This window comes from Aquila chrysaetos, chromosome 1 (assembly GCF_900496995.4).
Source record: "Aquila chrysaetos chrysaetos chromosome 1, bAquChr1.4, whole genome shotgun sequence".
Lineage (NCBI taxonomy): Eukaryota > Metazoa > Chordata > Aves > Accipitriformes > Accipitridae > Aquila > Aquila chrysaetos.
Window position 1 is genome coordinate 8,073,771 of NC_044004.1, and position 139,852 is coordinate 8,213,622.

Consider the following 139,852-nt stretch of genomic DNA (forward strand, 5'->3'; position numbering starts at 1 on the left):
AACGGACAAAAATTCCATTCCCAGGAGCACACAAGAAAGAACCAGGAGCCCTGGGCTGCACATTTCACCTTTACTTTTTTTATTCTATACTATAAATGTTCGGCATGGTCTTAACACACTGAGCCAGCGTCTTCCTTTATGCAGTGGGGCCGACAGATTGGAAACTGGGATTCTGCAAGAAGGAAAGGAGGACAGAGGCTATAGATGATGTGAATCGCCTAGAGAAAAAGAGACCTCAGCCAGGGTGGATGGGACCCTACCAAACATGAACATAACCTCTGCTTTGCAGATGCCCCTTCTGAATCTTACAGGCAGCAGAGAAAGTATCTCCCCTTTCACATCCTGACCTAGATATGTTTAAGGCAATTTAGATGCCTGCTCATGTCCTGGTTTTGCTGCAAACCACTTGCTCTTGTCAGGTCTCTCTGTGAAACACCGGCCTACCTTTTTTGCAGGGAAGATCCAGTTCTTGCTCACACAAAGGTGGTTTCAAAGGCAGCAGAGTCCCAGTGCTCATGTTCTCTCCCACCTTCACAGAGACATCCCGGCTTGTTGCCAGCTCAAGCCCATTCTTTGCAGAGAGCTGGGGGTCTCCTTCCTACAGAGAAAGCACTAAACAAGCTCCTAGAAAGAGCTGGATTTCTTGCCTTTTTCCTCAAGCTGATGGGCTGTTTGTTTCCCCCCTCAAATCCAGATTTATTCACCCTATCTTTTTCAAAACAGTCAACTAAATCACAGTGCAAAGCAATGAGGTCACTATATACTCTGCAGAAGATGTTATTGCTGCTATCCTACGATTCCCTCAGCCTTTGCTTTGACTGCCTTGTTTTCCTGAGCCATATGGGAAGATACTGCCTCTCGGCAAAATATAGACACGAGAAGTCTCAAGGGCTATGCCTCAGATAACAAAGACACTAGATTTCCTTGACAAGTATAACTCTAAGAACTAGAATTTTTCCTTTTTTAAATTATAGAAGAAATATTTGGGCCAGATTTTCAAAGATTAGTTCAAATCCCATTTAGGCACAGCAGATAAATGGCCTGGTTTTTCCCCAGAACTTAGAGGCTCTTTGAAAAATCAGGTCATAAAAGTGACAGCAGGAGCTGCTGAAGGCAGAGACCTTCTACCAAACCTTGCCCCAAACAGCTTCCCATGCCAAGAGTCACTCCTCTTTACAGCCTCCCACAGAGCTTGGGAAGTAACGTCATACTGGTAGCATCAGACAGCTGGAGGAGGTGGGGATCACTGAAATTAGTGTCATTAGATATAGCTGGCATATTTAAGCACATAGGTTTTCATGCTGTGATAGGATGCACAGATTCACTGAAACTTAGGCCAGGAGGATCCACAGCAGGCATCTAGCCTGGCCTTGTATGTCCAGTCCAGTAAACCATTTCCTTCTTTGAATATGACAAATGCATCCATAGTGTGACCACAAAGTCTCCTAGACGTAAGGCATTTTAGGCTAAGGTTAACTAATTAATAATGAATTGTGTTTCATGCACATTTGAAACCACAACGTTCCTGTAGGAAAGCTGTTTATGGGCACGTGTGGTTGTGCGCAGACACATGGAGGCAGTCGCTGCTGCGTCGTCTGACGGTGAGGAGACTCTAACGCGTATCTTTGTATCTGCAAAGTCACTCATCCAAAGTCCTCCAACTGCCTTGCAAATATGAACTGACGATTCACATCCTGGGAACGTAAGTAAATATCAACTCCCGTGTTTTACAGACCGGTCAACTGTTGCATAATCTCATTCAATGCCATTCAGAAACTAAAACCAAAAGGTCATTTTCTGGTTTGAGGACTATATCCTTTTCCCTGCGTTGTGTAACATTACTTCACGTTATGTAACCATTTTTTCCTGGTATTTTACATGTGTGTCTATCCTAAATTCTGCTGGCTTCCATAGTTGTCTGTTCTGAAACCACAGATAAGTGTTCTGCTTACTTATTGGAGATCTCCCTTATCTGCAGGCTTTCATCACATGTTGGAGTCCCCAACGGCTCCTAACCCTACAGAGCACCACCAAACCCCATGCACAAGTACCGGAGGGGACTGTTTGGACCCAAACCTTGAGCAGATATCACTGGGGCAAGCTGTGAACCAGATACTCAGATGTCTAATGACTGTCCAAACACATCCGAACGTCTGCCCAAGTAACAACTGGCAAATCTAAGCCATCACCTGAGGTTCATATTCAGCATTTGGCACACCACTTCCCCCTTTATTTGGAGAAATACCATTGATCAGAGGATTTTTAACTCCTCAGAACTCCCCAGGGTGGTGGGTATGTTAAACCACATCTTGTAAAGAGGGAGAGAAAAGGTGTGATTTCAGGACAGACTGTTACTGGAGAGTGACACAACTGTGGGGCTGCATATCTCAGCTCTGGGGCAATTTCTGCTTCTATTGTTGGGACCTTTTGCTGCTGCTTCGTTATTAAAGCATGCAATGCCAGCCAGCTTTAGAATAACCTTGTCTGCAGCAGGTGTAGCTCCAGATTTCATATCTCCGAGTTCATCTTTTGTTTGCTTTTCTCTTGTTGGCCAAACCTCTGGTGCTGTTCAGGGTGGCAACATAAAGTTACAAAGGCTGGGTAGATAAGGAGCAGGAAATTAGTTTCTCTAATAGATACAAATTCAGCGTCAAGATATCAGGGTCAAGCAGAAAATGAGGTTTCTTTTCGCTCCTCCGTTTTTTTTTGGGGGGGAACAGGGTGAAGCAAGAGTGCTATTCTCGTCACAACTGCAACATAGCTGGTGACAAGTGATGCTAGAGGCTGTTACTTGACTCTCCTCCCCCCACTGCACCAGTGTCCCATGGAGGATGTCCCGGGGAAAAGAACTACCTTTGACAAGGCTGTGACAAAATATGCAGCCCAGGAAGATCACCACGGGAGCAGTCAGAAGCCAGTTTTGGCAGCAGCCCAAGGAGAGACATGGTCTGCCACAATCCAACCATCCACCTCCTGCCTTGTCTTGTTCCTCTTGGACCTGGGACGGGGCAGGCCTCACATTGCCTCTGCCCCCACATTGCACAAGGTATCCTTTAAAATAACTAGGCAAGATACCATGCAGTCTTTACAAACACATCTTCTCAGTATTCATTGTGGAAGTACCACGTTCATCCCACCATAGCGGTGGAGCAGGCATTTTAACCAATATCTACCAGTCCAATAGCTATGCTGGTGCTTTAGGCTAAAGTATCATCTTCCGGGCAAGTTACCTTGAGCTTCAAACTGATTCCTCTTCCATGAGGACAACGCGATGTGTCTGTCCCAGATCTTCCTCCTAACCCAGTGATGTTGGAGGACTTGACCTAGGAACGATCACAGTTCAGCACGGGTTAGAAAGATGGAGAGTTAATACCACTTACCAAAGGTGCCCTCCCTGCCCAGCAGCAGTTGAAGTTATACAGCAGCTTCCAGGTTCCCCAAAGGATCATTTTGCTCTTAGACAGGCTCTTAAACTTTTTTTCTTTCTCTTTTTGCAGTGCAGAAGGAGAAACACTAGCCATGCTGATTGAAAACTTTGTTTCATGGAGTAAAAGCTGGCAATACTGAGGAGAAACATAAGCTCGAGAAGGAAACGTGCTCAAACGAGTGCCCTATTGTGAGATAAGTTTTTCTTTTAGCAATGAATCAACATAATAATCCATCTGTAACACTAGATGTGTCTGCCTGTACTACAGCAAAGGGCCATCTGCCCATCTGCATATATGTTCAAAATGCTGCTGGGACAACCACGATGGTCTCTTAATGAAAGGCACTCCGCAATTAGTACTTAAGTGAAATCGTGCCCGGGTGGTTCTGAACCCTCATTTGTCCTTCCCACTCCAATGCAACAAGTGTCTGTAACTTTTTCTTTGTTTTTATTCCAGCAATTTCTTTTTAAAGCCGGTGGGGAGGGGAGAACATGTTCCGATTCCTGCAACAGCAGGAGCTGAGTCAAGTTGTAATCAACATATGTCCGGTGTAAGCTGTGCGGCCACGAATTAGAGGGGCAAACTGCTCATCGTTTCCAAAATACCCACCTGCTCGGGGGCCAGGCTGCAGCAAAGCCATCCACTACGTGGCTCCATCTGTCTGATAAACAGGCTGCAGATTTACTGAAAGCTGAATCATTTTGCCTCTATTTACTTCCTTTCTTCCCCTCTCTTCTCCCCCCTCTTCTAATTGGAGCTCGCTTGAAAGGTGCAGACACCCACAAAAACAATGCAGCACAATGAGGTCAGCGCTGACGTTCGTTAAACTGCTTCAACCGAAATCCGTGCCTGGCTAAGGCTGAGCAGGCATAAAGGAGACAGACCTTGCCAGCCTCCAGCCGGAGCGGGAAAATTAAAAAAAAATCAACCAGGCTACAAAACGGTGCAGAAAATCCATTTGGGGTGTATTGTATTACGGTTACAGAAAGTAGATGCAACCAAGATGCAAAGGGTGCTTTGGCACGTGGGTCCTGCTGGGAAAACTGGGCGAGAGAACATGCCTGATATTAAAAGACCTGAGCACCAGCTCTCCAGCACCACGCAGGAGAGGGGCAACCCAGGAGGGAGACCGGAGCATCCTTGTGTCCACCCCTCAGCTCTGTTGCAGGCTCTTTCATCAGTTTTAAGGTATAGTCCCAACGATTAGATCAAGCACAGGACTTGAGCACAGACCCCAGAGCGTACAAGAAAGTAGTGGAAATTGTGTGTTTTGGTATTGTAGTGTCTAAGCAGGTGTAATCAGGAAAGCACAGCTTCTTGAAGGAAGTCTTCCCTTGCCATCCACAGCCTAGAATCATCATGGCAGTCCCGTTGTTGGTAAAATAAGGGTATTTCTATCCTGCTGCAAAGAACGATGGCCAGGAGGCTGAATTGCTCCCAGCCTGGAAAGCACAGGCTGCTGCATGGAGTGTCTAGGCCAGGACCTATTACGGTCATGAATTTCCTTCATCTAATCGCTTAACCTCATTAAGGAAATGCTGGATTTCTCCACTAATCAGACCTTCCATTTCACTTACAAGGAAGAGGAAAAAAAGAAAGAGAACTAATTGTGATTCTAAATACATTTGACTAAAAACATTCAACAACTTCTACCAGACAGTAAAGACATCCTAGGAAGGCACATTATTTTCCCAGTAGTCTGGACTATATCCATAGGAATCAGTTACAGTTTTAGATGGACTACTTGCAAAAGGCATTAAAATTAGACAGTAAAAGCTATTTGCAAGAATTAACATCAATAGAAGCACTGATTTTCTGGTGAGAGAGTGAGATATGTAGAATGAGTCAGGTTTCAAACACCTGACAAGTCAAAAAGGGTCTTTCTGGGGAAAACACTTCTCCCTGCAGATGATGATGAGTTTTTTCTTCATGCTTTGCCGCTGCCTCATTGGTTTGCTCCCCAGCACGGCATAGAGAGGATCTGAAAGATGCATCAAGTTACTCAAGCATTTAGGATGGAAAGACTATGGGAGAAAATGTTCGCCACACACCTAAAAGTGTTGCTACACGCAGCTGATACTGCTGCCAAGTGCAGTAAATTCCTCCGTGGGTTGCACTGCTCAGACCTGGTCTTAAAGGGTAGTTCTCTTCCATTCATTTTATCCATGATCTGCCGTTTTCCTCTGGCTTTGGATACCCATCTACCAACCTGCCCATCCAAGACAACCTTGCTCCCCAGCAAACATCTCACCATGACGAGCAGCTCCCCGCCAGCCCCCCATGAACCCCCACTGCCTGTTGGTCCCTCCTGACTCCCCCCCCCATTCTGAACTATGCAGTTAAACATTCAACAGCCCAACAATTTACATGACTAATTGCAGTTCAAAGTTTACAGGAGTGGATTTCAACACTGCCTGAGGTCCCAGCCCCTGAAACGGTGCTCAGCCTTCAGCCAGATGAATTGCCGATCATATTTTTCCAGCCCCGCTCCCACCTCTGCCCAAAAGAAGGATGCAGGGAATCCATGTGACCGGGTCCCCAGCTGCACAGAGGGCAGAGCATCTCTGCGTCCTGCCTTTGGGCCACCCACAGCACAGCACGTTGGGGGTTTGATGGCAGCAGAGACACACGGTGTGTTTTCCAGGAACAGCTTTGGCTGGAGCCGTGTGTTTCACAACCACGCAGGTGCAATGGCAAGGTGAGATGAGCCAGCGCAGCACATCCACCTGCAGTATGCAGCTCTGGGGGCTTTTTTGAGTAAGAAGAACGCTCCAGGGCACCGATGCGTGTTTGTCAAAGGATAAGAAACTCAACTGAGATCTCCGCAACAACTGATGGGGACCCAGGAAGCCCGCAGCGGGGCCAGAGCCCAGCAGACAGGGTTAAAGGGAGACCAGCACCATCGCTGGGTTATAGGTGCTGCTCGTACAGACACCCGTGCCAGCACGCAGCGACGCATCGCTCTTGTGCGGTCTCCTACCGCAGCACCCCTTGCTCCTCCCTGCCCCCTCGTTTTATAGGGGTCAATCCTGCTGCCCTCCCGCCTCTGAGCCCTGCGTAGCTGAGAAAGCTCTGGGAACAGGTAGGGAGGAGGGAAGGGGCACATGCCCTTTGTAAAAGATCTATCGGGCATCCCGACCCTGTTTCAGCCCAGTCCTGGGCCATCAGTCCCTGCCCCAGCGACGCTGGAGGATGCCAGACCGCAGCTCTGCCGTAGCCCTCCCCACCATGGGCACGGTGGAGCCAGGACAGACGCGTAGACCGATGTCCCATCCCATCCCCACAGAGGTGCCTGATGCCTGGGGCTGCACCACTCCCTGGCTGGGAGCACCCAGCCCTTGGTCCTCTACATGCATCTCCAAACCTGAGACCCCATTTCATAACCCAGCAGCGGAACGCAGCTGTCCCATGCTGGAAACCCCTATATGGCCCATAGGAGCTGGGCTGAAGGCAGTCGGCATCGGCTGCATTGCCACCCACCCAGTTCTCTCCCAAACGAGGTGAGAACCTGGAGCTTTCCACCCCATTGCAGAACAAATCTGACCCCAGGGCAATAAGGACAGGCAGGTACACCACCCCACGAACCCCAGCACATTGTCAGAGGGATTAAAATGGGGGCAACAACACGGGACCAGCCAGCCCAATGTGGCAGAGCCTGGATGCTTGCCGAAACATCACAATTTTTTTATACCTCCGTACCCGGTTTCAGACAAAGCCTTCCTCATTGCACTAAAGAGATGAGGGAGGAGGAGCAGGGCTGTGGGCAGCGGGGGTTACTCAGACTCCTTTACAAAGACCATTTGCACTGACCTTGGGGATCCAGCATCTCTCCCCCCCCCTCCTTTTGTACACGCCTCATCGTGGGGCCAAAAGTAGAGTTTTGGCTGGCAAATGGCGAGCCCCAACCCGAAGCATCACGGGTACAGGCAACGGCCCGGCTAACGAGCAAGCCCACGTTACAAAGCCCAGCTTACCGCTTCGGCCGGTGGCCCAGCTGCCTTCCCGTGCCCGCCCTCTCCATTTGCATAACTCTCCATGGGGGGAGCCGGGCAGCCCCGCAGCTGAACAGCTGGCCATTCACAAAATGGATTATATCACCCTTTTGTCCCCACGTCTGGCTCGCTCCGCTTGCATATTAAGCTTTTCCCCCCACCCGGGCATCTCCTGTGCTGGGGAGCCAAAGCGGCACTCGAGGTGCTCCCGGCTGAGCCCCGCTCCAGCAATTCAGTTTGTTCAGGTATACGAGCACCCGGGTGAAGAAAATGAAAACAGATCAATCGAGGCAGAGCCCTTAGTGTGAGGGAAGTTGAAAGGAGGGTGTGGAAATGAGGTTGGATGTTACCATTTGCAAGCGGATTTAGGAAGAGGTGTAACTCTGAATACTGGAGTGTGTGAAAAAGCAGCATTAGACAAATTAACTAGAACGACAAACACCCATACATTTAGGAGTCGCTCTTTTCCTGAGAGCCTCTAGTGTCACTGCTACCATTAGGAACAGCTTTACTATGCAAGATACACACGTCTTCAGGAGTTCAAGGTCTAGATAGCTTTGTGTACGCACAAACAAGACTTACAGCCCCAGTCCCTTCCTGCTTACAGGCTAAAATCACATTCTTTTCCTGAAGAGCAATAGTTTTAGGAATATTTTCTTGGCTAGAATTCGAAGTGACTGGTGCGTAAAGACTACCCCAGCTGTTCCCACTGGTCCAGACTAATGTAGACTGATAGAAATGCCTTCTTTTAGAAGGAATATTTGTTTCAGATGAAAAAAAATACAGGGTAGGACAACTTGCATTTGCTACAGTTCTGACATCGACACGCAAGCCTTTTGGTTTAAATGATGATCTCCCATACTAGATTTTTTTCTATTCAAATTTCTCTATTTCTGTTGATTTCCATGGTTCTTTCCCCTCTCTGTTTCTGTCGCCATTTTCTCATTTGCGCTAGATAGACTCCAATATAATGGCATTTGAAAGCAGAACATTCACATTAGACAGACAAGTCAGACACACTCCAAGATCAGGTCACCCAATGTTTTCCATTACAAGATCCTGATTTTAGACTTGTTTCCAATGACTTAAAGGTGTTCAGGCTGAAGTTCTTCCATGTCAAGTATTTGCTTTGGGTTGATTCCTTAAATTTGTTAATAAATTAAATTGGTTCAACTCTTTTCACACTAGGCTTTGCTCAATTAAAAACAAAAAAAAAAAAAACAAAAAAAACAAACAACACCAATTATCTAGCTAAGAAGCCTTAGCATCTATAGGGACTTTGTCAGAGTTACTGTGATTGTCACAAAGCTAGTGTCACAAATCAGCATTTGTGATTCCTGTAAAATTTCATTCAATTTTGACCTTGCTTTAAGGGCTGGAAAAACACACCAGTTTGCAAACTCTTTGTTGAGATTTGAGACTTCAGCATCTCAACTCTCTAAACATTTCACACGTACTGGGCATGCGCCTGCTGTCCCAGCTCCCTGCTGCTGCCCGGATAAGCCCACGTACCACCCAACCCCTTCCGACAAACCAGCTCTGGACATGATTTTCCAAACCGATAGGATGCTGGATGTAACTGAGAAGCATGGGGAACAGAACAGCTTGATGGGGATGGGGAGGCATTAGGGATGCTAGTGATTCAGAGGGGTAAAACAGAACTAGATCATCTTGTAATAGCCAGATTTCAAAAAAAACCAGAGTAAAACCCATGCTCCCTAGGCACGGACATTGCTTTCTTGGCAAGTAAAAAGCTGTGGAGACATCTGCAAAACATATACCTTACTTCCTCTCTGGTGGATCCATGTTATCAGACAATAAACAAAAGTAGTAGGCTGTTAGCTCGCATAGTGAATGACTTTGCTGTGGGTCTTAAGACCATGACAGTGCTGATGACCAAATCTGGACAATTAGTATATTTTCATATCTTTTTTCAGTGGAGGAGTTGTATCACATAATGTTTTTAAAACTGTGTGTTAGAGCAAGATGAAAATTGCTAAGTCCCTCAGAATTAGCAAATAGCAGATGCAAGGCTGCCTACAGACTCGTAATTTGCTCTCATGCACCTTTCTGCATTATGCAAGATTCTCCATTCATGTAACGACCCGCTCTGTCTTCCACGGGAACACGTCTCATTCAGTGCATGGAAAAAGCCGTTGGGAGGATGAAGCGGAGCCACGCAGCAAAATCAGGCCGTCGTATGCTGGACCGAAGCCTCGTCAGCTGCAAAAAAGCAAAAGCTGCAGACGGTACAGGGCCATCCTCTGTCACTCTTTTCCAAGATCTCCCTCCTCTTCTGCCTGAGAATTAGATGAGAATGGATTTTGAGGAATATCTGCTTCTCTGAGATGTGAGCAGCCCTCTGTTTTGATGAGCAATCCCATTACTACCACACATCTCACAAGTAAGGGCTACAGCACTGACCTTTCCCTCGCTGTAGCTACCTAGCCATGAGCCGCAGCTCTGACACTTCCAGAAACCCGTTCTGACAGCGTCTCAAACCCCCACCTGATGTAGAGTAGCTGTAAGATGAAGCAAGGAAGAGCAAAGAATAAAAAACAGAGAAGGCAGCTGGGGCAGCTGAACATCACCCCAGTCCGTAGCCGAGTGCTCTGGGAATACGTTCTCACTCCACGCTGCTGCAGAGAGGAGTTCAGCCAAGTCTGTTTTGGAAAGTGGGACACAAGTTTTGAGCACTCAACAGAATAGCCCTCGCTTTAAATTCACATCATCACTCACATCAGACGAGCTTACCTGAATCAGGACACCACAGCTCTTTGTCCGAACTGAGACATCACAAAACATTTAGTCTTATAGTTTACCTTTTAAAGAGTTTAAGAAGTGAAATGCTGCTCTAAGGAAGTTTTAAACTTGTCTCCATAGAGTTCACGCAATATTTCCCTGGCCCAAATCACTCTCAGCATAGATCTCTAAGTCACTCTACAATAGCAAAGCCCCATAAAAGCAGTTCTGCCGGATGGGCCCAAGAAGCTGCAGATAGTGAAAACACCCTCATTTTCCCCTAGTAAATACCAGTTTTCGGCATACCAATGACTATTGTGCTGACCAGATGGCGGTAGGAGCAGTAACTTGGATGATGTTAATTACACACAAACTCCAAAACAACTGATGTCAAAACTCACTTTGAAAACAGAACGGGCTGCTAAGCATATGGCAGCAATGCTCCTCTAAAACTGTATTTTGTGTGCGTTAAACAACTAACAAGCTCCACCAAGGGGTCCAATGATAAGCAGCCACACAGCAGGGTCCCAGATCCCGACTGTTTGATGCTCGTCCCTTTATAATGCTGAGGAAAAGGAACGGAGACGTGGTGGAAGTGGCAGCCCACAGGTCCTGGAGCAGGTCCTCTGCAGAGTGAGCACATGAAACCCAGCAGCTCACCTCTTTTAAGGACGAGGCCTTGAAGGAAACATCCCAGGTGATCTGCTGAGCAGCACTGGATGATTTCTAATGAGATGAGCCCTGCTGCGAAAGCCCACTGTGCAAGCACACAGATCTATACTCCAGTACGTTTAAAAATGAACACCATATAGTTTGCAAAATAAACACAGTGAACAGATTGAGAAAAATTATTCTGGCATCTGGCAATGGACCACCAAGGACTTTCCAACAAACCCACGTGTTTTCAGAGGTTTTGCAGAAGCTAGCTTTACACCAACAGATAATCAGCATCTTTACCAGCAGTTTGAAAGTAAATATAAATTCACTAGGCACCACCCCACCAGAACGGACCTGGATACAGACAAATACATATTTATGTTTTTCAGAAGGATGATTTAGCACAAGCTTACAACATAGGGGCCTATATTCTAGCAAATGTCAACTCTGAATAGCATCTATAGATTACAGTTGAACCATGCACTGTGAGCTCCTACCTCTGCTCCAAAGTGCGCGTTTCCTTGCACGTTATCCTCAACTTCTCTTCCTCCAGCAGTTATTTACCTTTTAACTTTTAGGCTTGCTTGGAGATGCAAGTCACACAAATTCAAAGGAAAATGGGATGGGAAAGGACTGTGGGAAGTCAACCAGCCTTTCCCCCCTGCCCCAAAGCAAGCCGAAATGCAGCTATTGCTCCTGACAGACCTCTATTTGTGGAATAGCTACTACCATCTCCCTGCACATCTGTTCAGTGATTCCCTATCCTTATTTTTTTACATTTGGCCTTAGAAGAAACTATCACCCAGCTGCAATTTAAGCCCAGTCTACCATATGATTTCAAGCTCAGGTCTTTCAGTGCATCCTCACAAGTGCATTTTCCCACGTTTTCAAGGTATCAGTCGTGCCACTCTCCACCACACTGTCTAGTCCTAAGTGCAGCATCTCAAGTTGCATACTTACAGGTGCTCCTGTGAAGCACAGGATTATCTTGAGTCTCACCAAATACAGTCATTTGTGAACCTTAGCCTGAAGCTTGCTTTTCTACCACCAGGAGGACAAACTGCCAGATCCCTTATCTGAAATACCACTAACTAGTTGGCGTGACTCCGAATTTGGGCAGTTGTTTAACACTATCTAAATTTAGTACCTTTCTGAAAAGGATCTTGTCTTTCCCCACCATCTCCTCCCCGTTGCACTTTTTTCTGCAAGCTGCCAAGACTATTTTGAATTCTAATGCTATCTTATCTTTCACATCTGTCCAGCTTCCTGTTGACTGCAAATTTAACATACATACTACTTTGTTATCCAGGTTGCTAATAAAAATGAAAGAGAAGTGACCTACAGCAACTCCCAAAACCCCATGCAATAGTCTTCCGTTCTGACACTGGGTGCAAGACAGAAGGAAACCACTCCCAGAGCAGAGCTGCTTACAGCCTAGCTCAGTCTGCTTCTAAATACAATTCAATCTCTGAAACCATGCTTTCCCTTTTTGCAAACCACCTTCTTTATTTGCCCAAAAGCCACTACAGATTTTATCCTATAATCAAGTGCAACAAAAGCACCAAATTAATAATCTGTGATTTTTCTTTTGGAGCAGGACTTCAGATCTTGTGGGGGACGTCTGCCCCATCTGAAGTTAAGTTTTAACCAATAATTCCTTTTACTTTTGGTTCTCGGGGGGGATTACATTAGCATCTGTAGACAAAGTGCAGAGACTCCTTTCAGCAGACTTCTTCATTTGCCAGTGTTACTGCACAGCTGTCCAACTACTTATTTTCCTGTCATCCACTAATAAGAGCCTGAACTAGATAATCACTACTTCCTACTTTCATGAAACTTGTTCTTCAGTATCTAAACCCACTCCTTTCTGTTTGTTTCCACAGACGGGCTATTTAGAGTTTTAACAGCTGGCTTACCAGGAGGCCGAGTCCTGCATTACCATAAGCAAATGTATCTGTACCTTCACTTGGGAAACCCCTTCCTGCCCTAAGCACGGGGGTAGGAATGCAGCTTTGTGTTGACTGAAAACAGCTCACCTACAGAAGGGAATTGGAGAACCCTACTTTTCAGGCTAAAGTCAATTCGTTGAGATCACAGCCAGACCGTATTTCAGAGCTAGAATAATTACCTGGTCTTCTACTCTTGCCTTTGCTCTATCACAGTCTTATTAATAGCTTCAGTTCTTGTTTTGGTTTTTTTTTTTCTTGACAAAGCATATCTTACCTCCTTTTATTCATGCCTTCTGAGGTATTTTCTTCTTTTATTTTTCCAGGAGCTTGTCTTCCTTGGGGGAGGAAGAGCCAAATGGATTGCCACCTTAGCTTTCTCATTCCATGCCATTACACTTTTAACTAGAGTGCTTTCAAATAGGTAAATTAACATGTAAGTGATCCCAGTTGTACTATTGGCCTTTAATGTAGGATTGTAGCGAAGTTGATTCAATTTTACTTACCTCTATTGCTCAGTTAAGAAGAATACACAAAGAGAAGTGTAGTTCTGCAACTAGTAATTGCAGTCCAGGAGGGAGCTGGGTTGTTCCATTACCCACAATGACTGATCACCACGCTACAGCGCATTTCCCATTTACCCACGAGGGGAACTGGCTGTACCTCACTTGCTACTTCTTGAAATAGCTATTTCTTGAAGAAGTAGCAAGAATAGTGATCCTCTGTTGCATAAGATTTCAAAGAGCTCTGTGCATGTGTATGCCACCATCTGCATGCTCTGTGCTACACCAGAGCAAATATCTGTGGGGTAAGACGCCCACTCTAACAGGAGCTGAAGGAACAGAAGTCTTTGCTCCAACAGCAACTCCTTTATTTACTCATCTAGAAAAAGGAGAATGGTTTTTGTCAACAGTGAGCAGCTTCACTTTCTCCCACACAATATATATTAGCATATCAAGAAGGCAACAAGTCTTTGCAGTGTTCTTGCACCTTACTACACACATATACCAGTATCAGTATGACAGATCATTGCCACTTGTAGTTGTATACGGAGTAGGAGTCATAAAAGCAAGAAAAGAGTTTAGAGCTTCTTACTGGCTACCCAAACTTTTAAAATTTTGTATAGATACTGAGTTATGTAAGCTGGTTCAGTAATTAAAGGCCAATTCTCTTTATGATCAAAGGCTGACCCTAACCACAAGGCTGGAGCCTGTGTCATACTTTGCCACAGCCTTTGTCATATGCCTCAAGATATTTATTTCTTATTTTAATCACATTCCATTAGCTGACTTAAAATATGTTGCTGTATTTTGGTTTTATGGCACAAGTTACAGTAGGAGTTGGCTCACTGGAGCACATTAACATGATACACTGAAATGCCATAATCTAAGCTTCCCCATTTCTATCCAATTAAAAACCATTTTGAGATTGATTTCCCCCTTGTTCAGGAAAATCCTCATTGTAGCTGAACTAACAAAATAAGTATGTGTTGCAATAGACTGCAATGAATACAGTATTACATTTGAGATGATTGCAGTGTATGTAATCACTGAGACACACTTTGGGATGCAGCATGAGTTACTCCCCAGCTCCCCAGACTAACTTGATGTCACTTTCTTTTCAGATGACCAGAAATCTGCCCCCCCCTCCACCCAGTTCTGCACATAAGTACCATATTACAGAATCTGCCACAGACGACACATTTTCCACTAGTAAAATTCATAAGCAGACACAAGTGCAAAGCAAAATGTCATTTTATTTAATTCAAGGACTATTTTCCTTCTAGTATTGCTGAAGGGATCACCTCCTGGGGAATTGATCATTACAAAGTCCCTGTCTAAAAGTTCAAGTGCTCTTGTTGTACATTCTTTTGAACCACAGAAAACATAATGACCAAGTAGGTGGGCAGCTACTTGCAGTTTTATCCCACCTAAATTAGCATTGCTTCAGGCTAGAAAACAATTCAAGTAGTAAAATAATGGAAAATGTTAACCTTTAAGGTCACTACCATATTTTGATCAAAAAGTCCTGAATGTATGAAAAGAACATTTGTACATGTTATGAAGTTTCTTTTAACCAGACACTGTCAAAGATGGCAGTTAAGTATTTTGGACCAGTTGTCAACCAGATATTTAAGAGTTCTATCTGAAGGTTTATTACCAATTTAATTATGCAATTCACTTTTCACATTAAGCTCTTCAACAAAAGCAACATATACCCGCACCAGAATCACTGTAGACAGATTTAGTTTTATAGAATGCCCTTCTGAAAATTCATTTCAAAATAGAGATGCTTTTTCTCCAGAACTGTAAAAGCCATAAAAATGCAAAATATCTGTTAGGAAATTTTTAATCAAAATTATTCCTTAATGTTCAAAATAACATTTAACCTCCTACTTTTTTCGTTGTCATCCACATATTGATCAATAGACTAAACAGGTAACAATGGTTCACGTTTTTCCCCCACCTGAAACATTTCTTCTAACACAGGCCCAAGATAGGCAATACAGAGATTCAGGGACATGGATTATGCATGGCAAAGGTAATCCTCTATCATTTTAGTTTAGAACAATTCTGATTCTAGCACATAACTTGGAGTCTCAGTTGTTTTCAATCTGCTCTAGGTCCAAGTCCCCACAGTCTAGAGGAAAGATGCCTTCTTCGGTGCTCTCACAATCACTTGTGTCCTCGTCGCTTTCACATACTGCAGCTGCTTTCTTATAATCCCTTGTTTTGAAGCTACCTTGGCATGACCCGTGATGCCTTACTTCATCCAGCTGTTCTTTCATCGGACTGGAACCAGGGGTGATGATGTTCATAAGATCATTTGAGTCACATGGGGATGACACAATTGTCTTCATTTGTGTGTCATCATCATCATCTTCATAGTCAAGGGAGCAAAGACTTTTGGAATTTTTTAAAGTCTGCAATTAAAAAAAAATACACGTATATATTAACCATGACCATACAGGAGGAACAGAATAAATTCCTTAAATTCTTGAATGGATTGAGAGTATGTACTCAAAAGCAGAGTGCCACATGTTTAAAGCAATCCTGGAAACAACGAGAGGCATGAAGAAAAAGGAGGAAGGGTATTTATTTATTACACAATCTGGTTTTGCACAGATATTTTGCCTATGTAGATTCCCATTTGTGAGAAAAACTACCAGTCTTTTTATGCAGAAAGATTCAAAACCCTAGCTTTAGTCAACTAAATGAGGAACTACAGACACTTGGGTTGATCCATTAGCTTTCTGGCAAGTACAGAGCATAGCATTTGGTAACATCAGCATTTAGGTCAAACAGCTGCACTGCAGCCTAGTCAACAATTAATTTCTCAAAGTTCCCAAGCGTTGAGACAATGAGCCCTTAAGCGTCACCTCAGCAAGAGTCTGCAAGGCAACTGGCACATTTGGGTAGCCTCAAAACAGGAGAAAACCAACCTTCTACTGGAAGCGTCTTGCTCCAGAGTCAGCTTAGTTTGTCTTACATTTGGGTACCATTTGAAACAAGAGCTCAGGAATTTGAGCAATTCTGTTCAAATGAAAAGTATATTAAAACCAGAAGGGCACTCACCTTTTAGACAAAGGAAAAGAAAATAAAACCTCAGTAAATATGCTACCTCTGTCCCTCAGATAAAGGAATAGAATGCCTAAGCTCCTCATGTACCTGTAAGGGATCCTTGACTAGAATCCAGAAGCAGCACTTAAGAAAAAACAGAACTATACAGGCAGCAGAACTTAGATTTTACTAAGTGAGAAACTTCTAAATTCTGCCTCATACAAGCACACAGTGAGAAGAGGGTGAAATAGTCAGGGCTCCTCTCAGAGAATAAAGTTGTGCTAGCTTTCAATATCTTACTGGTTAAGTGACTCCAGTCTCTCATATACACAGCAATCGTTTTAGTACAAGTAGATCCACAGGGAGCAAGACCAAACTTTCACACCCATTTTCAGCTTCCTCCTCCAGTCTGTCATTTCTTAACTATTTTATATTTGCTGATACATTCAGATGAAATAGGAACATTGCAACATTCCCAGTATGCTATATTCCAGATGCTCTTCCAGAGCACTGGGTAATCTACTTCACCAATGCACATCAGCAGCCACATGAGCAGCTTACCAATATCTTCGGGTGGTTTTTAAGCAAAACTTCACAAATTCAGAGAAATCTGAATTAGTCAACCTTGCCTGTATACAACTGGATGAAGGTGAGTGAGGAAATCTCACTGAGGTGAAGTGATTTACCTGACCCCTTAGGGTCAATGTTACATATGGAAGGAACATCTTGCAGACCAGCTCACTGCCACTCTGCAAGTTCAAACAGTTCCTTGGACATCCCTACATCACATCTACACAGAAAGTTTGTTTGAGGGAAAGCTCGGGTAAAGGTAGAAAGCAAAACACTTGAGTTCTGGAGTTCGATCGCAGCACAACTAGGCTGAGGAGTGAACAGCAGTACTGGTATGGGATGGTGGTTCACCATCGTTGGTATCTCTCCACAGGTTAAGATGCTGCAGCAGTATTCCCCAAGCCTGCGCCACATGCAAACACTTCAGTGCGACACTCTTCACTACTGATCAGAGCTCTTCTCTCGCTCAAACAACTTTCATATCTTATAATATACATTAGATGATTAGTTAACAAGTCATAGGTTTCAGGCCAGAAGGATCTATAAGGGATAATCTAGTCTGCTTGGATAGACACAAACAAGACTTCATTTAGGAGTTGATTTATGCAACTCCAAGACCTGCATCCAAAGATCAACTTTCAGCAGGGGGAGAAGACTTGACTATAGCTCTGTTAGGAGGAATTCATCAAAGTCTTTGTTAGCCATGGTTAAAACCCACATCCAATTTTGTATGCGACTAGCATCAACACAACTGATAACCTTGCATGATCAAGAAGCTTTCTATTTCCAAATTTCACTCCCCTATGAAAACTGTTTTGGTATAAAACCCATTCCTGTTCTCAAAACATTTCTATATAGCTCACTTACAGCTTTTAATCAAGTACAAACATTTGAGCTCCTTTTTATGACTAAGAGGTGTGAATTTTGCTCATATTTACTTAAAAGCAAAACAGTATATTTTTGAAGTAGAAAGTGTTAAAGAATATTTTAATCCTAATTCTATCTCATTGCTTTGAAAAAGAAGACATTTCCTGTTGTGTATCTCCATATAGGGGACAATATTTTCAGTTCTTTAAATCTTATAGTAGGCAATGGGAAGGAAAGGTAGCAAGTAAAGCTTTGAAAGTTCTGCTTTCAATGTTTTAGAAAGGCATTCCCAAGTCCCCCTTCGAAATTATCTTTTATTCAATTTACTGCTAGAAATTAATCCAACCACACAGCTGTCTTTCTAGAAGGTTTGTGTACATAAATGGAAAATTGCCTGTTAGCTGTGCTGTGCTGAAACCACTTGAATGGGAACTTTTAGTCGGTTTCAACACAACAGCAAGTGCATTCAACTGGTTCTTTGTTCACCCACTTGTCACAACCGCACCGAACTAAAAATAGGTGGATTTATTATCTCACAGCACAATCCCACTTCTTTCACAAAGCAAAAGGTAGAAATTGCAATGCATTCAAGCCCTCTGAACTGCAGCTTTACATGTTACACTGGTACAGTACCACACCTTTCAAGCACAATTGTGCTCAGTGGGGAGCCTGCGAGTACTTGCTCAATGGTCCCCATTTTATAAAGGATGCTGGACTAACAAGACAAAAGAGTCCACAGTTGGCAATGGATAGAACTCAATCAGCTAAAAGTATTCTTTTGTGTGATGGAAAAAAAAGAAAAAAAAGAAACTCGGAGTTTTAAAAGAAGTGAGGCGATAAAATGTCTGAATATTAAGAAAAAAAACTTTGTACGGAAAACAATGGCGGGGAAGGAAATAAAAGAAATCTCTCTAGACCCTTGCCATACAAAGCAAACAAGAAAGGCCCAGAGTAGCCTGAAAGGAAGCTAATGTCTGTACTCTTTACTAAACCTCCAGTTCAGAAAGCTGTAATACATCACTTTCCAAATATAAAAAGCAATAAAAAGGTTGTTTTTGTTTTACTAACAAAACTAGAGCATTTGCTACAGTAGTCAAGGGAAAAATAAGTCATTTATGCGCATGAAAACCTAGTATATAATGGGAGCAGCAGTTCTCATGCTTCTTCCCCATGCCCCCATCATACACCGATTCCACCCATTTTCCCCCCTCAGTTTTGAATGGGGGTGGAAGATACAGCTGCTCTGAAGAGGTGCAGCTGCAGCAGCTGGCACAAAGCGAGGAGCGGAGGAAGCCCGAAGCCACCAGAAGCCCTAAGCCCATCCTACTGCTTCTCGGCACTAGTCATCACGACAGGATGGGCTGCTCCCTGAAGCCACAGGCTTAGGAAGAGAGGGAATTCATCAGACTAATTAGACTAGGTATTTGGCTTGCTTTCTGTCCCATCCTGAGGCTTTTGCCTGTAACTGCACAACACAAAGATGTGCTGCTTTAAGAGATACCAACACAGAGGGCTTCTTGACTGTTAAGGACTCTACCAGGGAGATGAAAGATGTGGGTGATGCAGCGGTCCTCACGATGAGATCCTGGAACGTCCTGGAATATCAGCAACTAATCCAAGCATAAAACACTGAAGAGGCAGCCCAAGCTTGAAGTAACGCATGGCTTTTTCTCTTGCTTCCCTGTACCTAGCCAGTCCATGGAGATGGGGAAGGAGCAAGTCAGATGGGCTACATTTCCCTTTGAGGGCTTCACAGGTCCTTATTTCACTTCCTGGACTTATGTTTCCTATAGATTAGTCAGACTGGCTCAAAACTAAATGCCTTTACCGTTGGTAACTCACGCCACAGTTAAGTTTTAGATCAGAAGCACCACATACAGCATGATGCGTTCCTATCTCAGACACTAACCTATCCCCAAAGAGGTTACAGATTAGCCTCAGCAATAACAAGTCCAAACACGGTACTAATTCGTTACATTGAAGAGACTTCATTTAATGAAGCTAAGAGGGAGACTTAAGGAAGAACTTTAAATTCTAAGAACAAACTGTCACAAAAGACTGGTCCTAAGCAGCTCACTGAATCATGCTGAAAAGTGCCTTCTGAACATACCATCACCTGACTGATATCACATCCTACCACAAATAGATGTGAACAGTGGCCCTCCCTGTAAACTGAATTTTCACTTCATGTATCTAATTACTTGCATTAATATCATTACCTGTGACAATTCAAGTTGGAATCACGTACAGCTTTTATTGTAAATCATTAGAAGTGTCAGCTGGTTGTGTAGATCAAAAAATATCCCACCACAGTCCTAATTATGCATAGTAGAAGATGCAGGTAAGCGAAAAATAGTAAGAAAAACGCTGTCTTTATGTAACAAACTATTAACCTTTCTGTGGAGTAAAGCTCTGACTTTTCTGTCTTGAATAGCACTGAGCATTTTGTGAACACTTCAGTGTTCACAGATAACCTTAGCTATAAGAAGCTTGCAGTTGAGAAGAAATACTGCTTCATCAGTATGAAGTAGTGCTGACAGGAAGAAAACAATATAGTATTCTTCATAATGTTATATGCTTGAGGCTTGCTAACACCCTCTAAAAGTTAAAAAACAAAGTTAATTGGGAAAGAATTTCTCCCTGCTCAAATGAGAAATCAAAGGTGTAGAACTACACTGAGTTTTTAAATTCAAGTGTCTAAAAAAATACTTCAGGTCAAAAACATTGCAGATTTTTAAACTATGCATTTGAAATAAAACAAAAGAAAAGTTGGGGTTTTTTTATTGCATTGAGCTACAAACCAAGTAGTTAACGAAAACTGTTTTGTGGAAACAGAATCAAATCCCTAGAAAATTCCTGACACCTTCATGGGCAAAATCTAATCTCTGATGAAATTCACTTTGGAAACCAAACATGCTGTTCACTTTTTGTTGCTCTGCAGTTATCCCTCATTTTCCTGGAAATTTGACATGTATTTCTAGATTTAAAAATGCAATGCTTATTTCATCATCTATAACTAGGAAGCAGAAAAAACATGGAATACTGGATATGAATGAGAAAGAGAAAACAACCTCTACCATTTTGCCATGTAATTTGACACTTAACTATAATAACCATTCCTTACAACAGAGATAAAATTACTGCTACAGTTCTTGTAGTCAAATAAGGTAAATCCTATTTGCAAAGCCAAAGACCTAGTTAAAAATCAATACAAGCTGACACACAGCAATATGGCTATGACTTGAAATGAAAGTTGTTCACTACTTTATCTCTGCTGTATCTTCAAAGGTTATTTTAATTTTTTAGATGTAAGTGCCCAGGAAGAGAAGTAAACTGACATCAACTCATTTCACATCAGATGCTAAACAGAATCATGAAGTAACAGGCTTTCATCTTCCACTAGCCAGACTGTTCTAGATTTAAGCATGCAGTTTTCTGGTGTAGTCTACCATGAAAGTTGATCTATTTATTGGCCTAGATTTTTATGCTTATATTCTAAATTGTGCCACAGTACCCTTATAAGTTTTTTTTATGAGCTGTAAGAACTTGTGGTTTAATTTGGCTTTTTATTTAGCGCTATTAGTTGAAAAAATACTATGACTTAATGAAATAGAAATATTTCAAGTGAAATGCTGAATTTTTCTAATTATACTCACATATGCAAGAATACAAGGCTGTTCATCACGTGAGATAACTGACAAAGCATTGGAATAGTTAAAGCCTACAAATGAGAAAAACAAATTGCATGACGACTGGGAGGGGATTGGGGGTCCAGTTCTCTGCCTGATCACCACGACAGTCCGCACACACTGGTCACCCGCACTGGTGGGGAGATTTTGGGAAGTCATGCACTGCAGTCTTCAGACCTGTACAGCAGCCTACTCATTTTGCTAGGAAGTTTTGGAGGACCCAATTAAAATCACTGCTATCACACCAAATTCCAAATAGCCACTTCTGAAGTCACAGGCATGGCAGATCCCAAATACAGCAGGGATTACAACCACCACGGATTAAGTTCAACCTGAACACCTGCTTCCCCCTTGCCCCAAAGTCAGACATAAAAATTATTCATGACAGGCACTTCACATATTAAATTAAATTTCACACTCAAACTAAATATCCTTTCCACATCTTTTCCTTGTAATGGTTTGTAAAGATCATCTAAACAACTGAGGAGAAAATCCACAGTCCCCCTCAGAGCTATTAGCTCACCCCCTCATGTGCTTAGCATGCACATGTGCTCAATTAAGTTCCAACATTAAGTAACATAAGAAACTAAGGAACTTAAGCAGATTAAAGAAAAGTTTGTCAGTCTAAAGGTGTTTCTTTAAACTGAATTTAAGTAGACAAAACACTACTGCCATTTTTTTATTCATTCCTTGCTAAATTAAATTTTGGTCAGATAAGGGCAGTTTAGTGCAGGAAACTCGGGTGCTGGGGTTTAGCAGTTTCCACAAGTCCAGGACCCTTCATCACAGGGGTTAACTTTTTTTGTTTGTTTTTAAGACAAATTGGAAGCTAAGTGGGTTAATGTAGTACTTCATGTAATACAGTCAAGAATATGATTAAACATCAATACTAACACGAAGAGGGCGAACATATAAACATATATATAGCAATTTTCCCCTTGTATAAAACCCAGGCCAACATTAAACTGCATTTTTAAAAGTTTACAGTATGGAATTTTAATTAAGATGTCGGCATCTTACATTTTCTAATTTAGTGGATTTGTGAACTGCAACCTTTTACCTTTCCTGTTTAAGTATAAATCATGCAAGCTTTTATTATAAGAATGTGGAATTACATTCTACAAACATCAGACCTACCTATTTCACCTGCATGTAATTAAGTAGAAAGTTTCAACTATTCTTAGTACCAGTCCAGCAAGCATAAATACCTACAGATGCTATGAATTATTCCATTAACTAAAACAGAAGAGGCTCACACAGTAGATTTAAGCATTCTGAACTGGCTGATAATCAATATAGTGTCAAACAAAGTGGAACATAATGACATTTGCTTTGTTCAGCTGAATAATACAGTACAAGACTTTGGCCAGGGCAAAAGATGATTAAGCCAAACAAGACAACTACTAGATACAGCAGCAGTGTTCGTCTGAAATGCACTGATGCATTAGAACAGAGGTTTCCTCAAAGGGAAGGAAGCACCGCAGAGAAAAGACTCAAAAGGGCATTGAAATAGCAGGAATAGTGGCCAGGAAAATAGGTTCTAGCTCTGTTCTTGCTTAGGCAGCAGCTGCAGTCAGGAGACTCTTGCAGGACCAAAGTAATTGCTCTGCCTTAAGGGAAACAACTGTTTTTGCATACCTTCATCCAGTTATTTCCCTCCTCCCTGCTTCACCCATAGCACATCTCTAATACGGATAGTGGATTTATCTACCTTCTGGATTAACTGAAGAGCTGGACAATGTGGAATTGGGCTTCTACTCTGCTTGAGCTGCACAAGCTCAAGAGGCTTCATTCTGGCAAATTCACATCAGCCAAGTGCATTAATGAGTGATGGTGTGATGAACAAACAGCTGCACTGTTTGTGTTCATGCAAGGATGATGAACACATCTGGTTTTGTAGTAGAAGGGCACAGAGGGAAACAGTGTAAGTACGTGCTCTCTCCCAGCAGAAATGATTCATGTTTTGCCAGAGTTGTTCCATCTTTTCCAATTCAAGAACTCTTACCTTTTCTTTTAGAAAAGAAACACAGGCTCTGGAAACAACAAACAACTGAAAGGGCATATTACCACCTTCATTAATAACATGAAAAAAGGTTTTTATAGAGACTTAGTTTACATAATGACTAATTATACAGATTTTAGAAAGATGCATCTAGTTTTCTGCATTTTAAACTGGGAAATAAGGAAGCATGCTCACATCATTAACATAAGCTACACACACATCCCTTCACAGACTTATACTAACATACTTCAGTTGCTCAAAGTGTTGATATCCCTGAACAGTACAAGAAAACTGCTTAACAAGAATATGATTACTTGCAGTACCGTGTCTCAGTGTTCAGCATTCAGGATCCAAAACCAAAGACCACCCTGGGTAGCCAAAGCCTTCTAATGTATTACTCCTCTGACAGAGGAATTAACAGACTTACATACTACAATCAGCTCCAAAACATAAACAAAGAAAGTTACCTCCCAACCCAGGAGTTTTACTAGGTTTCTAGATTTCTAACTAGATGCATTCAAAGAAGAAGAGAAAAAGCTGTAGCTGTGCTTCCACAAAACTCCTAATAATCAGTCACATTTTGAAGTTCACTTTACCATGCCAAATCCTGTTCTCAAGTAACAGGGTTTAAGTTGACTGATTATGCACCAGAGTAACACAGGACAGGATTTGACCCTTGTGGCTCCAAAACATGACCATATTGGCTTCATTTCCTGCCATTTATGTGTCATCTATTTTTATAGAGAACTTCTATTCCTGAGCAGTTTAGCCAAGGTCTTATTCCTTCATGACTTTGCTATGAGCTGCAAACAATTACTTTCACAACTGAATCACACATGCACTGATTTTTGCAGAGTACACCCAGGTACCAACTTCTCTTAAAATGCTGGCATGTTTTTTTTTTTAATCCTCAGGTCAAATATAAGTTGATATGATGCATCACATTTATAAGAAATTAGAGAAGTAAACTCCAAATACTGATTCTAAGGCTGCCCTCATTAGTTACTGACAGATGTCAGCCTCACCTATATTATTGGGTTATGCTGGCACTCCATCATAACTAGCATTTTAAGGGATTCTATAATTGGGCCATAAAGTTCACTTCTGCCAGGGAGGGGGGATGGTAGAGAAAGGGAAACACGATCTCAGCTTGGGAACAGTTCTCCCTTCTTTGGACCAATTTTCCACTACAGAAATACTTGTCCAAAACAAAGCCTTAAGATCTTGTTATACAAGTGCACACAGGCACACATGGGTATATACACATGCAGACAAAGTACAAGTGCTGTTACGAATCTTTTGCTCAACTCAATGCAAAAACCACAATTTAACAATAAATTCTTGTAGAAGCATTAATTCAAACTGTAGGTGGACTCTCGCCACTAATTATTTCCAGAGACAAGTTGAGTTGAACACAACACATTTGTTTAGAAAGAACAGAATTAGCACTGTTCACCTTCAATCTCCGATATGTGTACTGAGTTTTTCTAGCTTAGTATCTGATTTTGGACCATTGTGAACATTTCTGAAACTGTGGCTCAGGAACTGTTCTTGACATCAAGTAGCAAGCCTGCTATGTATTTTTAATACTGAGTCAACTTGTGTTAAAACTTCTGTTTGATAAATACAATTTGGAGTAGTTTGTTTATTGGTTCAAATACCAAAGCTGAGAACACTTCAGCAGTTGATGCTCAATATGTTTCTTAACTTTTTTAAGTCAGGAAACCACATATGTGGTCCTTTATCCTTCAGCTGCACTGAAAAACAACAATACTTGTTTTAAAATACATCATACCAAGTCAGAAGAAAAGCAAAGTATAAGCAACTTCTGTGTAAGACAGTCAACATTCAAAATCTGAAGCACTGTGGTAACACAAACTGAGCTCTACTTCTCATTGTGCAGCCAACTTCAGTTTTCCTCTATTTTGTAATAAAATCGGAGTTTGCATGAAAAAGCTATACATTCAAGTATTACACACACTTTGTTTTAAAGACTGAAATTTGTTTATAATACCACAACTTGCAAGCTTCCTAGCATATCATAAAAGCTTTTTAAAGTTTTAGTCACATGGTTACTGCCATAATGAAAACTGAAGTCAGGAAACTCATCAGAATTCTCACTTATTTAAAATTCAATTTCTGGTAATACTTAAGTTTTACTGCAGAAGCACATGTCATCATCAGCATATAAAGAACTGAGTACTTTCAAGTATATGAACAGATCAGCTATTTGATTATCTGCAGCTAACTTTAACACCAAACCGTCACCTCGATGCAGAAAACATCTGCTTATAACTGTACTCCATTAAAAGTTACATCTAACAGCAACTTAAAAGAACCCACACAAACTTCTCTTCAGTTTGTATGTACTTGAAAAAGAGCATGTGAACAAGTCAGTATTTCCCATCCTAATGGAAGAACAAATTGATATCACTAATTGATGCAGATAAATTCAAATCATTTCATTTTCACATACTTGAGACATCTGTTTTGCTTTTATCACACCTATGTACCAGTATATACATGCAGCAGGAACTGATCTATGCAATGCAAGACTAACAAAAGACAAAGTGACAGTTAAACTTAAGACTTTCTAAAGTGATTTTAATAAACCTCTCTGTAGAGAAAAACCTCAGGTGAATCAATTTTATTTAGGTATCTTTCAGAATACGATGCATCAAGTCAGAAAGTGACTGTCAAAAAGCAAGGGAAGTTTCACAACAGGTAATATTCAGAGTACGGAAGACCAAAGCCTAGTTTCAGAACAAGAAAAGAGTCCTTCCAATCCGGTACTTTAAAGATGCACTACTCTATTAATTTGATTACCATGTTATTACAGGAATACTGAGTATTAGGAGAACCTCCTCTCCCAAAATTACCTTAAGTTAAACTCAAAGAGGTGTAACTCATTTTCTAATAAGTTTTAAAAAATTAAATTGGGATTTCATTCTTTGCCAAGAGATCTGGAAAAAAGTTCCCATATCAATGATAAAACACTACTCAACTCTTCCGCTGCCACCATCTCTTGCAATTTAGAGCAAGGGAAAAAACCTAATCCCCTGCCACCTGCCAAAACCCAGATGGTAAAACCTGAGAAAAGTGCTCTCACCTCTCTTTAAACCCTCTGGTGCAGTTTAAGCACATTAACTGTAAGTACCCTATATATAACACTGAACCATAGCTCTTAACTCAATATCGTATTGTATTCCAAACAACATCACCAATAATTTTAGCATAATCCAATTTTATGACAGGCTAAGTAATAATTAAAAAAGAAAATATCCACAGCTGGCTGAAACCTGGCTTGCGAGTTAATAGATGGCCCCTTTTCTCATAATGTCAAATGCAGCTGGTCTGGTACTCATTAGCTCTTTCAACAACGAGTACTTACTTGTACATACAGGAACTTGCCAGAAAGGAAAAAGCAAATCTGCAGCAGATATTAAGCTGCCTCTCCTCTTATTAGCACGCTGCTTACAGAAAAGTACCATAAACACACAAAGCTAGTTTCAGGTATGACAAAGCAACATGGTGCTGAACAGCCCTGAGAAGCTCCAACTATTTGCACGACATTTGTTACAGAGCACCGTTTACAAAAGAGGGAAGAAAACCCTCTATCCTTAATGAGGTTTCCTTTCCTTCACTATCCTCAAGGCTTATACGCCCTCACTGTGAGAGCACAGGGAACCTCCAGCACAAGGGCTCACTTCATTACATGCCATTTTGCCTAATTTCACATTGTGACCCGCTCTGCTGATGCAAAGAAAGCAAAGCGCCAGATGCTCTCTGCGCCTGCTACCTCAGTAGCGTTTCATTCACTAGTCCAAAAAACTTCCAGGCATCCATTCAAAACCAAGCACCCCCAGCCTGGTCTGTCCTGTCACAGGACAAAGTGCTGGCTTGTCTTCAGCTCACTTTTGATGCTTGCCTATCATCTCCCAGCCCAGCCTACGCCTATCTCCTTTCCTTCTTCCCAAGCCTGCTGGAATTTGAACTTTAAATGGACGCCCTCCATGGCAACAATAGATAAAAAAGGAGCCTTTGATTGTTCATGCATTGCAGAAAAGAAAGGAGGAGATTCATCCTGGCTGCGACCTAGCAGGAACTCATCAAGCACAGCTCCCCTTCCATTGCAACGGGATGCCTTAGCCTGTAGCTACTCATTCAAGCTCCCTGCATCTATGTTTCCTATTCAAAGAGGATGAATTCTTCAGGTTTCCCCTGTTAAGGACTTAAATGTTGATCCTATGAATGAAGGGCAACACCAAGCTTGAAAAGCTGCCAAAAGGTTCTGTAATACTCAGCAGTTTGGAGTTAATTCAATACTTATTGATATCTAGCAGGATTTATAGCTGCATTATTTATAAGGAAAAAAAAATCAGAGCCATATTTAGACCTTGGTAATAAACTATTTTTAGCACCATCTGTTTTTCTAGTTTGTTCCCTAGCTTAGGCAAGAGCATACTCTTACCCAGTTCCCTCTTCCTTGCCCATTTGAAAGAATTCACAGACCCCAAACCAAAGAACAAGTAAGGATCACGCTGAGTATTTATTGTGCAGCAGTCCTCCTAATCATGTTTTGGAAATCAAAATTGCTGACTAAGGACAGTCTTGGGCCGATGCAACAGTATACGTTGTCTTCAGTTACAAAACTGAGCAGATTTTTTTAACGCAAGGGGCAACATGTTTCGCACAAAGAAGTTTACTATCTGGAAACAAACAACTGATCATTAACTGCATTAAGCCATCTGAAAAGTGTTCACACTCCTGGCAGTGCTTTTCTGGGCAAGAGTTGCCAAGTTTCACCCTCATTAAACGCACAGATATTTCGTCACAAGTACATTCTGCCAGGCCAGGCTGCTGTTAGAGGGGGAGACACAAATCATAAGCAGCTGCTGCAAGCACCTTGCCTCTACAAGATGAGGTGTTTCAAGCTGCAGCTGCCACCCAGTCAAAAGCCCCCCCAAACCTCAAATTACCTCTTCAAGCTTACATTTATATTCTGCTTTTAGTATGGGACACGACACTGGTGGCCTCTGCAGCATGACAAGAGGGACAGAGAGAAGGGGTTGCCGGTTCCTTGAATTCCAAGGAAAGCAAGGCTTTGGGTACTTGCATACTGATTAAGTTGTCAGAAACACACTTGATAGCAGTAATATATTCATCTTATCCTCCTGACTCACAAAAGTTTCCTTTTTACCCCAAACAGCAGCACAAATACTTGAAAGCTTTAGTGTTAATTGTGTCAGATTAAGAAATTTTGCTTTGGAGAAAGGCAGAAAACTCATCTAAAATATGAACTCATGGAGTTCTTACTCTTTGCAAAGGGCAGCAGTAGTAAGGGTTGCAAGCTGGTTTACTAGGGCTTGCAGCACAAAGTCAAGCATTCCTGGGAAGTAGAAGACGTGAAGCAAAAAACCAAGAAAAAATCCCAGCATGTAGCACATGGGTCAAAATTAAATTCTACAAATGCACAACAGACAAACATAGAGCCATTATAATGGGTTCCAACAAAGAGTCCCGAGAACTTTGAAACTTTCAAGCAATCGATATTATTGATTAATATAACACCCATTTGGCACTGGCATTATCTGACAATAACTTTAGAGTGTGAAGGAAATATAACATTACAGTGCTGTCCAACTAGCAGCCCTTGGGACGCTTTTTTCAGTGGAGAAAACAGGGCACAGCACTTTTAACAGCAAGTACAATAAACTGTCAGGTAGATGGAAGGGCTACTTGGCAGTGTGATACAGGGTCAGGCCATTCCCAGGATCACAGCCAGGATGCTGAAGTCTGCTCCTGGTGAGATGCATCTCCATACGCCCCAGCAGCAACTGCTGTGCCCCATCTGCCAGACAAACCTCAGTGGCTGCTACCAACTGATGTGCTGAGTGGTCTGTCCCTCTCAAGGGGAAAAAGCTCCAAATCCGTGCTACTTTGACGGGACACGTTTCAAAGAGCAGCCTGCTTCAACCGAGAGGAGTTCAATAAAAACCATTCAAAGGAGAGAATCAAAGTCTGCAGTACTTTCAGCAACCATATAAAGCACATGGACAAAAGCCAACATATACAGTAACTGTCACAGTAAATTGAAGAGCTATTGCCAAGTATGTTTAAGAGTAAAAACTAAGCTTGCAACTTGTAGTTCAATTCCCTAAGACTGTTGCATAACCTGCAAATACATTACAACATGAGAACACATTAATACTGGTGATTAAGCACGAATGTAATCGGAGGATCTGGAAGTCTTCAAAATGCAGCTTGTTGCAAGCATTGTACCAAAGCATCTAAGTGCTGTGGCCAAGGATGCTCACTTGTTTGCACTCAGTATCAGTCTTACATATAACCATGCACTTTTACACAGATTTGGAAGGTGTAACCTACCTTACTCCTTTTACAAAGTTTACACCTTATTAGCTAGCATATAAGCATTTTTAGTGTGAATATGCCTTAAGACAGGACTACAGGAACACATGAATTAGAGTCTCAGAAAGCAATTGGAGACGATGATGACAAAAAGAGCCATGATAAGGCTTGTTAGGATCTGCCCATCCACCCTTCCCTTACACACCAGATGGCCATGGAAAGACAACAGTTATCTGTCCTTAAAAATCAGCGATCACAAAGAAAGGACTTTGTGATTAACTCTCAAGTCCACACCCATTTGAGAGATGGCTAGGTGCCAGTGAAGGGAACTGTGGCAAGTCAGAAGAGTCTGTCCAAACACCATTTATAGCCTAACCCGTACAGTGATCTCTCCCTTCCACCCCAGTGCCTGGAAGGGGTCTAAGCAATTGTGATCCACAACTTCAACACTGAAACCCTTTCTCAGTCAATATTCTTACATAGCAAGCTTATGTCAGTGATCTACATCTGGTTCTAGCTGTATCAAAACACATATTGGCAAAAATCAGAAACCATTAAGAGATTTGCAATTTATCCTAGTTAACTAATAATCTGTAAGTGAAGTCTGTGTTTATCTTCAACCCCTGATTTTAAAAATAATGCTCCAAAAGCATCAAGGTAGTTTTAACTAAGAATGTGACTAAAAAAAAAAAAAAGTCATACAATAGAAGTACTTTTTAACCTCAATAAGCTTGTTACCACTACTTAGCATTTTGAACAGTATCACTTCAGTCCACACGATGATCACTATTCAGCAACATGCTACCATGTCAAGGCATCCAAAAGCAGAGCACAGGAGAACAGGTATAGAAAAGACTTTCTATATTTATTTAGATTTTTTTTTTTAAAATATATATATATGTGCTCTTTAAACAGCCACAAACAAATCACTGTCTCCAGAAGCTAGTTAGAATAAACATACCAATACTAGCCTGCAAGGTCACTTACATTAACTTATTCAGTGTTAACTCCTCCTAATTTGGAGTGGTATCACCCTTGATAAAATGCTTCTACTAGGAATATGACGTGAACACAAACTTCCTTGACCATTTCCAATAGTTCACCATTTTTTACAATTGCTGTATTTTCACAAGATCACGCTGGCTTATGTCCACTGCAAATGTTTGGAGGTCATTTGAACAAGTTTGTACTATACTCTACTCAAGCTAAAGGTAGGATTCAAAGTCTTTACTTAAGATTTAGGAAGTGGATGCATACTTTGGGTATTGCAAGTATGCATTTACATAAGGATTCCTCCCACACCCCTTAAACAGTCAAGAGTATGACACTCTTACTACATCTAAATGTACCATAAAGTTTAACCAAACTGGTTTTGAATCAGACTGTATCACTGTAAGACGCAACAAAAACATTACACTTAACATCCAGGTACCCTTTTGGCTTGAGTTCATTTATCTTAAACCAACTGAATTTTCTGCTGTCCACTCTTCCATGGAGAAGACACCTCCTGCAGAGCTCAAACACCACAATGAAGAGGCAAGCTAACCTGAACTTGGAACAGTTTTTTTCAGGGATAAGATAGGAAATAAATAGTTTGGATCTCAGTGAAGAATTTAATCCTCAAAAGATGGGGATCAATTAAGTCCTTTCCAGTATACTCAAGCCACTTAAGATCATTAATCACTGCTTCACTACCTAGGGTCTATGCTTTCTGCAGTTAAAGTAGCTTTGGCTCAGTAACAGAGAGGACAAAATTCTTACTACTTCACATAGTTATTTTTAAGTCCCCAGGAGGTGTGTCCTCTCCCTGCAAGAGGTGACAGCAGAAGGAATTCAGTTATTTTAGAATATGAATAGCAGAAGATAGTATTTTTCAACATAGAGTGTATATGGTTTTTAGTTATAAATTTGAGGTGAGTCTAGAAGTTAAACACACTCCACTGCAAAGTTAAGTATTTCTGTATCATATTAAATCCCATTAATACATTCCTACTCACCTTAGTACACAAGTACAACATACTTTAAATTTAACAAGCTTAAGAGCCATTTACCAACCCAACTGCACACTTGCATGCCCTGAAAACACACCTTCCTGTGCCAACCACATGAGCTTTACAAAACTAAAAAAGCAAGGTTTTTGCTCTGGGACATGCAATATTAACAAGCCTTGGAAATTCAACTCAAAATGATTTCTGGTTCTATAGTAACACCCATGCAAGTTACAAGGCCTACCCTATCCAAATAAAATTTGTAAATGCTTAACACAATGACCACTATGCATTGAGCACTTACAGCAGTATACAATCACTTTGAAATCTTGAAGTTCATATTTTGATTCATGTAAGTGTCCTTAAAACAAGTACAGTGCATAACATTCTCAAAAAAAAAATGCTGCTTAGGCAAGCTATTATGCAAAAGTAAACTAATTAAAAGCTGAAAGGAGGGAAGGGGAAAAAACAACATACGAAGTTTACATTTTAAAGATTTAGAGCACATCAGGAGTCTCACCCTCTGGATCAAATTTATTATTGTGCACTAATGAAGAATTTCCAGTGAGGCTCTATGTTGACTGTGCTTCAAGCACATCTGATTTGCTGCCACTCTAAGCACACACTATAGCAGTTAGAAGTAACCTTGAAACTCTACAAAATAGGATGACAGTTAAGCCACAAGGCACCTGTCATAGGCGCTTTAAGATCTTATTTAAGATCTTTCATACTACTTGTACATCATAACACTACTTCATATCACTTAATTATTTTTAACTATTTCAATCTAATACCCTTATAACGTACATCTTTTTAAAAGGACAAGTTTTAACACACTAGCTGAAATTGGAGTTGCCCAGCATCAGCTGAAGTTCAGAAAAATTTTATTCCTGCTAAATAATTTACGCCACAGTATGCTTGTTCGAACACGGAGATCGCAAAGTTCTCCTGTTTCTTACCGTTAACATGCATTAGTCTAGAAGACAGCCAAAGTGCATACTGATCAACCTAAAACAGAACTGAAAGCTGAGATAGTTAAAATATAACTAGGCAAAGAAAAAAAAGCAGCTTCATACGGTATGAACAACCTAGCCTGAAGAATACCTGGAATCTGCAAAACCCTTTCCCAGAAGGGTAGTACCTTTGCAAGGCTTTAAATTGCTCGATCCCTGGTCTTAAAGGCTTTGTTAAATTCTCTGTTCATAAAACGTGTATTCGGTGGCCCAAGCAATCCCATATGGAATTTCTGAGCTGTGACAAACTAGTCTACCTCTTACATGAGGAAGAGGGCCATGTAAGCTACGTGCCTTCTAATTTTACTATTCCAGCTGTGCTGAGGGCAAGGCAGTTTCTTCAGCAGGTCAGAAGCCAGAAACAAGTATTAATAAGTGTGGTACTGGAACATCCTGCTACACACATCCTTCCTGGGTAAGGACAAGGTGGAGGAAGAGACTCACACCTATGACCCACAGCAGATACCGGTGACTTCAATGAAGTGCTAGAGCATCCAGAAGAGGGGACACACTGAGCCAGGCCCCAGTACTGATGCAGACCTGAGTATCTACCAAAGTATGAGGTCTACCATTCCTCCTTCCCATGCTGACATGTACAGAATGTTATTTTCCTGCCGCACTGAATCCTGTGCGAGAAGCATCGTGTCCTTTTGGAAATGAAAAAATAAAAGCTAATCCTCTTTACCGATACAGGCAGTTACACAAAAAAGCAGTTATACACAAAAAATTTCTGCATGTAAAATTTCAACACTGATATTTCTGATCAAGGCAAACTATGTAATGATACCTGGTGTGCTGGGGTACTGCAAATACTGAAAGAAGTTAACAATTTTCAACAGGCCTCCAAAATGTAACTCAGTATTTTAACCCACTGCATCAACAATGGGACCCAACTTTGTGCTAGAGATACTTCACATCCAAACATTCTACTGATGTGAGCAAGAGGCCCCTTTTTTGCACCCAACCTGAGATACTAAGACATGCTCCTTCTCCATTTTTAGAGGAAAATGGACATTACTAAGGGTTTACATGTACATAGGAAGAACTGGAAAAAGGCATTAAGGAAGAGTGTCTGTATTCAGCTATTCTACAATAGCCATTGTCCTTCAAAACTCACACCCTTCCTCACTTGATAACTGTGCTACATAGGCAAGCCTGGACTCATATACATGGAGCCTTGCTACAACTTGTCCACTTAAAATAATGAGTTGTCAAACTGATGGCATGATTAGGGAAAAAACACATTTTTAAAGACCAAGTTTCCTTTGGTGATACTGCAAAATAATTTGTGTGGAAGAATGTTAGTGCTGTTTTCAAATTAAAACCAGAGTGTGTTTCCCTACTACAGGAGAAAGATGTTTGACAGTCTCAAGATACACCCTTTGTCAAATTGTCCAGTATACCTTGCATTAATTAAGCACAACTCGATTAAACACAAGTTCAGTTCAGATGAGTTCACTGGCTTTCATGCAGCTGGAAGTAATGGTCCTAGGTCAGAGGAAGACAAATTTGTTCAAGAAGCTGCAAAAAAGTGAAATAAATTGATCCTCTCTTCTTTTCCAGTTTCTGAAGTATTCTGCATTTCTGCTTCCCCTATCATCCTTCTTTAGAATGCCCAAAAGAAAGGATTTTGCATCAAAAAAATAAAATGAACTGGCAAGAAGATTAGCTTTAAAATGGTTTAGTTGCATTTAACAAAATATTCACTGAAAATATGTGTTAGCTTAGATCAGTTTACCAGTTTTTATATATAATTTGAGCACTTTAGTACTTAGACATTTGGTTGAAGTTTACAAGCTTGCCACATTAATAATGAAGTTATCAGCACACAGAACCCCAGTTTTGGCTGCTTAGTATGCAGTTGGAGCAAGCAGAAACAGTTCTGTCTTAAGAACTGAAGATGTCTTTGCTGTTTTCTCAAAGCTATGTGAAGGCAGTTAAAAAACTGGAATTACTATTAAGGAAGAATACAGATTGATGGAACAGTCATTTCAAAGAGCACTGAATGAGCTAAGTTAATTTTTTTTTTTATTACTGCAAGTTCAACATTCTTAAAAAAGACTGTTAGGTGGATGAAGTGTGTCATCCCAGTATTGCAACTTAAAAAACTAATGGAAAGCTACCTAGGCTTATGTTTCATACAGGGTGCTGCAGTCATGATTCCAAAAAACTTGGGCTAAGATAAGCTCTTCACATTTTTTCAGTTTTACTGTTAAAAGTCAAGTACCAGTTTAGTCATTACGGGTTTATCAAAAATACGCTGTCAGCAAGATGCATCTTTTGACCTCGCAAAATTAAGCTTAATGCAGAAAGACATATCTACTACTTATCCTGTTGATGACTTGCACTAGAAATTGTATTTCATCTCAGACTACCTTCTACTGCACTTCAGATTTAAGAACTCCTGTTCAGGAGCTGCATTTTGTTCTCCATCACTTCATTATTACAACAGACCTAATCTCCAAGGTACCACCTTATTTGCTAGTTAATGCAAATATTTACTTGAACTATTTAATTGCATATTTAAACTAGACAGGTGATGCCTGATCAAAGTATTTTCCTGAAAGTCAGATATACAACGTAGCAGATGTGTTCACATGGCAAAGCAACCTCAAAATCTATGGTGTGATCTTCAGTACTGGGAACAGTGCAGAGAAACAATAACCATGACAACAGCTAGTCACCTAGAAAAAAGCTGCAACACCTCCTCATACCAAAACAACACAAGTCCTAACTTCATCCTGTGTTGCCCGAATACAAGCAGTATTCTTCACCCCTAACTGATACTTTTCATCTGGAACTCTGAAGAGCTAATCTGAAACCAGCTCCTTCTGCTACACATACATAGAAAGGAATCAGATTAGAGAATTATTCAAGAACTAAGAAAACCAAAGACTCCTGAATCTAAAGAAAAACATGTTAAAATAACTCATTTTTTGGTCTCTGCTTGCACACAAAAGGTATACAACTCCAAACACCTAGATAGGAAGAAACTAGCAAGTTCTGAAAGAACTTCAGTTTCATTTACTCCATTTTCTTTTATGCAGACTTGACTGCAAATGACCATATTGACTTCCGCCATAAAAAATTTCAATTTAACAAAAATTATTTAATCCTTTGCGTCAAGATGCACATAAAAACATCAATCATCTGACCACTTGATTACTGGGAAATCCCCACAAGAATTCCAGAAACACTCAAAATCCTAACCAATGGACTGCACACTAGCATTGGGCATCTTCCTGCCACGCTCTCCCTTCCACCACACCAAGAAAGCCCCCAAACTTTAGAGGCCTTGATACTGTCTACTCCCAGATAATTCTTCTAAAATGCTGAAGATTCCCCCTCGCTTTTTGCAAACTTAAACCATTCTCATTTTAAAATGGAAATTGCCCTCCACACATACACACAAATTTTCACCCTTGTAATTTTAGCAACAAAAACTCATTTTATATCAGGACTGCAGCTGCATTTATTGTAAGCCAATTTTATTCTTTCACCAAAAATCCACAGCAGTCATTTATACTAAAGTAGTCTTACAGATACAAGTTTGAAGCAAGTTATTTTCTCTTATATGCTTATATACCACACTGAATTTGAAAAGCCTTTCTGAACATCAAAAACCCCACAAAAGATGAGTTTTCTGCACTAATCCAGCTAAAATCTAGGACCTCCTTATCTTCTTTCTGTGTGTACTGATCTCACAGGAAGTTTCTTGGGTGGAGACTTGAAAAAGTTTTAAAAAGCCTCTGAACTGTATCTGAATTACTAGTACTAGTTCGGTTTTCTTGCACATGCCCATTTCTGCTGTCCAAAGAAACAGACCTAAACCAGAATACGGTTCCAGAGAAAAACCTCAGGCCTGGCACATCTTCAGCCCCTGAAAGCTGAAGAAATCACACACCCCACTCAGCACTGCAATTAATTGCAACTCTTAACATATTCTGCTTACCCTTGTTGACTTAGTCAAAGCAGATTGAAACACTTTTCCATAGCAAGATAGGCAAGGCAGCTAAACGACCAGACTTCAGTCCAAGGGGGCCCATAACAACGGCATGACACAACTAGTCTTGAAAGTTACGCCTTATCCCAAAAGGAAAAGGGTTAGTTCTTCAAAACCACACTATGACATACCGCTTGGCATAAAAAGTCAAGATATAGTCTGTATTAAAAACCCCAATAGCAAACTTGAGCTGCCTACAAAAAAATAAACTAAGCACTGAACCTCAATTGCTTACTCTACAAAAGTATGTAGAAAAACAAGTCCAGAGGAGAATAATTGTTTCTTAAATATCCTCCTCAACATCTAACCAGTGGTCATCATGATCAGATAGTTTTATAGGAACTATAGCTCTTCCAGTTTTATGTACTTAACAGCACTAGCATGTTTGCCTCAAGTGTGGCAAACAAACCTGCTCTCAACTCTTATGCGATCTACCTCAATGACCAGCTAAAACATCATAGATTACTTTTGCCAGACATAGTGCAGCAATACCAAGAACCTCATATAGAAGTGAGACCTAATCAACATACAAAACAACTGCACAAAGATGGAGGTGGCCATCTATAGATGATGCATCCGAAGACTGGTTAAAAGGGGGAAAAAAAATGCCCCAAAGTACGTTATACTAACGCACTTCACTAGTTAAAGTTGAGTGGCAGCAGCCACATAAGGGAAGGCTGGAATATTCAAGAACTTGATTGAAATGATATCATGGGGACATTTATAGAAAAGCACAAGGTCACACTATCAAACTGCATCATAAGGAATTCATCACTTGGAAGGGTCAGAGCAGGACAAGAAAAACAAGTGACTGCAGTCACCAACACAATACAGCCGTAAAAGGAGACAGAATAAAGCAAAAGCAGACCCAAAGCAGAAAAACTTGTAGTGTTTCAAAAAAGGAGTCGAAGGTAGGAAACGTTCACAGAAAGGCTACTTCCCAAGAGCCTGGTTTATTTGGCATGGGGAAAAGGACAATCAGCAATAACTGTTCTCTAAATGTGCATACTGTAGAGGAATCAAGTGGAAAGGAAGAGCTAAAGAACCAGCTCCAGAGAACACACATAAGGACAAGTGATATAATCAGCCATGAATAAGTTTAAGGGATCACTCTCACAAGCTTAGTCTTCATACCAGTTTTTCTAATATAAGCCAACCATGTTGGGAATGAACAATAAAATCCAGTTTCAGTTTAAACCCATGTTAGTTGGCACTTACATGCTAATCAAAGAACAACAAAACAAATCAACTTCTGCTTTAGTCACTTGCCTTTTGCAGTAAGTTGAAGCCTACGAACCTGTGTAACTTCTTTCAAAAACAGACATAAGCTTGACTATACATTACAACTATTACTTTTAGAAGATTTATGATGTTTCTATAGTATTTAAGCCTAACCAAGAAGGTTGCGGAAGAGAAACTAAAACTAGTAGGGTGGGGAGTGTTACACAAGAACGAGCTTATCATAAATATCAGAATATGTTTAAATAGATCACAAAAAATATTTTGAACACAAGTTGGTCAGTGAAGGGTGAAAGCAGCCTAGTACAAAATACAATATTGAGAGCTGTATCTTAAATACAGTAAAATAACAAGGCACCAACATTTAAACAGCCTTTGTGACAGACTAGCCCTCCTAGGCAAGATTTCTTTTCAGAAAAAATATGAATGGAAACATTTATAAAAGGAACCCGTCCCAAGTTCTCTTCAACTGTATGGAGTACAGCAAGAGGAGAAAACTAATAAATGAAATAACTAGGAACTAGTGCATTTAGTTGATCAACGAGCTTCCTGAAGGCAACAAAATGCACATTAAAACCAGAAAATACAAGGGGAGAAAAGGCATCACTGACAGTCATTCATGCATACTCAACTCTTGAGAAACAGTCCAGAATATCTTGCTTATTGGTTTTCAGGCTTCTAAAATCTGAAATTTAAACTGGAGAAGTAAAAAAACCCAGATGCTACAATTTAATTTAAAAAAAACAAACAAAACAAACAAACCCACAACTTTTAAACAAATTAGTGATACTCAAGCCCTTTATCTTACTTGTCAGGGAAAGGAATATCATCCTATGCCTTACACTATGAACAGAAAGCTTTTTCAGATGGAGAAAAAAGTAAGTATGAATCACATTAAAGAATTTAAATATGACTGATCTGGAATTTATGTGTAGAAGAAGGAGCTTTAATGCAGAGGGAGTTAGCAGCATTCATAGTTTGCTAACAGTTCCACTGAGGTTTGTTCTTACAGATTAGAGGTTATTACAAATATGACTGCTCACTAAAAATGCATTTCAACATCCTGCCATTCCTTTTCATTTCCTTCTCTGTAATCCTTGGGTTTACAGTTTCCAAGCATGAACTTCAAGGATTGAGTTATTTCTGCTGTAACTTAAAGGTAAAACTACTAATGTGCATTACAAACTATATTATCATCAGAAAACGGGATTTGACCCCCACTCTGAACGGATATAGATCAAACGATCCCCCATGGTAGGCACAATACGAAGTCTGTTTTGTAATAAGGGAAGGACTTTACCACAACAGAAGAACAAAAAAATACCGAGTATAACAGCAGCTAAAGCAGCCAAGCAGTACTGTTTGCAATATTTCCCATAAGATATCAAAGCAAAAAAGGTCGTCTTTTTTTTTAAATAAACAGAGGAGAAATTCAAAGTGTCCCAAACCTGTCACTCATTGTGCTCTGCAGACAATACATTGTAGCACTAGTTTGAATCTTTCCTATTTAGGTCACAGTTCCTGCTACTCCCACAAGTTACTGTGGTACTCTGTGACTGGGACAGAGAAACACCTCACATTGCCGCTATTAGTTGCGGTGAATGTGGCAGTATATTGATTTTTGCTTTGTATGACTGGCAACTGCTTTCGTCACTGCTCAGGAGAACAAGAGTCTGAACTGAAGTTACTTCACAGGTGTGTGAGGAACTCCCAAGGTAGAAGATCCAACATATATCAGTAGACTCATACCTGAAGAAGAAATACCATTTAAACTTAAAAAAAAAATTTGAAACCAAAGGCCGTCTCAAAAACATCAGTGTTACAGATAGCGCTGCTCGGGGAAATAGTAATTGCAAGAGACAGGCATCATGAGCTATTCATAGACCTAAAGCATAAACTAAAAAGGCTGCAGAGGACAGATTCCTTCCTCCCCCCCTCAAATGCCAGCACCCCCTTGTGAAGTACAAAAGTATGCTTTTTTTAACCCATAGCTGTAAGGCACTAACTTCCAGATTGTCAAACTACTGACAATGGTAAAGAAAAAAAGATATCCCCAAATTCTGTTTGGGCACAGAACTTTTGGGAAGCTTTTACCCTTTTGCACCATCATCTGGTTGTTGACTGTGCTGTACATCCTACTTGTGAGACTTGCATCATGGTTCCCCAGAGGTCTTCATATTTTTTAGAATATGCACTGAGACAGAAAAAGCCAGAACCATGCTAAGTGGATTACAATTTAATACGGTAATGTTAAAGATTCAGACCCACAGTCATTGTGGAAATAGGTTCACTAAAAAATACAAGTACAAGCTGTAACGAGTGCTGTTTTAATAAATGATGATCACATTTCAATAAATATTATCACATTTGAGCCAATTTGGATACCAGAAGGATGACCCTTTTGTTACAACAGTAGTGTCCGGGAGGGAATTGCGGGTGGGGATGTTGAGGGAGTTCCCATGGCCTCCCAGATGCTTGGTAACTCTCAGGCCTGGCCGTCAAACATGCTATGGCTACGCTTGAGCCACCCAGCAAATGTCAGGGTCACTAGATCCCAAGCTTAACTAGTCAGGGAACATTTCAGTAATCTGCATAAGGCAGCTTCTACAGTAGCCCAAGATGAGCTCAGTGTATTTATATAGAACTGCAGATACTACCATCAGTTGGTCATGCCACCACACAAAAGAGGATCAAAGAGAAATCAGTTCTACTGGATCTTTTTGGTAGAAGGTATAGAACACTTCTTACTGCCACAACGAAAGCTAAGCAGGATTTAGCGATGCTCAACACCAGGAGGCACAGCTGGTTTTCTGGACAGTTATTCTCTACAAAGGAGCCTAAACAGGATTTTGACACCAGACAAAACTTGAAAAATCCCTAAACAGAAAGCAGCAAAGCAAGGCAGAGCAGCAAAGATAACTCAGAGCAACACCAAAAGGGAGTTACAGAACAGTAAATATACAAGAAGCAGAACCTGAAGAGTGGTAAGCTGTGTAAACTACTTAATTCAGTGCATGCCCTGGTCTCACACTGTAATAAAAGAATTACTCCTGCTTCCAACATTCACTTCTCTTGTCCTCCCTCCAAAGAAAAGAGAACTTACAACAGCAAATAATAGTCCATAACTTCCTTATAAAACATAAGCACATGCAGGCGCACACAGATCTAGTAATGGGGAAAGAAGCTGGCAACACTTTGAAGGAAAAAAGTTTTTAGACCATGTGGAATTAGTCAGGAGACATCGTGCTGGCTTGCCAATTTCCAATAAACACAGACATGTATTTTGTAAGGATGCTTAACTGCCATTTGACAAAAAAAAGTTGATTCCCAGTAGAACAGTTCCATACTTTAGGTTTGTACCATGTAAAATTCATTCTAGAAGAAAAAGCTTCACATGCCTACAGAAAGGCTTGCTTTCTCAAGGCCTATTACTGAAGCAGCTTTTCAAGTTCAAGCACCTACTTTTTTTTTTCTTTTTATTTTTTAGAACACCGCTGGGCAGAATAGCATCCAAATTCAACGGTAATAGAGGCAAAGACTAGAGGCTCTCCAAACCATGTGTCAAACCATTAGACTAACCTCTTCAGGCAACAACAATGTTCAAGGTAAGAAAAACAGTAACCTGTCTTTGAAAAATAACTAGGTCAAGAAAATGCTGCTGCAGTTCGAAAAAAACACAAGGCCACTTCTTAACCAACTTTGACCTGTACAACTCTGGTTTGGAACATAGTTATCAGTTATGTTTCAGTATGGAAAGTTTCAATCTGTTCTTGACAGCAGCATCATTTAAGGTACAAGATTAGAAAAAGCATTCCCCTCTAATATTTCTCAACCTAAAAAGCTATTTCTAACAAATTAAGGACTTCATTAATTAGCAATTAGAGGTATAAATAAAGGAGCTTTTTCTTTGTAATGAAGAGGGGAATTACAGATCTGGATTATCCAAGCTCCAGTACATCTGAAATGGAGCCCTAGATAGACAGCAATTCCCACCCCCCACCCCCTTTTTTTTAATTTTTTTTTTTGGTTTTTTTGTTTTTTTTTTTTTTTTTTTTTGTCTGGGGTTTTTTTTTTGTTTTTTTTTTTTTTTTTTTTTTTTAAGCCATCTAGGTAATTCATCTTGTTTGTGGCAGAAAGAGGTAAAAGCATCAAATTTAAGACTTGCATTATCTCCAACACCTTGGCAAACTGCAGATTCACCCTCAGGTATTTGCTCTGACACCACAGTAAAACAAGTCCCAGTTAATTGGGCCTGTGTATTAAAACGGGATTAGAAAATTTAAGAGCAAGTTCAAACTGAAGCCTGGTAGAGGCTGAAGGTATTGCGACAGCACATGCTGGTCCCGCCTGAAGGATCTGTCATTGATATCAACGCTTGCTCCCATAAGTCCGAGAGTACACAACAAGCCTCAGATGTGCCCTAGAGCTCTTAGGGAAAGCTTTCCTGCTCTAAGACACCTAGACACCTATTTTGAAAGGCCTTCCTTCTCAAGATGGCTGTTCCTTGGAAGAGTTACCAAAATTAACAGCTTTGGTGTCAAAATATCTTCATCAGTAACAGAAGACTAGCAAGGAATTTTACTAGTTTTATACCAACTGCAGAGCCATACGTGAACAACATCAGATGCGCTGAAATAGCAGGGATTCAGAAGGCCACTCGTTCAGTAGAGCCATTAAGTGCTATGGGCAAGACCCTCCCATTTAATAGAAAGTGTGAGCTCTGATGATTAAGCACCTGCCAACTGGAAACTTTCAGCTTGCTGAAGTAATTATTTGTAGTACCTTTAAACTAAGCTAAAGCTACATAAAAATTAATTATCTGAAATATTAGGTAACCCTAACTCTACTTCAAGTTTAAAATAATATTTAATATATCAAGGATACTTCTCCTGCTCATCTAGATCAAATATGAAGCTAGTGTTACATGCTCACCAATACAGGCAAAATATCAATTGTCTCCCAAACTATAACAATGATTATTTTTTAATAGATTAAACTTTAATCTCTGCTGCCCTAGAATAAACTCACAAGAACTACGTGAACAAACAAACCCCAACAGGTAACTGTGTGAGAGCAAGTCACATTGCTTTTGTGCCACAATATAAAAAGTTGGCATTTAAAGGCTTCATATATTAGATCAAATTATAAACTATGCAGAAAATGTTTCTCTAAACCATCCCACTAAAAGGCAAAATACCTGTCAGATACTGAATCTTAGCAGGAGCAGGACATTAATTATCTATTACTCATTAGCTGTTCCACAAATCTGTTATTGCTTCCTCGTATGGAAAGTTCTTAAAGACTGTCATATTCTGGAGCTTGGCAGTCAGAAGATGACTCACTTGCTTTGAGACAAAACATTATTACCAAAATATAATGCCTGTTTCATACAGACATTGTAATCACCATTGTATTTGAAAGAGGAAAATGAGGAAAAGGAATTCAACTTCCCTTCCTCTGAGTCCTCCTCATACAAAACTCAAACCACAGGGGCGGCAAGGGGAGGGGAGTGAGGAAGGGGAAAAACAAATACTAAAGTGGTTTCTGTAACCAAAACCTCCATAATTTCAAAGCAGACTAAATGACTGCACAACACTAACATGCTACAGGATAATCACAGGAAAGCACAGCTTCAGAGAAGGTAATGCATTATCACCAATGCCTTGCACGCTGGCATTTGCTTAAGAACATCATTAAAATACCAACATAAGAATTCAAGTATTTGGAGAATCCAAACTTAAAACTACACAAGAGTGGATGTGAAAAGAATGAAGCATTTTACAATTAGCACATCTTCATCTATAACAAAACAAAGAGAAGAAAACTAAAGCAAGTGATGAAGGACTACCTTCAATTCAGAACAAGGAAAGACAGTTTAACACAGTTTAACTTTTTTTCCCATAGAACTTTTTGGAAAAAGTTAATTCAAGTTCCCAATAAGCACTTTGTTGAACAGGACAGAGGGAGCCTCAGTCTCAATTATATCCCAGATTCAAAAAGAATTTGGAGGAAGTTGACAAGAATTAGTTTCAACATCTCATTTTTTATTTAAGGATGCCCTTTCTTCCAGCTGTATTCAGCTGTATAACTATCTGAAGTTCAAGAAAATTATACAGCAAACATTAATTGCTATCAGAAATGCTTTTACTTTACGAAAAAAACACTTTATTTTTTAAAGGAAAAGAAGAAATACCGAAAGCCTCGAAAACCAGGCACCATTCCCCATTTAATTTGTTGGACTCAACATGTATCATCAAGCAAAGAGGATCCAAACTCATCAAGCCAGTCTGCCACTACACAGTCTCCTACATCTTGCTTTTGTAATAATTGCACTCTTAAGTTAGCATTGTTCTGCCAGGAAAACCTTACAGCTTACACAATCAACTACACGTATTGCAAGCATAAAGGTTCATATAGACTGTTCAAAAGGAAAGTTAATTCCACAGGGCAGTGTCTCTGACAACCAAATCCACGGCATTTTTTCCCCATTTTGAGCTGAGTTACATGTTACTTATATGCACTTGGATAAAGCCCACCGGTTTTACGTGAAAAGCTTCAACAAGTCAGTTCAGTAGCTACATACCATAGCACCATCTGGTATCCTAAGCCTTATGAGATTCATTGTCAAATTAAGTTACAGTCTGACCAGCCTTTTATATAGCCAAATTTTGGAAAGGTTTACACGATGTTTACCTGCCCCTGAAAGAATGGTATAATCCAATATCTTACTTCATTTTAGGAACCTAGACTCTTCTCATTTCCACAAGAATTCATCACAGCACACTGAAGAACTAAAAACCACACTTAAGTCTCTGCACCTCCTAAATAACAGTAAAAGCTCTCAACATTTGCTCCCCCAACCTGCCCTTCAAAGTTAGTCATGGCACAAAGGTTGTCTTTAGGCCATGCTGCTATACGCACATTTTGGTGAAAGACTCAGCTCCTTGTACAAGAGTAATTCTTATTTCACATGGTACAATGTCTAAACTTATTTTAATAAGTTAAAACTTAGTGTTGTTAGATTGCTTTGTTAGTTACTAAGCATAATACCCAGATTTAAACAAAACAAAACACCTCAAGATTTTCAAGCACTTCACATTAAAAACTATCTGGGAAAGGGATGGGGTAACCTTGCTTATAGAAAACGAACATCAGTTTTCAAACACCACAGTTATGATTAATAAGACCTATGTAATTCTAGATAAGCCTTAACTGATGTTAACAAAGTCACTCCTGAAATAGAAAAATTTAGAGACTTCCGACGTTACTATCACAAAACAGATGTGCAGTTCATCGATTTAGAAGGATGAAAGATAGCCATACAACTATGCCTGAAATGACAAAACCCAAACTCATAACTGATTGTCAGATAGTAACATAAAGCCCAGTGGAAAATACAGATTTCTAACAAGGTTAAAAGCTGTCTTCAAACTTAAGTGAACTACTTATGCCACAAATGCACGCTCTATAAAAATAGTTCAATATCTCCCTGAAAGTGCTATTGCTATTTAAGCAAGTTCCTGCTCAAACAATGAACACTGCAAGAGACAAGCACGTGATGAAGAAGTTTAGAAGAATGCTCACAAGTACAGGTATATTTAAGCTACATAAATTCAAATACGGGAACAATTCCTAGTTCAATAGACCCAGCATATCACATCCCAAGTGGAATCACAGAGCTAGCAGAGGGAACAGCTTGCCTTCCTCAAGTCAGAAATCACCATTGGCTTTTCTGTCTGAAGTTACTGCTTATTGCCCTTGGGGAATCTCTTTTGAGAAGGAAAACACCATTTGAACTAGACACATCCTGGTACAACCTCCCTGCTATTGATCTATAACAGCATAGAATAAAGTGTTGGTTTGGGGTTTTTTTGTTTTGGTTTTGTGTTTGGTGTTTTTTAAATACGTTCAGAGTTTAAGTCCACTTATTAGTTATGCACATCTTCACTGCAGATCACAGGAATACAGGCTTTTTATTCTGACACGATACAGGTTAAGGAATTTTTTTTTTTCTTTTTTTCAGTTTTGAAAACAGCAGTTGATTTTTTTTTTTTTTTAACATAAGAACTTCAGCACAGGAAGCAGCATCTGTGTAACACTTCACAAAGAAGAGTAAATAAAACTTAAAGTGACTGAAAAGGTTTATCACTTTCTACAAAATATTCATTTTGATTAACCTATTTTACTGGAGTACTTTGAAGAGCTTTAAATTATTAAGAGACATAACTATTAGTGAAAGGAATAGTCTAAATGTCTGACTGGAAATGGAGATCTAGCTGAACACTTTAGCTGGTTCTACTCAAGTCCTCAAAGTTCTGCAAGAAACCCTAAGTCCTTGACTATTATTTCTGACAGCAAATACTGCTCATGTGTAATTCCTCTAACTCTCATGAAAAAAATATTCCAGGCAAAAAGCACAATCATCCCTAGCATTTTCATAGAACAGAAAGGAATAACTGGATACAGACTCCTAGTCTCTAGACACCATACTTAATATCTGCTATCCCTCCTCCCACTCCTGCAGAAATTGCTTTCAAATAGAGACTAAGAGAGCTCATATGTTTTCATTGACCAGAGGACCAGGAAGCTTAATTTAAAGTTTTATTTCCATAAAATATTATCATGACAGTAGGAAAGAGACCCAGAAATACACGCCACTATCTTAAGTGAGTCTGAATGAATTTTATACCTTAAGTGAAACTGCCTTTGCTTCCCACAAAAGGCTCTTTATCTGCTAAGGAAACCCCATCCCTGGAGGCATTTAAAAGGCTACAGTGGACCAAATACTAAAAAAAAATATATATATTGTGGGAAGTAATCATGCATCAACAGAGCATTAGACAGGATGATTTAAAACATCTTTCCTCACTCATGATTTCCACAATTGGTTTTTACAGATTGATAGTAAGCCAAATATAAGTAGTCACTCACACAAACTTCAACTCAAACTGCTGTATATTATTTTTCATTTAATTTGAAGATATGGGAGACATAATCACACTACATAGTAGATGCATACTGCTCAACTTCCAAGTATTTTGACTTGGATTGTAGGTTAAATTAGCAGCTTTGAAGTTTACTAGACATTTGTTATCCAGAGACAGGTACAAAGAGTTCAGGAATATCTGTGCGGTTTCACCAATGAGAGTGGTGCTGGGACCATGACTGGCCATCACTGAAGTTTGCTCAGAAAGTCTCTCCCTCTCATAATTGGACAGGAGAGTAGGCATCTGAAGATACTGTTCCAACCTTCCACATACCTGTTCCCCTCCAAAGAGAGGTTAGGTTCTTCCCAATCTTAGCAATTCTCTAACTTCTAAACTAATTTGCAATGAATAAATATAATAACTTTACCAACCTCTAGCAGATCAAAGTTGACTTGCATTTCATTATTCAAAATCCTGCAGGCGTAGCAGTAGTTTACTTTCACTCTGCTGAAGCTTAGAAAACCTACAAGTTATCTTATTATATCCATTTCCATTCAGACATTTGTCCTCCAAGTCATAAAGTTGCCCTTGAAGAAAAAACACTTACACTTTGGAAATGCTGAAGTCTTCGGCCTCTTGCACATAGGGGTACATTGTAGAGGCAAACAGTAAAAACATTTTCCTTGAGGTCCATTGCTGACCATTTCTTTTCAGCTATAAATTAAGTTTATGCCTAGAATTACACAAAGTGGATTTAAACCACTGATTTACTTAGCCAGACAATTTTGATACCCAGCTCCCTTCCTCTGAACAAGACCATTGACCACTGAGCTTAAATTACTTCATGCCTTTTGAAATACAAATCATGTTATCTTTTGCCTTCTTGGTTTATGATCACTTACAGAAATTACTACCAGGGGAAGAAAAAAAAAAAAAGGCCTCAGAACTGTTTTTCAAAGGAAAGGTAGGCCAGGATTAGCTCTATTTTTCTAATGTGAAGTTAAAGGCTCCCCTAGGAGCAGGTATTCAATTTTCAAACAAGAAACAAAATTCTGTCCCTGGCTCAATTGCTTCATTCATAGCTGTTCTTCTTGGTCCTTAATCTTATACAAGGGGAAACTACTAGTAAATTAACTAGTGTTACATATTTACATTTGCTACCCTTTTATTGATCCCCATCAACCCCAGTCCAATCCTTCACTACATACAGCTCATCTATATTGTATTTTCCACAAACCATATTCCAAAAGCCAAGGGCATCAAGGGTGCCCTGAAGCAAAAGATACCCCTATACAGTGCAAGGACATCTACCATCTATTTTGTCTGAGAAGCAACTGCGCACATCAATGCATCACTGAATTAAAGTGTCATCTACAAGTAGGAAAAAAAAAAAACCATACCACAGACCTGTATTCTGACCAAGAGATGCTGTACTACACCTTCTTGTAAGAGTACCACAAGAGCTTAAGCGATTATGACTTGCAGTTGTATTAAATATCTTCCCCAAATCATACTACACAAGTGTAGTCTGCTAGGCAGAGAACAGCCTTTGCTGACTTAACTGTATCCACAAGTGGAAAGTACATCTACCCCAAATAACCTGTTTGTTCCCATTTTGACAAGAGGCTATAAGAGACAAGCTTTACATAAGCATCTCAAACTATTTAAAGCAACATGCTTACTATTTAGAGAACACAATCTGAATGAACTTTGTGAGCCAGTACTTAACCTACTTTAGCCAGTCCAGGCTTGACTTGCAGGTTACCCTGCTAGCATTGTAAGGGACTCTTGATATCACTTCTTTATCTTGCATATGCTAAAACAGCAGCCCAGGAGAAAGCCTAATGCAAGTGAGTGGCTACTTCACTGCACTACTCATGGGTATGATACTGTCCCTTCTACGTCCATGCTTGAGTTCTACTTACAGCAGTGACACTGCTTGTGCAGCTTGGGAACATTAATCCACTTTGTTGTGGCATAATAAAAGTGAACAAATCTACTGTAACTATGCCTAACAGGGCATACCCAGAAATTTTCTAGACAACAAGAACTCAAAGAATCAAGGAGAATGCTTAAGAGCTTATTTTGCTTAAACTTAGCAAGGCCACAGTATGGCTAATTCATTTACCTGTCTGCATACTGACCATTAGAGTGACCTCAAAGAGAAAAAAAACAAACAAAATGAATGCCTAATAGTTCTCAGGTAGCAACCACAAGTTTTGTTACCCTGGTTTAGAAAAATAACTAGTATCGTATCTCACCCTCATACATATTCACATTGGCTTCTGCAAACTGGCCCACTCAAAGTAAAATTCAAGTAAGCGAATGCAGAGGTTCCACAACAGAGATCAGGAGTTACTAAGAAAGTCTCTGCAGGAAAAGTAGCGGTCATCTGATCTAAGTTCAGTCACAGGACTCCTGAAGGGTTCTGCCCTTCATAAAATACTGCCTCCTCCTCATCACACCCTTCAGGGAAATATATCCACATCCACCATTCATCTGTACCTTACATACATTTTTAAACTGCTGTGGAAATCACCATCAACTAGTCCCTCTGCTTATCCTCATACCTAAGCAATACTAGTCTTGCTGTTTTGGCCAGAGTTGACAAGTCTTTATGATTCAGAAGCTATCTTCTATGAGAAGGCCACCTTGCTATATAGATCCACAAAGCCACTATACCACTGTGACCTGAGGCATAAAAGTCAATAATCAAAGGAGAGACAATTTAAGCTCAATTTACTTTAAGGATCAAAGTTATTCAAGTGTTTTACTGATTCAAGACCTTAAACTCCAAGAAAGAAAACAAATCAACCACTCAGGTGTTTGGAGAAGGTCACGATGAAGACAGTTTACAAAAATTAAACTCTTGTAGAATATTGTGGAAGTCCAAGATAAAGAGTTAAAAAACAGATTATCCACAGAAAATAGATCTACCAGTAGTTGCCAGAGTTTGAACCACTGATCCTCACTTTGAAGCCCCCAAGATGCACACTGGCAGAAGCCAGGCCACCACGCTGGAGGAAGTATCACATTCACATTGCACATTCATTGTTCCTGCATGCCTCAAAGCAGCTGTTCTGTCAGGCAGGGTGCCAGGCTACACAGAGTTTGGCCTGACCTGGTGTGGCACTTAGGATCTCTCTCAGTACCAGGAAAAATCGCTAGTATAAAATCCAGATGACTTTAAAGCATTTCTAAGAAGGCAGAAGCACCCTGTGCTAGGAAATCACAACTTCAGTCCCCAAGTTCCTTCACTGTTCAGAGCCCCTTAAAACTTTTCATTGCGTTGTCTTACCTAGTCTAATGTTAATGCATGAGATGCCATAGCACTGAGTAGTTGAAACTACTCCTTACTTGGATAAAGCCAGCTATTTTGTATTAACTATTTGAACAGACCAAAGACTACTTCAGAGAACATGTTAAAAGTCTGGGTTTTTTTTAAGCATGGTACCAAGATTTTTTTTCTTTTTTGTTGTTGGAACTCCACACCACAGCATTGGGGGAGGAGTAGCACAAGAATGTTAAATACCAGCAAGACTTCAAACTATGGCGTGTTGTTTGATCTAAAACAGAATTAAATCTCACTGTCACAATAAAACTTGCTTACACACTGAAAAACATGTGCAACCTCTTGGCTGTTCTTTACTTATTGCACCTCAGGATTGCCTGCTGTAATTCATGAAGCAGAACACTTGAAAAAAGCTCAGCAGTTTCCTCAGTAAAGAAACATTTCTACCCTCCTACTGCAGTTACGAGTCTAAATGCCACCTCTACTTATTCTGCAGCAGGCTCTGTGATAGAGCTTATTAGCTGCAGAAGAGCAGAAGTCCAAAGAGGCTCTTTGCCATGCACAGTCATCTTCAAATACCAGGGTGACCAGATGCCTGCTGCAGTGAAGGAAGACCGACACTCCTCACTGGAGCCAGCTTCTTCGTTGGACAATTGTGAACAAATACGAAGTAGGCATAGATACTCTGTTCTGCTGTTCTACAACTCATACAGCTATTCTTGCATACGTAACTGAACAGAGAAAGTAATTTTGAGTCCTTAGGGGCTGAAAACAGCTATCACATTTTGTTATCTTTTCCTACAGTCTTTTCCATTTGTTTTTACAGCTGTCTTCATGTTCTAGAAGGTCTGAAGTTTCACAAGTTTGTATTTTCAGCTTCAAGTCCAGAAAAAGATCCTTTCAGAATTTAGCACTATGCAAGAGCTAAACAGTGCTGTACAGGAGTCTGCCTGATCATTTCTATCTATTTCTACATATGTGAATCACTCATTTTACTGAATATTAATGTAGTGTTTTCCATGAGAATTGAAGATATGGCATGTTCTTTTCCACGAGGGCATAAAATCTAAAACAGAGGGTGAGTGAAGTAAAGTGTGAAGGTCTGTGGAAGAAGAAAATAAAAACAAAGTATACAGAAAGAAAGTTTATGGTGTTAAGAGCTGCCCCATTTCTTTCCTTCTTTTAAATAAATAAAGGCACAAATTAGAACATTAAAGAGGCAACAATGGAAGGAGCAAGCCACGAACAAGTACAGCAATTAAGGATAGCTTATAAGGACAGATTAATAATCTGAATTTACTCACCTTTGAACTCTAAGCTTAAAAAGCAATGGCAATGGGAACTTGGCTTTCAGAATTAGCCTGATTTTCTAGCACTTATAGTAGCAAATTAGCAGGGACTGAAGCAGCAACTAAGTACATTTTCCAGAACTCAGCTAGCAAAAAACCAGTTCACTAATGAAAAAAAAACCCCAAACCCAAAAGCACCTTTCATCCCCTTCTCCCTCTAAAACTTCACCCAACCACAGCTATTCAAGATCTATCTGAATGAAGAACAGCACTTGCTTCAGGTTAAAGTAAATAAATCATTTAGTTCTGACAAATATTGATTTGAGAGAATTCCTAGCTGAGAAACCTTGAGCAACTTTGGCAGTGCTGACCTCTCAGGACTCCAGAGCATTGGCAAAAACAGATGCAGACCCAAAACTCCCCTCTTCACACAGCTGTGGCTCCAATATACCACCACGATGTAAAGTAAGAACTCTCCCTTCCAAGCACCTTCAGATCTATGATAACATATGACTTAAGTTCTTCACAAGCAATACTAATTATCTAATTACTGACCTGGTTTTGAGCAACTATTCCATAAGTTTAGATTTTCAGGAAGATTTCAGGACATAAAAATATTTGCAGTAAAGCTTAGAACAAAAATCCTTAAAAGCACTTGTTTTCAACATAGGTGTTTCAGAAACTGACTTAGAAGTGAATTTGAAATCACAGAAAAAATATTTTTGGAAACAATAAGGAGCCATCAAGATACATGAAAGAGAGGTCTTACTGAACTTCCCCTTATTGTAGTCCTGATCTTCACTGAGCTATATGCAGATATAGGACACATCCACATCTCCTTGTATGACACTTCAAAACAAGTCTTCTGTAGTATTAGCTTATAATATTTTGCACAGCAGTAATTTTGTTTAAGTTTAGAGAGAAATGTTTAAGACCACAATATAAGTTTCAAAGCACAAATATCTGCCAGGATTTGGCATGTGGGGAGAAGGTAGGCTATGAAGAAATATAAGACTTCTAACAATGTAATGGGTAAGCAAGCTGTCATTCTAAGAAAACCCCAACAATTCTTGAAAGTTAATTTGATTTTTACTTCAAATGTTTTCAGTACTTGCCTAGTTTTGGAACAGATGTTTTCACTAAAGTTAGCATGTTTGGAAAACAATGCATTTCCAAACTATACTTTGTGCCTTTGATTAAATACACAGTAGTATCTTTACAGGAAGATTCTACTGAAACAGCTGGAAAAAACCCCAAACCATCAGGCCTTGACAGAGTACAATGAATTTCATTGCATAAACTACTCAGCTTATCACGAAAACTTTATTTCAAAATAGATCTTACAGGAAAAAGTAATCAAGACTGGCTGAGTATTAGTCTCATGTACTCTTCAATTCAGCAGCAAATCTAAATAGCCAAAAAACTTCCTATAGACATGGGCTATATCAGGTTTTTTCATACACATTATATGGGTAATTTAGAAGGTATAACATCTGAGCAACTATTCTGTCAGTCTGAAATACTTTATCTCACCTCTAGAGCTTGAAGAATGCAAACAGCAAGTCTAACCAAAAAAGGAGCCAGTTTTAAGTTTTACATTCAGTTTAAATAATGAAACCTGCATTAGACCACACAGGCAGTTGAAAGGCAAATCCACTAGTATTTCTGGAGTAGATTAGCAAACTAATCTCAGCAGTGATTAACACAGAGAAACAGGTAAGATCTGATTAGCTAACTAGTAAACTTGCATCTTAACCAAAACTCAGAACAGTGTCTAGTCATATCTAGAACAGAACTGGTTACCAACCTTGTCAATAAGCAAACAGATCATTCTATATGGCTTGCCAACCAATTACCTACCCCACAACTTCATAAAAAAAAAGCCATATTTTTTAAAGAAAATTCTTGAACTTGTAAGTTGTCTCAAAGGTATAAGAGAAGGACAGATGTCATCATACAGACTTTTAGTTAAGCAAAGGGGACAAACTAGTTAACTCTGAATATCCCACAGTAGACCGTTCAGTTCCAGTATCTTACTAGTATTTTTGCCACACATTTCTATGTAAAGCCTACTAATACCAAGGTACCACTGATTGGACATTTTAGCCAGCATCTCATTCTATTTAGCTTTTCTTTTGCACAGTGCATCAAATAGCAGGGACACTGGTGCAGACTATTTCCTTTCCTTACATTTTTATTGCTACTTCTGCAAACTGCCTCCTCCCCGCTACTCGTAACAGATCTACTCACACAAACCTCCTGAGTTTGGTATCTACTGAAGCCAGTAGAGTTACATTCTCACAAGCATAAAGTGTTCTCTGACCATTATGTAAGACTCAATTTTACATTTACAGAAACTAAACGAGCATCTTCTGTTTTAAACTGTAGCTGTTGTCTCTGTAGACAGAGAAGCTTTGAAAAATGAGCTCTGTATGTGCATTTGTATTACATGCAAACTATAGGCACGAACTGAAGTTTACTAGTTTTTAAGTCGGCACCTTTACTGTCACATGAGGAATTAAGTAGAATTCTGAGTAACTGGAGTAAAACACCTCTCCATTGAGCTGGAGCATCTGCAGTTGCTGTATTAGAACACTATTTCTATTTATGACTGTTTATTAGCTGTTTCATTAGTTAGTTCATTTATATAAGGGTTTGCTTGCTCTTATTTAGCTTTATGGAATTATTCAAACTGTAAGAGGAAGCTTAACAAAACAGATTTGCACCAAGATGACTTAGAAATCATTGCACGCTGTTCTCTAGGAACACAGTGGCCTAACTTTTTTGCTACCCTGTCTACCCCCCTGCCTCCACCATGGCTTCCCTGTGTTTTAAAAACAAGCCATTTTAATTTGGCCTCTGCTTCAGGTATGTTTTCATAGCTCTTTGTAGTCTGTATCAAGTAGACTGGACTTCAAGAACTGGGCTTTGGGAGCAAAAAGTAACTGATTTGCTATAGAGTATATAGCACTGGCAAGTGTAAGATGCCTGCTATACCGCTGAAGGTAATATATATCAGCACATGAACACAAGCAAGTCTAACAACTACAAATTAGTTCAGTATATCTAGAAATAGCCTTTCTGCAAGAGTTCCCTTCACACACTGAGGAAAGTAAAATCTCACCCGTGTCATTTTAAAAAAGTCTAATGATGGTCTGTTCCATCGTACATCCTCCTCCCGTCTGCGCTTTAGCCGGCTCTTCTTTTCATTCAGAACGCAAGGCTGAGAGCGGCATCTCAACAAGCCCTGACGCCGGCTGAGCTCGGGTGTGGAGGTGGGAGTGCTGTTGGCTGAAGGCAAGAGATTTCCCGTCTCAGTGATGTGCTCCTGGGAGAGGGAGAGGCGGCGCCTTGGGTTAAAGTCACAAGGGCCTCCGGAATTCCAACGGGTACTCGAGCTTGTGCTGCCCTCACTACTGTCCACAAACCCGCTGCTGGCAGAGGAAGGTCTGGGTACTGGTGATGTGTTGAAGCTGGTGATAGTGAAGACATTGTTTAGCGACAGTATGTTTTGTGGCAGACTGATACTTGTGCTTCTCTGTAAGGTTGCACTTCCATGACTGTTGCAGCGTTGCAAGGTAGCACTACCACCACTGTTACACCGTCTCTTTGACACAGGAGTCCAAACCTTTGAATTGCCAGGCTTCCACGGTGACCGACAGCGAGCCAGCTCATCTGGCTCAGACAGGGACCTACAATGGCGTTTCGTTGGTGGTGCCAAGGGTTGACCCGAGTTCTCGTTAAGGTTTAATTCACTTATCCATCCCGACACCATAGACGTGCTGGAAGATTCCTGCTGCCACTGCACACTACCATTACTGGTAGTGCCGGTGCTGAAGGGGCACACTGGGAAAGGGTAAGCCGAATTCCTTGTTGTGTCAGTCTGGATTGGGCAACCCCCATTTAAAGCTTTCCAAGGACTCTCTTCTGAAAACAAAACAGATACATGTGAAAGGTGCAAAGGAAAAAGACAATTTGCTTAGACCCAGTTTAATGTAAAACCATGAATCAAACTCAAGCTTAGAAAGACGAGCCACAAATACCCAGCTCTTGATCGAAGTTTCACACTATAGTTACATACTCATTTTAAAAAAGGTAGAAAATCCCAAAAATATGAAGACCGAAGTATTTCAGGAGCCAATTCCAGTATATATGTACCTTGTTAATGCTTATTCCTACATACTGAACGATTACAGCACTGTGTTTCTTAGCAAGCAACACGGACAGCTTGCTTACCTGCTTCCTAGCACATAGCATATACCACTATTAAAACCTGTAACAGTGAACAACCTAAGGTACAACCAAAGCGGATTAACAAGTAATGTGAGAACTTTTTTTTTTCCCAAACAAAAGAGCAGGATAATCTCTTCATAGATTGCTGTCCTTCATTTGGCTGTTACTCTCTTCTATTAAGAATACCTTCCTAAAGAAAAGTTTGAGATGTGCATTCACATTCTGTGGTGTGAAAAGCTTTACTTTAAATTAGAAACAGTATGAAGTTAAATCAGACTGCAGATTGTTTCCTTTTTTTTTTTCTTCATATTCAAAGTGTAGGGAAAAAAAAAATCTCAATTCAATGCATAAAATAACATGAGTATCCCTTAAGACCCTCTTGCAAGTTTTACTGTGAATACAGACATAACCCATAGCGCACAACTTCTCATCTGAAGTGGCAATGCTGGGTTAAAAGCAGTCTGCCAGCGAAGCCTCTCACTCTTTTGTAAAGCATTTCTTTGAGAACATTCTGCACATTTTACAGCTGTTCCTCCACATTATACAATGAAGTGTAAGAAGAACTACAGCAGACTTTGGATTTGCAAATTGAAAAGCAGCAAAACTGTTGGCCAGTTAACAGTGCTTCATGCTTGGTTAGAAAATTTGCTAATTTAAACCAATTAGCCAAGTAAGTTTCACTTATCCTGGCTTTAATGACAGAATATTTAAAATACCAAGTTTTTCCCCTATGCCTATTTTAAGAACCTAGATATAGGCTAAACATTAAATATTTGTATATTCTTATAGTTGGTTGTCTAAACTAAGTTTTTAGAGTAATCAACAGATAAAACATTTGCTGAGTAGCTTTAAAAGTTGCAAATCCAAATAGTTGTACATGTTCCATGCCCAAAGTATGTCATGGATTATCCTGTTTATTTGGATCTTATTTAAAGAACACCCTATTGTCTCAAAATCATTTAACTGTGCAGACAGCTGGCCTATTCAAACAACATGTTTTATTAGAATTCCTCTGTCCTTCCTCCTCCATTCTTTCAGATGGGTACAACCACATACTGTGCTTTGCCTTAAGCATGTAAGCTCTTCAAGGCAGGGACCATCCATAATTCAATGCAACTAAAAAAGCCAACACAATGGGATCCAGATACTGTTTGAAACTCCTAGCATCTACTGTATGACAATTTCCTAGCTTGGACTGGCCTGATTTTTAAAAATCCTTAGGAAGCTTTCTCCCAGGCTGGGAGGTTGGTTTAAAGTTTGCTGTAAAAAAAAAGTCAAGAGTTGCACACGTGTTTTAACTGTTTACATGGTAATGGTATTTAAGATAAAATACCATTTCCCTTTGAAACCTCACACAAACCAAGATTCACATTTTACAGGGAATCCCACTGAGCAAATACAAATCCTCCATGCTTAAAAGACACAACAGAACATGCATAATTTCAAGTCTATCCCTCAATAAAGCAGTACAAAGTTTACACATCAATAACTGGCATTTTTATTTTTTGCTAGATACAATTTACTCTTATTTTAAGATGGCCAACGGGGGAAAAGCAAATAACACTTGTATGAAGGCACTGGACTTCAACTTATGGTTTGTATCAAGCTGGATATTCTTTGTGGCAAAGCATGTAAGAAGGTGTGTAAAGATGCAAGAGCTTTCTGCTAGTTGAGGAACCTGAAGATGTTTAGCATGAAAAACAGCATTGCTGTGCTTCTGTACACCATAGCAGATATTGAGCCCCCCCCCCCCCCCCAAAAAAAAAAGTTACAAGGGCTTTTACTATGCAAAGCAGATCACAAGTACAAAACTAACAACTAGCTATTCCCAGTATTGTTCAAAGACCAGCTTAAACCAGCAGGCTCTACAACAGCGTGCTCCATCCCCCTCACCTTATTTACAAAAGAAAGGCTGCTTGCTATACCAATTACCTCAGTAAAACACAGCTAAGGTTTCTGAAGAACTTACCGTTGATTTCGAAAGGGAACAAGCTGCCACTTTTGTTCAGCTTCTCAGATGAGTACTGAAATTAATCAGAAAAAAAAAGTTTTAACTGTGTGAAGGAGCATACACCTCAAGGAAACTGCATGCAGTTTTCAGTTTCCCTGTATGTGCATTTAGCAATGTCTTTAAAAGGACATGGTTTTGCTGGGTATCTTGAACAAATTCCTGAACAGCTGATCTTTCTAAACAAAACCTCTGACATCTAACTATTTGTAAAGTTTTCTGATATATTGCTAAGCATCAAACTCTTTCAAGCGTTGCAACATTACCCCATGTGAATAAACTGCAAATTTAAAAGTGATAATTCACCCTTAATGAAAAAGCTTTGATCCAATTCTCATTTCAGTGGAGAGGAAATTACAGTCTGACAATCGGCTTTCCATTTTCATTCTTAAGGGTAAAAAGCAAAACACTTCATCTTAAACTAAGAGACAGGAATAGTTTTATCTAAACTAAATATACAAGCTCTTAAAGGTCTCCAGAATGACGACTGCCCAATTCAGGCTGTTTTTAACTACTTTTTACTAGTATTTTAGATTTCCTTAAGAATCAGCATAGCAAAATATTTTCCTACTTCTTAAAGTACAAAATCCATTTAAAAAGTCTTTCCTATCCAAAAATCATTTTTTGCAGACTGACAGTTTTTGAAATCACAGTTTATTGGTGAAGGTTCACTTCTCAAACAATGCAAAAGCCATGCTTAAAACAAAGTTTGTGTGCAAAGGGCTTCAGAATTTATGATTAAGCTTCATCAGTAACATCTGCACAGTAAGACAAGTTCGTATGCAGAATGTCTTCCATTTTCTTAACTAATTTCACCTAGAAAAATACTACTACAAAGGCATTCTTAAACAGTCTAAATTTTTCAGACAAAGAACAGAGCTTGCTATCCAGCCTCCTAAAGAGGAGTTATAACTAAATGGCCTAAGGCTCCATTAGAGCCCAAGGGCCATTATTTATTCCCCCAACACCACCCTCAGGATGGAGAGGAAGATTGCTTTAAAAGAAAGCAACACACTTTATGTGAACATTGTTTTTTGTGTATAGCCAAAGAAGATAGCATTGTACATACACTTCCTTTCCAGATACAAAGTCAATTTTTAAACAAACATCCTTGGGCTACAAAGCTTTTCTTTCTTGCTGTATAGCAACACACAGACTGCTAGTGACAACTTTATATCCTTGAGCTCCATGTGTAAGATACAAATGCTAAACTATGGTAATACTCCCTTGGTGTTATTGGTTTAGATATAGGAAATAATGGAACAAATAATGGAACTGATGAAAGGATAGCAATCAGATTTTTAATCTTATTTTTTTATCAACATCTGCATATGAGACAAGCCCTTTGATTTTTACTTTACATTTGCATCTGTAGATACATTTGTAACTTCTTTCTAAAAAAAGGCTACTTCAAGTAAACCGCAGAACCCCAAGTTTTAGTCTCCATCGGATTTGCAGTTAATTAGCCCTATTCAAACATCTGAAGTTTGCAACTTGACAGCAGAGGTAGCAGTCACTTTTACTAGTTTGCTTTTCATAACTGCAGTTGCCAGTTATAGAGTATACACATTTAAAAAGCTAGTATCAATTGTTTACTCTAAACAGCTACTAAGGTATCATAGAGAACACAAGAGCACAGTAAGATAGCAGTAATAGTTACATTTCAGCTGTCCCTGAAGGAGAAACAAAGAAAGAGACTTAAAGATAAGGTTTTTCAGCAAATTCCTCCCTCTCCAATTTTCCCCAAATGAAAGGCAATACAACCTATTCAACTTTCAGATAGTAGCTAAGGAAAATATGTTTATAGAACAGAATTCCATGTCAAAAAGTCTTAAAGCTAATGTAACTTGAAGCACATGGAAAAGGGCAGTAAGAATGACTTAATCATAACATAATAATTAGGGATGTTTAAAAGACCATGCATACAGGCTGAGATCTTAGATGCTTAGAAGGAACAGAACCTCAAGGACAATCCCATGTGGCAATTATTAGACTGATATTTACTTTTTACAAATAGTTTTAAGCCAAATGCATCTTTAACAAGGTTCTCTTCACAAATGCCCAAGTTATTTGATTACCTGCACTTTAACTACTTTAAAAAAAGCCTTGTTCATCAGGTAGAGACTAAACTACATCTTTGACACCTGCAAAGCACTGAAAGCATTTTTCAAAGGGGCAAGGGGCATGGAAAAAGTGGGATCACATACAGACTATCTCTACTACACAGAATGACTGCAATGTTCTGTAATGCAGACAGCAACCCCATCTTTAGAGCTATTTCTGATCAGCTTCTAGTGAAGTCAGTGCTCAGTTCTATGACAAAGCAGACATATTACAACTACAACTTGTTCTCTTAAGTGATCATTTATACAGAATCCTGTTAATTTAAAAAAAGTGCTAATTCTTTAGAAATTCAGACCAAAAACCCTCACTAAGAATGTCATACATGACATCATATGCAGAAAAGAGACAGTAAGCTGCACTATTTCCAGTAAAAAGTTCAAGGCACTGAAATAAGGGGTGACTAACGGGAGAATAAGTAAAGAATCTCCTTTATGATATACACTTGGCTTTCTATAACTGAAATTAAAAATACTTGGAAACACTATCTGGTAGTATATTTTAATGATGTCTAGAAGTCCAAACCTGAGTAGACTATCAGGCTGTAAATTGTTTATAGGAGGAAGGATCTTTTTATCTATATGGCACATGGCAGAAGTCCCACTAGATATTACTGTAACAGGGCACTGAACCAGTTTATCAGCTCTCCTGGGTTGGCTATGCTCTACCCTCCTCCATTCAGTCCCTTTGTGCTGTGATCTACCTGAAGCTTCCTGAATGAAGAGCTCTTTTTTTATGGTTATGCCCAAGAAGAGATTGCAATTGTTAAGAACCTTGACAGGGAGGTCTGCTACTCTGTGTGAAGGAAGTCTTCCTTAGAATAAGGACAAATTATTCAACAAGGTCATTTTCCTGAAGAGGAAACTCAAGAGGTCATGCACATCTCTCTTCCAACTACTGCTTTTTGAATAGATGTTAAAAAAACCCCACCAAGATCTGATGCCTCTTGAGAACTTTCTGGGGGCAGGGGGGGAAGCACAATTTAAGATAGAGACACACAAAATAATGAAACTACAAGTTTCACCTAAGGCTGGAATTGTTTGCTTCATGCACGAAAGTGTATCTATTTTGAAATGCTTATTCAAAAGTAGAACCTCTTGTGCATTTGGAGAGACTAAGCTCGAAAGGAAAGGAATTGCATCATATGACATTTAGGACAGTGCTGCAAGTTTCAGTTGGCTTACTTAGTCTTAGCAGCTGTTCTTTCATTAAAATATTCACTTAAAAAGACACCTAGTCTTGAACTGAGCAAATGGAAGAGGCACACAAGGGAAACTCGCAATGAATTATAATTTACATCACTAATTTAAAAAAAGCATTCTTTGCTAGCAAAAACCCAGCTGTAACAAAAATAATTCTGGCTGTTCTTCTATATACACTCCAATCTACTACATTAAGAACTTCACAGCCTGTGCTATCTTCCTTATTCTCAGAATGACTTCTTGATCTTCCTATTTTTAAAATTAATTTCTTTAATTTCAAGGCATTTTCTCCAGTTTCCAAGTATGTTTGAGTTCCTCCAATTTATCAGCATTCTTCGCAAATGGCAGGAAACCCAGTGTTTATTATTCAAGTACTAATTTAACCGTCACCATACAGATGTGACTTTCATCATTTGAATAGGCCATGCCAGACCTCCATCTCTACCAAATATCCTCCAAGTATGACTGGATAGGAAGTAGGGAGAAGCATTTGACCTTTTCTCAGAACGTGAAGTAGTGATTAAGTCAAGTCACATCTTAGACTCGGCCCTCAAGTCTTTCAGCTAGTGGCTTTCTATCCAAAGAAGTCAGCGCGTTTTAAGTCTTTCAATACAAGTCAGCTTCGTAAAAACTAAAAATAACGAAAACCCACGCGCACAGAACGAGTTTATAGCAGAGCTTCTTTCTTCCACAAATGCTTGTCTGGAGATGCTCACATATCCTTCTTAATACCTCACCTTGAAGTGTTACATCTCACACAATGTTATTTCACAAACCAATACTAGCTTCTACATGAATACCAAAAAAGTACAAGCTTAGCCAGAACATACAGAAAACCCCTCAAGACTCTTAAGACTCAAGAGATCTATGTTCAAGGAAATAGAGACCAACTTTTTGATTTAATGATGCCGTCAACTCATGGAAGCTGTAATATGCTCGCAGAACATCTCACTGTTGTGAGGTAGAGTCAACCAACCAGCAATACTATTCTACCTTGTAAGCTACACTGTCCACTTGAGACAAAAGTCTGGAACAACATTCCTGCTTCTACAGCAGGAAACCCAATCATTTGGGTTTTTTTAAGGCAGGTACAGCACAAGACTGTACAACATAACTGAGCATGCCCTGGCCAAATGAATTACACCAGCTTGGAAAATCAGCATGTCATTTAACAGTGTAGCAAAAGCAGCTACAACCAGTATTTTACACAACATACTTGGGCAACAGGTAAAGAAGGGTATTTGGTCATCATACAGCTTACAGAAATGAAAAAGCATACTATGTCCTATACATGCCTTTATGCCCAGCTTGGCTAGCTGGAAGGTAGATAGCTTTGAAAGAGCTATTCTTACTTTCATAACCCTCATTTATGAGCTGTATTACAGAACAGGTTTTCCCCAGCTATTTTACCTACTTATGCCAAGACAAGCACAGATGCACTGTGAAAGGTATCGTGAAACCTGTAAGGGTTAACATTAACCCAGGCAAGAAAGGTTAGTCTTAATCCTCAATCAGCTCACAAGACGATTCACCACATGGTCCCACAGAACTTTGTGCCAGCACAAGTAATGAAAGGTGCAGGCAAGACCATTTCAGAATTGCTCTAAATCGCTGTTGCTATTAGAAGAAACTACAGCATTAACCTGAACTTCTTGCCAAAAAGTCTAAGTGTGCTAGAGCTGATTTGATACCCTCACTAGAAGTCTTTTTCCCTTATTAAAATTTAGCAGTTGTCTTTACTAGTGGAAAAAGTATACTTTATTATCTTAGGTTCACGTTTTAGTCAAGAAGCCATCATTTGCTCCCATGAATCCTTTTTAGTAGGGAGCAACCTAGTTGCACACTTTTATTCACACTTGCTTCTCCATTTCCACACCTCGCTCTGCAATTTCTACACTTTTTCGAGTTGCCATTGTGTACAAACAGAACCTGTTGCTGGCCTCAGAACCCATTTTCTGCAAGAACTAAAGCATTTATAAAACCAGTTGATAAGATTAAAAGGAGGAGAGGAGCAGGAGAAGTGCAAGGACAAAGCCACTGATGAGAAATCATCTGCCATTTTCCACTTCACTCATTCTTTTTCATGCTTTATTTTAAGTAGAGATAAGGACAGGAATAAAAACCAACCAACCTACAACACATTACAGCATGCCACCACACTCCTGTATAGACTACACACAGTGTAAAAGCAGTAATACATCCTTCTCTGCCCTTACAAGTCTCTGGTCCAAAACCTACAGTGACTATCAGTAAAAGGACAGCTCAGTTTCCTAATTTATGCAAACTTCAGTGTCTCAAAAACTAGAAATTACAAGATGCCACCACAAGTTGAGAGGCAAGCACTGCTACTGGTTACAGGTCATCATCAGCTCACATCTAGGCCCAGAGTTTAATTACAAGCAATGAGTTCGTCAGTTCACCAATACAGCAGATTCCCCTATAAACTGCATATCCCAAGTGCTTCACCAAGCTAGCTGAAATAAATGCAAGCTCAGTAAGCACTTCTAAGACAGTTAACATCATTCCAAGACCTTATATATGCCCTTCAAGAAAAGCACATATTTAAGGTGAGGATAGTAAAAAATAAGTCAGTCATTAGAAGAACTCTAAAGGCACCTGTTACAGTTTTTAAAATAAAACCATTTGATTAATGTCTACTATTACACATTCTTAGTGGACAAAGTTTTGGACAAAGGGCCAAGCACTTCACATACGATAACTGCAGGTGCTTGTGCACAAACTCCACTGCATTCAGGAGTTTTGGCCTTGTGGAGTCAATAAGGAAGCAGTTCAGCTACTTAAGTACAAGTTACAACAGAGGTAGGATCTTACTGCTAAAGTAACTGAACATGCTTCAGGTTCAATGCTTGCATTATTTACTATTTAAAAAAATAACAGAACTAGAGTTGAACAATACTTTGACATTTAGTAAAATTTTTTTTTTTTGGTCTCCCATTGGTACATTATCTACAGGAGGGTGCCATTGCAATTAAAGTCAGTGAAACAAGGCTAGTACATTACATGAAGAACATGGTCTCAGGGTTATCAGGTGGGCACCCAAAATTGACAGGAGACTATTCTGAATTACCCTCTCTGGAGTAGATAATCTTATTCCACAAGTGAGATGTGAGAATAGATTCCTTAGTGTCTGAATAGCATGCTTGAACCACACCACAGACCCACAGATTAAACCAGCAGAAAGTAACCCAGTAAATATTACAAAACTTTTCAGAGCACCAGGCATCTGGCACACTGATAAAGCAAGAATCTACTAGCAACAACAACAGTTTGGTAGTCAGTAACCTGACTTTCAGGTCAACTGTATTTACCTGATGACATGTTCTCCTTCTGCCCAGTGCTGATAGTCACCTACATGGTGGTCACTGACTTTTGTAAGTAAATGCTGTTTTCAGATATCAAGCACTTGGCTATATTAAGCGAAGAAAACTTCACCACATATCAGTACTTGTGGTTTTTGTTAGGGAAAAAGAAATTGTGAGAAGTCTTGAGCATTCTTTTCGGTCATTGGAACAATTTATTTTAAGAGAACAGGCTTTCTGCTAATTATTTAAAATGAAGTTTTAAGATTAAAAAGATTATTAAAATAAGAAAGCATCACTTCAAGAAGGACCATACACTGAAGTTTCACTTTTTCCCCTTACGACTCATCTACCTTGTAAACCAGTCCTAACTTAAATGGCTGAATTCTGGCTGATATACATTCTTGAATTTGTTATGTAGTTTTGCATTACTTTTAACCTACTTTGCATTTCACATTTACATGCTATTTTGGTAGATACTTACCAGATTTATATTGTATGTTTTACACCTCAGATCATCCAAGCTCTGGTTCTGCAGCTTTTCTGTTATTAGTGTTACCATGGTAGTTGTTCCTTTTCCACTGCTCACACGGAAGTGTTGGAGGCTCTTCAGTCTCTTGTTTCAATACTCAGGAGCCATTTCTGTTTTAGTTTAAAGTCTTGAGATTTATGCTGCCATCTTATTGCCAAAGTTTATTTCCAAATGCTGTCAGTGTATCATGTCTGATTTTCTGTAAAATTGGAGCAGAAAAAGGAAAGAGTCAGAAAAATTCTTATGTACATCATAATTAGTGTTGTAATAACAGGACTGATGTTTGGACCGTTCATTCGTGCAAGTATACCACTCTGTGACCAATGTTATTCCCTGGCATTTCAGATTACATGCCTATTCAGGAAAGAATACTCCTACTGAGATTTCATTGATTACAACTTCAGAAGGGAGACGAGACTCATACATAGTAAAGATCAGGATATTATCTGGCCATTTCCTACTATTAAACTGATTCTACCTAGGATTTTTATCCAAGGCAGTGGGAACAACTTCAGCTTTCCCTCATTTAAACTACTACTGAAGTCTTAGCCAGGTATACTACAGCAGCATATGAAACACAAATATCTACCATACTGTTCTGTACATTTAACATCATTTGCCATTTTAAGACATTCTACCATATTGTTTCATGGCTAAACACTCCTTAAAAAGAAGAGTGGAGCAGCAGGTAGCTCAAATGCTATATCCACTTCCCAAACCCTCAGCTACTTTTAATATATTCCCTGTGTTTTTACTTTGTTAAGGGTTATGTAATTGCTACCTGTCAGCAAACACCAGATCTTAAACTTGTAAGCAGGACAGATTACCATACATGTAAAAGCATCACTGACAAAAGCTTAGATATCTTTATTTAGTGAGCAGTCATCTAAATCAAAAGCACTAGATTCACCGGCTGCCTCTTTCTATCCTAAGCATCCTCTACATTAATTTCTTCCCCCCTCAGCATCAGTAACCCTTAACTACTGCAATATCATTCCTCACTGTCTTCCAAAAGTCTTTTATTAGCTGGTTATTTTTACCATAGCAAATGAACCTCTGTATTTTCCTCAACTCCACCTCATTCTTCCAGTTGTCAAGAAGAGCCAGAACAAAACCACAGGACTTCAGCTTCTTCATTTTCCTTCTTCTATCATGAAGTCTTTCAGGCTCACCACAGTTCTCAAATTCACTTCCAGTTTTCAAAACCAAGTCTACATTAGTATTAATTGTAATTTCTTCACACTATCTTCAATGAACTCTTCTTCCCATAACTTTGCCTTACTATGTTAACAAAAACATCTCTCCTGAACTCATGCTGATGATCCATTAGTGACATGCATTAACCATTCCTGTTTATGATTTAAGTTAGTTGAGCATATTCAGTGACTGCTTATGGAATAAAAAAAAAAAAAAAATTAAAAAAAAAAAAGGAAGAGATCCACACACAGATATTTCCAGATTTAAACAAAAGCAACATGTGGAAGGAACACTGCTGCTGCTAGGACCAGAAGTTTACTTCCATTTGCTAGGTTTTAAAGCCTACAGTAAAAAAAAGATAGCAGAAAATAATAACTTTAAATGAATGTTTCCATAAAATATTGCCTCTTTTCTACACTACTACTTATCAGCTGTTTAAGTAACCAGTAGTAGCAAGAAAGTCACTTGAGTCCATGACCCAAGTTAAACCCATCTAAAACTAAGATATTAATAGTATTAATGGTAATGTTAGATTATCTTTTAAACCTGCTGCCTTTGAGTACATCCTCAAGTATGATTTTCATACGCTAACCATACACTGCTTCACCTTCACACAAGTCTGCTACATAACAGCCTCCCTTAGCCTGAGAGCTGCCCCACAATCATGATTTCTGCCCATCTTTTGGCCTCATTCTCGTGTCTACTTTTATTTGCTATACAATACGATGCTTACAAGTGCTCCTCAACCATAAAAAATGCTACCCAGGTATCTGGAGATTCCACCGGTCTATTTTTACTGAATGTGTTCTATCTTTCAGGAAAGCACCCAACAACTTGAAATATTTACCACATCTTGTTCTGAAATTACACCAAGTCAAATATCAAAAACAGTCAAGTTCATACACTCAACCAGGAAGTTGCATGTAGCCTTTTTAATATAAGTATCTGTCAAAGCAAAGTGCAGTTCATGAAATGCCATGCAAGTTTAAGGGCAAGTGTGTGAACAGAGCAGTATTTAGAGTAGCACAATCAAACATTGTAATGCGCCTTTTAAACCTGTTGAAGTTTAAACTAGATCTAGAAATCCAGAATAGAAGTCAAAAGAAAGGCTGACTAGGGTCAGAAATTGTCCATATAGACTGAAAATACCCTGAAGCTTAGGAGCTTAGTAACTGGCACAAAGACTTTCAGATTCATTTTAAGGATTAAGATTTCTACAACTAAGAGGCCACTATTAAGAATTAGCTGAAAAGTTCAGCAGGTATTTACTTACTCTTCTCTTTGGAAGGGCGATATAAGAATTTGTGGGGTTTTTCCCCCTCAAGGAAAAAAAGCAAATCAAATAAAACTACCAAAGACAGGGGAGGAACAAGTTTTTCATCTGTAATCAGTTAACTATAATGTAGTTATATTTTGCTTAATTCTTCTAATCTTCAAATGTTTCACTGAAATTTTAAGTCCACATAATACAAGCCAGAATAGGGAGAGACTCGACAGAAGGATATTAGTCTTTAGTTAATGAACCGATACATTCAGTTGTGTGAAAGGATAAAGGAGAGGCAAATGAAATCACAGAAGCTGAATTGTACAGTTATCCACATTCTTAAATCCTACCAGCTACTGAAAGTAATACTTGAGAGTTGCAACCATTCAGGCCCTTTCTGACAGTGTGCAATCCAATCAGCTCTGAAACACAAGCAAAGTGGAAATTCCCCCCAAAATTTTCTCATTTTAGCAACTTGTACTTAACCAACAACACTTTTTCAAATGAGACACGCTCCATTGAGAAAGATTTTTTAAAGAATGTATAAGAGTTACATGGGACAGGAGTGAAAAAGCGGTGTTAGCCAGACAAGTCTTCATGTATCAGCTCCCAGTTTGTACTGCTCCCTTCCATCAGCAAATTCCATTTCTCAATACCAAGTGCAAACCCTAGGAGTAGGAGTTTTAGTTCAGATCAGAAGCATGCTTTTGAAGTGAATTCCCTCCTCATCCTCCATTGAGGTGCTTTATCTCACATTATGGACCACTCTCACCCAGAAGTAATCCACTCTGAAACAAAGCCAGAAGGTGCCTTACAGCCACCTTTAGGTGTTCGGCACCCTGCACTAGACTAATGCTGGTCCAAAGCAAGCCACCAGGCTAGGCATACGCTGTGGACATCAGTACTAACTGTTCATGCTACAAATCTGTTCCTACTGGGCAGTCCTCCTTGTTAATGAAGACAATGAAAGCTTAAGTGGGAAAAAAAAAAAGTTACCATCATCACGTTCCTACCAATGAAAGAAAGCCGTTCTAGGTTGCAGTTTGATATCCCTCAGCTGCCACCACAACTGCCAAAACATTTTCTTCTCTGGCTATTTGTTGCCCACAACAGTACGCCAGCACAAGTGTTTTTGCTACTACACAGAGAACTGCGTCAAGGAATTTTTATAGTTGGATAGAAACAAAACACTTCCTTTTGTTTCTGGGAAAGGTTGTTTTCCAGCTGGATCAGTTCCCCAGTCTGGTTTGCCACAGACTGGACACAAATGTTTGTGTGGACACAGTGTGGGATGCTGACACTGCTTATTGAGGTACCTGTCCAAGTACAGTGTCAAAGGGGGAGAAAAAAAAAAAAAAAAAAGAAAAAAAAGAAGAAAAAAGCCACACAAGAAAGCCATTTGACATTAGCATTTCCCACACTGCACCAGGCAGATTCTCCTATAATTAAGAATTAGATGCCCCCTTCCAAAGCATGGTTTGAACATGTTTTGCTCCTGTTTTCCTTTTCCAGTTCATACTCCTTTGACTAGTCAAACTCACCAGCTTAAAGTGATCTGAAATCACCCCTGCAGCCTCAGCACCTTAACTCAAAGTGACTTAAGTCCTGGTTCACTCTAGTTGAACAATTTATACTCTACCAGGAATTGCTTCCCTCATCTTTACTAATTAACATTGCCTGTTAGGAGACAAGAGATTCTTAAGAGTCACTCTAGCTTCACTATGATGTTGTCACTTTAAAACTTCTACCAATATATATTTTTCAAGCCTTACAAGCTTTTGGCCCTTAATACCTCCTAGAAGGAAGTTCCTTACACTACAGAAAACTCCTCATGGTATTTTCACACTTTGGGGTTTTTTGGGTTTTTTTTTTTTTTTTTTTGGTTTGGGTTTGTTTGTTTGTTTGTTTCTTTCAAGATGCTCTACTGTGGTATGTATTTAACATACCCACAGAGATAGTAAGCTCTTTACTTTATGTACTTTTTCCACCATGCTCTCTCTCCAGAACTAGTTATAGGCAGCTAACTTTCAGTCTCTCCTTATCATGCCCTTTCTGTTTATCAGGCTGAATGAATCCTTCTCAAACTGCTCGGCACTTCAAACTAATTGGATTTTCAGTAATAGGAACCATTTGACCATCCTTGTTAGGGCAACGTGGATCCTGCTGAATTTGCCGTTCTTCAGCTGCCTCACAGCACAGATCTAAGCACAATCAAGTTCCGCCTACCGTTGCAAGTACATGCCCTGCTTTCTATACAACCTGTAAGCATACCCCAAAGATACACACCTCTGCTGTCACCAAGTCTCTACAGGTAGCAGCTGAGCCAGGCATGCAAGTTCAAACTCTAAGATACTCCAAGCCTTGAGGTAATAATAATAATAGCCCTTGGAGCTCCAAGTTGGATGAAGTCCTACAAGATTATGGCCATCTTTCCCTTAGCACACCATGCTTTATGGAGCCTGATTAAGAAGAGCGAGAAAGCTGAGCCATCCAAGACAAACACACATGACAAAAGATGTTAGTCTCTGTCCTGGGAGAGACTCAATCTTACTGGGATCTCCTTAAGCTAGGGGGGCAGAGGTGAGAGGTGGGGGCAAGAGAAGCTATTTTTATTGCTGAAAGGTAGACTAATGAAAAGGAATAAAATAAATGGAACAAAAAAAAAAAATCAAACTCCAAATGCAAGCCAAAGCTAACATTCCTCACAGTTGGAGAATGAACTGTGATGGAATCAGTATCACCATTATCTCTGATTTAAATTTCTGTTCTATGACACATTCTGAAGTCTGAGAAAAGTAAAGGTTTATTATTCTATCTCTATAGTACTACTAAAGAGAGGTTTTATTTCTTTAAAAGTTTAGCCACAAGTAGTAGTGACTTGTAAAATCTCTGCCAAAATTAAGGGTAAAGATAGAAGAAAAGAAGTGCTCGTGTCACGAATTCTCTATCTTCTCAGTGACGTCACTAGGGCCTTTTTTGGGAACACTACTATAAATATGGATTACCCAACCCCCCAGACAATTAAAGGTTGTCAGAGGCTCATCCAATTTGACAAGCTACTTTCAAAGAGATGAAGAGTCCTGATGAAGACATAAAGCCAATTCAAAAATCTCTTCTTGGCTCTAAGAAAGCAAGGCAGCCAGACTCATTTCCAACCCACTCCTCCTCCTCTGCATCCTGCAGGACAAAATGTTCCAGCAACAGCTCATCTCACTGGGAAAATTTACATTTGTTTGAAACACTTCTACATTTCTCCTCTGTCTCTGGAAGTTCCATCTTGGATAAAGAAGAAAAGATCACAAGATTTTAGATGATTTCCCCATAACACAAATGTAGGTGTTTCTTGATGACTGCAATTCCATTTTTTACCCAGTGAGAACGAACACAGGTCATTCCCTCTTTCTGTTCCTTCACATTATTTCCTACTCTTCACTCAGAGTGCTACATGGAACCCTTATTACCAACAAACCCATAAAGACATACTTAGCCAGCTCCCAGCAGAAGAAAAGGATTAGCTGGAGTCAAAATTCCAATTCGGATAAGTAGGTCCTTTAAAATATTATCTCTATTTCAGCAAGCCAAAGCAGCTAATCACCCCAGCAGTACTAACTCCAGACCTAGATGATTTTGCTACTAGACTCTAGATGAAAGATATTGTGATTTTTTGCCTCCTGGCACTTTCTGCAGCATCCAAGAAGCATTTCAAAATTGAAACATCACACAAAACTGATCCAAGTTTTAACAGAGCATTGTCTGTCCCATCCTAGTTATGCTTGAAGCAAGACCAAGTTGGAAGACCAGCTTTTTAGAACCTGCTTAACTAATACTCTATGCCATCTGAAAAAACCTACATCATGTCTAGTTTCTTGCAATGCAGAATTCCAGCTTCCAAACAGAGAGAGAACATTCTACTCCTAAAACTACACATTATTTACCACAGCACTAAGAAGTTCACAGGGAGGCTAAGCATTCCTTGTAACATAAGTCTATTATTAATAACTTTTAGCCCAGAAAAGTTCTCGATAGCAGGCATTTAAAGAGAATTATTTGGACTCTATCCTTTTCAGCACTAATCTGCAGAGTGGTTATTCTGCAGCCTTCCAAAACTCCACATCAAGTAAAAAAAAAAAGTTTTAAAAAAAATCAGTTTTAATTAGAAAGTTTCCTGCAGCTATAGAATTATCCATCAATGTTTTGGGGGATAGGCACTAGAGGGGGACCCCTCAGTTTCCAACATGTTATACTTTAGGGATGCTCTCTTAATGCACAATTAACTACACCCCTTTATTTTCTGAGGTTCTCTATAAAAAGTTTAAAAACAGTGTATTAGAACAAAAGTTTCTGACCAAAAGGGACAAAGAGTAGAGTTTATAACCCTAGTTCATATTCTGTAGAAATTGTTTCACAACCATCTAGCAAATCCTGTTTAAATAGTAGTTCCTCTCCCCAAAGGGTTCCAATGTAACAAAATAAGGTGAAGCCCAACAACACTCTCTACAAATGCTAGAGCTCAGAATGAAGCCAAAGAACTTAGTTCCAACATTTGCAATTCAGAGTTTCTTAAGATGTATTTCCTGAGCTACAGAATCTCTTAGCTTTCTCCATGCAGTACCTTCATAAGCCAGTTTTTATTAGAAGGAAGCCTCAATATTATGAGGTGTTCAAGCCTGGATTAAGGTTGCCACAACTCCAGCACAAAACTGCAAAAAGGGACAAGAAAAATATGCTAGAAGGCATCCTTTATATTAACTGATGGCCACTGGAGTCAAGTTTCTCAGATATTCCACCAGCTCCGGAAGCACAAGTAATATCAAGAGCTCAGAACTGTCTGCTGAAGAACATACCTCACTTAATGTGCAAGACAGGACTATATTTCACCATTCTAAGGTTGAAAAACTAGGATTTGAGTAGTTACTGCCTCCAGATATAGATGAGAATAAATATTAGGTCCACTTGCCTCAAATGCAGAAAATCACTATGGAGCCCAGAATTTCACTGTTTTGGCACTAAAGCATCATCATTCTAACACCAACTGGTCACTGAGACAGCTGTGACAAAATATAAACCATTACTAAAATGAGGCTGCATCCTACACACTCACTTCTACTTTATCTCCTACACTTCAGTGTGAGAGCTCCTATGAGAAGGAAGCAAAGCCTCAACCGTCACATACAGCCTTTGGACTCCGTTTTGCTTAAAACGCAAGACATTTCAGCAAATCCCCTGAACACAAAGGGAACAAGTAGTACTCAGTCTTCTGATTGAGAAAACAGACCTTATTCAAAGCCTCCCAGGTGAGATGGAGAAAACCTGCAAACAGAAGCACCAGAAGTAAACTAAAGAGAATACCCTGGCTTAAGATGGTGCTTTCCAGTTTGCAAAACTCACAGCCAGATGATGCACTGGAAAGATGTTAAAGGTAATACTTTGGTGTACAGATTTCTCATTCTTCAGATGCAGAATTCATCCAGCTTGGCTGAGAAACACATACAAAATAAAGACCTAAAATTGTTTAATAAAATTTGAATTAGGAGCTAAAGATTTTACTCCCTTACACAGTGAACTGTTGTCTGTAGTAAATATACTACCCTTTATTTCTCAAGTTACTATCAGGTGGTTTGGGTTTGTTTTTAAACCAGAGGAAAGTCTCCTTCCAGAAAGGTGAAGGAAGGGTGAAGATACAGATGTTAAGCCTTTGTCACAGTTTATAAAATATATTTCTTAAAGCAACAGAAGTGGTGGAGAAGTAAGCTCAAGAGACTTTTTCCAGGTCATACCTAATTAAAGTAGGGAATGTATCACCACAGAAAACTAGGGCTAAGAACTCAACCCATCCAGAAGTTAAAGCATTTACTATTGCCAGCTCATATCAGTAAGAAGTCCCATCAGTCTCCCAGATTTAAACCTGTCTTTCAGACTTGAGGAAGACCTAACATTCACATCACAGACAAGTCATCCTGCATCTTTTGAAGTATTTTTGTTAGACAGGACAACAGATGAGCTGTGCCTTGTGTCTGATCCGCTACGAAGATGCTTTTCCAAGATGCTTTTGTTACTTACATTCTCTTTCCTAAAATAATCTACCACTATTTAAATGGCAGGCAAGGATTTCATTAATTTTGCTGAAGGATATTTACATCTACTATGTTTGAAGTTCCATTTGAGTTAGCCATCAGCGTTGGCCCATGACCAGTCATCTCCCTGCAATGTGCGATTTGGAATCTTTTTCCTCCTCCTTCTCACCATTACTGCAGAAAGCACAAGACTATGATGTACAGCGCTAAGGAACAGGAAGCCTAGTCTACTGAGGCTTTTATACGTGAACAGCAAGCCCTTTGCTTTTGCCATAATTATGAACTGAATGTGCTAACAGTCATTATTTCAAGAATACGCTAGCTCAAACTAAGAATTATTGCCTGTTTAATAAGTAGTTCAGAACAAAACCTCGTGGGCAATCACGACTTAAAGAGTATTACTGTAACTTTCAGTCTATATTACTGAAAGCTTGGAGCTCAGGTCCTACACAATTTATTTCCACCTCCACATACTGTTTTTATAATTACTCTGTTTAAAACCAATGGAAGTATTTATTTAGTATACAAAGCCTCCAGTAAGATACAAAATTCAGATTCATTATAAATAGTAATTTATACAAAGAATATTAGTGTTTGAAGAAACATACATACCATCAGCCTAAGCCTACCACACTCCCACTAAAGCAAGTGATCCAGATCATACAAGACCCACACAACTTTATTTTATTCTAAGGCTTCTGAAAAAAACACACATAGATAAAGATTAACTGGCCCTACTACTGAGATACTTGCTTCACTCCATCAGTTAGAGAAGAAAAGCCAGGGGAAAAAAATAAAGATAAGCAGTAGTATCACCTACTTTCTCTTAGTGTTTGCCCTTAAAAATGAGAAGAGTCAAACAGGCACATATACATGCTTTAAAAATACTCAGGCCTGAAAACCATGTAGCATTGACCCTTAACTTCTATGGCAGTGACAATGATGACTATTCCACACACATCCTGCTCCTCCATGATAGCCTGAAATAATATCAGTACTGAAGTACTGTTCTATTACCAAACCCTATGGCCTTGGAGCTGAGGGATTATACAAATCTCTTCCATACATCCTGCTTCCAGAACACACACAGCTAATAAACCTCCTCCTATTTGCCTTCAGGTTCATTCTGAAGAGTTTAGACATCTGGTTGGCTTGTTTGAAATAAAAAGCCCAACTAGTAGGTTTGTTTTTATGATCCCAAGTGTGAAATGTTCTTGCTGGAGGCCTCAGGCCAGGTGAAAAACACTTGTGTTAAGATGCTACTTCATGGCATTTCAGGGTTCTAATGAGCTATATAATCTGCACACAGGGAAGTCTCCCTAACATTAGCTTGCGTAAAACTATGGAAATTAAGAACAAGGAACCTACAGTAGTCCAAATATTTTTCAGTAAATAGTACAGCTGGTGAACTGCTAAATTTAGAACTCAAGTGCTTAGCAGTATTCTGTAAATATCCATCCATCTCGATGCTTACAGTAACACGAAATACACTTCTCCCCAAGCCTTACTGTCCTAATTCTTTATACGAGTAATATTTCCCTCTCATGACAAAGGACTATGCCCAATTTAGTGGCATAAGAAAAGTTTCAGTCTTTATCTCAAAATTATAACTCTCCAGAAGATCATTGTGCAATGGTACTGAATGAGCACACGTATGTGCGTATCCTTATTTTAGGAGTTTATGACAAATATATGGTTCACACATTTTCATATAAAACCCAAAAGTCTAAAAAAGAAAGCAAATTACAGGACGCAAGAGTAAAGTTCTATGCAGGCTTGCATACAGCGGTTAAGCTTTCTGCTGTATTATCTATCTTGAAAGAGCACAGAAATGCATTGAACAGATATGAGATACGGTGCGTAACAGACAACCAAGTTCCCTCTCATGGCCCAAACTTGTTCTCAATCATGGCTGACCATCTGTAATTTGTTACTCAAGAAACTGGAATTCATCTGGCAGGAGACACCACCTCAAAAGGCAACACACTGAAAGACCTCATGTTTTACTACACCTATCCAGTTACATGATCCATTAGAATTTAGAAAAAAGCCTAAATACCACACAGCTTTCAAGTAGCAAGAATTTTCTTTAACATAAAGAGGTCTCAGATATCACACTACAAATACCAAAACTGAATGCTAGTTTGAAGAATTTGTTGTTGTTGCTCCTTACGTTGCTAAACTACAGCTCATATCAACTTAATTATTTGTTGGTTTCCAACTTCTGTTTTGCACATCCCATGAGTCTTCCAATGCTGAAGTCTCTGAAAGGATCTACACTACCTATAAACTGCTTCACTACATGTGAACCATCAATAACAGTTCACAAATGCTCCAAGTATGAGCAGACCACAAATTAAAGTCCATTAAAATAACGGAATGAAATACAAAGACAAAAGCAGTACATATGTCAATATTGTGTGTGCTTTCAGCATCGATTCAGATATTACTTCAAGTGTCACAAGGGGCATCCCTCTTGCCAGACTTAAGGTACTTTAATAATGAGTTCAGTTGAGCTATGCAGCTCTTACTAGTTCACTAGACCATTCCAAAAGCAAGATAACTACTTTCTCTGTGCATTCAGCCTTCAACAGCACACTGAACAGCTGGATTCAGGAAACACTGTGCTAGAGGTCAAGACACAGACCAAGGGGTACACAATTGCAGTAGGTATTTAGAAAAAGCATTTGTAACAATTACATGAACTAACAGAAGTCTCATGAGACAAATGAAGTTATACCATGTAAGAAGATGACCACATTAAGTCAGAAAAAAAACCAGCGAACTCTATTTTAACTACATCAGTGATAGTTTTCTTTAAATACTGAAAGAAGACCTTCTGCTTGAAGGAAAAGCTCAGTATTTTCACTGTGTGCTACCTCAACACTATCAGATGTTTAATGAATGAGTCATTAATTCTACAAGCAAGTTCTGTGGAAAGATTCATTTGCCAAAGTGGATTCATAGGAAGTCACTAGGACTCCAAATCATGAAGTTTACTCACACAGTACAGGCTATGAAGCCTTAATGCAAAACCATGCTCCTGTATGGGAAGCAAATGGGCAAAAGGTGCTGATCAGTACACAAGTATTATGGACCACACTTCAGGTAGTATAGGGCAGAATAACTCAATTTTATTTGAGCACAAAAATGCCAGGTAAAAAACAGAAGTTGAGGACAGGGAAAAGCCTTTAGTTTTCATCTTCACTGATTCGGACAGAAATTTAGCAGCTTTAAATAGCAGTAGGTAAGTCACTTGACTAGCAAGTCAAGCACGTAACATCTGCAGACAACAACAGTGCAAGAGAGGACAGGACACTGAGTGTTTGGAAGGGAAATCTGTGTCCTCCCACTTGGGCAATTATCTTTACAGATGACTGCCTTCTGACAAGATCAGCTTCTGGTAACCAAGTTGAAGGACAAAACAGTAAAGATTTATGTGATAAAGTCAACAGTAAAAGAGATGCAAGCATGTCCTTTCAGCTCTTCACCTGAAAACTCTCAATCTTTCAAATGATCTTTCAATACTGATAAAAAGTGTGCTTTATCTAAACACGCTTTAAAATATGCCTCTGAAATTACATCTGGGTTTCTGGCATCTTCACTCATGCAAAGGTTAAGCATACTATATAGTCTGCATAAAGCAGTAACATCTTTTCTGCTGAAGATCTGAAACATCAAACCACTGCATTAGGGGAAGTCACTGGCTGAGCACCTGGACCCAAGAAGTACTGAAGTGATAAACAAGCTATTGACAGCTGCAGCCTTTTCTGCAGGTGCAAGAGGCATTTACTTCATTTCAGTTTGGCTCAGTTGAACAATTAGTTCAATAACTAGTTCAGAATTTAGAAATAGGTTTGGTTTTATTTGATCCTCTCAGATCTTGTGCTCAACTGAGAAGAGGGGAAGGGGGAAGGGAAGGTTCCCCCAAACCAGTTCCAAAATTTAAGACTGCATATTTAACAGGACTATAAAGTTTAGTCTCAAGGATACATGGTATTTTGCAACTGATTATATTACTAAGATTTGAGCATCACACTTAATACAGAAAAAACCTCCCACAACCAAGTATTAACCCACCTTGCACAGTTCCCCCGTACCACTCTCGGCTGCAGTTTCCACAGCCAAGCTTGCCTAGCAGCATCACCAACAGCAGGATGCACCTAACTAAACAAGCCTAAGAAAAAGCATCCTAACAACAAAATCCCCATTTCTGTTGACTATTATGAGTTTGGAGCAGTTAATTCAGCTGAAGGTGTTAGAAGCTAAGCAAGTAAATCCCCCCCCAAATATCTAACCTGAGGGCAGGAACTGGGATATGCCTTGCTGTACAAGTGAGCACACAAACGCTGCGCACAGCAAGCACAGAATTAATCCCCACTTTACCCACGCGCCCAATCCATGCCACCCACCACCTCGTCAAGGATATTACGGGGGATACTTCTCAGTCATACTATTCTGCAGCAAAAATTGAAGTTTTGGAATAACAGCATGAAGCTACTTATATCTTAACATTTTGAAGAGGAAATGTAGTGATTTTATTTTAAGATAAGGTGTTACGCAAATATAAGTTAAAAAGCCCTTTTACTTTTTCATAACATTAAAAATAAGCAGCTATACTTCACCTTGTGTATCAAAATATAAACAAGTGTTAACATCCTAAAGTACACTCCATACACATTTCACCATCCACGTTGCCTTTAACTTCTCAACACCAGGAGATGCTGCCTTACTTTTTTGGCAACATATTGTGCGTTAAGAGTGATCACTGAAGTAATCTCAGCTAACTAACAGTCAACATCTTCAAAGAAGGATTATCAGACTTTCTAAACCTCTGCTCAATTTAAGACTGCAGCATGATTTCAAAGGATAGATGTCCATCTCCTTAGAGCACACAGTGGAAAGAATGGTTAGAAGATTAATTATTCCAGCTTGCAGCCAGCTGCATCAAAACTTTAACTACACTCAAATATATCTGGGTGATGAGAATAAGCTGCTACATATGCAGGGAGTAGAAAAAGGGCAATGATTAGAGTAAGACTAAGGAAATTACTGGAAGGTAGAGATGCAAAGTAGCTTGAAAGCTTACAGGGAGAGATGCTGGAGAAGCAACAATGAAGAGTATTTACAGAACTGCGTCAAACAATCTCAACAGAGACAAGGCTCAGAGAAACCCACTTCTATAAGGCGCTAGATTAGTTATGTGAATCGAGTTCGGCAGGGAAGATATCATGAGAACTAAGATTTCAAAGACAGAAAGTTGCACCCATAGAGATGTCAACAAATACTTCCAAATACAAATCCAAGAAAATGTACCCGAAAGAAAAGTTAGCCCCAAGTGGTGGGGCTTATTCTTCAATGCCTACCTTGCGATGCAAGAGAAATTTCATCTCAGGAATGGAGAGCTTAAAACAACCCTAACTACAAATGACTTCAGAGTCACTCTGCAACACCTGGAATTATTTGCAAGGTACCACATTTAGGCTATTGTGTGATATATTTGAGTACAGGCAGAAACAGGCCACGCTTTTTAAAAAAAAGTTTTGGACATCAGTTTCTGAAGCTAGGCCTGCCTTCATTGCACCTCTGTCTTCAGAAAAAGGTCAAAATTCATGCGACTGGTCTCCAATTCCCCACATTCCAGTAGAATTGCAGGGGAGGTGGGGAACCTTTTGTGAGTACTAAAAGGCAACAAGGAGGTGAGTAGCACCCACCAGTTTCACTTTGACATCAAAGTAACAGGGTTTAGGGACAGGAGAGAACCTACTGAGGTCGTACACCTAGGTTTAAAGACTACTGCCTGTTGGAAGGTAAGCAAAGGCTGCACAGTGAATGCCATACTTGGTGGATAACCATACCCCCAGAGCAGTTATCAGTGGTGCATGGGAGAACACACCAAATAGGAACCCAGCTCAGTTCACCAATTTCTTTGTTTCCCATCATCTGTTGCTGGCAGAGTAGGCTTGTTACAAGTAGGAGAAAGGCTGGAAGAACTACAAGACAGCATTAAAATTCTGCGTAACTGACAAATTGGAAAACTGTTCTGCAAGAAATAGGATACAATTCAGTTCTGAAAGGTATGCTCAGGCAGGATTAACCAAGCAAACAGGAAGGCAAGTTCTTCAGAAGAAAGCTGTGGGCTAGGTTGGATCAACGGGCTGACCTTGAAACAAGTGTTAAGCTGTTGTAAGAAAGTCAAATGTATGGGGATGCATAAACAGGAATATCAGCTCCAGGGCACATGAAACAGCCTTTTTACTCCACTCAGCACAGGAAAGCCTCAGCTGTAAGCACCACACTTGAAGACCAATGTGAACTAACTTGAGAGAAAAACAAAAATGATTAGAGCTGAAAAAACAGGACCTCTTGGGAAGAACTGAATACACTAGCTTTATTTAGGCCAAAAGTATCACAAGGCTGCAGGGTGGAAGACAAGACACAAGGAAACAGGAACATCACAAAGAACAGTTCAAATATTTTTAAAAGATTAGTTACTACAGCATAAAGAATAGCTGTCCCTCATGCCCAGGGAATTGGCAATAAGCTTGACCTGCAGTAAGGAAGATGTCTAGTTACGTATTCAGAACCAGTTTTAATGCTGAGGACAGCAAAGCACTGGACTGAGGAGAAAGTAGAGCTACTCAAGTTTCTTTTATGAATCACATTAGAAGTGCAATACTGGTACAGGGCAGGGGATTCTTACAACCAGCCTACAGCTTTCTCAGCCCTACTTTTTTTTTTTAAAATGACTACCTCAATTTCAAGCCACTGTAATGTCTTTGCTTATCCTCCTACAGCATATGTTTAGTTTCAATGAGCTAGAAGTTACTTTTCTGAGTTTTCAAATTAAGACTTCAGGATTTGCATGTTCAGGTAATTTTACTATACAACAAAAGTCACACCTGCCTCATACTTTCTTCACACAGAAATAAATCAACTCCAATCATCTCCCATGGCAGTATGCAAATTTCAGCAATATTGCAGTATCCTGTTGTATCTTTCCCCTCTAACCAACAGAAACCAGAAGCCAATTACTTCAGAAAGACATGCGTGCTTAGCGTTCTAACAACCTGGAACAGTGATGTAATAGCTTTCATTGATGCGGTGTCACAAAGCACCCTGACACAAACATATGCACGCAACTTTTAATACAATTATAGCCTTAGGCTTGGTTAGGACTTCCTGAGGATGGAAAATGCTGCACACAAACCAAATATTCCAAAATAAAAACTAAGATATGCAGGATTTTACAGATGGGGTTTTGAAACAGACAGCATTAGTTACAGGCAGTCAGAGGAAGTCTGTGCCTGAGGTAAGTTACATGTTCACATTTGAACTGCAAAATATAAAGTCACTGAACAGGGGAAGAATTAACTCGTAAGAGCTCAAGCACAAATAGGACACCAAAGCAGCACACAACAAAGACAAAATACTATCCTTTTTCATCCTCTGTAATAGTTCCGGTACTACAAGTACTTATCCAGGTACTTGTCTCTTTGCTTAAATGCCATCCTTCTGATTTGTGAAACATGAAAATAAGAGAGCAGCAACAGTCCATATTACCCTCCAGGAGTTCAGCAATTTCTTATCTGAATATTGAACCGGACAGGTCTGGTCAGGATGGAGTCCTAATGGAAAACGATGACGAGGTAAGCAAGCACACACATAGCCAAGCTCAAATGGACTACCATATGTACTGAGAAGTCAACAGGCTAAGCTTCACACATGTTCCAGTGCCAGCAGTATCCTCTTCTAACCAGCAACTCTGCTATTGTATCTTAACCTTCGGTAGCCCCTTACAGCAGGCAACAGCACTTCAGTTTAGCCTCCAAATTACACTTCTCAAATTCATCAAGTTTCAACTTTGTTGTTCCATTTAATCACTTTTAAAAAATGAAAAGATGAGGTCCTAGGTACCCACTCCTTCTCCCTTTCCCACTAGAAGAAATATATACCATATTTTAGCCAATTCAAGTAAGTAGTTATTGAATGCTGTTTTCATTATTGCCCTCTCCTCCTCACTTACTAAATACTGCATCAAATTACACTCTGGAGCACAGCAGCAGTCTTGAGGCATGCTTACACACCGCTACACTCCACTCCAAATAGGACATAATGAGTAATTATTTGCCACTACTATTAGGCTGGGATAATTGAGCAAAAAGGTTCCGTTTTTTTAAACTAGGATTGTAATTCTAACTGTCAGTTCATCAAAAAACTATGCAGCCATACAAATAGATCCTAGGTATGTAAATAGAGACCATCACTTAAAAAAAAAAATCACAACCTCGAACAGTCCATAGAACAAAAGTCTCCTATGTTACAAAAACAAAGCTAGTTCATACCATGATACAAAAACCACCTGCAACCTCAGTGGCCATCTATATGTTGACTAAGATATGCTGAGCTACAAGAGACAAAAAACACAGTGGATCCAGACCCATCCAGCTTCAAGCACATTTCCACAACTCTGTGTCGATTCATATTCTGCATCACAACTGAGGTTCCAAACTTCAACATTTTTCATATTCTGCACGCTACTTTTGGACTGTGGAAGTTGATAAAGAAACAGGGTTTGTCAGACCCTAACGACATACATACAGCTTTTTATCACTTGCACCCTTCCTTAAATACGATAAATGTTCATCACTCTAAAACCAGAAGAGGTCAAATCAACAGAAACCTTGAAAGACAACAGAAAAGTGCATTTCTCATTGGGAAAGCAGAGGGAGTTAAAGGAAGCAGTACCTTTAAAACAAGAATTTTCCCTATAAACAGACTTCGGAGGATAGAATAAAGAACACAATCATCACACAGTATCCAGTAGTAACTGTATGAAATGGAGGAATACTTCATTATGACAAAATCTAAAGCCACAATTAAGAAGGTGGAACACACATGCACAGCACTGAAGGAATGATTTAGTGCCATAGACATCAACACGAACTGCACAGAGCAAAAATTAAACATGCTGCAATAATAATTTGAACTGCCCAATTAGGTTAAAAAACGCATCTACCCTACAAATTAAAAAACCTCCCAAACCCCTCAAAGGCATTAATGCTGTTCACAATGTTATTTGAGATGCAAATTAGAGACCTAAAGTTAATATAACACCAACAGCAAGTTCCTATTATTCCCATTCATGGCTCAAGGGGAGGCGACAGTAGAAGAGAAGCCACAGCCTTGTATGAGGTCTTATTAGGACAGTAAAGGTTTTTCTTAATCTTTTAAGTTAATCCACCTTAACTTCAGCGTAGAAATTGCCAAATTATAAATGTGATCTTTCACAAACCCAGAAAACTTAAGTTGCATTAACAGCTGCCGAGGCTGGTTGGATGAGGGGGATGTTAAGGAGAAACAAGTATTCTTCAGAAAAAAGGAATTCAGATCCTGTCTTCCACCATCACAGATCTCAGTCTAAAGCACAAAAGTAAACATATAGACAGTGGTACTGCAGTTATTTCTTCAACTATTTCCTGTACCAGCTGGGTTCCAATTTTAAAGCTCAGCAAACGCAGAAACAGCTTTCTTCCATCTGAAATGCCTTTCCCACAACGACATGTAGGTCTTAGTACACCGAGTCAGTTTTGCAAATGACACTTCTAATGACAGCTCTAGGCAAAATATTGTTTGATTTCACACTCTTAGCTCTATCTGTACAGACAGACTTACACACATTGAAGAGCAATTGCCATCACTGGCACTGTATGTCCAAAGCTCTAGGCCTGCAATTTGATACATCATTGACAGTATTCTTCCCTGTACTTTATACTAGAGTTTAATTTTCACAGGAACTTAAACCAATGTTGCCATACTAAATTCAGAGCAATGATGCTAACATTAGGTAATCAGAACCCTTCATCCTCCTGTTTACACCCAACAAGCAAAACGTAAGTGATGGCCTGCATTTCACTAAAATATAATCAAGTTCAAACAGTTGAAAGCCAATTATATCAGTTTTGTTTTTATAACTCAGGACATTTCCCAATTGAAACATTTCATTTTCTAAAGCATGGTATTCAACTGCTTGCTTAAAAAAAAAAAAAGGGCCGTCAGTAAACTGAAAGCCATAACCCAGATAATGTATTTAGTAACAACCCTGCCTACTTCCTCCCCTCAACCTAAAAATTAGCAGAAACATGGCCTTCAGAAGTTACTTGTACCCACTACAAACCACCAGAAGTTAGCCGAGGAGTTTCTTGCCAGTTTGTTCATGACACTATTTCCCATACCGACCAAACAGAAAAGCCAAAACAGCACAAAACATAGAAATGGCAATATTAAAGAGCTGACAGTTACCTTGATTTCAGGTTTTTCTATACTCAACAGTACTCCAATATCCAGTTGGGTCATCACAGAAAAATCTGTAAAACAGCCTAAAAAGGAGTTGAAAACTTTTTTTTTTTTTACAGGCCTCCTTTTGAGGGGGAAAGAAAATCCTTAAAGAAAACCATTTTCTAAAATATGACTGTCTCAATCCCCCTAGCAGAGCATTTACAGTCAAGAGAAACCAACAAAGCACAGATATTTTTTTTTTTAATTTTTTTTTTTTAATACAGACTCTTTCATCACTGGATTGCAGTACTTCGCTGTCGGCTAAGATCGTTAACCACACAAACTTCATGATGTACCAAAAAACACATTGTCAATGTAAATGGCTACCTCTCAGATATAGACAGTCAATATATTAAAATAACTTACTTACCAAGAAAGTATCAGCCACTACACTGAGTTCAAGTAGCTGTTTTCCTAGCCATGAATTTCTTCCCTAGAACTAATGAAAAGGGCTGCCTTCTGCTCATTAACCCTTCCTTCAGGAGTGCTCATAAACCCCTTCACAGGTTTCTGTGTATAGTTTCACCCCCCCAGTAAGCTTATGTTACTTACAGTATCTAGAATAAAAGTTACAGCTACTTCTGCAAGCGACAGGAATCTCTTACATGTTCTATCATAATATATTCCAAAATAAAAGTTTATATGTAGATTGTGTAATGCTAAAGACAAGGTCCTATGAACATTTACCTGCAAGATCATTCCTACATGAATATCAGCTCTCAAGAACATAAAAAATAGTCCAAGAAATTTATTTTATAAAAATAAAAATGAAAGTTCAAAGCAAGCAAAGTTTTCTCTAAAAAGAAAGCACAAAACTTGTGAGCTTGCAGGGGAGAAGGAAATTCACTGTCTCCAAAAGGCAAAATTTCTGTTTATTATGACCATCAAAATACAGAAAAAGAAATTTCGATGATAACACCAGTATTTTCCACTAAAGGTTTAACAAGACTTCTTACTAGTATTTAAGAAAACGCAAAACAGAACCAGAAAGGACAAATTCTTAGAACAAAACTCGAAACCAGCACCAAAAAAAGTGTAGGAGCGAGGAAAGAATTGTGTTTGGAAAGTTTTAAGTACACCATGTTTCTAAAGGGAATAATCTATCAAACCACAGGAGGTGACTAGAACTGCCATCATCACTGCTAACACAAAGGAATGTAGATTGGGGGGAGGCAACAGAGGAAGGGGGAGAAAGAACAGGGTAGGGAAAATGAGAAGGAACTAAAAAAGGGAGCTACAGTAATGGCTACCAGACTCTCAAGGAATTCCTATAGGAAAGAATAAATCCTTCATGTTTTTCTTTATTTAAAGCAATCCATGCAATAAATTGCAGTCATCTCAGTACCGTTAATCTTTCAGTTTATCTGCTCACCATATTTTCATAACTGTAGTTTTATGCCTATGCTAAACTTCCAAAGCTTAATACAATGGTTGCGAATAGAAATACTATTTCTTCTTTCAGCCTCCTCATTCTTCTGAATCATAGTACCCTGCAGAAAAACAGCTTTCCAAGAGGACACAGGTAAGTTTAACTACACCAAATTTAAAATATCCCTCTCCAATTATTTAATCAACTTTAATTCTCAAGTTAAAGACACAATAACTACGGGTTACACACTGGCAGGTAAAGGCCGCTAGAGGACAGCCAGATTACCACAGCATGGAACATCCTGAAAGGATATCATTAGGGGGATGATCTTGCAGATCAGTATTTTATGTCTAATAGGCAGCATGTACTTCCATATGATGAAGAGCAGCATCTTGTTAGTGACAAAAAAAATAGGGATGATTAAAAGTAACAGACATATTAATATGAATAGTATTTCCCCGAAATTCAAAGCGAGTGAGTAGTAAGTAAACCCATTTTCCAGTTAGGAGTTCCACCAGCTTATGTAGAACTACTTGAAATGTATATTTGAGCTCCTTACACACAATGATCTCCTGCCTCGGAGCGCAACTCTTCCGAGCATTTTCAGACGCACAATAATTGTAAAGATACAAGCTCTTTGGGCTCAATCACATACACTGCATCTCCAATAAAACCAGATCAAGTCACATGCTTTATTAGGAAAGTTTTTGCTATTCGGCAAACACTGCACTCCAGATTCCATAAGCCCGACTCGAAGCAAACAGACTATCCACAATTAAAACACATGCAGAAACATCTGAGCTTGCCACAAGATACACAAACTTACTGGTTCTTGCCAGAAATGGCTTTGACGGAAGTATTTTCTAGCAGTCAGGCATATGAATGGGAGGCAATGTCACAGTAAAGGCTGTAATAACTGTTCTCAGGAGCTAATTTTAATGTAAGCACAGTGAACCAGAAAATAGATTTGACCAGCTGGCTCAACTCATCCTGAGGCCTAGAACTCGGCATGCACGTTAAAAGCCAGTGCCTTATCTGGTCTGACTCACCAAGCCACTCTCAACCCTGCAACCTGAAAGTTACAGGGCTACTACAAAGCACTGTTTCTGTAACGGTTGTTTTCTGAACGGTTATGACGGATATATCATTTACCTAAAGAGAAAACACCTTAACTTTCAGATCTGTACCAGAAGAGTTCAGATAACTGATGCAACGCCAAACCAGAGGATCGTCTACAACGGCCAGCCTCTCTGTCTCACGAGACCTAAAGCGACCTCCTTAAACAGCACCCAAGATTTGGAGAATGCAGTTCTATCTAGCCTTCGCACAGGCAAGGAGACATTTAATAAGCCAAATAATCGGAACAAAGCCACGTTACTGCCCTTCGGAAAGCTGGAATAACACAAAGAGCCTATTCACTCACCGATCTCGGACTTTTGAACCCAACTGGTCGTTACACTCACGAGCCATAAATTAGGAATCAACTTTCCTATCGCTTGAGGGAGGGGAAGGAAGAAAATAATCACGGTTTTCACCCAGGAACCATTGTGGAAGGCAGCTATTGTGGAAAAACGCGCACCTACTCTGACGTAACTCTCTACCCTTGAGCAACGGAGGGGAGAATCGCCTCCAAAACCCCGGGGCGATGTGCCCGCAGGCGTGTGTCCCGCAGGGCAGCGGCACAAAGGAATGCCCGCGCCCGGCCGAGCCCCGGGGACCCCCCCGGGACACCCCCCCCCTCCCCCGGCCGCCGCCGGGGCAGGCCGGAGCCCTCGCCTGGAGCGGCCTTCGGAGACACAGCACCGCCGCGCAGGCAACCTAATTCCCATCCCGAGCGGCAATTATTAATGCTAATGAGGTGGGGGTTGGTTTGGGTTTGGTTGGGGTTTTTTTTTTTGGGGGGGGGGGGGTGCTATTTTTTCTTTCTTCTGCCAGGGCTGCGGGCAGCCGCCGCTTCGCTTCCACACGAAGCCTTCGGCTAATGGCAGGGCGAAAAGGCAGCTAACCTTTACCTCCAGCTGCGATGAAGGAGCGCGGCCCCCGCTCTCAATACCAACAGTAATTAAAAAAAAAAAAAATACAGCACCCATACCTATTTATCCATCTAGCTGTATAATTAAAGAGACGAGCAGCCCGCAGCTCTGCGGCAGCAGGAGGGCTGCAGCCGCGGGGAAGGGCAGCTCCGGGGTGACACCCCCACCCCGCAGGGTCCCTGTCGTCCCCCCACGGGGCGGCGGCGGCCCGTTCTGCGCTCCTTCGCCCACCGAGAGCTCTCCGGTCCCCACAGTCGCCCGGGTTCCGCGAAGGGGTCCGGGCCTGGCCGTCTCCCCTCCAGCCGGCACTGCCTCCAGCCGCCTGAACGGCTGTTACCTGCCGGTTGCGCTCGCCCTCGGCCGCCGGGTGCTGCCACCCGCAGCCGGCCTGCCTGCCTGCCTACCTTCCCTCCCCCGCCCGCCTCCCCTCACCGCAGCGCCGGTCACCGGTACCTGCGCCCGCCCGGGCCGCCTCCCCTCCGCGTATGGACCGGGCTGCTCAACGGCAATTGAACAAAACACAGCCGGCTCCGCCCCCTCCCGGCACCCACCTGCTCCCATTGGCTGGCCCGCCCGCCCGCCGAACTTTGACCCGCTCTGCCATAGGACGGCTCGGCGAGCTGGCCCCGCCCACAAGGGGCGGGGGGCCGGTCCCGTTCCCGGCAGGGACTCACGGCTCTGGTGCCGGGCGGGGCGGGGAGGACGCGCCGGACTACAGCCCCCAGCAGGCGTTGCGGCGGCGCGGCGCCCTTCTCTCATTGGCTAGCCGGGGAGCGCGCGGAGGGGTGCTTGGCGGGGGCGGGGGGGAAGCTGCGCTTCTCGCCCGGGGGGCGATTACGTCATCGCGTCCCCGGATGGAGCCGCAAGAAGGACGCGGGTGCGCGTGTGGCGCAGCGAGCGGAGCCCAGCCGGCCGAACTGCGCATGCGCACTGGCCAAGGGGGCTGGGGTGGGGGCCCTCACCTCACCTCACCTCACCTCAGGAGGGCGGGAATGGGTGGTGATGGTTCTTCTTCTCCTCCTCCGCCTCAGGGCGGTGGGGCTGGGGTCTGGCCGGGTGTGGTGGTTGCCCCCCGCCCGGAGCGAGGCCGGAGCATGCCAGTCAAGGCCGCCCTGCTGGGTTTGGGCCTTGTGAGTCTGTGGGTGACCTCCGCTAAGGCCTGGCCTGGCCCGGCCCGGCCCGGCCCGGCTGGTTGCGCCCAGCCTGGCGACGGTGGCAGAGCCTCTCCCCAGAAAGGCTGAGGTGCGGGCAGCCGGGCCTGTGGCAGTGCCGGAGGGAGCAGGAATGGCACCCGGGGCTTCCCCCAGAAGCAATTGCCGTGGCTTGCCCTAACCAGCTCCCACTGCTTATGTGACTTTCCCCATAGCTGGTTCTTCCCAGCGACGTGCTGCTCTGGGCTGTGTAACGGTGTGGTTACACTGCCCTCTGCTTGCCTGCTCCGTGCCTCCCTCAGCTGGCGGCTTCCAGGCCGACCTGCGGGAAATACCTCAGCTTCGTCTCCCACAGGGGTCCCGCATGGATCCGGACTGGTGCCATCTTCTCTTGTCTCTCAAAATGGAGGCCAGAAAAAAACCAAACATCTGCTTCTTACTCTGCAAGAAATGTTCCTATGGGAGTTTTTCAAAAGCAGTTATGAGTCAGCCGTAGTGAGGAAGTGGGATGTGTTTGGACAACAATTACATTGTACACTTGTCAGGGCAGAGACTGCTTTATGTGGATGCATAGTCCTTAACATCATGAGAAACCAAGCCCTGATTTACTGTTGCCTACAGGCCTAACGTTACAGAGGTATGGGTATTTTTTATTAATGGTAACTATTAGCAAGCTCTTCTCATCCCTTTAACAAGGATCTGCTATGTCAACCCTCTGCAACCTGTTCTTCAGTGTTTGCACATGGAGTTGTATTTCACTCGCTCACCTTTCCTTTGACCCAGAAGTTTTTCAGCTGACTTTACCTTACTATCCTGAAAGATTTTGCTGAATTACAAGACAATGCTGCAATAGATACATAAGTTAACATTGCAATGCAGAGTCCAAACCAAAACTGTGTTCCTGGGAAATCCTTACTTTGGCTTGCTTACTTTCTAGGCTTTCAAATTTTTACCTTAAGAGACCGATAACTTAAACCCAATTTTACTTCAAACAGCATTACCAGGTTTTGCTGCTCATTCTCCATCACTGTCGTCTCATCTTTGGCACTCTGTACAACCCTACAGTACCCAGTTTCTGGAAAAAGTTTGTGTGTTTATTTTGATAAACCTTAGGCTGAAATTTTTTCAAATAGTTTTCCGAGATACCTTTCCCAAATTATACAGTGAATATTTAAATTAGCGTACTAGTTCTCTGTAAGATCAACACCTACCTCTCTTTAGAAAGATGTTACAAGCGATTAAAGGTACACAGAGAAAAGTAGACAGCCTTCTCCCATAGCTCAGTCCTGGCTCTTGAAATATTTTCTGGTTGTGCTCATTTTGCTCCTGGCCTTATTGTGAATTCTAGTGCATGGGAAATTGTAGTTCATCTGCTTTCATGATCCTACCCATATCTTTGGCAGGGATTTGGCTCCATCCTGTAATCAGTTTTGTACACAGAATTCCCCATTGAAAACAAGTTATCCCTGAAGCATTTCATTGCTAAATCCTTATCCAAACTTAGAATTAACAATTTAGTTTTTTAAAAAATGAAGTCATAATGTAATTTTATCTTTCACAACCATTATACCTAAGTATTCCACTGGAGTTTAGCAGCTCAGGCGTGAGATTTTGGTGTAAAACTGGTTTTCCCTCACCTACAAGTTCAACCATTTTCATAGTTTTGAAACATTAATGTTCCTCTCAGTTAAGCCACAACACTTTCCTCCAGCCTCCTGCACTATTTCCGCTGCAAGTAAAGGTAAAACCAGAGGGAACTTTGTGTTTCTGAAACTGAACTGTTTCTTGATTGCAACTGTTTACTTACAGCCATGGCTGCAGTAATGGGGGAGGCATGTGAAGGGAGCTACAGCTGCACTCCCCCAGCAGTCTGTGCTTCTGCTTTCAACTTCCACAGGCTGGATATTTCCAACTAGGGTAAAAACTTTGCAGTTATTAAATTATCTTATGGATTAGATAACTCTTAAATCTTCTTTCTCTTCTTCTATAATTTCCTCCCCTGTAATTTCTCCCCTGATTTCTTTTATCACTTTCCATTCTTTTCTTCAACTTTATCAGCTTTTTTCCCATTGCAACAATGGCTGCTCTTCTCTTGGGGTGGATCTGCTTTTACCTGTCTGTAGTCCAAAAGCAGGTGGGAAGCTGAGCCCTAAACTAGTCATGTTACAGAGGTGGTACCACCTATGATCAGCTGGTTGCATCCCAAAACTTATCACGTGGGCAAATCCCATACAACAGTCAACAAAAACTAAGGGACTGGGGTGGGAGATAGGAGTGAGAGATCATATCTGAGACAGGGCAGGTGGTAGCTTTAGTCAATGTCATTCGGTATTCAACCATAGTCGTCTTCTATTTTATACCCAAGAGTAAAGCTCTGGCAGGGATCCAGTTTATAAATCAGATCTTGGTAAACACAGACCTAAATTCCCCTCATGACAAAGTTCGATAGTAATTGTCTAGCACTTTAAATATCTAATTACAAACATGCTACCACATGTTAAAGTGGTTGGTGTCTGTTCACTCAACTGTGTGTCTCCAGGAAGGGCCATCTGTTTCCAACAAACAGTGAGACATTAATATAGACAGGTTTCTAAATTTAAAAAAAAAAAGAGAAAAAAAACAACTAAAGAGAGACACAAAGCTGTCTTTACAATAAAGCACAGGCTCAAAAAGGTGCAATCAGAACGAACCTCAGGAGAAAGTTTTCACCCAAGGGAACTGATGCATGGCATGCTTGTTCAAAGATACCCTTCTGGGGATTATTTTATATGTGCCTAAACTACTGGAGTAAGCATTAATAAGTCTTCACTACATATACAGATGATATGTTCAGTTTGGTCCATCTTGACCCCTGTTTTCCCTAAGGGAATAGCAGTTCCTCTTACATCCCAACTCGACACCTAGGACCTGGATCCAGTTGTTCAAGAAAGGGAATGTTTTCCCCTCCTTAATCAGACTGAGGTAGATAGACAGGCATGAGTGACACTCTGGCTTTGCCTCTCATGCGAAAACAACAGATAGACCTTAATGCTACGGATGTGTTACTACTAAGCTGCTGCCAATATAGGCAAATTACCACCTGAGATCAAGAAGGGAAACACAGGAGACTATGCAGCTCAGTTCTTTTTTTGTTATTATTTTTATACTGTTTGTAGATAAGGAGCCAGCAGCTATTTGATGTAGTTAAAGAAATCAAGTGCAAAAATAGTTCTGACTCTCTGTAACATGCACAGCTGCTCATAAGGTTCAGATGAGCATTTCCAACACTATTTCAAATTAGCTGAGAGGTATTTTGCTGTGTACACTGATCACTTTTTACTTAGCACAGCAGTAGTAAGCCAAAAGTTAGTGTGTTTACTACATACTGTGGTCCTCTTACAATGACTTACAGAAGCAAGACAAGTAAGTGAGTTGGGATATTGATAGCAAGCCTCAGGTAAATTTACCCCAAATTGTGGTATTTCTCTTCTTGTAGCAATCACTGTTAGTCATTCATCTGTTTCCCCATAAAATACGTATGATGGAAAAGGGGCCTGTGTTTTAAAAGACAAATTTATGAAGGCCTGTCAGAATGATTCCACATCCAATAAAATCCTTCACTGATCCTCTTTCCCTCAGGGTCACTTCACACTTGCCCTTTGGAGCAAGGGGGCAATTTGGATTCCATCTCCCAGCCCAGGGAGTCCCCACGCAACATGAGTGAAAAAAAAACTGGTCTGACTTTGGAGTCCAACATAGAGCAGGTACAAGAGACACTGCTTAGGCATTGAGGGGTCCTGGGATATCCTGCGTGTTTTGAGGGGATGTTTGAGCATGGCTGAACCTCATCAAAATGCTTTTCACGCTTCTCCATTCTCTCTGTTTAGCAGTTTCACAGCTGAGCGTACAGGTTCTGGGCACAAGAGGAAGTTCTGCCACTAATAATATGTATCAGTTGGTGGTTTTAATGTAAACCTTGCTCAGACTGCTCAAACAGATGAGTTTTCTGTATCATGTACTTTTCCTTACTTACTCCAAGGGCTTGTGACGAATGAGATAAAGCAATAAGAATCCTAAATAAATAAGCTGGAACTGAGAAGCAAAGCAGTGTTCAGCATCAAAATCTGAAACAAGTAGAGGGCTGACATGCTGGGATATTAGAGTCAGGGGTCTCTCGTATATGACTACAAGTTGGCTAGACATTATGTTCTTTGTGAACTCTTAAAAGGATTTTGAAAATGTTGAGTTAATCATGACCAGATCAGGTTTTATTGAATTTCATGGAAGGGTGACTCCATCCCATGCCCCCTGTACACAGCTGACTTTTCCTACAACCAGACTTTCACCTCCATTACCTGCTATTCCTGCTACACAGTTGTGTGCTGCTTCTTAAATTGAGCCATCTGGCCAGGATATACTTCATTTTTCAGGGTATGAATTAGCCACAGTATTTCAAAAAGGGCAAATGAAGCTCTCAGTGCTGAGCCAATACAGCATTGTTCAGCTTTTCACTGCAGTCCCCTAGGAACAGTCCCACTCATGAGAACTCTAAATTGCTAAGAGTTCAGCCAAAGCATCTTCTGCCTACTCAAGTTTCTAGTCCTTCCTACATATGTTTCCAAGTGCCTTGTTCTTTTTGCAATATACAGCGCTTCCTTCCTAGACCTTCCCTACACTTGCCTGCTGTACCAAATGGCTTATTCACCTCCTGAGTGAGCCGTTTCTCAGTCCAGAACTTTTCCCCAACTTGTCTCTCCTTGAAAAAAGCCAGGGACAGCAAAGGTGCATCAGTTACCTGAATCCTGGTGCAGCCAGGATGGCTGCTTGCGTTCTCAGGTTTGCATTTTTTCTGCCAGGACAGGGCTTATAAGAGCTCTTGTAAAGTCCTCTAGTGATTTTCAATCCAAGGCATAGGGAAGACAGATCACTAGCAAACAAGTTTGATTAATAGACACTGTTACTTAAAGCATGCTCTGAACAACATATCACTCTTGTTATGTTTCACCATCCTTAATACAGAATTTCTGTATGAGCCATTTCATCTGCTTCTCATTTTTTATGAGTTGGGGGAGGGAGGGAGTTGTTTTGGGTTTGATTGATTTTGTTTTGTTTTGTTTGTTTTTTAAGGAGGTAGTAGTTAGCACTGTTCTGGTACTTTTCTGTTATTACTTATCCAGAAATCTGAGGAAGCAAGAAACAAATTAATTTTCCTGTGGAACACACTGGATAAGTACTTCCTTAGTGTAAGAATTGTTTATACCTGCTTAGATACTATTTTCTTTTATTCTGCTTCAAAATCTGCTGAGAAGTGGTGGAAGATGTGCAGTGGGCAGTGGCATTGTGTCGGGCCTTAATATCTTTTACCAGTTTCCAGGAAACAAAGACCTTTCAAGCACAAAACTTTACTGGAAAACAAAGTGGTTGCAAACCAGTAATATCTGTACTTCACTTCATCTCATTCCTAAATTGACTGTGCTTAGATAAAGAAGGAACTATTTTAATCATCAAATCAAAACAGGGATTTAAGGATGAATTTTCATTTGCATTTCAGCCAAGCTGAGTGATATATACCCAAGATTTTAAACATGAAGTCTTCACATAGATTTGTGCATGCTAATAATCAGGTGTAATCAATTATTGAAGGGTTTTCTTTTACATTTTATATTTCTAGATAATTCCCCCTGCAGAAGGCAATTCAAATGCCATGTTTCTACTCATGCTCCCAGACCTGCCTCCTCTGCTCAAACTAAAATTGCAGCCTGTCTCTCAGAAATCCCGTCCCAGACACGTAACTGACAGATCGAGCCCATTGTGACTCAAATAGAACTTTTAATTTTCTCTCACTTTTCTCCTCGACTAATACAATCTCATCTCATTCATATCCATTCAAGCTGCTGCAATGGTTGTCTAGCCATGTCCTCTAGCCACACTAGCCTTCTCCTTCTAACTCTCCAGTGGCTTTTTTTTTTGTTGTATCAACCACACACTCCCTGCCTTTCCATTCAAAGCCCTTCATAGCCTATCCTACCTCTATCTACCTTTCTCTAAAGCAAAGGCAGCTTCTGCCTCTTGAGCCCCCCAGACACTATGGACTGCACCATAAGATCACCTAGTGTGACCTCTACTTACCTCAGGCCTTTACATTTAGCAAAGCTACTCATATATTAAAGCCAAAGGTTTCAATTAAACTAAAGCGGTTTAATTCTCAGGAGACTAACCTGTGTTTCACAAGCAGAAAACAAGAGTGATCACAGTTGCCTGAGGCTTTTATGATGGCCCGAATGATTCAGGAGGTCAACCAGGCCGTTGGCTGTAGAGGAAGGGGATAAAAAAAAGACAAATGAACCTTCATGTCCCTGCTCCCCTGACTGGGAGGGAAATGTCTTCCTGACCCCCAATCAACCCTGTGCAAGGGAGCAAGAGACATCCGTCAGCCCTGTAGAAAGAGGGGTTTCCTCATCACTTCAAAACACCCACTTAAACTGTTCTGTTTTGAGCTGTGGGACATCTAGGATGTCTCTGAAGAAGAGAGGAGATAATACTGGAGCTAATAAATTTTAAAAATCTGGTTTAATGGAACCTGGTGTCTTTTGGGTGTGTTTCAAGGCTGACTGACTAAGATGCAAGTCCTGACAGAATCTTTTTCTGCAGCTGGGGTAGGTGAAAGCCTTACAAGTTTGGGATTTTTTCTGTATTCTCTGCTGTCTAAGACTGCAAGAGCTGATTAAGTGGCTTTGTCTTCAGTGGGAACACTTGTAGGGTGTCCTCTATTTAGTTGGCTACTTCCATAAATTGTGTGCAACCTCCAAAAGGCCTCTAAACCTTTACTAAATTCAGTTGAAGATGTCCAAATGGTTTTAAATGTATTACATCGTATACAGATATGCATGGACAAGCACAGATGACATGCGTTGGTGGCTGTGTTGCGAAAAGGAAAGTGGGGGAGCAATAATTTCTCCCTCATCTCTGATACTATTGGTTAAAGACAGGAGATTTGATTGTAGCCATTATTTTAATACTGAACTGGGATTGTTACAAGTATGCTGAAGGCTGTGCGCAAAGCCTTACTCCCAGAAAGAAGGAATTGAACAGGAAGACTATGATACAGGTGCTGGGTTCAGGAAGAACCACTGAGACCCTCCAGCCCCAAACCTAGCACCCACAGAGGCTCCATGGTTTCCTCTTAAAGCTAATGAAGCATCTCATGGTTTAGTTAAAAATCAATGGGAAGCACAGTGCGTTGCTAAGTAAGCAGCGATGCATATTTACAATCACAATTAAAAAAATTTTTAAAATGTATGTGATTTCAAACTGCAATATATCTAACACAATGATGGCCACCAGAATCCATAATAAAAATCAGCCATGGAACATCTGTCTTGTATTAAACTACCAATGGACTCCCCTTGACTTTCTCCTGTGCCAGTCTTCAGGCTTTGGAGAAACTCCCTCGAGGTATCTGCGAGGTTATAGCGTTATTGTTATCTCTTCTCATATAGCCTCGCAAGTTCTGACTTTGCTCTGAGATCTAAAGAAGCTTGACAAAGCCTGCCAGTGGTGTGCTGAAGATGCTGCTAACCAGGCTGATCACCACGCACATACTCTTTTCCCTTAACTCGGATGGCTGCCTGCTTCTCTTCTCTTGCCTCATCCTTCCTTTGGCAATTCTTCAGGCAAGGACCTGTATACTTATTCTGCGTTGGTGCAGTGCCCAGCATAACAGGGACCTGGACCATCACTAGAGTTCCTAGGTACTTTGGGTCGATAAATAATAATGGAAATCTGCAAGCAAGAAATTGCTTTGAGGGTTTGGGGCGGGGGGGCTGTTTTGTGTGAACCAGAAATTGTAGCTTGCCCCCCCCCCCCCAATCAGTTAAAATACTCCGCATACAGATCTGCAGATCCCACTGTAAACAGCTAAAAGCATTTCCCTCCTCCCTACCCTGAAAGCTATCATCAAATACGTTTTTTGAGGAAGAAGTGCAATCTTTGAGTGTGTTTCCTGTTTCAGTTAATTTTTTATGTTCTAAAGCCAGCGGGTACTTAATTTATAACGAGCATCTCTAACTTTGTCATCAAGATAGCGGTTCTAATTTTTTTACAAAAGTGGTGCATTTTTTAACTCATTATATATATGTATGTCTGTATGCTAAGGCGTTATGTGAAAAAAATTAAAAGCAAGGTTCACAACAGCAATGTAAGTCTCTGCCTGTTTTTTTCCTGGTTACCAACCTTGTACAAATTAAAAGCACATTAGCCACTTTGAAAATAAATCTGACTGCAGTTCAACCTCTTCTCTTTGGAGTTTTAGTTTGAAGATACCATTGGCATTCCACTGGCTAAGCCACTTGAGTGAATTTCCTGATTTTGCTTGGTTGCTTAATTTCCTGTTGGGCTCACATTTTGCCTAATTCAAGACAAAAAGACCCCTATAAATGGGACGAATGATTGAAATTGCAGAGCTGGACATAGCAATTTGATTGCAGTTCAGCATGTGCCTCTGAACAGAGGTAGAATTTCTAAGACATGCATGTAAGTAACTCTAAAAATGTCTTTAATTCAGCATTTTTCTCCCCTTATTGAATTACCCATCTATGTGTCCAAATATCTGTTATCAAAGGTCTTCTCCTCGTGCTCAGGTTTTAATGTGTGTCCATGACAAGTTTCCCCCTGTTATGACATCACTCTTAAGTCTCTAAAACAGGACAAAATATAAAACAATAGGAAGTGCTACAGTCTGTTATTCATAAAAGCTCTATAGCAGTACTTAGGAGTACATTTAAAGCAGATCTCCTTCTCTGCATCATTTTTCCAGTGATAGGCTTTACATTCAACTTTTAAATACTCAGGATTGTGAATGGGACTAAATAATGCTTTAGCAAAAGCCTATAAATAATGAATACATAATACATATAATTTAAGCTTCTAACCTGATTGTTCCACGCATCTTTCCTTTATTTATTGCCTATTGTGCTGTACAAAATTACTAAGCCATAAAAGCCTAAAGTAAAACTGTTGGCTTTTTTCTGATGTTCCTTCCTCAGTGAAGAATACTAGCTATATGGGTTTATTTATTGGTTAGATCAGCGGAAGACTTTATGAATTAAAAGATGCACTTTGCAGTTTTATCTGAACACCATCAGCCTGGGCTCAGCCTGATCTTTTCTGGACAGAATGTCCTTCCACAGCACTAGCCATGGTCCAGGAGCTACTCAGCATATCACCTGTATGGAGCTGGAAGCTTTAAGGATTCAAACTCCGCATAGATTGAGGCTAAACTAAAATCATGATGATAACCTGTTTGTTATAAGGTCAATTTCTGTAATATCTGTTATTCAAGTATCTTTTCTATCAAGAACTTGCTGGTGGAATGGGTACCAAATTATTAATATAGGTGAACTGAACACCGGTATTTGTTAAACTAAAACGTTAGCTTGGCTTTGAATGCTTGGGCCTGATAACTCTGAAAGGGCTGTTGTGAACCACGTTTCCAGCAGCCTGATTTGCTTCAGACGTGACAGATGGATCCTGCAGGAAATGAAAATGCTGTGTCTTCTTTCCTGAAAAATATTATTAATATTCTTAAGCACTACTCTTGTATGTGTTGTCTTTTCAGATGGTCTGTTAGTGGCAGGGATCTTGCTATGTGGTACATCTGGTTAATGGCCTAGAACATCACCACTGTTTACAGTTATTTCTAACCGGAACTGAGATCAAAGATCGAGTTAATGGAAGAAAGAACAAGGAAAGATGAGAGCCAGTCCTCTGTTAGAAGAGACTATATTCTGCCCTTGCAGAGCTTTATCTGGTAAGTATTTTTCCATCTCTGATGACTATAAGCCAAATCTTGTGACCTTTATATTGACTAGCTCTGTATTCAAAACTACATCAATAGGATGGCATTTAATTTGGGCACATTTTTAATCCACTGCCCTTTCATTTTTTGAAAAATCCATTTTACCTAGCAAGAGCTATGTAATACTGCCTCTAAAAATACTGTGCCTAGGCATCCTTACAGCCATGAACCAAGCGTACTAGCTTTTTCATGATTATGGACTTGATCTGAAGGTTGCATCATCTTCTGGATTCTTGCAAATAGAAGAATATAGGTTGAGACAGGGAAAATAATTTTTCAGAAGAGCCAGGTACACATGGATCCAATAACCTCTTGAAACTTTACAAACTAGGGAGCTCTGACAGTGGGCTTCATATTTCCATCTGTATAGCAGCAAATTTAAAAATGTGTATATAACATAAACATGGCCAAGATACTATGACTGATTTGGGTGGTTCTATTTTTATGTTATTTTATTTTTAAGCTAGCTAGGAGCAGCCATGGTTTAAATTAAACCTGTCACTTCCACATAATTGAAGAGGGATTTACAGAAGATGCAGACGCTTTTCATGCCAAATGTTGTGCATGTACAGAATGAGAACCAACAATTACAATTAATTTCTGAGCCCATATTCTGTACCCAGGAAGCAGCAGTGTGCCTCCTTATCACCACAAATGCATGGGGGAAGGGGTTTTATAGGGGTTTTATGCATTTTTTTCAATGCAGTCAGAACCTGGAAGTTGTGAAATGCCTCAGATTTCTTTTGCATGCATTTGTCCAGGCTGTCAAGAAGGTGCTCTATCTAGCAAGGGCTGCAGGCTGGAACAGCAAAGGGTCTGGCAGCATTTGAGAGCTTTAACTAAAAGTTACAGCAGACAAAAGCATCAACTGTTGCATTCCACCTGTTATCTCCAGGATTCAGCAGCACTGCCTTCCCCCTCCAGCTTCCCTGCAAGTCCTGGGAGCATTGAGATAACACTTCATTCAAGATCTGCTCATGCCAGGTTATTGATAAAGTTAGGAATACGAATACCTTGAGGAAGCAAGGCTAGATTTTCAGTTTGCTGAACTTATGGGCCATGTCTAGCTTGGTACAATGGAAGTCCAGCTGTCAGTGTTCTTTGTCACCCACCTTTTAGAGGATGTCATTTTGCTATGGCAGGACATGAAAGGGGCTTTGAAGAACACTTTGTAGTGATGGTGGGTGACTACTGCGTTTCTGGTTACAATTAACAGCACATTCTCACCAACTCTCTCCAATTCTGCTTGTTCACAGGCCCGGGGCAGCCAGAATATCTTTTTTTTGTCCCACACTCCTTCATCACCATGGCAACAAATGGGCAAATATTATAAATATTTTTTTTTTTTTTTGCAAATAGACTGGTAAGTTTTCAAGACCACACACACACGGAGTACAGGTAGTTCAAACTCGGGGATTAGCACATTAAAACCATGGGTTTAACCAGTAACTTGGGCTGTGGCCTGGCTGCATGCCAATGCCCACTGGAAACCATCCTCGCAAAGTCACATTGGTGACTACACAAGTATGTGGGCAACGCCCAATGCCAGCCTGTGGCTGTTGTCACCAGAAGTTAAAGGGAGGTTGAGGTCCTCTCCAAGACCACCCTGAGCTCATCCTAATTGTGCAACTGGGGGAAACAAAGGTCAGCTCTTGTGCAGGGGTTTAAAAGTTGAACTTGCACTCCCAAGGGGACACTGTAGCCCAGAGCCCTTAGGGACACCGCAGTCACTAATCGCTGTGGCCTGGGAAGGAAAGTCACCATCCGCTTTAATAAACACTGGCCCCAAATGGAGGGGCAAAAGGAGCAACATCAGTAGCTCATCGTACACTGGGAACTGAGGGAGGGGATTCACCTCTGCCTTTTTGCAAGTTGAAACCCTTGCATCACCGAGAACCCCACCGGGCAATACTCTGCCATGCAGCAGCAATTACAGCATAGGGGCTATAGGCAAACGTGGACTTCTAATTTTTCGGAGTCTGGGAAGACATCCTTGCCAGCCGCAGCAGCTGGAAGGTACGGTGTCTTGGCATGGTCATTGGACTGATGGATCATCTGGCATCAGACCCGAGGAAGCTTGAAGGCTCTCATTTGCAGCCTCTGGATCCAGAAGCTAGCCAGAAGGTCTTGAGTCTTTCCCTAACCTGTGGTTCGTTAAGCACCCTGCAACATCTGTATCATTAGGGTATTTCATGGGAAAGTTTTCTTTTTGTTGGTTACGTGTTGCTGCTTGCACATGTTTTTTCCCCTGTATCTAGACCATCTATTCTTTTCAAGTGACAGATACTAAAAGTAGTAAGCTGTAAAAACATGTACCACCAGAGTTATGAAGAAAATCTCTTGGGAGACGGTAAAACAAACCCAGTCCCAAACACCCTCCCCTTGCCCACGTTGCCAAACCACCTCCTTTTCTACTGCCCTGCCAACAACTCAATTCTTCCACAATACCTACAGGGAGGGAGGTGGCAGCAGATTAAAAAGCCAGGTTCCTCCCTCCCCAAGGTTTCCCAGCACGTATTGCCAGCCTGGGGAATACAAGGGAAAAGGAGAGGAAAGGCTGGCTATGCCCTGCGTAGGACCAAGCAACTTTTCAGCTGTATAAAATATATTAAATTCCAATCTCGCTGGAGCCGGTGTTGAAAGATTTCAGCAAGGCCAACACTTGACCTTTAGCAGACAATAGCCCCGGCCCTAATTGGCAACTGCTCATTGTGCGTTTTCATGTGTTTTGAACAGGCGGGTTTCATGCTCATTCCCCTGTAGGCTCAGGTCTGGGGCTGCGAGCGGGAAGCGGCGAAGGTTTGGTGATTTCTGATTGTTCTATAATGCCACCTGCTGACTCGAGGGCGACAGTAGCCAGTGTATCAAAAGTCCTTTCACGCAGCCCTGCTTTTAACTTTAGTGCTATTTATATTAATGGGATCATTCAATGCATTTCACTCATGTTCTGATTTAGAGTCCGAGGACAGACCCGAGTTACAAATCCTAAGTGAACAACATAAGATATATTGGACGCAAACTATACCGGCTGATTGTGCTTCACTTGGGTTGCAACTACAAAATACGATGAGGAGGTGATTGAAAAGCTCTTGATACTCAAAATATTAAAATGTTGTGTTTATGATGCACTATGCTTTTTCATGAGCGATGCAAGCTGTAAGCGTTTGTGTGCCAGCACTACCATGTGTCTTCACTAAATGGCCAAGATGATAGGAGGGGGGAAAACATAAGTGGCTACTTTACGTCCAAGGGAGGCCCAGATCTTACTCCCTCTGCAAGGATGATTTCATCATCCATAGCAATTCATGCAAAGATGCATAGAATAGTAAAGAGGCCCCCATCCAGAAAAAGGCTCCAAATCATCTACTTTGGAAAGCCTGGGAAAGTTCAAACACAGATCTGGAGTGAATGCCACAGCAGTAATTTAATCTTTTAACAAACTGAAAAAATCATGACCCTTTTATCTAATGAAATTCTCACTTCCCGGACTCATCCCATTACACCAGTTGGTCCTTCTTCTTCACCACTTCCCTGTCTTGACCGAAATCCTGTTTCTACCCCCCCCCCCCCCATCTCTATCTGAACCTTTTTATCGAAGTATCTCCCTGCTGCGCTGCCCATGCTCCGCTGGTCCCCTCACATCCTCTCAGGTTCTCTTTTCCTTAGCTTCGGTTCTGCTTTTGCTGCTGGCACTGACCTTATTCGTCAGCTCCTTAAATAACTATTCACTCAGGTCTCTACCAGCACCCCCAGCAAATCTTTGCGTCTTGCTTATGAGTTCCAGGTTGATGCTCAGGGTACCTTTTTCAGAGGGCTTCTGACATGGGCAGCTTGACGCTCTCCAGCCCGGTGGAGACAGGCACTGCAAAGCCTTTGCACCACTCTCCTCCTTCTGGCACCTTAATGGGGTCTAATTTTTGTGCTGGCCTCCCACGCACTTAATAAAAGACGCACATTCAAGCAGGCTTTGTGCCCAGAACGCAATTAAGCATCCAACTGTCCGATCTGTGTGGCCAAATCCTCGACGTTCCCGGGGGTTCTCAGGTGCAGGTTCACACTGGTTCATCAGGTTTCCACAGGGGGGGAGGAAATGTAATTTAGCTCTTTCAGTCTTAGTCATTGAAAATAAAAGGGGAGTAAGTGAAGCTTGTCTTTGGCTGTAGGAATGGCAAACAAACCAGGCATGATTCTTTATCTTAAAGTGAAATTTGCAAGTGAACAAGGCATTATAATTGATGCAGATTTAAAGATATGAGGTGAGGCTATTCTGTGTTTAGGTTTAAATGACAAACCTTATCTCACTTTTCCCATCCCCTCCCTTTTTCTTCCCTTGCACAGCAAAAACCTTAACAATAATTTCTTCAGACCCAGTCCTCAGAACCACTGTTCCCCATGACTCCAGCAATTTTTAGGTCAGCTGGAGATAATTAGCAACCCTGAAAAAAATCCCCCTCCATCAAACCTCTCTTTCAACACAAGCTGACCACAGAAATGTCATAATACCTGAGACAAGCAGTTTCACTACATGCTCTGGGTCAGTCTATGCCACTAACAAAAATACTACATGTGATGAAAACAACCCAAAGCCACAATACAGAAAATAACTGGTGCATCAGACCACATGAACATGTGGAGGGACACAAAGTCTGCCTGACTGATATAAAGATATATATACTGAAGATATATCAGGTGTGTTTAATTCCAGACCTGAATCAAACTCAAGCTCTGGACTATTAATTGTGCACCCTGCTAAATCGGCAAGCCTTTCGTCGTATAGCTGTGGCCTGTACCCGTAAGTTCTCTCCCAGGGAATGACTGGCATGGCTTGGGGGATAGCAGGCATTCCTAAAAGGCAGTACGGACAGTCCAGAGTCAGCTCTGGCTCCCTCCATGGTCCTCCAGCATTATCTCAGCAGGCTTTACATCCTCAAGGATGTCTGGCCCCTCCTCATGCTGCATGCCAGGGCTCACCAAACCTACACACCCTCAGTTTCATGCTATGAAAACACCATCTTGATGGGATACAGCTCAGCCGTTGCGTTGCTTTGGACTCTTTGAACCTCAAAGTATAGTGTCTTAAGCCTACAAGGCCACCACGTGGTCCCAGAGAAGACCAGAGCACCATAGACCTGCCCTAGCAGGTCTGATAGTGACAGAGGGGAGGGGTACTTGGGAGGCACTGTGTGCTGCTGAGGTACGATGGGGTGGCTGTCCTCTGCTGGAGTCACCAGGCTGGACAGCAGGGACAGGGTGGGCTCCTTGGTCTTTTCCTGGATATTTATAAATCACAATTCTCTTTCCAGAGAAGCTGAAGTGTTTGGTAAAAGGGGAACAGCCACCGTTTTCCCATTTCTTAAAAGGCTGGCAGCCTCTGCAAGGACAGCCAGGAGCTGTTTCTCCAGCTTGCAGTTTTCCAAATGACTGTCACCTTCCTCCTTGGCCCACTCTCCATGGCTGTTGGAAGCCCTTTCAGTCTCATTTTTCTACCCTCACAAATAACCCTGCTGCCCTGCCCTTTCATTTTACCGAGAAATATCAGTAACAGATCTTTTTCCCACTCCTCTACATCCTTAATACTGCCAAAAAATAAACCAACTGCAGCATCCTCATTGATGGAAGCTATGAAACACCAAGCCTGAGAGTCTGAAGTGTTACAGGACATTTACCCCCCGTTAGAGTAGAGCAGATAGCCCATGCAGTCGTACGTTGTTATGGCAGTAGGAATCTAACTCAGTTTCCATCTTCTCATGCCCTTTCTAAAGGCAGCCAACCCTAAGGGTTGAACTGCCACTAAGTAGCTGGGCTTTTTGTCTGGCACACTTTGCCTCCTCACCAACCAGACTGAAATCACTAAGCTTTATTGGAAGCAGGCAAAAATGCCAGGTCCCAGCTCTGTGAGGCGATGTGTGATCCCTGCTGTAATAATGAGAGGTGATGGTATTTGATATTTTAAAGTGGCCAGTAGGACTTCAATCACCTGGGCTGGACTTACTTAACCTAGAGACTCATAGGTGCAGTGTTGAACCCTCACTCAATGTTCCTCTTAATCTCTTGATCTAGCAGATGTTTATTCTGTGTATAACCCTGCAATAAGCAAAAAAAGTAAATAACAGACTGTAAGGATTTTAAGTACTTCATAAATAAAAACTTACATTTTTAAACTGTGGTACACTTCTGTATAGCTGTTTAGTATTAATTGCCAAGCTGTGTCATACATACTATGAAGGTACATTTGCTTTAGTGGACAGATCTCTTCTGAGCAAACCAGAAGGTTGTAGGAGTTAGTGTTTAATTACATTTTTTATTTTATTAGTTATATATTAATTATGTTTTCAGTGCTTGAAAGGAGAGTGAGAGAGAACATGAGAAAAACTTGTTCTGGGTGTTTACTCTGAAGAACCAGAAGTCTGAAAACACACTTGGAACTAACAATTGCAGAAGTTCTGCCCAATCTTTTTGCTGCTAAGATTATTGGTGCAAATTAAAGCAATGTTGATATTTTCATTCCAGTTTGGAAATAAAGGCTGGTCAAGGAATCACAGCAGAGACCAAAACTAGCTACCTACTATTTGCAACAAACACTAAATGGGATATTTTTCGGAGAAAACAGAAAGCACCAGTAAGGGACAGCCTGCTTACTTGTCTGGCTTAGAGCAATCTTAAGCCTTTGCATGTTGGTAATCTTCCCAACCCAACTCCAGATGTTAAGTCTGGCTAGCTGGAGGGAGGACAGGAAGATATGCAGAAGAAAATACACCAGATATCCAAGATTAGAAGTTATGCAGTCTCAGGCATTCATAAAAGATGGGAGCTCGCCAGCTCTTCCACATATGGGATGGAGGTTTGAAAGTGGAAAACAGCGCTGTTGTCCTGTGCTACCCGCCAGGCCTTGGAGGTTATGCCACTGGCCCACCACAGCTAGAGATGGCGAAGGATCCTCAGCAGGGAAAACCAGCTCGCTGGTGGAGTTAGAGGTGACATAGGACAATCTCATCATCTCATCCAGGAGAAATATCACTGACTACCAGACTAGAGCTGACCCATGATAATGACAGCTGGGTTCCTACTACACCCACATCCTTCACCTGGGGCAAAGAACAAGTGATGTAGTTAGAAACTTCGGGAAACAGCCTTGAAAACAGAGTCAGCAGTGATGGATGAGGCATCACTGTGACTTACACTGGGGAGAGGACACAAGGCATGCCCAAGAGATTGAAAGGAGAGCAGCTCATAAGGCTGGAGAAGGTAAGTGTGTGAGATAGGAACTCCTGTCTGTGGACCCATCAGATAGTTGGTTCAGTTGCCACGGACATCGCCATGCCTTGGCATGGATGTTGACTTGCAGACTGAAGAGCCATGCTGAATTTGTCTTGTGGATCATCCCCTAATAGCTGCAAGCATTAGGTGCTTCAGAACAAGAGGAGAGAAACCAAGGAGGATCAGCGTAACACAACCACAGGAGATGTTTGTTCATTTACAAACATGAGATTTATATCTCCTTTAAATTAAGGATATGAGCCACTGAGAGCAGCAAAATGAGACAGTATTAACCTGTCCAGAGTGTTCATAACCAGCCTTGCTTGATTTCCTTTTTACAAGAAGAGTTTCAATTGCAGTACTGGCTAGGGCTCAAGAGAGGTCTAAAAAAAACCCCCTTATATCCTGATATTATTTAACAGGGCTATGGACAACTGATGCTTCATCTTCAGTTTCTTCAACTATCTTTAAAAGAAATGTTATCTGAAATGCTTCCCAGATGATTTTCTTTAATGAAAACAGATGTATTAGAAAGAGTCATTATAAATGCCCCATTGCAACCTGAACAGCAAGCAAAAAAACCAGTGCTGCAGCCACCCCAGAACCACGTTGTTTACACCTGGGAGAGAAAAAAAACCAACAACTTGGTCTGTGGTGCAAGTTAAAATTCTTTTTTATTTATATTGTGGTATTAAAAAGAAGCATCTTGTATTAGTTAGATATTTACTGCCTAAAGCAGAAGGTCATTTTTGTCTTATAAAGTACAATGCAGAAGTGCAACAGGGGAAGCAGTCCCTGCCATACCTCTAACTTGCTGTGTTACATTGGGCGAGTCGTTTCTCTTTTGTGCTTCAGCTTCCCCATCTGTAATTGGGGCTGATATTAACCCCCTTCTTGGGGAAGCACTGGTATGTAAAACTCGTGTATGACTGTCACATGCATTTTCTCTGTACAGTAAGAGTTTCCTGAATCATTCCATATGACTGATTAGATTTTACGTTTCCCCAAACATCTTCAAAAGAAACGTGAGCCTTTGTCCGGCTGCAGTCCTATATCGCAGCTCATTTCACAGGCAGCCCAGGCTGTTACTGTCTGCTACCCTGGGATGCTGAAATCTTGCACCACACACTGCACTTTGATGTGGCATTGGCATAAGGAGGATGCTCCCCTCCAGCAACGCACAGAGTGAAACCAGGCAGCGAAATGTCCAGGCAGGGTCAGGATGGATTCCACGGCTCTTGTGCTGCCGTCGCTGCCTCCTCTTCACTTTTCCCTTCCTGTAGCAATTATTGCTCATCAGCACAGATTAACAATTGCACAAGCAAACCCTCGGAACAAATGAATTCAGGGCCGAGGGCCAACCTTAGTCAGTGGAGCTTTGCCACCAACTTTAAATGGGATTGGGATTTAGCCCTGCAGCCTTCCCCTGTATTTCCTCTTTTCACCCATTCATGTGCTACACATGTGTAGCTTGCTGGCGGCTCCCCCGGCTTTGGGATGAGGCACTCCCAGGTACGAGCTCCAAAAGTTGCGCCCGTAACCTCCTGGCATTCTTCTCCACCCACTCCCTGGCCCTGTCTTTCTGCTAAGAGTTGTTCCAGCCATTTTATGGTTTCTTTGAAAAGGTAGGAGAATAAAGACAAAAATAGATCTCAATTCATTCATACAGGTTTCTGTTGGGCTGTGAAGAATTTAAAGGTCCTCTCACTTTATCTCTTGTGTATCTAGTAGCCTCAGGCCTCATCTACATGAAAGAGTCGCACCCATTCAACTAGATGTTAATTTAAACCAATTCATTAAACTAATACAAGCCCTGGAGCAAGCGGAGGGATGGACACTCCTGCACCATATTAAAACCAGAGTCCTATCGGTTTGCTTTAATCTGGTGAGAAACTAAACCAAAGTAAGGAGCGCCCATGGACAGGTTTGCTCTGGTTTTACTGAACATATGGAAAAGAGCAATGCAAATCGCGCCAGGGAGTTCTCACTCAGCAGAGCTCTGCTGCTCATTCGCCTGCAGGGACCAAGTCATGACTTGAAACACATGCCTTCCACTCCAGCCCAGCTGCCTCTGGTGCAAGACTTTCCTTTCTTGCAGAAGAGAAGCAATCTGTCTCCATCTTAATGCTTTAGAGAGGGTTCTTCCAGGCGTTCGGATAAACCTGCCTCAGCAGACAAGCTCCAGCAGATCTAGATGCGGCACTGAAAGTGCTGCTGCTCCCCGCTGCCCGCTCCTGGCAGGCAGCACAGCTGCCGGAGGGCAGGCAGGGGGGAACACACGTCCCCGGCTGCTGGGGTCACAGCCCGGCACCTTCACGCCAGCTTCCAGGGACGGGAGAGGAACTGAGGCAGCAGGTTTTGCAGGTTGGTTGGGAAGTGGGCACACAACCCTTGCTGGATGTGCCATCACCTTCCGCACAACGGGAAGCAGATAAGCAGGGAGCAGAAGCTTCTTGTCCCAACCCCAGCAAAGTTCACCAGAGCTGATCTGTCCGTGCCCTCGATCCTGGCGTCAAGCTCAGCCGTTCGACGGAGATCTGGAACCACTGGAAAAATGGACAGGAGCCTTCAACTTACAGCCAGCGCCGGAAGCCTCTCTCTTGCACTGGAGTGCGTTGTGGAGGTCTCACACCTCTTACCCAACCCAAGGGCTCTGTTTCAGGTCTTTACTTCATGGCCAGTGTCCCTGCAGGTGGTAATAAATCCATAACAGCGTTTCCATACCACGGTAATGGGGGCTAAATAAGAAGCCAGGTAGAGGGTAGCTCACCTGAAACAAACTGTGATGTCGGTGGGAGCCAAAAAACCTGAAAGAAGTGCAAGGAACACCAGCCCAAAGTCCCAAGCAAAGTCACTATTCAATGAAAACCATCCCAAAAAGGAAAGGGGGGAGGGATGGGACTAGACCGTTTCTGCTTCACAGCTCTGCCCTCTTTTCAGTGGTTGGAAAGGACTAAATCACCTCTTGTCAATATCTAATGAGGATTATGGAGAACATGAAGCCAGACTCTTCTCACAGGTGTCTAGTGAGAGGATGAGAGGCAACAGATCCATGCTGCATCAATTAAATTCCAACGGATATCAAGAAAAAATACTTCATGATGAAAGTGGTTAAACACAGGGCCAGAGAGATGGTGGTATCTCCATCCGTGGAGATATGCAAAACTAAACCGGACAAGACCCTGAGCAACGTGGTCTAACGTTGAAGCTGTCTTTTGAGTGGGGAGGAGGTTTGACCTGATGGTTTTCTCAAGTCCCTGCCAACCTAAATTATTCTGTTTTATTGGAGGAAAATAAGGCAGAAATTTCTTATCTGAAGCCAGCTTCCCCCATGTCCCAAAGACCAGGGCTGTCACACAGCTAGTAAATTCACCCAACTATTACCCAGGTGTTCACTCTTCCTGAAGAGAGAAGGCAAAAAGAAAATAAAGAGCCCCAGATGTCTGCAAAATGGTGCCAATTGCTGCAGTGCAATTCCGTAGAGTAACACAGAAGATTTTCCATCAGGAAGGTGCAAGTAGGAAAGTTGAAGCCTCCAGTGAAAGCTTCTGGGCAGCCACCTACCTGCTGAACGGGCCACACCCAGATGTCTTGGCTCCGGGGGGCCCCATCTAAGCTAGGGAAGTTGCTAAAATGTTTGCTGATGTTGATAATATCAGTTGGCTTTCCCCTGTGTTGATAAGCAGTGGGAGTCTGGGTGTAGGTGGCTGTCGGCTGGTTCTGGCGCTTGAAAGCTAAGTCAGTGAGACACGCTCTGAGCAGCGCTACACCACGGTGCGTAGACCTCTAGCAGGAGCCACAACTCCTAAATTTCCATCATTGTGAGTACTCAGGGCAGGAAGAGAAACAGAGTCACTGTTAATATGGGCAAAACCCTTTACGCTGTATAGGGGCAGTGTAAATATAACAAGATTATCATTATTTAAGGGGAAGAAGAGAAAAACGGAGGAACGGCTTTGCAAAACGTGTATAGACTTTACCGATATTTGAATATTTGGGGGTTTGTTTTGGTTTTCATATATATATACCAGAAAAAACATCTGAAACTGTTCTTTGCATGAATTTTTCATCATACTGGAGAAATCCTGGTGTTTTCTGCTAGATCTGTTTTTATATTACTATGATTCTTTTCATCCAAGGATCAAAAATTATCATGCCAAAGTTTTCACAGATTCAAAGACACAATTAAATAAATTTTCAGGAGGAAGGCATGCCAAGGGCCATGAAACACAAAAGCATGATCTCTAACTCAGGAAGCTTTTAAGCCACAGATAGCTGGAAGCTAGGAGAGTGTACCAGAGAAATGTCAGAATGTACTTCTGTCCTTACCTTCTTTTCTAGCATCTAACAGAGACGGGATACTGGCTACCTGCTATCTTCATGTTCTTAGCCAGCTCCTTACAGGCAGAGGAAAGTAATGATGGTTCCTTGATTTCACTCATCCACTCACCCTAGGGATAAACTCTTGCAGTTTGTCCATACTGCAGCACCTTCAACGCGCGCAGACTGAGGGTACAACCTCTCCCTTTCCCCCCCTCCCCTCCCTCACATTGACCCATTGCTGCGTTGATTCAGATCCCTTCGAGATGCAAACTCTTTTTTTATTCCCCGTGTGGTTTTCTGCTTGCTTAACAAGTTGATTCAACGTGTGCCAGGGCTGGCCCAAGGGAGAGGAAGGGAAAGCACAGCTGGAAGCAGAAGGAAGAAGAGCAAGATTTTCCCTCACCATGACAAGCTGTTAAATTTGCTTTTGCTATAACAGAACTTCTGCCTTCGGGCACAGCTCCACCCAACCTGAAGATCCTTGGTGCATCTCTAGTGCACTCGCTCAGCCTCCTGGTCCTTCTCCATTTTTGCACTGGCTCTGCCTCTTTTTGTGACCTTCAGTGAGCTAAATCAACTGGCTGATCTACCAGTTATTTGGCTTACAAAGGGGTCTGACAACTACAAGAGATGGTACAAAATAAGTAGCCAGACCATGTGGTTGGCTAGAGATAAAAGGAGAGGAGGAAGAGTAGGAGAAAACAAGGTCCTCCCCTACAGCAGCTGTGAATTGTTGAACAGCTCATACACAACTTCATCTCCATCTGTCTTTTGAGTATTGTCCCATTTACAGGGCCCAGAATCTTAGCACGACAGCCCCCAAATCACTTGCCATTAACAAAGCAGCACCAGTCTTCACACAACACTGCATCAGATCTTCCAAGCTTGAAAATGTCTCACACAGGCTGGAGAAGAGAGGCCGCATGTAATTCCTCCAAGCACAAGGCTGGTTTGAGTACCATTTAACACTTTCTCATTCGGTCAGGATGAGGGAAGCTGTCCCATAAAGGAGATGAGATGCACCAGGGAGGGCCTGGTGCATCACAGATGGACATTAAATCAGAGCAGCATTGCTAACCTTAATACTCTTGAACTGCTACACTTGCAAGAACCTAAACCATGGCTCTGGCAAGAAAAGAAGAAAAATATTTTCTTGTTTAATGTTTACTGCACAGAGATTCCAAGGGGCAAAGCACCTGAAGTAGGTTAATAAATAGGTTGCAGACTTAAGGTGCAAAGTCATCTGTTTGGTGCATCTGTTAGATGAGTTGGTGGTCTCAGTACAACCCCCACATAATAAGGTGCTTACAGTGTTTTCCAATGTTCCATGCCCTTGGTGGATCGAAGGAGAAGTAATTGGTTTAAAGTACCACAAGAAAGAACAACATCTTTAGGAAAAGTTTTCTTAATAGTAAAGGTGCTGAAGCACTGGAAATTATTCCCTGGAGAGGTTTCAGAACCTCAGTGATGCATCTGGGGGTAGGAAGAGGTCTGGCAATGTGATGGGTGAAGCTGATCCTACTTTGGGCAAGGACATCCTTTTGAGGTCTCTTCCAGTCTTAAATGAGGTTAGGCATTACCTACACCTTATTTCAGCTGTTGAATTTGACCCGTCTCTTCCACCCCACTCCACAAAACAGATGTGGTTGTAAATTATAGCCAGATTAGAAGGATCAGTAAAGACTGTAAGAATGCAAGAGCAACTAACGGATTTTCAATTCTGCTGGGTTGTGACATATGTAAACAATTTGCAAGTGACTGTGACCTTCAGCACAACACAGTCCTCGGTGGTTGTCCAACATGAACAGAACATGAGTCTGCTCTGCTGCATTTCTTTGACAATACAATATAACTGCAAAGGATGGAGGAGCAAGTTCCCAGAGATCTCACAGAGCTTTCCAAAAGTCTTATGATAATTGCTGTGAGATGCCTCACAGACTCTGCCATCTTGCCCCTAGCTGTTCATGGAAGGTGCTAAAGACAAACAAATTACAATTGTAAATGCAAGAATTCAAATCTGACCACCCAGATGGGCCAGCTGGGTGCCTGTTGAAGGCCCTATGTTCAGAAACCATATTCAGCAAATCCACGAGAAAAGAAGCCCAGCACAATTAACACACTGCTGTAACCTAGAATGAGAAATCAGACAGAGGCAGAAAGCCTGATATAATGCAACTTGAATTACTTCTCTGTCACAGGCAGTGTTTGTGGCTTTCCCAAACACCTAATCTGGGAGCCACCTGAAGTCAGTGGAAGGTTTCCATTTACTGCGAAAGATCTTGTATCAGAGAAGTTATCTATAAAGCATTTAGATATGAGTATCTGTCAGTCCTCAAAGTCTACTGAACTAGCTACCTGGTCAAATTCGTACAAGTGCTGAAGTTATTTTCTAGTATGAGAGGCATGGTTGGTCTAGGCATAGCTGAGGGCAGAAGGTGCTTAGAGAAGGAATCTTAATGAAATTATTTTAAAAAGTATAAAAGTGACTTCCCTATTGCCAGGGAAACTTCATGATTTTTCATACTCCATTGGTCTGAAGACCAGTTTCTATTTGCTCAGAAAGTGTTGCAGAAAGTTGACAGAGGCTTCAAGAAACGGGTAGCGTAGTTGTCACTGGGCTTGTCTTTCATTTGGTTAAAGAGATTAGAACTCAGGCGATGGTAAGCTTTTGATGGCGAAGAGACACTTTCCTTCAGATTTCTACGCACAAGAGACCTCTCAGGATTTTATGTCTGCCCCGTTAAATATACCCACCCCAACAGAAGAGATTAAATCCTTGGACACAGAAGATAAAACATATTTCAGTTGTATTTAACATATGGTGCAGTTATTGCATACTCACAGCTGTAAAATAATGAAAATAAGTGAGAATACAAACACTTTCTTCCAGTCAGCCTACACATGCTGACAGAAGAAACAAGAACCTGTATCTCATCTTGTTTGGACAGCATGGGAAAGATGAGGGGGAGACAGCCAGAGCAGCTGCAAATAACTATGTCTGTTTCAAATTCAGAACAAATCATCTTCTTGCTGTAATTCCTGACAAATAATTTTCTTGTCCAACAATTTTTAGGTTGATCCCGTAGGACTGCTGGGATAATCATCCTGACACTGCAGATAACAGGATTGTGATCATAAATCTTAAGATTCAAGTACATTCACCATGGTTGAGTGACCACCAGCATTTTAAGAGAATGAGAATATTTTTCCACTGAAAAGACGACAGCACGAAGGGCACATATGCAGGAAGTGAAGCCTCTGAGTTATAGAATAATGCATCATTTTTATTTTCAATTTGCCATGCGCTCCTTATCATTTCACCCACATTCTGCCCACTAATCAAGGGAAGAAGGCTTGGCTGGCGCAACTGGTTCTGGATAGATCTATTTGTGGCTGTTGCTATTGCAGCAACAGCAAAAACGCCTTTTTTATTCAAGAATCTAGGCTCTGTCCCAGAATATAAGTGACTTATTCTGAGAACAATTATTTTTATCTACAGAGTGAAAGAACCTTTACTCCAGACTAGTCTTGTGTGGAGCTATTCCAGTCATGGATGTGTAAATGATGAAGGGAAGCACGCCTGTTCTCATTATTTGGCCCTGGTTGGTACAATTCTGCCTTTTCCCCACGGAAGAAGAGAAATCAGGTATTTAAGCAATATTAATATTACAGAACTACGGAGCTGTTGTTTTCTTTAGGCAGAGTGGATTTTGCCTTTTGAAGCTAGTTTGTCTTCTGCAAGCAAAATGAAAAAAAATACAAAATAGCACCAAGTTGTTTATCAATATAAAACATTCAGCTGATGAGATGCACTAATCCACAGCCAAACCCTGATAATGGCCCAGCTGACTCATATATAAGCCACCACCTTACTCAACAGGTTTTATGTGTGAATGCACTCAAATCCTTGACAATACCTACAATTTGAGCCAATTCTACAGTTAATCACAGTCCTACATATCCATGGCGATCAAAAAAATCATCACCTTCCAAAATGTGAGGAATTCGGCATTAATAAAGGCATGCTACTCCCTGCTAGGCAATATACTAACCTAGCAGACGTGCCACACAATATCACTTGCAAACTAGCAGCAACACAGGGCAAACACATTAACTGAGATACTGCTGTGCAAAGGAGAAGGGGCTGCAAGTTTGGCTTTACTTTCCGGACCTCTCCAGCAACCAGCATCTTCTCCTTAAATAGTTGTCACGTATTGCGCATAATTCTCTTTACTAGAAATACCTGGTAGGTCTTGTCATTTCTGTTCTTGCAAAGTGCTTCTCCCCTTGTGCACTCTGCATTCTCACATCGCTGATTGTCATTCTCAGGCCACACAAGATACCCTCTTTAAGAAAACACAAACAGCAACGGAGCTAAAAACCAGAAGAGGTGGAAGTAAATGACTGCAAAAAATAGAACAAGGATATACACTGCACTGCAATCTTAGCCAACGGGGTCTAACAAGGAGTCCTCTTTGCTTCCATTTTCCCTGTGCTGCGGGCAACCCGGCAAAGCAAACAGACCTCTACGAACAAAGCACCGCAGCTTCACAGGATGCCCAAGCCTTTCTGGAAAAAGTTGGTTAAGTCAATGAGTAAACAGTTTTGTTCAGATTGCAATGAAAGTGACTTGGAGTACAGTGAAAGCTTCTTACCTTCTTTCTTTGCAATTGCAAAGCTCGTGCGACAGGACCCTTATACTCCTGCTGTACGGTTTATATATTCCGTGTGTGCGGGAGTGAGTGCTCAGGGATTTGGGAAGGGGGGGGGGGAGGGGGAAGAGTCCAAACAAAACATTTAAATGTAATTCCTTTGATGGTGCAGCTGTGAGAGGGCAACTATCTGAGACTATTTTGCTATGATATTTCAGGGGCTGCAGGGTTTTACTGTCCTTTAGTAAATATGCTTCAGAAGCAGCGTAGAAATCACGTTTCCACGGCCAGCCTCTCCCCAAGTCATCCCTCCTGTCTGCAGAGCGGACCTCTCTTCTACGTGCATACACGACACCAACCGAGGCTTCATTTTCCCCCTTCCTTGTGACCCCATCTCTTTCCCACCTCTCCCAAACTTTGCATACAGGAGGTATTTCCTAAGCAGTGCAGACAAAAAAGTAAGAATGAGCCCTATCTGCTTTGTGAGAAAACCGCACGGTATCTCCCAAAGGAGAAAGATGAGTCGGGGCGTTATGTCTGGGAATTGGGCAACCTGCTTCCTGGTTCATTCCCGATTCCTTTACATGCTTGTACACTCCTTTACGTGGTGCCTGATGGGTGCACCACTTAATGCGGGTCTCCGCGGCGCAAAGAGCACAGAGCGGTCTCCCCCCGGCTAAGGGTGATCCAGCAGCATCGGTTATTCTGGTAGTATAGCCGGATAATGCAGCCGTGCTGCTTCAGATCCAAGCGGTCCGGTGCACGGTGCTATGCGGAACGACTCACCCAAGAGCGCAGATCACTGCTAGCTTCAACGTGCCTACACCACGCTTCTGCACACAGCGGGCATCTCCCTACCCGCCCTATCGAATAAGGTGGAAAAACCTGCCCCGTCTGATAAGAGCGATGGCAGTAAGTGACATTACGGGGGACGTTTTCAGAACAAAACACACTGCAAGGCAGTTCTCTGTGCTTCAGCGTTCACTTCTGCGAACCCGCAACCCCTAGCTCACAAACTGTTCAACCCTTTCCCTCTAACGTTGGTTAAATCAGTAGCTAAGGTGACAAATGCCAAAGTGCCACAGCACCAGGCTGGTGTCAGGGGACTGCAGTTTCTCAGATCAATGACAGCAGGCGAGGCAAGCGATCAGCTACCTGCGGTGTTACACCTTTTTATTGCAATGGAAATGGGGGCAGGGGGAGGCAGGGGACGTTTTGCAGTTCTGTTTTCAGTTTTACCCTCCACATTCAATAACACACGTGAAGGTATTTCGAGCTGATGTGCACAAATCACTCTGCTAGAATAAATACAATAGTCGAGCCTTTCTTGATAGGGCTAAACCGTTCAGAAACATAGCAAAGAAACGGTGAGACCGCGCAGAAGTACCTCCTCAACTGCTAGCACCTCTAACAAGCGGTGGTGTGACGTGCCTGACGTGATTACAGAGTAAAATTTAAATGCCCTCCCTCCCCAACCATTCATTCTCATCTTCATAGCCTAGCACCTGGCGCCCTGGCTGAGCTCCCCACTACCTCTGCATACTCGATATTTGCATCGTTACTACCAGGTTTGCGAAAACAAGGAACTTCTGTCACGCTCTGAACTGCATCTAATAGCACGGAGACAGGGGGAGGCGCGGGGAGGGCAAGTGTTACCTAGGAGCTTCAGGATTTTCTCCGATAGACTTGGTTCATTTTCTCTGAAGCTTCTGTGTTTTCTTTTTTCCCCTTTCGCCCCACTTCTCTCAATGGTCTGGTGCCCTCAGAGAGTCCAGGAGCAGACACCAGCTGGCCCTAGCAAAGGCCACATCCCCCACCGCCTGTGTTGTTCTCTCCAGCTCGGCTATATGGATCCCTTAATTGCATGCATGTCTTTCAGGCTATTCTCCATGCATGAGCTGTCAGCAAAACCTTGCTGGAAACACTGGAATTTCACATTTTTCATGGAGATTTTCCATATCAAATGGGCAGTTTTACATTTTCCATGAAATTCCTAATGACTACAAAAAAAATACAGCTACAGTGTTTGGAAGGACTTGCTCAGCTTGCCTTCGGGCACCATTTGAGTGTTAAATGCATGTGTGTGAATTTACTTAGCATATCATTTCAGGGATAGGATTGGAATATTTTTTTTGTTGCAGATGACAGCAGAGAAGCATGCATTCATCCATTCATTCATAAACTCAACTTGTGGCACTGCACACTGGGGAAGGGATCTTTCGCATCATTTTTAAAACAGAGAGAGTGCAAAGCCCTGTCAACTGACAATATCCATCCAAGCTGTCATTGCCAATCACTTGAATGGACTGCAGCAGAGAGTATTTTCCACAATGAGATACCAATGGGGGTGACCATTAGGTCAGGAATCTTATTTTCTCAGCTCACCAACCCCTGCAAATAAATTCTCACCAAAAGGAGAGAAAAGCCTCATTGATTTGACAAGCGATCAGACACTGCAGTTGTCATTTTCCCAGCAGTTGCTAGCATATTTTTTGCCTGGTGTGCGAGATATGAATTTCCCGACTTAACCTATCAAGCTCTTAAAGGGATCATCCCTTTTTCATCTGCATCCTTGTGAAAAGTAGAACTCATGGCAGTAAGACTCTGAAAGCAAAATACTGTTCTCAGCTTTAATATATTATTATTTGATTTACAATGAAGTTCACACAGGGGGGCTACTTTGTTGTTAATAGTCGGACATACTTACACGACCCACAAGAATGTGTTTTTTCTCCATCAATACCCATTTTAATTTGTAAAACACATCTTTACAAAGTTCATTTGTTTTTCTTTATGAATGCATCAAAACCAAATTGAGAGAGGCTATGAAAGCAAGAAAAACTGCATTATTTGATGAAAGAAGTCACATTTTCAGCTCTCTGTGTTCTTAGACACATACATTCAGTTCTCATAACTTTTTAAAATACTGCACTGATGTAAAAAAAAAAAAATAAAGTCTTTATGCTGAGTTCCAGCAAAGGGCCAAAATTCTACTTGTGGTTCTAGTGAAACAGATTGGTGCTGGAAGACAAAGTGTATATTACTCCATGCTACCCAAAGCCACTTCACCTCTAAGAATTGTAGCTTGAAAATTCACATTAGATTTGTTTGGGAGCTTTTGGAGGGAACATCTTAGCACCATCCAAAATTAATTTCTTTAATGATATACAAACATTGACTTCACTGACGTTTTTACAGGAAGGTTCTTCAGGAATATTTTCTGACCACAAAGATTGCCTGGTCACCAACTGAAGAACAGTTAAAAGCCTCCAGGGATGCGAGTCCTTGGTTTAACTGCCTTCTCCACGGCAGGCATAGCAAGGATCTGAATCCAAGTTCCCCAGAGTGACACCTTCACTTTTTCCATTAAAAATGAAAGTTTCATATACAGAAATTTTTCAGATCATGAGAAGCCTGTTCCTGCCACCTGCTTGAATCCAACTACTTCAGTCAGCCCGGATTATGATTTGGAAAACCTGTAATTCCATCCAGCTATCCTTTATTTAGTTCCCAATAATAAAACTACATTAGGTCTCGCTTAATCTATGGCATGATTATTATTCAGAGAAATAATAGTATCCACAAATACTGGAACCACTTACGTCAACATTTCAGGAAATTTTAAAAATATTATATATATAAGAAATATTTTCATCCCACTAATTAATGTATCTGTATTTACTATTGGGAGGAGAAACTGACCAAGTCAGAATGCTGCTTTATATGTATTCTGAAGAATGGTCAGAATGCCATTAAAAATAGATTAAGAATCAGGTAAAGCCTCACCTCTGTGCTTTACACTTCATGCCATATTTGATCTAGCATAAAGATCGTTCCTGCCAATTTAGTTTGTCCAATAAGAATGAGGGGAAGGAGTTTTGTGGTCAAATGTCAGAAAAATTGTAATTTATTATTTTGGTAAATTGACAGTTTGCTAGACTTAGTATCAAATGCTTTTAAGCATCTTCAGACCACTCTTTGTTAGTCAGTACTGTATATTTTCTTACTAGTCTTATCTTTGGAGTACATTGTTCCAGAAATTCTGGCAGCATATTGAGGGCATGAGTCTGCTTCCAGATAAGCCTGGATGGCTTAAAATTTCTTCTTTTTTCATTCCAGATAAGTACTCAAGTGCAGGGGATCACTGGAATGTCATTTTATTCCTTATACATCTATTAATGCTAGCTTTGCCGTGTCCTTGCATACAATGTTCAGCTACTCAGGCTATGAGCAGTCTCTAGATCGGACTGACTCTCTTTTGATTACTTTTTCTAGTGCTCTTTCCTCTGTGCACCATATGTGATAACCTTACCAACATACTCCTTTCAGTTGCTGCTAATTCCCCGCTTTGATTTCACATCCAACACTCCAACTACAATGTATAATTTTAATTCAGATGGCAAAGCTTTTAGAGCACTGACAATTTAGTGGGTATGAGAGGCAAACACATTCTAACAAATGTCAAAGAACATGGATTCAATGTTCAGGAACATTCTGAAAATATTTAGTGGTGGATAAAATCCTGAAATTAATTTTCCCTGGGAAATCTCAAACCCTCAGGAAAAAAAATTAGTTTTCTCTATTCTTTGCAAAAGTAAAAAAAAAAAAAGGCGTCTACATCAAGCAATTTAAATAAGCATTTTCAGATACATCCACTGTATAGCACTAAGGATTTTAAATGCAAGCGGGCTAGTGCTATCTGTCAGGAGGACTTTTTTCCCCCCTGAAGTCTATTTTTTCTCTGTCTACTGTTAAGTTACTATTATCTTCCATTCCCTGTAATAATGGGCTTAAGATCAAGTGAAACTGGAAATGGAAAGAACAGTGAAAGATGACAGACTTGAAGGGGTTTTATTGGAACTATGGGTTGCTCCTAAGGTCAGAATCAGTAAGTATAATTAGATTCCTGGCATTTACAACAAATGTAAAGCAACTCTGAGATCTCTTTTGTGTGCATGTAATTAAACATGCACTTTTACTGCCCTCTGCAGTATTGCAAAGTTACTTTGATTCTAGCACATGAAAGCCAATTGAAAGAGCAGGCGCAATCTTCATCTCTATATTGCACTCATATTTCTGAAAACAAAGCATTTTTCAGAAGAAATGGAATAGCCCCTTTCTAAAGAAACACAAAAGGGAACGTTGTTTTTGCTAATAATTAGAGCCATCCCAGTACCTCCCAGGAACTTTCTCAACAGAAACTTGAATAGATAGAAAACTCCCAGCATAGACAGCTGAACCCCAGTTTAACCCACGACGTAAGTTCCAAGTTCCCGCTTAAACCTATGTTATTTCTCAAATGCATGAATCAGCACTTTTTGGATAAATTAGTTTGCTCTTGTGCTTAAACATAATCCAAGATAGGTAAGTGGCAAGCTCAAAGAAAGAATAGCATTGGTAATCCAAAAATACAGTGGGGGCCAGAAGTGACAGATGCTAGAACTCGATTCCTTGCATGTTTTGTATTTAGGTACTACCCAGATGCCACAAAAATAAAATCCTACATGTATAGAATAAATTATCTCCTAACCAATTTAAGTATATACACTATATCCTAACTACACTGTTTTATTTGAAAATAAAATGGATTCCTGACACTTCCCAAAGTCACTTTAATCTCTTAACTGTTTATATAATATTTTGCTAAAATTATCCTTATTAGGCAGGAAGCACTCAAAAAGTTATTCTTAAACTGTTAGTAACCAATCTTCTCACATTTTGAGAAATCATATAGAAGAAAACACAGAACAGTAAGAACTTCCAGTAAGTTCAAAATTCTTTCAGAAGTGCTCTTTTACCAGTTCAGTTTTGATAAATGCCTGATCCCCCAGCAGACTTCCACTTAGATCCATGCTCACGCATACATGGTTGTTCTATGTATACCTTGTCTCTACACCAAGGGTTTTGTCTGCATTAGCAACATGACGAAGCAGATAATCCTGAAAATAATTTTAGTAAATACATGCATGAACAAAGTGTTGAATGGTATTTTTGACTTAAAAGTGGATTCATGGAACAAAGATGGTTTTAGCTTGGCTTCTTTAAAGAGGCTTAAATAGTTGCACTGTCAAGTCTTTGTCAAAACATCTGTCCTGCCCCCTCTAATTTTTGAACTAGCTTTGCAGGTATTTAACAAAAAGGTACATATGTTCCCTTAAGCTTTATGTGACAACAGCTAAGTAATGAAGAAAAACACAATTATTGCCCAAGTGAAGGAAAATCTGGGACAGCTTCGCTCTTAAACGTTCTGCTTGCCATGCTATCAGTACACGTATACCAACTACCCAGTGCAAACAGATGGAACTTTAAATTCGCCATAGGTAAGACCACTGTCAGTTAGCCAGGCATGGTACGAAGGATGCTGAAAGAGGACAAGACTCGGTGTGAAGGGAGTAAGAAAAACATGAAACAGAAGGCACAAATCTATAAAAAGCAGGGTTGACAGGTTCTGCTGCCTACGTAACAACCTGTTCATTTTTATTTTTAAAGGAATTTAACCTAATAAGTCTAGAGTTTGACAGTGGTACTTGCCAATTCTCCATCTGAAGCAAATTCCACTGTATGCAGCTATGCACAACTGAACATATGGATGTTATTTTTCTGTAAGATTAGTCTATTGCCAGACATTAACCTAAATGGATGAGGTTATCCCACATTTAACCACCAGAGGGCTTTATTCTAGCGCAAAATAGTTGTTCTCCAATTCAGTGTTCAGTACCTTTGTAAAAACATCCAAAGTCAGACAGCATGAGCGCTCTCTTTAAATGCAATCCATAAAAACTAAGATCTCCAAGTAGTTGAAGCAAAGGGAAATAATTCGTAGGATTAAAGACACTACTATGGATGCCCAGCTGCTTCAGGACAAATTCAAAAATCTGAGTCTGTTTCACAAACAGCTACTGAACACGGACCAACTACATGTGCAGGCTGAAATGTTTTACCAACACATACCTAGCTCCTGGGTAAGCATGCATGCTGAACAGCACCTAAGGTTTGCTTTTAACAAAGCCAGCGGAATTAAGTTATCTGTAAGCTAGCTGGAGCACTTTAGAGGAAAAGAAAACAAGGGATAAATTAGCCCAGAAAACGGAACAGTAACATAGGGCCTTACACTGTGAAGCAGAAGCGACACAGCATAGCTCTGAAAGGTGAAAGGACGGAACAGAGGTGGAACCGAGAGCAGCACAGTGAAAAGCAACACTCATTTCAGCAGGGCAGACAGCTGCGTATGCCAGCGCAACGCTCAGAGAGCATCGCTCAGCGGGCAGGTTGCACGCAACACTGCAAGCAAGATGATCGTACCCCAAGGCCTCTGCTGAAAATCTTGGCTGAGTAGTAGCAGGTTAGTTGGATTTGTCTCAAATTATATCTAAGTTCGTGGACTCACCACTGAGAAATTCCTCTGCAGACATTTAAAAGCATCTCAAGACATTTGCCAAAGTAGAAGTATTTGTTGTACGTTCCATTGTAACAGAAAAGTACTAGTCTTAGTTGTTTGCCTAGTATCTTTCTACGCTGCATAGGTATTAGGGTTCTTCACAATGTTTTCCCCACATTCCCCCATACCTGAATCTTTTAGTCAGACTCCTACATTTCCTCCTCCAAGACAGATTGCAAAGAACACACATCACAAAATCATAAGGACTGTCACACAGAACTCAAATTACTCAAAAAGATCAGGGTTTTTTTGGTCTGTTTGTTTGTTTTAATACTATTTGTTCATGTATTATCTTCTTGCTAAGAACCATACTAACAGTCTCGGATACCATACCTAGATGGTAGTGTCAACTAGTAACCTGCACTTCAAGGTTATGAAGACAGAATCAAGTTGACAGAAAATACTAGTTACCAGGTATGCAGTATGTAGTTTTCTACAGAAATCTTGCCTTACTCATTTCACACTGGGTAGAAACACATCATTTAACATTAATACTTTATTCTAGACTGATGTTCACCTGCATGAACTATTTGTAGCTTACTTGAGACATGAATGGTTTTGTTCTTGGCTTCATGTTACTCATTACTAACCTTTAAAACATTCAGAAGTAACACACATTCTCAAAAAACCACTCTTACGAAAAATACCAGCAGTTACTAATGGTCAAGTGGCACAGAGACAGAACTGCATTAAGCTTTAAGTGGCTGACTCAAATTAGATGCATTAACCATTAAAAAAACTAATAGGAAGTAGCCGTGACTTGAAATAGTGTTCCCAAGTAGCTTCACATGCAATTGTCTGTCAGGCCTATCATCAAAGTTAAAAACTGAGACACTCAGAGCAGTTACTGTGCTACCTGGGAAGTCTAGTTTAAACCCCTTTTAGCCATTATGTAGAAGCCTTAAGTAAAGGCATCAGATTATTCTAGGTAGACATGGAAAAATTTGGCTTGACCTTAAGACCACTTTTATTGAAGGGGATATCAGAAAGAAGTTCCAAAGCAAATTGCAGCTCAAGCTGTAATTAGGTATTACACAACAAAAAACACTTAAGAACAACCAGGGACAGTGCGGCCAGAAAATGTGCCATGAGAAAAGCCATCTGGGGAGGGCAGAGACAGCTTACTCCATGTAGTAAGCAAAACAAACTATCATTTTGCTGCCTTTTCTGAAAAAAATACACACTAGGAAGGCTGTCTCCTTCACACCAGAACATAGCTCCGACTTTATACCAATGCCACAGCTTCCTTTTGGAAGTTCCCCCATCAGATCAAGCTACCAGATTTTAAGAGCACCTAACAAACTAGCTAGTAATATTGCTTACAGCTAGGATACTCACTTAAGCTGAAAAGTTTAAATGTCTCCATTAAGCCTGACAGTGTTGTAACACCAAGACACAGAAATTCCATTTTGGAGATAAAACCAGGTGAGGTGACTTTAACAAAAGGTCCTGTAAACAGGAGTGAAGTGTCCACCTAGCTCTTCTAACAGTTTTTCTAGAGAACAGAACTTGGTAACCAGCTAACGGACACCTACTAAACTAACCTGCTTCTAAGAAGTCTGCAAAAAGTCAACAACAGGCTTACCCGTTATAATTAAGTCTTAAATTCACCCCAGTGGCCTGCACAAAAGTAAATAGTTTTTAAGGTCTCCCTCAAAGAAAGAGGATGGTGCTAACACACACATATCCTAGCCTAGTGTCAGTATCAGATACATGGCTTTCAGTATTTTCCTGCATTTTCTTATCCACGGAACATCACTAGTAGGAAATGAAATTAAGAGTCATAAGTAAACACATTCCATTTATTTTCGAGCAACGTCCCATACAAAAGCAATAGAAACATTAACTGCTTTCAGCAGAAAAATCTGTACAGTGTTATCATTTACAACAGTTTTACATTTAAAATCAGCAAATTAAAAAGAATCAAGCACTTTCCCTAGACATTGTTTTCTTGACTGTATTAACAAACAACTCATGACTATTTACAAATTTCAAATTCAGGCTATTGCTTTTTAAAGCATTATTGCCTAAGCTTTACCATATTGACCTCCAATTTCTTGTGAGTATTTAACTTCCAATTGTTTCTGAAACATTTTTGCAAATAATGTTTTTTTTAAAGGTAAGGCAGTTAATCTTACAGTAAATAACTGCAGTAGATGGGTTTACTAGTACTAATCAGCAGTACAGTTCAGCTACCACTTGTATTACTTCAAGTCAGATCTTTGTAGAAGAGCCAGATGGAAAAGCAAGGTAACACAGATGCTCAAAAATATGTCCCTAGTTTGCTCTTGATCTGCAGGTGGACAACTGAAATTATGGACACAACAGGAGTGGGAATCAGTAAGATCTTGCTGAACTATTTATAATTACTTGAGGATAGCACTGCCTTTGGCTAGTTTTTCTATTGAAAGCCTGTATAAAAAAAATCTGATATACATAAATTAAAAGTTAAGAAGAAGTCACACAGCTTAATAGTATTTTTACATAAGTTTGGTCCAGAGAATATGTAGACCAACCACAACTTAGAGAACAGTCTTGAACTTTGCTTAAACTTTCATACTATAAACAGTTTATGAATCAAATTAACCTCTCAAATTTAAAAGAAACTTCCTCTAAAACAGTTTGCACAGACTATTTAACTGACAGTATCAAAATCTTTAAGTGGTTCCCTCAAACACACTTCCAAGTCAAATTCACCTTCTGCTTGATAGTCAACATGTCTAACTTTGGTGGGAGTGCCAGAGCAGGTATCCTGGAATACAAAGTCAATTAATAATTAGCAGTTAAATACAGGTTTAGTTATGCAATAATTCATTTCACTTCTGTAATTCACTTAGACCACCTGCTAACAGAGGCTTACAAACACTTTAAAGGCCATACAAAAACCCAGGGCTAGTCTTAAGATTAAAAAGATTTAAATGAAGGCTTCTGCCCATTCAACCACATTCCAAGATTTCTTGCAAGTGTTTTAAGGATCTATATATGCATACATTAAAACATTATACACATTCAACATTCATCAGAGAAACAAATCCAGTAAGAAAAACATTACTAGATCTTTACTGAAGATTACTGCTCAGGTGTATTAAATGCTTTCTGGATACAAAAAGAGCCTACTTCAAAAAGTCTGAGTGTGCCAAAAAAATTACATCCTATTTTAACATTAGATATTGCATCTAGAGTAGTATTTCCACTGTACATCACAGTTCATAACTGACATGCTTTGAACAGATAAATTACCTTTTGCAGGCTATGAAAAATGAGATATGTGTCATTTGAGATGGTCACTTAAGTTCTAACTCTCTAAACTCAGACTACAGACATCTACTGTCACAGTAGATTCCTTTGAAGCAGAACTTAATTGGCTATAGCTGGGAAAATTTAAAGATTGCTCAGCTTTATGAACAGTCCCTAAACACAGCAGATTATGGAACTTCTCATGTATTCAGGCTACTTTGGGTACAATTCTAAGTAATGGACCAATTATTAACAAATATTTATGACAGATATGCTTACATCATTATCCTGACAACTCGTTTGAGATTCAGTAGAATTGCTTCCAACAGATTCTGTCTCCATCTCACCAAGGTCAACAGGACTACTGTAAAATAATTAAAAAGAATACAACTTAAAACAAATTCAGTTTTTTAGTAGTAAGTTGCACTTTGTAGGTGCAGTTCTGAAAATGATGGCCAAACAAGAGCAAAGAGACCTACAGAGATTAATAGGGACAGTGGTGGCAAACTGCAGACACCAACCAGAATAGCAGGTCAACTCAATACAGCCAAAATGGCCAAGGACTAAACTAACGTCTTGAGACTGAATACTGCAACTTGTCAAAGACAAATACTCAATAATCAAAAAAATGCCTCAATACAAATAAAGACAAATGTTATGGAAGAGCAAGTAATTTTTTTTTTCTCCCAGACAAGGTTTTCATCGATTTCTTTTGCAACATCAGATTTAACATTCACTGTACACAGAACTAGACCCCAGCATCTGAAGATAGACTAGTATTTCAACACCAACATATACAGTAGGTTTCAGGCTGAAATACCAACTCCCCTCACATCAATTACAAGTAAAAGGAAGCTAAAAGTAAGCCTTTGCTTTTAGATCCCATTGCTCTATATGGGTTTTAAAGTCAACATCAGAGTTAGTGAAAAACAGTAGTTTATCACCACTAAACTGTTTCCTGAGGAATTAGTTACATCTGTGTCCCCTTCATTCTGTAGTCCCACAGTTTTATTTTGGATGTTCCCTGATCAGCTTTATTGCTTTCTATAGAGGAAAATAACTAGTTGCATTATTCTACATCTTCCAGAGCAGAATAGCACAGTAGCTTGGACTGTGAACACATGGACTGTGGCCATGCTTTTAATTCAGTGGTGCCCTGAGATGATTTTACAAGTACTTCTTTCCTCCTCTCTGCTCAAGAAACAAGAATTCATACCACTGTTTTTGAACTAGGAAGTGAGAAGGCTATGAGGCAGGTTCTCGTACATTTTATTGGTCCAAGCTCAATATTCATGAGATCTGTCAATTAGTGTGGCCTCTCTAGCACTGCTTCTACCACAGATTAATCTGCAGACTACTCTGAAAGAATTAGCTTGCCTCAAGGGTGTGGTATTTTCTTTTAGAGTACTGCAGAATGAGCTCTGATTTCACCCAGTGACATGCATTAAAGAAGTGAGGGATATATATGTATGCCCCTGCAAGGACACTGGGTAAGTCTAGTCCCACCAACTAGGTCCAGAAAGCTACGAGATATTTTGACCACAAAGGAAATGAATAGCACTACGTGTGGACAAGTAACTAATGAAAACATTCAGCAATCACTGACTTGTCTCAAAAAGGGCTATGCTGGTTTTGGGGGGCGTTTTGTTTGTTTTTAACATGAGGTTTTATATATTCATTTCTATAAAGGTATCTTGAATACTGTATACATACATTTCTTGCAGATCACATCCTTCTTCAGTAGGTGGATCCCACGAATGCAATGCAACTTTCCATAGTTTAATTTGCTGGTCCCATGACCTACGGCTGTACTTCTTAAATTTATTTGGAGTTCTGGGATGAACTCCTGGTATACGATGGCATCTATTCAGATATTAGACATGAAAAATTCATTAGTGTTTTTCACACATACATAATATGTAGTTTTAAATGGTAAGACTGATTGCCTGCTACACAGACTCATTACAATGCAGCAAATTCTAAGTTACTATATTATTTATGAGAAAAGCCTACGTGCAATTCCAGCACTCAAGTGAAAAGTTGTCAGCTCCATATGAACTTCTAGTTTTTCTGTCTTCGAGTCAAATAAAAAATAAAAAAAGGATCAACAACCATAGGTCTAAAAACCTCATTCCAAACTTAAGAGCGACTGTAGTCCATTTTGTCTTTTAGCTTACTAATGAGAAAATGGACTGCAAAAAGCATTTTCATTGCCTCTAGCTGACAAGCACAACCAAAAGAACTTTCACTTCCATTTCTGCAGCATGAAAAAGTTTGAAGGGGTGTTCCTCATGTAGCAACTAGTTAAAAAAAAAAAAAATCCATGTCTCATTTGATTGTGTGACTTACTGGTTAAAAACATCTTAGAAAGTTTAATTTCTAGATGCCTTCTATCTGAATGTGTCTCAGATACCAAGTTTAGTATGTTAATATGCTTATAAAGAACAGGTATGAGTTACAGTTGAACATTTAGTTTTCCAGAAATCCAAGCAGCTTACCTAGGAACTTCTTTAATGTATCTATCGTATGCAATTGTGTTTTTTCCGTAGTTTATCTGTTTTTGTCTTCTCATCAAAACCACTTCATCTGTCTCAAGTTCTACTGTCACAGTGGACTCCTTTGAATCAGAACTAAAGAAAAAACATTGTAGATTTGGCACTACTAGAAAACAAGCGACACTCAAATCCACGTGTAAATTATAAAGAAACACGTTAAAACTTTTCAAATGAATGCTTGGGATGTTACTGAACTATGATGTTGGAGCAGACTTAAGATGAACTATTTCAAACTCAGCATTTTAAGAAGCAACATGGTACATGTTAAAATTCAGACCCGTTGTCAGGATTTTCCTCAGCTAAGCTACAAATTTAACCTACCTTCCAGAGGAGGACTTCCTTTCTCTTGAAAATTCATTTATCAGGAGTTTTCTTCTGTATCTGTAAGAGTTCAAATCAGCATTAAGAATATACATACACAAAAAGAACATGTAAGGCTGCACTGTCACAGCTCACAGTTGATGTTACTTCTCAGCTAAGCAGCAGTCCTGAAAAAGTCAACCCAGACACTGTAAATGCCTTTCCACTATGGAATGGATGTTTCAGTTTTCCCCTAAAAAAAAAAAAATTCTGAAGACTTTCTTTTCCCAAGTCTTTTCCCTAAATATCTTTTTATAGCAATGATATGCAAAACCAATAATTTGAATTACTTTGAATGTCCTTTCACTACAAGATTCAGGAAAGGTTTCTTCCAAAAAGGGAGATATTTAGTGATAATGCTATGTCATTCCTGCAGGACTTAAGCCAAAACTGATCTAAAAGCAGCAGACAAGCTGCTAAGGTTGGTCTGATTTTACTACAATGGTGAAGTTAAAAATAGAAGTCAATACAGATTCTACAGGACAACTACCATTTCCCCTCCTTTTCCCACTTCATATTAAACACCCATAGGTACCTTGCGATTTCCTTGTTAACGCTGTTCCTCATTTCTTCTTCTTCTACTGCAGTTCCCCAATCTGAACACCGGGAAAGGGGTCCAGGGCCTTCTGGTGTTGTAAAACTAGAAAGAAAAAAAGAAACAGAGGAAAAAAGCCTCTACATTAAAATTTTATTGTATTGTATTTCCCACCCCCGACATCTCCCCCATTCACAGCTTGCTAGCTATTTAATGTATTCATTCATAGTACTCACAATGGCTGTGAAAAATCTTGTCTTGTTCTATTAAAACTTACATTGTAAAATTAAGAATCAGTTGAGCGTTCCACCTTGAAGTTGTGTGGTTTGGGGTTTGTTTGTTTGTTCCCCCCCCCTCCTTAAAAAGTTTATGTAGATATCTACAGAAACATACCACTGTAGCCTGTAACCTAGCCTACACTTTCAATAATTTTAAGCTGGTGTCCTTCAGAAAATGGTATGTGAAATACCAACTTTACTCATTTACTCATTTATTTTCACTCCACTACATGAGTTAACAAATATTTATTCTTTCGTGATCGCAGACTCATTAGCTATATAAAAGACAAAAGTTAGAACACAGAATTAAATTGTACAGCTAATTAATTAAAATTACACCATGGCACCAGGAGATTCTCCGTGTGAAAATATACCTAGTAAAGAAGGCAAAGGCACAAGAAAAGCAGTCAGTTTATAGCTAGTAAACTGAGATTTGCTATGACGTTGCAAACTGGTAATTAAAAACTTTATTGTAGCCCATTAGCATCACGAGCAGATTCAGACTGTTGCAGGGGAATAAGCTTATATCCCTTCCCAGCCAACAATAGTTGCCTATATTCAGATTATTAAATGTTTTCCAGTTTCTGTCCTCCTGATGACCAATCTTCCTGAAGTACAAACTCAGAACCGTATCCTGCACACCAGAGCTTTTTCAGTAGATCTGAAAATGCTCTGGAGACTTACCAGGATTCTGTGCAAAGTCGTCCCTTGAAGTCAGGGAATTAGATCCACCTGTGCTAAAACCAGGTCCAACTCCCTCCCTGCTCCCAGCTCAGAAATAGTCTTGCACTATTTTGAAGTTTTTGTTAAATTCAAACTAAAAGTTCTTTTTAGAGGAAAGCCAGTTACCAACTCAGAAAAATTAAAAATCCATAGCAAACAGTACAGGTCCCTCTGCAAATACCTGCTCAACCTCCAAGGATTTTTAGTATTTGCTTATATTAATTTCTAACTTTGCAGAAAATGCAGGCTATATTCAGTTAGTGTTCTCTCATGGTAGAGAACAGCGCAATCCCAGCAGTACCCAGTTAGTCCCAACATCTGAGCTATTTCCTCATCAACACTGTGTCACACCTTTTTATAGGTGTTTGATTCTGTACCTGTGCTGTCTATACAGAGAATTAGGGAGAACATGGTAGGGTCTACAGCTTTTTCTCTTGATTAATTTGCTCTGATGCCAGACATACTGAGCTTAGTTCTCAAGACTCTCATCCCCACGTGCCATTTCACACTTGGTGAGAAGCTCTGGTGCTGTGCTAGGACTGCAAATGGTGCTCAAACTCTGCCAGAAGGGCAGAACAACAAGGCTACAACCACATCCCACACACCCCCCACCCAGATCTGTTGTATGACCCAGCCTCCATCCCAATCCTCTTCCCGTTTTAAAATTTTATTTTGACAATGTTGAATTGGCATAAACAAAATGTAGTTTTAGCCCAGGAAGAGAAAAACTTCCATCAGAGCTGAATCAAAACTAATCCAGAAAGTATGCCTGTTCAATACTGGAAGACACACAAAAACATTGCTTATTTAGGTTGAAACTGATGAAGCAATCTGTAAAGTTTCATCCTTGTACTCCAATTCAAACACACTTCCTGAAATTAATTTCATTTACTCTGGATATCTCTGGTAATTTGAGCCATTGACCAATGTCTTCCCTGCTGATTATCAGCAAGGAAAAATAGGTAGTTACAGGGCACAACCCATCTCATTCTAGACTAGAAATCTAGATTCAATCAACTGGGCTGCAGGCCACAATTCCCATCCACTGCTAAAAGGGACTAAAGGGTCCGTGGCATGAATAGCTCAGATGTAGACAGTGATATAAAATAAGATACTTTCACTAAACTGAAGTTTACCTGTGCTGTGAAATGGTAAGAAGGGCAGCGAGCAGCAGTATGAACAGACTAAGTGACCTCAGAAGTAGACCCCACCACACATGTATTGACATACTTAGACACAACTTCTCAAGATGGTCTGTACTGCCTTCAGAAATATGAAGACAGATGACTTCTAAGGCTTGAATTTTTCATTTGTCATCTCATTTAGTTTTACCACAGCAGCATGTACAACTTATATCCACAAACAAACATAACTGGCTTGTGCAGTTATTGCTTCACGATAAATGGCGGTAAGAAAGCGTGAAATAGGACAGAAAATTATGAAGAATATAATTCAAGACATAAGAATGAAAAACATTTATTCTTAAGAAGTGACTCCAAGATAACAACACTGCACTAGATTCTCTTCCCTCCTTTAAGATCAGCTATTTATGGTGGACGAGTGATTTATAAATAGGCAGGGCTTGAAAAACTGAGTACAATACACAATTCAACAGCTCCTGATGAACAAAAGAGCTGAGAGATGTTTCTATTGCAAGCACTGCCTACCTCTCCAGCCTGTTGTCAGAAGGCCTGTACTTGTTCTCGTCAAAAACGGATGACTCGGATTCACTCTGCTTTCTCCGCTTTCCATCTGCACCACGTTTCCTTCCTTGTGACCAGCGAGGCGGAGGCTGTGGGCTGGCAGCGGACAAGCCAAGACAACGTGAGCACGCTAGGTGGGTTTATTTAATTAACCTCTCTGTAACATCATCGTATGCAGACACGGTAGCGTATTTACTAGTTTTACTTCAACAAACCAAGCCCGGCGACACAAGGCGGTGTGGGCCTTCAGAGTCCCTCACAGGGAGGCTCTCCCACGCAAGGACACTCCGCTACTAACGGCCCCACAACCTGCCCCTCACCGCCCGCCCTTGCAGACAATGGCGGGCACAGGGAACCCGGGCATTTATACACCCCCTTCCCCCACCCCCGCGGCGGGAGCTTCAGCCCCGCTTCGCTTTAACTGAGGAGGGGGGGAGGAATCCGTACCTCAGCGAGGGGCCACCGGCTGCCCACGCCGGAGAATATGGCGGACGCCGGGCGCCGGCCGCTCAACGGCCCCGCTGAGGGCGGGAAGGGCACGCGCAGGGGGCGCGCGGACCCCGCCTGAGGGACGGGGAGAAGGAGGGGGGGGGAGGATGAGTACCGGTACCGGCACCCCTGGCTTCTACCTGCTCTTCGTGCCGCCGTGCGGGCTCCTCTGGCGGAAGGACATGGCGGGAGGTGTCCTTGGGAGGGCTGGAGGGAGAGAACCGGGCGGCGAGGGGAAACGGAGCGGGTTGCGAGGAGAGCGGCGAGAAAGCGACCGACCGGCCCACCCGCCTTCCCGCTCAGCCCCTTCGCATCTCCCGCCGCCGCTGACTGACACCGCCCGCCCCGCCTCCGCGGGGGGCGCCTGCGCCGGCTCCTCCATACGGACAGGTACGTGGGGGGAGGGCAGGGGAAGAGAAAGGGAAGGGGGAAAGCGCAGCCGCCCGCCCAGCCAAGCCGAGCCGGCTGGTGGGCGCGAAGCAAACACGCTCCCCGCCGCGGCGCCCCCGGCATCCGCAACCCCGGAGACACTTACCAACGCCACCCCCCCCCCCCCCGCCGGTGATAATGGTTTAACCCGCTCCCACCGGCCCCGCCCCTCCCCGCCCGGCCCCGCCCCGGGGCGTGTTGGCGGGAGAATCAAGCGCAGCGGCGCGCGGTTTTGGCGCGCGCTGGCGGCGGGGCCCACAGCAGCGCGAACCTGCGGCCCGGGGCGCGGAAGCGAAGCGCTGCCCACGTTAAACAGCAGAGAATAGCCAAAACAAAAGGAAAAACAGCGATTCCCGTGATTGGACGATGAAGGATTGCAGCCACCAGCACGGCCCTTTAATCCACCAAGAGCACGTGGTATTTCAACAGCCAGTTCAAACCCTACGGCAGACTGTTATGACGTAAATTTACATTTCATAAAATGACACGGCATTAAATAATATTTCATATCGGTATTGGATAAGGTTGGATAATGCCCTGAGGTTGCTATGCTTTAGTAAGTGGAGTTTTTAGGTGTTTTTAATTGCACATGCATGGTGTTTCCACAGAGGCAGTGAGATCTATTCATCTGCGAGATCTGGTAGATACTGACATTTTACAACAGTAATTTAGAAACAACCTGGAGAACTCCTACAGCAGAACACAAGCACAGCTTTAAATAAAAATACCTTTGCAGCCCTTGTGGACCGAAGGCTGGTGGGACACTTCACAAAGAGATGCATACAAACTGGGCAGCGTTGTCATCTTCTGGCCTTAGAGTCTTACAATTGTTTAGGTTGGAGAAGACCTTTAAAATCATTGAGCTGAACCATAAACCTAGCACTGCCAAGCCCACCGCTAAACCATGTCCCCAAGCACCACATCTACAGGTCTTTTAAATACCTCCAGGGATGGTGACTCAACCACTTCCCTGGGCAGCCTGTTCCAATGCCTGACAACCCTTTAGGTGAAGAATCTTTTCCTAATAACCAATGTAAACCTCCCCTGGTGCAACTTGAGGCTGTTTCTTCTTGTCCCATCACTTTTTACTTGGGAAAAGACACCGACAGACCTCACAGAACAGAACTCTCTCTTGATTGCCCTCGGACTTCTTTTTGCAACTTTATTGCTGCTTACCTGAAAAATCAATCATCGGTAATAACCCAAGGGCCGTACCAGGGTAGGAAGTTTTCTCTTCACATCTTTAACCCGCATCCCAGCGAGGCAGCAGACTTCCCCAAGAAGTGGGTCCAGTTGGCATATTGGGCCTTCTATTCCCCTCAGGAGAGAGTCTATGACAACAACCCATCTGTTTTTTCTTTATGGAAGCAGTTTTAACGCAGGGCATAGGCCGACTTAACCTCATCGACAGCTCCAAGCTAGATGAACCGTTGTCCTCGTTAATGTTCGGTTCTGCTTACAGAGCCTCACAACTATTAGACAAGGGCACCTGGGGAGGTGGGGTGGTGATGGAGGAGATGTGCCCGCTGCGCTGGGCAGGAGCTTGTCGTCATTCCCCTCTTTCCCTCAAGTCACCGCATTCAGCCAGGCAGAGAGAGGATTGGGAATCCTGCCAGCCTGTCCGTCCCGTCCCAGGGAAGGTAGGGTGCCTTGGTGCTTCTGCTTGGACATGGGATGTAGCTATCACAGTAGCAATGGCAAAGTGGTGAAGTTACACCTAGGTTACCTCTAGGTAAAGTGATTTTATCTCCACAAGCAGCAAGCATTCATATTTAAAAAGGTATTATATTTGGAACGTAATATAACCTTTGGATTTCTGGAGGTTTGGTATTCAACATGTGATATGGTAGCAATGAGAATGGGGTGTTTCTCTTGTAGAACCAGATGAGAGTTTTCTTCCTTTTTTCAAGAGGCACTTTTCTTGCTTCTCAGACCAGCAGACACATCAGCTGTTGTCAGATTAAGGTTAAAACGATCAGCAAAGAGATATAATATTCTTAATCTAATAAAATGTATTGACATTAGTAAGATAGAAAGCAAAGGAAATAGCACTGTTCTCAAAGTAAACAGTTTTTTTTGTTCTAGAATTCAGTTTCTAAGGTATGCAGTTACCCCTGAGAGTGTTTAATTATGTATTATATTTCTGCTTGTTCAGATGCAATCTGCGTATTCTGATTCAGCTCTACAGGAAATAGTCTGTTTTCGGTATACTACAACAATCTCTATCATGATGCCTCAACCGAAAGCTTAAAAATTACAAAAAAGTGCCTCCTTCGGAGAAAGACCACAGTCAGGATAGTCATCTTTTTTTTCTTTAATGAGCCCCAGCCAATTAAATTAAATTAAAACCATTTCTTCCCAACACGCCTAGGTAATACTCAATTAATCCTATACTTTCTGGTCATAAATTTTCTGCTGCCAAAAGGCAAGTTCTCAAGAATTACAGGCTTTGTAAGAGCTATCGTGAGCTACAGCCATAGTAGCTCTCACTTGCCATAGAAGCTGGAACAATTTTGCATTAATTCTAATAACGCAGCTTCTTCTAACCACATCTCACCTGTGTGTCACGAACTGAATCATCTGTTGTGCTTGCCCAGCTGGCCTCTTCATTACTGGTATTTGCTCACTGCCTGCAGCATGCAATTAACTTCTTTTCACTATCCCTATCTTCATTGCCTCTTAAAAAAAAAAAAACTACCACTGTACAACAGCTATGATAATGAAAGTTCAAAAAAAGAGAGCAGAATTACAGTCATGGTATGAGGGTACAGAAAATAGGATTTTAAACTTAGTTTTAGCAAGCTTTCTTCTGTATCATACATGGTTTGCATGTCAGTCTACATTTTTACTGGATCAGCCTCACCTATCTCTCACAGGTAGCAGAAAGCCAGCAAACTTTGGCTCTGCTTACTTGACAGAAACGCAGTTATATGTTCATACTGAATCTAGCTCATACAAGGTAAATGCATGGAGTCAGTGTAAAAGAGTTACTGAGCTCTGAAAACAATACAAAAATTCTGCAGGTTTCACCAGTAAAGCTTTCCAGTGCAGATGTGGCCTCAGCCCAAAATAACTCTGATGATATTTAGGGATATGACACTATTTGAAAAACTGCAATTAGATTATATTTTTCCCCCTTTAACTTGCGTATTTTTTTAGTAAGGCTGCAACAACCACTGCAGTTCTCAAGAATCTCTGCTCTTTGGCTCAAAGACCAGACACTTAAAGAGCAGTAAGGGAAAATTTAACTGTTGGCCAAGCAGGTGCAAAGCAGCCCTGGTGTAGACATTTGCCAGATTAAAGAGCATAAACATGTCTTCCAATGAACCTGGGTGAAGCAATCCTAACATTCATTACTATGACAGGCTGGTTTTGAGTAACACTTGCAAGATCAGCAATGAAAGGTGTTTGATGCATGGCAGAAGTAGCAAAGAAAAGTTGTTTTGTTTTGTTTTCTTTTTTTTATTTTGAGCAGCTTCACACAAAAGCAAATACCAAAGCCCAGCAATGGTTTTGGAGACGCTTTCTGAGCACATATTGACAGGTGCCATTTTGTTTTGATTTTTTTTTAAGAAGATACTTCATGCATAGCAAGGTTGAAGTGTATGTTGAGAGGGAGAATTTGCATCTCTACTGTAGAAATGAAGCATGGTTTCACAAACTACAGCTTTCTCATGTAATTATTTACAGAAATGAAAGTGAAAGATGCCTGGCTTGTGTTTCCAGTCTTTACATAGAATTGGAGCTCTTGTCCACAAGTTGAGTAGAAAGGACATAGTCACCAAGCACAGTGGGTGGCAGTACACACCTTCATGTGCTAGAGGGAAGGAATTGTCTGAACAGCATAATTGCAGCCAAAACAAATGTGTTGCTTTGGATCCATATTATTTAAAGTAATTAAGACAGCCATCAGAGGAAGAGCATCTGCAATATGCAATATGTATCTTCGTCTTTCTGCCTCTTCTTCACCATATGCTCCCAGTAATTTCAGGTCCCTAGACTCAAAACTTGAGTAGTTCCAGAACACATTTATTTCTTCCTGTTTCCCAATTAATCTTTTCTGGAGAGTTGAATAGAATGGCCTACAGGAGCATCCTAGCTGAAGTGTGGTAAATAACCAGACAGCCCTTCTTACGCCTTTTTCAGTCTGCAGATATAAAAAGAGGCTTTTTTCAAGGCTGTGCAAAACCATACAGCGCAGTATCTACAGCTGCTTTTAACTCTGGACATAAGAGCAAGGGTAAGAAGGTAGAGGTCAGATAAGGGTCCCAGCCCAGTAAAAACTGCTGAATTTTCTTCTACCAGAGATCACTGCAATATTATTATATCTGTGGTCTTGAAGGCCAAGAGGAAGCACCTGCCCGGTGAAGCTCAGGATTGCTCAGATATGTTAAAGATCTTCATGGCGAATTCACAAAGCTCATTGCGCATTGTCTTGTTAAAAGTGGGAGAAAATCACACTATTTTTTCCAAAAAGGCACAAATACTGTTCAACCACTTGGCTGATTTTTTTGTTTGTTTGTTTGTTTTTGCAAAGCTGTGCCAGACAACAGATGGATGAATACACACAGACACTCACACTAACTTCCCAGCAGAACGAACAGCTTCAGCAGTGGGAAGACGACTACTCCCTGCCAGCCTGCCTCGGGAACTGCACCAGGCCAGACCAAGAGTCTGCAGACAATAATTTGCAATGGCTTTTAGAAATTAAATGGTTTGAAATCTCAGCAGCTGGCTTACTTTCTATTGATTTTTTTTTGGTTATTTCACTCAACTTTTCAGTGGCTTTACACTTTTTTCCCCATTTGTGAATGCAGTGAATTAAGATGCTTCACTTCTACAAATCGCATCTACATTCTCATTATATGTACGTATCTCAAAGACTTCTGCTAAGTATGTATTTGGAAATGGTGTTTTTAGCTGTTTAACAATGCTTTTTGGGTGGAATGTCTACATACCTAGCGCTCCTGGCTGAAATCACTAGTATTTTGAGAGGAGGTAAGGGAGAACTGTGTTCACTTTCCATCAACTCATTGTTTTTAACTTGAAGGTTGTACACAGGTCCTGTCCTTTTCTCCTCAGAGATCTCTGTTGTACGATGTCTCCAAAATGCCTGCCTTTGGGCGATAACAGACAGCCTGGCTCTATGCTCAGTGAAACACTAACATCTGAAAATAGTACAATGTAAGAGATTTACCCTGGAAGTTCCTTTCCCTTTGCCTGGCCTTACCGTAATTGTACGAACTCATGCATCTTCTGTGTGGCATCTGCATAAACATCCATGCTCCTGCAGGAGTTTGCTATGCTAGCACCCCTCCTTTCACACACATAGCTATGGAAAACAGAACGGTGTTCCCGAACCAAGGACATGCTTGGTTCAGGATGTACAGCGTAGGTTCAAAACCCAAACAAGCTCCATTTCCTCCAGCCTTGCTCCGAGATAAATGACTTGAACAGCATGTTTACCTGAGTGCATCCAAGCAAGCCAGATAGAGGACAGCTCCAGCCTGGAAGCCACACAGTGCTTTTAGCATAACACTACATACAAGTTAAATTCAGTTCATCCAGCAGAACTATCTGCTGCAACAGATCTTAGGGATTACAGCTGCCTTGCATCTTTCTGTCCTTGTCAGTGAAGAAAATCCTTCAGAAAAGCACTTTCACACCACAGTGGGAATTTTAAGAGGAGAAGGAGATAGCCTCATCACTGTGACCTCAAAGCAGCATTTTTTAAAAACAAAACAAACTACACATAAGCAATGGCATTTCAGAACTGCTAGTGAAGGACTATTTCTACAAGCACAGATAACGTCTCATCTGTAAGGAGATTCTCGCAGTGGAAGCATGTCAACAGAAGATACACGTAACTTCTTGGAAGAAATTTAAACCTGGCTGGTGAAGTTCAGAGTTTGTTTTTGCTAAATTACAAACTGAGCACAGGTTTATACAAAGTGGATTTAATTAAGATAGGTCAAATTAATGGAAGGCTATCAAATACAAACTGGGGGTGGTATGCCGGACTTCAGCTTTGCTTACGTCAGTTGTAAGCTCTTATGTCAAATAGCTTTGGAGAGATAAACAAGTGAATGGACATACTGCATTCCAGTATTAACTGCTCTGTTTAGACTGATGAGGCTACCATTACTAATTTGAAGACATTATGATGCTTCTATATCCAGTGGCAGCACTGCATGAAATGACTTCAGCAGACATCAAACCTCATCTGCCCAGTTTCATTTCTTTCCTTGTGCTACCATAGCTTATCCAAGCATACAGAACCCGGATTAGGGAATAAATCTGCCCAAAATTTAACTGCCACAGGCAGATCGGTTATTCTATTTCTAGTCCACGTACCTTAAACCAAGAAATACAAGATCTTTTAAGGACTGCTGAATTACAAATCCTACAGATTTGTGTCCACAAATCCACTGCAGGCCCCATCCATCATAGGCAAAAGCTATGGGGTCCAATAGCTGAGCTTAAACATTTCATGACAACCTATTACTCTCACCTCTCCAGGAGGACACCCTTCTCACGGCAGAATGGGTGCTGGGGCTTCAGCTCCTCCCTTCCACTAGGTTACAATGCACTAAATACAAGTTCCTGACAAGATATCAAAATACAAACTGAGGGGCTGGATACAACCCAAGTTGTAAACACCTTTCAAGAGTTTGATTTAATCTCTGAAGAGTCCTTCTTTCCCCTTTTAGCAAGGCATCCTGGTTTAAGCCCAGCCAGTAACAAAGCACTGCAAAGCCGCTTGCTCACTCCTTCCGGCCAGCCCCGGTGTGATGAGGAGAAAATATAAAGAAAAGCTCATGGGTCAAGACAAGGACAGGGAGGGATCACTCACCACTTATGGTCACGGGCAAAAGACAGCCTCAACTTGGGGAAGAAAGAAAAGCAATTTAATTTACTACCAATCAAATCAAAACAAGGATACTGAGAAGTAAAACCAAACCTTAGAACACCTTCCCCCACACCTCTCTCCTTCCTGGCTCAACTCCACTCCCGATTTTCTCCACCTCCTCCCCTCCAGCGGCGCAGGAGGACGGGGAATGGAGGTTGTGGTCAGTTCATCACATGTTGTCTCTGCCACTCCTTCCTCCTCAGGGGCAGGACTCCTCACTCTTCCCCTGCTCCAGCGTGGGGTCCCTCCCACCAGAGACAGTTCTCCCGATCTTCTCCAACATGGGTCCTTCCCATGGGCTGCAGTCCTTCATGAACTGCTCCAGTGTGAGTCCTTCCCACAGGCTGCAGTCCTTCAGGCACAGACTGCTCTAGCTGCTTCCCCACGGAGTCCTGGCCATCTTGGGGTGCATCCTCCTGCTCCGGCGTGGGCTCCTCTCTCCCCGGGCTGCAGGTGGGCATCTGCTCCTTCACTCCCCTCCATGGGCTGGGGGGGACAGCCTGCCGTCTCACCACAGGCTGCAGGGGCATCCCCTCCTCCGGCGCACCTCCTCCCCTCCTTCTTCACTGACCTCAGTATCTGCAGAGGGGTTCCTCTCACATTCCCATCTCCTCCCCCACTGCAGGTTCCCCTTCTTAACTATGTTACCCCAGAGGCACTACCACTGTTGCTGATGAGCTCGGCCTTGGCCAGAGGTGGGTCCGACTTGGAGC

The 139,852-nt window shown here is 41.0% G+C and overlaps 3 protein-coding genes across 6 annotated transcripts; 1 reads left to right on the forward strand and 2 right to left on the reverse strand.

The window, feature by feature from the left end:
- Nucleotides 1-14,501: 14,501 nt before the first annotated feature.
- On the reverse strand, nucleotides 14,502-87,793 carry FAM53A (family with sequence similarity 53 member A). Of its 4 annotated transcripts, none has more exons than XM_030019666.1 (5): nucleotides 87,718-87,793; nucleotides 64,942-65,188; nucleotides 57,776-57,830; nucleotides 54,698-55,500; nucleotides 14,502-15,688 (listed from the first exon to the last, which is right to left on the reverse strand). In XM_030019666.1, the coding sequence occupies exons 2-5, from the start codon at nucleotides 65,017-65,019 to the stop codon at nucleotides 15,365-15,367; spliced, it is 1,260 nt and encodes a 419-aa protein (XP_029875526.1). In that variant the 5' UTR covers nucleotides 65,020-65,188; nucleotides 87,718-87,793; the 3' UTR covers nucleotides 14,502-15,364. The 4 variants fall into 4 exon arrangements, with proteins under 4 accessions (XP_029875526.1, XP_029875538.1, XP_040979565.1 ...); XM_030019678.1 differs by lacking the exon at nucleotides 87,718-87,793 and adding an exon at nucleotides 87,324-87,345; XM_041123631.1 differs by lacking the exon at nucleotides 87,718-87,793 and adding an exon at nucleotides 83,827-83,903 and having other exon boundaries at nucleotides 54,698-55,497.
- LOC115338957 (extensin-like) lies at nucleotides 81,166-88,030 on the forward strand. Its single transcript, XM_030008109.1, has 2 exons — nucleotides 81,166-81,173; nucleotides 87,340-88,030. Exons 1-2 carry the CDS (start codon nucleotides 81,166-81,168, stop codon nucleotides 88,028-88,030), a joined length of 699 nt encoding a protein of 232 aa, XP_029863969.1.
- Nucleotides 88,031-123,708: 35,678 nt separating this feature from the next.
- Nucleotides 123,709-132,128, reverse strand: LOC115347097 (stem-loop binding protein). The gene is made up of 8 exons (XM_030028068.2): nucleotides 131,941-132,128; nucleotides 131,276-131,407; nucleotides 128,608-128,712; nucleotides 128,034-128,093; nucleotides 127,656-127,787; nucleotides 126,871-127,020; nucleotides 125,437-125,521; nucleotides 123,709-124,672 (listed from the first exon to the last, which is right to left on the reverse strand). The coding sequence occupies exons 1-8, from the start codon at nucleotides 131,982-131,984 to the stop codon at nucleotides 124,556-124,558; spliced, it is 825 nt and encodes a 274-aa protein (XP_029883928.1). The 5' UTR covers nucleotides 131,985-132,128; the 3' UTR covers nucleotides 123,709-124,555.
- Between the last annotated feature and the right edge of the window lie 7,724 nt (nucleotides 132,129-139,852).

Excerpts from the sequence above, each read along its gene's own strand:
- FAM53A (XM_030019666.1), bottom strand. The coding sequence starts at position 65,019 with ATGGTAACACTAATAACAGAAAAGCTGCAGAACCAGAGCTTGGATGAT. Across the intron at positions 55,501-57,775 it reads GTTCCCTTTCGAAATCAACG|AAGAGAGTCCTTGGAAAGCT; the intron begins GTAAGTTCTTCA and ends TTTTGTTTTCAG. Across the intron at positions 15,689-54,697 it reads ACTTTTTTAAAATGACACGG|ACTTTAAAAAATTCCAAAAG; the intron begins GTGAGATTTTAC and ends TTTTAATTGCAG.
- LOC115347097 (XM_030028068.2), bottom strand. The coding sequence starts at position 131,984 with ATGTCCTTCCGCCAGAGGAGCCCGCACGGCGGCACGAAGAGCAG. Across the intron at positions 127,021-127,655 it reads TACATTAAAGAAGTTCCTAG|ATGCCATCGTATACCAGGAG; the intron begins GTAAGCTGCTTG and ends ATATCTGAATAG. Across the intron at positions 124,673-125,436 it reads CGAGTTGTCAGGATAATGAT|GATACCTGCTCTGGCACTCC; the intron begins GTAAGCATATCT and ends TTTGTATTCCAG.